Genomic DNA, 144,179 nt, shown 5'->3' with positions numbered 1-144,179 from the left:
TACATGTAATCATCCAAGAGTTCGGTTTGTCAAGGTTTTTTTTGAACAAACCGAACTCCACATATACATGTAATTATCCAAGAGTTCGGTTTGTCAAGGTTTTTTGCGAACAAACCGAACATATTGGACAGAGTTCGGTTATAAAAGAACTAAACATAATGTGAAAAACAGTAAAATTCGGTTACATGGAATTTTTTGTTTTCTTTTGAAATATTGGTAGAGTTCGGTTACATGACAGTTTGAATTTTTTTGCGAAATAACCGAACAGATTGGAAAACGTTCTGTTGTATGGGTACTAAACATATAGGGAAAAAAAGAACAGTTCGGTTACATGGCAAGTTTATTTTCTTTTGTAATAAGGGTGGAGTTCGGTTACATGGCAATTTTAAACATTTATGCGAAACAACCGAACTGAGTTGCTATAGTTCGGTTATGTGGAAGCTCAACATATTTTTGCGAAACAACCGAACTCATGAGTTCGGTAACCTAGTTTTAAATTCTATAGAACCGAACTGTTCTTCATGTTCTTCATTTCATGGAGTTCGGTTATGAAACTAGGGCAACAATAAAACACGTTCTAACCGAACTCAACACTGTAACTTCCATTTGAACCCTATTTTGATGATTTCTAATCAATTGAATCGATGAAAATCAAATTAAAATTAATGGGTTTGTTGGGAATACTTGCGAATCGGTACCATGGCAGACTTAGGGTTGTTCTTGCGACTGTTATGCCGAATCAATTGTTCACCTTCCGGTTGAATTTGTTCCTCAATTTCATTTTCTTGATTATCTAGATGTCCTAATGGTGGACCTGTTCCTGGGAGTCTATTGGTTTTCTTTCGAAGAACCATTTATATAGTTGATTGATTAATCGACGATGAAAAATTTATGAATCGACGATTAACCGATGAAGACGAGTTTGAAACGAAGAAGAAGAGAAGAAAAATTTTTTTTCTCCCAAAACGAGTTTGTGCGGCGGTTAGGGTAGGTCTGATTTTGTGTTTTTGTTAATAGATTCAATTAGGTTAAATTTATATTTTGGTAGTTATTAGTTTAATTATAATCTAAATTAGGGTTTGGAGGAAAATTAGTAAAGTATCGGGTTTAGGACATCCCTTATAAGTATAATATATATGATCTTATAAAACAATGGTCCCCTCAAAAAAAGGCTGGTCCCCAATATATCGTTCTAAATTAAGGGGTCTTTCAGGCTGGACTAAGGATATTTTATGGGCTTGGATCTTTTCCTAAGAGCCCAACTATTTGTCTTGTTTAAGTTGGGCTAGAATTTGTCGGCTAAAAAAATCATGGGGCCTCCACAATCTCCCAAAGCAGCAGTAAGCTGGAATTTTTACATTTCTCAAATTTCTCCACTCTAGGCTTACTACCGAAAGGCTACTGGTAAACTACACGGTACAAACAATTTCCCTTAACAAATTAAAAATAATGGTGAAATTTCTTGCATTACAAGTAAATTGTTAGTAGTAACTATATAGTGCATAAATGGGAGATTGGTGAAATTACTAATTTTCATGAATTATAGCATTTGGAGAGATTGGTAGAAAGATTTTATCTATGATAATTATTCAGCAGAAATACAAAAATTAGAAAGACTCTAGTTTTCACCAATAATAGCATTTGGCGAGATTGGTGAAAAAAAATTATCCACAACACAAAAATATTAGTGAAAAATCAAGTTTTCACCAATAATGAGCTAAGAAATATTGGTGAATAACAAAAATGTATACCCGTAATAAATTTAGAAATATCTATGAAATTTTTAATAGCAGCTTTCAGTAATATTTCCAAAATGCGAAACCTAATTTCATAACTATTATGAAAAATCCTAAAATTGAAAATTCGTATAACAAAAACATTCTCGAAATCGTTTTCCTAATGTAGAATAGATGGAAATCTTAATTAAACAAGAAAAGGAAAAAACGTAGAATTCAATAATAATTTGAAACTAAAAACAAAATACAAATCAAAGTATAAAATAAAGTAAATTAGAAAAAGAAGGAAAAAGCTTAAGTCACATCGATTACTTTTTATTTGTGACCATACAACCTTCGGAGATTTGTTTTTTTAATTAATTGGATTTTTTTTACGATTTGTTTAGAGGTTATCATAAATATGATCTAAATAATAATGATCAACAATTGAAGGGGAAAAAAACAACAAAGAAAATAAAAGAAACCAATAAATATCTTAAGATTATACGCAATAACGGTGAAGAATGAATCTCTGAATATATTCTTGCCAGATAACGCAATAAATGATATTTTTGACATTATAAGAATGCTTAAATTAAATCTCGCACAGTATTTGACGTAATTATTCACCTTAATTAATGGTGGGTAAAAACCCAAGCAATTCAAAAAACAAAGAAGTCACTTTTTAAATAATGAATAAGAAACAGGTAGCTAGCGGTCATCCCCGTTCCACAAAGATTTGATGCGCTCTAAGAGATTTCAGGTTCGAGTTCCCGATAGCGCAATTTTGCATAATTTGACATGGAAGGTAGAGTTAGCTTGCCCCCCTTGCGACATAATCATCTTCCTTATCCCCTTCGGTTCCCTTGGATGGTTCCTCGTGAGGTTTTTTGGTAGGATAGCACGACAACCTATTAAAATAATGTAGTAATACGTTGTTGGATCTCAGCTTGTTAGGCTTCCAACCAGTATCCAATAATAATAATTGATATTTATGAATAAATATTACTAAGATATTTTTGACAACGCTGGCGATTTTTTTTTTTTTCTTGGAAAAACATGAGTATAAAAATCAAAACTTTAAACATAATTCTTGTTCCTGTTGTAGAGCCTACGACCCATAGATATGCGGTCCAACTAGATACCAAAGTTTTATCTTTCCATGTATATAAAAGATATGATATCCATGTATCTTGATTATTCTATTGAATAGAAATCTTTCTCCTTCTCTGACTCTTTGTCTTCTTCTCTATGATTCTACTGCAACACGTTATCAGGACTCTACCAACGTGCAAGATTGGTCATGGATTATTTCTTGAATATAAGTCTGGTTCTTATCCTACTTGTATATCATCATGGATGCGTTACCAGGGATTTCTTTTGAAGAAAGAAATTTCGTTTTCGTAGTATATATTAGGGTCCCATGAATGTATGACTATCAAACATAGAGATTTCACCAATAGATTTTCATGAAATTTTAAAATGTTCAACCAAATCGGAAAATAATGCGATCTCCAAAACATGTTTTTCACGAAATTGTATACGTTCAGAAAAAACCCTAGTTTATAACAACGTGATAAAACTTATTTTTTAATAACTCCCACCGTTGGATTATGCTGTAATTTTGTTAAATGTTATATATCGTTCTTGTTGAGCTACTGTATAAATTTATTAGATATCCAACCATGGAAAGTACTAAAAAATACGTGATATTTCCATCAGTCTCCAAAAAAACGTGAATTGGAATAGTCATACGGTGTCATGCATATATTTATATTTAGCCGTTAGATTACCTTGATATTTTGTTGCGTTTAGCGCAATATTTTGATAAAGCTTCTTTCCAAATTTCATCATCATCGGATATGCTTATAATTGCTTTCTGATCACCATAGTTGGATGATGAAATTTCCAATGTTAGGGTTAACAGTATATTTCTATGATAATGGTTTCAAGTTTATTATCTATGGGCCTGAGTAATTAATATATAATGGACCATTTATGTGTACTCTAAAGTACTTGGGTTGAACCTCACTTTTGTTACGTAATAAGGCGATACCACTTATTAAGTCTCTCAAGACTCGATGTTTAACAGATAGTGGTTTCCCTCCTACTATCTTAAGGAATGTACACTAGTTTAGTTGTTGAACTAGTTCCTGATAGTGGGACTACCATGATTGGATCACTGAGCGAAGAACTTCTCAAACTTCGTTGCCAAGAGGAAACAAAGATTAAAAGTCACAAAATCTCTATATGTACCGAGGGCTAACCACACCTTGTTAAATTCCAAAGAGACTCATGCAAGTGGATATCACATGGAAACTCACAGTGATGAAAATGCAATTGATTACATCTTTTTTTGTCTTTAATGAATAATAAAGGAAGCATATTCTTACAGAAATTTTATGAGTCAATTTGGTGAATTGTAAATCACTAGTATTTGGATTATTGAATTCATATTGACCCCGACAATTAAATATTGGGTATTGACTTATACATGCTTTAGCATAACCATAAAACCATCTTGGTTGTGACATGTTGGTCGTATTGAAATGACTCATACGTACATCACTTTATTTAAGTGAAGGAGACAACAGGAAAAAGATTAACAGAATGCGAAATGAAAGCATATCTCTCAATAAGTGTTTTTTAAAGTACTAGATGAAAAATCCCCCCTTTCCAATATGCTTTTAAGTAAGAAAGCATATCACTCATTTAACAAAGTCTTTAGTAAAATAGGATCGATACCATCTTAAGATGCAAATGGAAAACAATCCATATTACAAATAAAACAAGGTGATATTTAGAAATATATCCATATAGAATGCGGACCATTAATGTGATTTATGGGTCTCGTGGATGTTTTGATATTTTGGACTAATTATTGTTCCCAAGTAATGTTGCGTTTGGAAAACTACTAGCATATATTATTTATGTAAGGACTACCACCCCTTGTAAATGCTAGAAAGTATACATCAAAAGGACTTGATGGTTATTGCATGTTTAATAGGATCAATGTAAAGCATCATATACCCCATGGTCTCGCAAATGATATCGTCAAAGGTTACAGATGTTGCCTAAGGCATGGTTATGCGTACAAACCTACCTTTAACTTTTTGGGGAATATGCAATATTACACGCATATTCACCTATTCGTTTTAGATCCAGAATTATTCAACCATTCTTCGCGTACCAGTTGGTAACTGGATATAAGCCTGACATTTTTTGTTCTTACGTATTTTTTGGTTGCGTTATATATGTGCCCGTATGAATCCACATCGTACATGGATGGGTCATCAAAATGATTAAGTGACTATGTTGGACAAGAATTTCAAACAATAATCCGCATTTTTAAATTTTTTGACAGGCGATCTCTCAATCGTTGATTTGCGGATAATCACTTTAATGTGATAGTCTTCCGGTTGTTAGGGGGAGACAGGAAAAAGTATTTTCCGAGGGAACGACAAAGAATATTAGTTGTGTGTTACCATTTTGTCTCATATAGACTCGTATACTCCACAAGTGGAAATGTGAAGTCAAAAAAGGATTATCGATTTTCAGATTGTGCACTGATATAGCTAAACTGACGAGATCATATATACCAACTGCAAACGTGCCTGTAAGGTTTAAAATACTTAGTAGTATATGGAACCGTAAACTATATATGGTGTTACAACTACACTAGGTGGAAATGTGGTTGAGGCCGTGGCTCCATAAAGAAAGATGGAGAGACCACTAGGTCCGATCAGTGCTCACCTAGAAAGGAAATAGGTAAGTTAGGAAAACCTAATTATATCATCTGAAATAATTTCATACGATTGTCTCTAAATATGTCCATGAATCAAACGGTATGACGCTCAGAAGTTTTAAATGATTCTAGAGAACAATGAAATTCTGACGGATTATGATAATGCACATGAATCAGTGGAAGGATGATGCAGGGACATTGATGATATAATCCAGAAATAGTTGCTCCAGAAATAGAACACAATGAGATCGAATCATGCTTTATTTTGATTAATTTCAAATAAATAGCATATTTGGCCTAGACAATCCACGTAGAACTTAGTTTTTTTGAAAACTATACAGGTATTTGGTGTGGTACTGCTAACCAACCAAGTGTAAAGCCTGTGGGACATATGTGGTTATTTATCACAAAGTGTAATGAGAAGAATGAGGTCTTAAAGTATAAATAATCACCTTGTGGCGCGAGGTTTCTCACGAATCCCTGGATCGCTTACTCTTTTGAACATCATAATATTTCGTTAATTAATTTTCTTGTTAGTTTCAAAAGAACTTGAAACATAGTAGATGTGGTTATATCTCTGGAGATTTAGACTCAAAGATATTTGCAACAGTGCATGATGGTCTTTTGATTCCCAAGTCGAATGACTCTAAACCACGGAGTGTGTTTGCAGTTACACTGGAACACTCACTTATTGATTTAAACAATCAGGCGAACTTGGTATACTCGTCTAAGTGATTATTTGATTGGGAAAGGATAAACAAGTAAGGTTTTGTGCCATGCGTATTAAATAAGTTCTTGATTCAGAATTATAGCTATATATGTCGATGGTATGGACATGATAAGTACTCTTAATAGAATAAGAGATATTACGAGAAGACCGAGCTTATATATGTTCTGCACTAGAAGACAGATCTTATGGTATATTATTCCACCAGTTTGGTATGTCAATTGTCAGGAAATTTAAAAAGGACATGCATCCTGCTAGCACTCCCATGATTAGTCGAGTTTCAAATGTACATAAATGACCAATTCTTCTAAAGAAAATGACGAAGTTGTGTCGGAAGATGAACTTTCCTTATCGGAAGGTGACGAATTTTTCGGGAGATGAACTTTCCCTATCTAAGTTTAATAGACGCATTATTGTACTTAGCATAATGTACTCGACCAAATGTTACATCCTCAGTGAACTTGTTAACTACATATAGCTCAGCGCCAACACAACGTCATTGTAATTGTATAATTAACATAATCATATACTTAAAAATAACCATTGACATGAGTTTGTTTTATCCCAAGAAAAACATAAAAAAGGAATGCTAACGTATCTGCAATCCGAAGGTTGTTGATTATGAAGGAACAATAATCAACTAAAGTAATCGGGGGGGGGGGGGGGGGTGATATGATAGACTATTTTTCAATTCATTATCGATATTCAGATTCGAAAAGTGCATGACTAAAGGAACTGTCTGGAACAACTCTGAAAGTAATCATGGGGAGATGCCGATATCAGGGGGGATGGGGATCCAAGGATATGATGTCGACATATTTTACTTCGAAATGAAGTTGTATTGTACTTTTTTTCCTTTCGATCGAGAATAATTTTTCCCAAAGGGTTTGTTACTCGGCAAGGTTTTTCATAAGATAACAACAATCACCGGGAAGTAATTCCCAACTAAGGATATTGTCTTTCCTACGAGGGTTTTCTACCTTAGGAGTTTTGAAGCAACTAGTGAACTTCAATGGAGCAAAGTGATCATCTGCAACAGATCACCTTTACTTGCATCTGTCACGTTGTACTCTTTTCCCTTCGTCAAGATTTTTTCCAACTGGGTTTTCCTTGTCCAGGTCTTAATGAGGCAACATATTCTTAGTCTAACTATGTTTTAAGTTTGTTAAATATTGTACTCTTTTTCTTTAGTTCAGGTTTTGTCCCTCTGGGTCTTCCTGACGAAGTTTTAACGAGGAAATTAACTTAGACTCATTGATCTTTGAAGATCGTATTGCATGTGATGAATCACATGTAAAGTACGAGACAACATGTGAAGTATTACATGTGAAGAGTTGTACCAAGGTTTTAACGAGGCAATTGATTAAGGTACAAGTCATCAAGGAGAGGACGACATTTGAAAAACTACATATGAAGCATATATGTGAAGCACTTTATAGGAAGTTCTATTGGACTGCACACGGGGGAGTGTTATAGGGCCTAAGGCCCATAGATGTGCGATCCAACTAGATACCTAAGTTTTACCTTTACATGTATATAAAGGATATGATATCCATGTAACCTGATTATTCTATTGAATAGATTTCCTTCTCCTTCTCTGACTCTTTGTCTTCTTCTCTATGATTCTACTGCAACAACTCCAGTATTATAACTTTGAGCTTTCAATTCTTTGATAGGTTATTTAATTTTAAAATTCATATCCTTGAAAATCACTTTAGTTTTACACTTCCATATGGTATAAGTGGTGGGTGTGAGAAGAATTTTCTATAAAACTTGTCCTGAAAAGTGTAACCTTCCAAACCTTAAATTAATACAATTTTCCATTGCACTAAGAAACCATTAAAATTGTACTCATTCATGTCCCTGATCATCAAAAAAATAACATAAGGAAATAATATTAGTCAGTCTGTAAGATTAATACTTTTGTTATTTACACTATTTCCAAGAAAATAAAAAGATAAGTAATTTTTAAGTATTTTTCCAGTTATACCTTAATCTATAACACCATTATAAAATTAGAAAAATTAGGTCTTTTGTATTAGGAAACGAGTATGTAACACCCCTTTTTTTAGCATGGCGCATGCTAAAAGATGCTCCATGGCCTGAGATGAAGCTTCATCCAAAGCTTCTGTTGCGTAGGAAAAGGAACATAGACCTTAGGCTAATGCATTGATAGCGGACACCCATCATGGATGGACATCGGGTTGTTAGCGGACAGACATCACGGATGGATATTGGAATGGCCTATGGGCCAAAGACGGAAGTACTGCCATCACGGCCCTTCACTGGACCTGGCTCAGGAAATATTTAGCCACTATGGACGGACATTTCAGAACTGAATGTATAGCCTTCTTGGCCGGTTATTCAGAAATATATGGCAAAAACCATGAATAGTAAAAGTGGGAGTTGATGAATGATTTTTTCTCCCCCAATTTAAGTTCTAAAAATGTCAAGTTAACATATATAGGGATGGGTAGTTGGTTGAAGGTACATATGCGGACCATGTACCAAGTAAGCTTCATAGCTTAGCCGAAAGAGTATAAATGGTGCTTAGGCCTCATTTATAGATGCGTAGCCTTACCAATGGAGCGTGTTAAGCGTGGGAATCGCTATGCAATGACGGACTAAGTATTTATCACTTGGATGCATTTTGACGGAACGACCTATACGGACTAGGTTATTACCATTATTGATTGGCCACATTTATGCAAACGAGTTGGCTTAAGCTTCAGTCTCTTCGATGATGAACTACGGTCTGTATTTGATTTCATTAGAGTACGGAAGGATACATTGGCATTCGCAATGAGTTGCAGTATTGCTGGTCCATAACGTTTCCCCCTCATATCATCTAAGCTCGGTAGCTCGACGCAAGAGATGATTGTGGCCAAGCTTGATAAGGCTTAGTTGCATTCCAGAAAGTGGATGCTCATACTTCCTATCATGCGGCAAACGAGTTTGCGTATGATCCAATTGCAGAATTGGACATGGCTAAGAGGGTATGCTAAGTCGGTAAGTGCAGAAAGGAAATGGAAATAGGATTGGAGAGGCCTATGCCTAAGTTCAAGGCATGCCGTATACCTGGAAAAATCTGAATCCAAAGATGCATGTAAGGTGCATCATCCATAGCCTTCAAGGATTTAAAACCTTTGTAGAACAAGGGTAAATTAGAACGGTGCGGAAGCTAATTTAGATGCATCATGCTCCACGAGCATACTTTTAAGGGAAAATGGACGTGCATTTACCTAGATTTAAGGCCCTGATCGTAGCATCATCATGGCGCATCGAGGAAGTTATGTCCTGCGCGCCCAGGCGCGTCAGGCGTAATTTTTCCGGTCCGTCACAGTTGGTATCAGAACAAGTTTCGAGATAAATCTAGGGATTGTGAAGGAATGGCTTATCATCGAGTATTTTCCTTAATGGAAAACTTAAAGTTGGAGAGAAGGCCAACTTTTGCGCGGAAAGGAGTTTGTAACTGCTGTGCCAGAAAATCTAGTTGAGCTTTTTTGAGTGTTATGAGTTTGCCTGGCCATTAGAAGTAAATCTAGGTCACCCCATATCCCTAGAACGATTTTTCGGGGACCATCCTTTTTTGGGGGGGGATTGTTTTATTTTGGGTAAAGACATTAGAAGTAATTCTAGGTCACCCCACATCTAATATTTATATTAATACCTAAACTACCCTAATAATTAATTTTAAGTTATGATTAGTTAAATGATTTAGTTAATAATAATTAGTAAGATTACATTAAAAGATGGTATGATTATTAGATGAGTAGAATTTTAGAGAGAGGAAAGTTAGAGAAGATGAAGGAAAAAAACATGGAAAATAAAAAAAAAATCCAATTCACTAAATTTGGGTATTCAAGTGATGAAAACTCATCTGATTATTCATCTCCATCGTCTCCTAGAGTATTTGTTAATATCCACAATGATCCGGATATGAGTTATTTCTTAGATGGTGATTCTATACTTCCCAAAACTCAATCTCAAGATGAATATGATGGATTTTATCAACCACAACCGGAGGAAGAGTATTTGGGTGTCCAGGTATGCTCCAAACTTAGATAATGTATGTTGAATTAGTCAAAACTTTCCTAAAAATGTAAAATTTTCAAGTGGATTTGGGCTAGTTCGGTTACACTATGTCAAGAACAGCTAACCAAACTCATCTGGAAGTGCAGTTCGGTTTCTTTAGTTATACACGGAAGTAACCGAACTCACCTGAAAGTGTTGTGCGGTTACTTTCTCCAAATACGCAGGTTACCGAACTCAGATTTCAGTGTAATGTTCGTTTGGTTCGTTACAAATTAACAAACCAAACTTTACGTAAAAATTAGATCTAACTTAGTGTACAAAGTTCGTTTGGTACGCAACCAATAACTAACCGAACTTACGTAAAAATAAGAATTAACTTAGTGTACAAAGTTCGGTTGTTTCGCAAACTGCATGTTTACGAACTATATAACCGAACTCTACGTAATATTAGAGTTTACTTAGTGTATTAAGTTCGGTTGTTTCGCAAACTCGAAATAACAGCGTAAATAACTGAACTTAGGAAGAAAAAAAATCTGAAGTTCCAGTGTAATGTTCAGTTATCTAGATAAAATAAGAATTAACCGAACGTTTTATTTGTTACTTGTTCGGTTATATGTCAATTTTGCTTTATAAACCGAACCTTGAGTTCGGTTATTGCGATTACATTTACAATTAACCGAACTGTAATGTAATTCCAATTGATGTTTTTACATTTCTTGTAGATGGAAAGCCAACCTATACCAACGGATGATCAACCTTCTCCGGTTAATATTTTGTTCGAAGATACATCTCATCACTATGCTAATGAGTTGGTATTTGACTTACCTATTGATGAAGAATTGGGCTAGAGAACATGCTAAGAGAGTCAATTGTGTCCTAGTTTTGAATGGAAAAAAAATCCAAACTCGTTTTGAAATGGTTTGTGAAGAAGTGGAGATCCCGATGTTAGTCACAAGAGGAAGGGTTATGAGTATAAAGAAAGACGACGAGGAAGAACACAACATGCTCAAAGAAAATTAAATGCCCGTTCAAGCTAGTATTTAGCAAGAGAAATTAACGAAGAAATGGTTTCTATATGGATAAGGTGGTAGGTCGTCATAACCACCCTCGTCCGGAAGATCTTGAAGGAATGCAATGGCCGTAAGGTCACTCTCAAGAAATGGAAAAAATTGCTAAGTATAGAAAATGAGTATTCCACCCCGTTGTGATTCGTTATTAAAGGAAGATAACCCGGATAACGTATCAGTTTTGCACCATTTACAATGAATTGAGATAATTAAAAGGAATGAATGGAAGGATAGACAAGTAATGCAACAATTTTTTTTTTTTCTCAAGAGAAAGGCTACGCGGTTCAAAAAGGTAGGTCCGGGAGAAGAAATAACTCATCTCTTCATTGCTCATCCGAAGAGTGTTCAATTGGCTCAATCCTTCCATGAAGTTCTTATAATGGATTGCACTTACAAGACAAACAAATACGAGATGCCATTGTTGAACATTGTTGGTCGTACGTCGACGAAGTCACCGTTTACCGTTGCTTTTTGTTTTTAAAGGACGAGCAAGAACCAAGTTACACTTGGGCGCTACAAAAGTGAAGGCGATCTACCGAGATGATGATATCCCCGGGGTTATCGTGACCGACAATGAGGTAGCATTGATGAATGAATATAGAAAGTCTTCCCATTGGCACATAATATGCTTTGTACATTTCATATATGGTGCAATGTGATGAATAGGTGCAAGCCTCAACTTTGTCCACCTAAGAGGATATGATTGGAAGAGATTAGTAAGCTACCGGAAGATGAACAAGCGGATGCAAAAGAGGCATTCGATAAACAATACACCATAAATCATACGAAATGGGTTGCCTTCTCCGGGGAATGGAGGCATTGACTTGGTCTCTCCGAAGAAGAGTATTATCTAAATCTTGCCGAATTTAGAAACATTGGTCTAGCCCGAATATCCGGAGGATATAATAACGTATGTGGTGGAGCAATGGTTGGAACCGCACAAAGATCGCTTCGTTTATGCTTTTACCAACCACCATAAACACTTTGGGAATAAGCACAAGTTTGGTAGAATCGGCTCACCACCGGTTGAAGAAAAATCTCTTTGGATGTGTCGATAATTTTGTGGTTGTGTTTAACGCAATGGAGAGTTACTTCAACCGAATATTGAGAGAATTAAAGAGAAGTTTCAAAAAAGCCGCATCATGAAGTACAAAAAGATTGTAGACAAAGGTGGTAACATCAAGAAAATGGAGGACCTTCGGTTTTTCAAGGGACTACACTATAATGTTTCACATGCTTGCATTAAGATTTTAATGGTTGAGGTGAATTTGATCGACATATGGGGAACTAAGCCGGATGAGGTGGTGTTTGCAATATGATGAAGTCTATGGGACTCCCTTGTCGCCACATGATACTAAGTATGAACATGGCATAATCCCTTTAAGCGATATAGATCCACATTGGCAACAATTAAGTTTTGTCCTCCTCCAAAGGGCGATGTCGGAGAAGAGTTTGGTGACAATGAAATGGGTAGAATCGTTATCGAGTGTACCGGAACAAGAACAAACTCGAAAGGAAATATTTTGGGATGACATGTGGCCAATCGTTTATCCACACACTTCGGAGAATGTGCAAGAACCGAATAAAGGCAAGGGCAAAGGTAGGCCAAAAACCAAAGAAACAAAAAAACAAGTTAGAGAATACAAAGGTGTTAGCTAAGAGGAAAAGTAAATGACCCCTTTTACTAGAGATCCTTCGGGGCATGAGCATACCGCGGCGAAGTACCAAGAAGATTCTAAGAAAAGGGCTAGGAATATTATTGAAAAGGGCGAGACAAGTGATATGAAGAAGAAATGACCAATGTTGCACTCTCAACCTACTCCGTCGGAACCGAGCCAACCAACTCAACGAGACGTGAAGATAAAGGATCCAATTAATGATACACCACCTCTTCAAGAAAGGACCAATCTTGATAAAAGGTTCTTGGAAGATATACCTCCTTACATTAGAGATTACGTCATATCCACCAATGACGTCCCTCTGGATGGTAATTGCGGTTTCCACGTTGTCGTACAACAACTAGGGCCTTTCACTCACGGTGCCAAGTTATATAATGATAATCAAATCACTTATGTCCGTCAAAGGTTGTTGATGAAGCTAAAGGAGAAACCGGAATTTTACAAGACAATGTTGGTCGATGGGGATGTTAGTCTCAATATGAAATTCGTTAGGTATCAAATCCATCTCCACCGGGCCAATCCAATCCAATCACAAGGGATCATTGGATGAGCATGCCGATATGTGGGAACTTAATCGCCGATACATTCAATTGCGTGGTTCACTATTTCTCAAAAGGTGCTAGTTTCACATGCACTCCGAAAACAACCATATGTGTCGAGAAACTTAGACATATAAGAGTGGTGATTGCGTTGATTGAAAACAACCATTTTATCGGTCTACGGTTACAAGACAATTTTCCATTTCCTCCGATATGCAGTCACTCTTATTGGAATGGATTTAACCCCGACACAATGTTGGGTTGGTGCATTATGTATGAACATAACATGGAGATGAAAGCTTTGCGGGAATCAGACAAAATTATACACGAAGGAAAAATTTCACTTGAGGATGATTAAATGTACCATTAGTTAGACTAAGTATGCTTTGAACATGAACATAAGAATGAAAGATTGTGTTTTTTGGAATTTGGTCTTATTTTTGGGTTATTTGGTCATATTTTTGTGTTTTTTGAAATGCATCTTATATAAGTTCGGTGAAGAAATGAAATTACAGGACATCTTCGAACTATTACATGACATAAGTCCGGTTAGGAAATGAAATTACAGGACATTGCCGAAATAAAATTACATAACACTTACTACCCCATACGCGCTATGAAAAAGTCTTTAAGGATGCGGAAATGATGTTCATATTTGAAATACTTTGTTTTCCATCGTCGCCATTCATTTTTTGATGTTAAAACGATTTCGTTGTATGTTTCACCCCGAAGTCGATTCCTCCTTACAATCCAAAGTAAAGGCAAAAATTCCACAACTCTTTCTCTAATCTTTTGAAATCGAACGAACAAAGCCATTTGGTCAAGGTTATGAGGGTTGCCTGTGTCGGAGCAGAATTTCTCATGAATTTTCCCCCAAAAACTATTACTCATAATACCATTCACTCTTCGTTCGTCACCCCTCTTTGGATAGCATAGTACGTAGTTTCTACAAAGAGAAAGATCTTCTTTTAGAGTAAATTTATGACTAGGAACTGCCATTTTTATGGAATTTTGAAACAAATGGTAACCATGAGACACATATATATACCATTGAGGTATATAACGGATATAAAAATAGTCGTTCCTTGAGTCAGATCAAGTGCATTGTTGTCTCAGAGCTAAAGTTCGGTTATATTCAAAATTTGAGGTATAACCGAACTCAACACTCAAAAAAAAAAATCAGAAGTTCCAGTGTGGGGTTCGATTACCTGGTAAATTTCTGCAGGTAACCAAAAAAAACATTGGCTAGGACAATATTTTTAACCCCATAGTTCGGTAACATACTGTTTTTTTTTTCAAGAAACCGAACAAATAAGTTCGGTAACCTGGAACGTTTTACCAGGTAACCGAACCCAACACTGGAACTTATGAGTTTTTTTTTAGAGCTGAGTTCGGTTATACCTCAAATTTTGAATCTAACTGAACTGAGAGTTCGGTTATACCTCAAATATTGCGATCAAACCGAAATGTGAGTTCGGTTATACCTGAAATATTGCGATCAAACTGAACTCATAGTTCGGTTATACCTGAAATATAGCCATCAAACCGAACTACCTTATTGAATCTAAAAAATGTAATGGAAAACATGAGTTGAACATCAAAAATATAAGGATACCATAACTAATTGTTTTAAGTCTTCCAAACATAAGAAAGTAAACTAACAAAGCCACAATTTAAAAGTCTTCCAAACATAAGAAAATAAACTACCAAAGCCACAATTTAAAATTCTTCCAAACATAAGAAAAAAAAGTAATAATTGTTGCAATCACTCATTTACGACGACCACTACGAGAAACTTTTCTACTCTTACGTTTAGGAGCTTTAGCATTTCCTTTGTCACTATGAGTGTCCTCTCCACTGCTTTGTTGTTGAACCATTCGACTCGAACCTTCCCCTTCTTGGCGACTCCTTTTCGCCGGTATTGGATCATCAACATTGTTAGGTGAAAAAATAATAGCCAATTGGTTGTAGAGGTCAGTTGGTTCTCGAGTGTCCATGGGGTCTCCAGTCCGAATCTTTGCCATCAATTTCTTCATCAATTTAGCACCTGACTAACCTTTTTGCAATCAAAAGCATAAATAAATGACTATTTATTTTCCAATATTTCATAACATTTTGAAAAACAGAAAAAAGAGTAAAACTCTTACCGCCGCATTCCATAAGACCAAGGCCTCATCACCACAGGTAGGCGTATTCTTCATAATATTCTGAGCTTGTTTCTCCACTTCCTTCGCTTTCTCTTTCTCAGCACGGGCTTGTTGGACTTTGTTTATCACACGAGGATGAGAAAAATTTTCATACTATTGAATGTATCCTGGGTCAGCGGCATTTGGCTCATCATACGAATCTGGCAAGTCTTCATTTGGAACAATATAATCTGCAAAGTTGTTCCAATGGGCCACAGATGGACTAGGTTCATATTTGGGAACAAAATTCTTTTCTCTGTTCTTAGATCCCTACTTCATCAACTTGAAGTTGAACTTTTCCGCTTCTGGGACAGTTTGGACGCAAGAAAATTGTCTCAATACTCTTCGAGGATTGTACATTGTACAACCGCCAGGATAAAACAACGGTCCATTGTAACCCGCGACAGGTGAGAAATCAATAACATCAACATCTTCCTCTTCTTCATATTCATTAAGGGTGTATGGATGAAAAACTACATCTTCAACCATTAAATCATCCAATTTCTCCCTCAACCTCAACACCTTCTCTTCTTTATTCTTGTCCCGTGAGTTCAAAAATTCATATTTACCATCTGTAGGATTCCTATAAGGCCAAGGATTGTGAGCATGAGACAATTTCAGTTTAGGAAAGTGGTCGTACACCCAAACCTATGAGAAGAAACCACAAATGATACATTCACAGTATGATTAGTAACAATACACATTCATTCACTTATCAAAAACAAAGTTCAATTTGTTCGCAATGAGAAGTTTCAAACACACAAAGGATAATTCAACGGCGTACCTGGATAAGGGTGTATAACCCTCCAAAGAAAACACTCATAAGACTCGAAGCTTTTCTGAGCTCCGCTTGAATGAATGAAAGAACCGCAATGCCAAACAGTAGTTGTTCACCTCATCAATGGGGTCCAGTGGATGGGGGTAATGGGAATTTACCACGTGTCCTGAAGTGTCGGGGAAGAAAATGGTTCCTAGTTGATATAAAAAATAAGTAGTCACATAGTGCTTAATCTTCTCCTCGGTCATCACCAACTTTCCTTCAAGAACCAACTTTCTCGTCCCACTAAACTCTTCAGACAAGGTTGTCATCTTGATATTTTTCAACATCTTCTTGCACGTGCGGTATTTGTTAAAAAGATTATGCTCATCACCTTCATCAGGCGCTTTTGCAGCTCTTCTAAACTCATATTGTGCCTTGCTAGATCTCCATCCTAGACACTTTTCGACCAACTTTTCAAGACGTTCATAACTCATTGAGTGATCATAGCCTTCTCGAACACTTGTTCCCGTAAATGGTAGGCCCGTGATTCTAAAACAATCATCCGGAGTTATTGCCATCTTGACAAACGGTAGATGAAAGGTATCCGTCTCTGGATAAGCCCTCTCGGAAAATGCAGTAACAGTGACAACATCAAATTTTTGGTGCACGTGTTGTATCGCGTTCCAAAGTACACAATCATATACCGCCAACCGGGCCTCATCACACTCATTTTCTATATTCCATATCTTGTTCTTTTGACGTTTTAAAACACGAACATCATTATTATGGTCCTACAATAACAACATGCTATCTTATATACTAATATATATAGAAAAATATATGTCAAAATATAATAAAATCATTGAGAAATCTTCATGGTTAAGATTCAATACCTTTGCCGAATAGATCTTAGCAGCCCATGAGTTTTTGTAGCCAAACAAGACCTCACCTCCATCTCTTGAAGTACCATAAGTTGGGTTCTTTGGTGGCAAACACAAATCGTCATCAGGAATGTATGATATCTAGCACAAGGTTTTTTAGTCGCCTTTCTAGATTTTTTTCTTGACTTGTTCCTGTTCGATTTCATCTTCATCCGGGTCGTCCTCTTCTTCTTCATCTTTATCGTCTCCATCCTTATCTCCATCTTTTTTATCTTCTTCATTGTCATCCCCATCATCCTCATTTCCACCCATGACCTTCAGCTGGTTCCTCTTGTCCTCCTTGATTATGTTCTTGATTACCCATGTCTTCCACAATTTCTTGATTACCCATGTCTTCCACAATTTCATGATTAACTTGTTGTATCACATGGTTAACATTATCTCTATTGACATCGTCTTGGATGACAACACCCGGTAATGACCCACATCCATACTTAGCATTTTTGGTTCCACGGTGACCGGTATCACAGTGTACTTTCCCTCGAGGCGTGGGAGTTATCAAATATTCCGGTAATGGTTGGTTGGATTTCTTACCTTTGCCACTAAAAAAAAAACAAAATAAATAAGGAATAATTCACGAAAAAAAACTAACTCAAGAAAAAAAATCGTGTTCCAGGATAGAGTTTGGTTACTCAAGTGTTTTTTCGAGCAAACCGAACTCCACATATACATGTAATCATCCAAGAGTTCGGTTTGTCAAGGTTTTTTTCGAACAAACCGAACTCCACATATACATGTAATTATCCAAGAGTTCGGTTTGCCAAGGTTTTTTGCGAACAAACCGAACATATTGGACAGAGTTCGGTTATAAAAGAACTAAACATAATGTGAAAAATAGTAAAATTCGGTTACATGGAATTTTTTGTTTTCTTTTGAAATATTGGTAGAGTTCGGTTACATGACAGTTTCAATTTTTTTTGCGAAATAACCGAACAGATTGGAAAACGTTCTGTTGTATGGGTACTAAACATATAGGGAAAAAAAGAACAGTTCGGTTACATGGCAAGTTTATTTTCTTTTGTAATAAGGGTAGAGTTCGGTTACATGGCAATTTTAAACATTTATGCGAAACAACCGAACTGAGTTGCTATAGTTCGGTTATGTGGAAGCTCAACATATTTTTGCGAAACAGCCGAACTCATGAGTTCGGTAACCTAGTTTTAAATTCTGTAGAACCGAACTGTTCTTCATGTTCTTCATTTCATGGAGTTCGGTTAAGAAACTAGGGCAACAATAAAACACGTTCTAACCGAACTCAACACTGTAACTTCCATTTGAACCCTATTTTGATGATTTCTAATCAATTGAATCGATGAAAATCAAATTAAAATTAATGGGTTTGTTGGGAAATACCTGCGAATCGGTCCCATGGCAGACTTAGGGTTGTTCTTGCGACTGTTATGCCGAATCAATTGTTCACCTTCCGGTTGAATTTGTTCCTCAATTTCATTTTCTTGATTATCTAGATGTCCTAATGGTGGACCTGTTCCTGGGAGTCTATTGGTTTTCTTTCGAAGAACCATTTATATAGTTGATTGATTAATCGACGATGAAAAATTTATGAATCGACGATTAACCGATGAAGACGAGTTTGAAACGAAGAAGAAGAGAAGAAAATTTTTTTTTCTCCCAAAACGAGTTTGTGCGGCGGTTAGGGTAGGTCTGATTTTGTGTTTTTGTTAATAGATTCAATTAGGTTAAATTTATATTTTGGTAGTTATTAGTTTAATTATAATCTAAATTAGGGTTTGGAGGAAAATTAGTAAAGTATCGGGTTTAGGACATCCCTTATAAGTATAATATATATGATCTTATAAAACAATGGTCCCCTCAAAAAAAGGCTGGTCCCCAACATATCGTTCTAAATTAAGGGGTCTTTCAGGCTGGACTAAGGATATTTTATGGGCTTGGATCTTTGCCTAAGAGTCCAACTATTTGTCTTGTTTAAGTTGGGCCAGAATTTGTCGGCTAAAAAAATCATGGGGCCTCCACAATCTCCCAAAGCAGCAGTAAGCTGGAATTTTTACATTTCTCAAATTTCTCCACTCTAGGCTTACTACTGAAAGGCTACTGGTAAACTACACGGTACAAACAATTTCCCTTAACAAATTAAAAAAAATGGTGAAATTTCTTGCATTACAAGTAAATTGTTAGTAGTAACTATATAGTGCATAAATGGGAGATTGGTGAAATTACTAATTTTCATGAATTATAGCATTTCGAGAGATTGGTAGAAAGATTTTATCTATGATAATTATTCAGCAGAAATACAAAAATTAGAAAGACTCTAGTTTTCACCAATAATAGCATTTGGCGAGATTGGTGAAAAAAATTATCCACAAAACAAAAATATTAGTGAAAAATCAAGTTTTCACCAATAATGAGCTAAGAAATATTGGTGAATAACAAAAATGTATACTCGTAATAAATTTGCGTTAATAAATTTAGAAATATCGATCAAATTTTCAATAGCAGGCTTTCAGTAATAATTCCAGAATGCGAAAACCTAATTTCATAACTAGTTACGAAAAATCCTAAAATTGAAAATTCATATAACAAAAACATTCTCGAAATCGTTTGTCTAATGTAGAATATATGGAAATCTTAATTAAACAAGAAAAGGAAAAAACGTAGAATTCAATAATAATTTGAAACTAAAAACAAAATACAAATCAAAGTATAAAATAAAATAAATTAGAAAAAGAAGGAAAAAGATGAAGTGAGATCGATTACTTTTTATTTGTGACCATACAACCTTCGGAGATTTGTTTTTTTAATTAATTGGATTTTTTTACGATTTGCTTAGAGGTTATCATAAATTTGATCTAAATTTAAGGAAAAAAAGAAGCAGTAAAGAAAACCAGTAACTATTTTAAGATTATACGCAATAACGGTGAAGAACGAATCTCTGAATATATTCTAGCCAGATAACACAATAAATGATATTTTTGACATTATAAGAATGCTTAAATTAAATCCCATACAATATTTGACGTAATTATTCACCTTAATTAATGGTGGGTAAAAATTCAAGCAATTCAAAAAACAAAGAAGTCACTTTTTAAAAATACTTAAACGCACTTATTTTTAGGCGAAAATATGCTCTTTAAATATTATGGTTCAGATAATTGTTTTTTTAAATAATGAATAAGAAACAGGTAGCTAGCGGTCATCCCGTTCCACAAAGATTTGATGCGCTCTAAGAGATCTCAGGTTCGAGTTTCTGATAGCGTAATTTTGCATAATTTGACATGGAAGGTAGAGTTAGCTTGCCTCCCTTGCGACATAATCATCTCCCTTATCCTCTTCGGTTCCCTTGGATGGTTCCTCGTGAGGTTTGCTGGTAGGCTAGCACGACAACTTATTAAAATAATGTAGTAATACGTTGTTGGAGATCATCTTGTTAGGCTTCCAACCAGTATCCAATAATAATAATTGATATTTATGAATAAATACTACTAAGACATTTTTGACGACGTTGGCGATCTTTTTTGTTTTTTTGGAAAAACATGATTATAAAAATCTAAACTTTAAATGTAAAATTATCCCAAGATATATGAAAAGGATAATACGGCGTACAATGGTAACCATTTTATTTCATAAGGCCATACATTACAGGATTTTATTCTATAGAACGACCCTTATACCCACCCGTAGTACAAGCAAGAGGTAGAGGGATTGATTCCCATTTGGGAGGGATAGATTATCCCAAATTGGGGTTTACATTGTCTAAAGAAAAACCATCTACTACCTCCACAAAATTCTTGTTCCTGTTGTAGAGCCTACGACCCATAGATATGTGGTCCAACTATACGACCCATAGATATGTGGTCCAACTAGATACCTAAGTTTTATCTTTCCATGTATATAAAAGATATGATATCCATGTATCTTGATTATTCTATTGAATAGAAATCCTTCTCCTTCTCTGACTCTTTGTATTCTTCTCTATGATTCTACTGCAACACGTTATCAGCACGACTCTACCAACGTGCAAGATTGGTCATGGATTATTTCTTGAATATAAGTGTGGTTCTTATCCTACTTGTGTATCATCATGGATGCGTTACCAGGGATTTCTTTTGAAGAAAGAAATTTCATTTTCGTAGTATATATTAGGGTTCCACGAATGTATGACTATCAAACATAGAGATTTCACCAATAGATTTTCATGAAATTTTAAAATGTTCAACCAAATCGGAAAATAATGCAATCTCCAAAACCTGTTTTTCATGAAACTGTCTACGTTCAGAAAAAACCCTAGTTTGTAAAAAAGTAATAAAACTTATTTCTTAATAACTCCCACCGTTGGATTATGATATAGTTTTGTTAAATGTTATATATCATTTTTGTTGATCCACTGTATAAATTTTTTAGATATCCAACCATCGAAAGTTCTCAAAAGTACGTGATATTTCCATCAGTCTCCATAAAAACGTGAATTGGAATAGTCATACGGTGGCATGCATATATTTATATTTAGCCGTTGGATTACCTTGATATTTTGTTATGTTTAGCACAACATTTTGATGAAGCTTCTGTCCAAATTTCACCATCATTGGATATTCTTATAATTGGTTACCTATCACCATAGTTGGATGATGAAATTTCCAATGTTAGGGTTAACAATATATTTCTATGATAATGGTTTCAAGTTTATTATCTATGGGCCTGAGTAATTAATATATAATGGACCATTTATGTGTACTCTAAAGTACTTGAGTTGAGCCTCACGTTTGTTACGTAATAAGGCTACACCACTTATTAAGTCTCTTAAGACTCGATGTTTAACAGATAGCGGTTTCCCTCCTACTAGCTTAAGGAATGTACACTAGTTTAGTTGTTGAACTAGTTCCTGATAGTGTGACTACCATAATTGGATCATTGAGCGAAGAACTTCTCAAACTTCGTTGCCAAGAGGAAACAAAGATTAAAAGTCACAAAAGCTCTATATGTACCTAGGGATAATCACACATTGTTAAATTCCAAAGAGACTCATGCAAGTGGATGTCACATGGAAACTCACAGTGATGAAAATGTAATTGATTGCATCTTTTTTTGTCTTTAATGAATATGAAAGGAAGCAAATTCTTAAAGAAATTTTATGAGTCAATTTGGTGAATTGTAAATCACTAGTATTTGGATTATTGAATCCATATTGACCTCGACAATGAAATATTGGGTATTGACTCATACAGACTTTAGCATAACCATAAAACCATTTTGGTTGTGACATGTTGATCGTTTTTAAATGACTCATACGTACATCAATTTATTTAGGTGAAGGAGACAACGGGAAAAAGATTGACAGAATGCGAAATGAAGGCATATCTCTCAATAAGTGTTTTTTAAAGTACTAGATGAAAAATTCCCCCTTTCCATTGCGCTTTTAAGTAAGAAAGCATATCACTCATTTAACAAAGTCTTTAGTAAAACAGGATCGAGACCATCTTAAGATGCAAATGGAAAACAATCCATATTACAAATAAAACAAGGTGATATTTAAAAATATATACATATAGAATGCAGACCATTAAAGTGACTTATGGGTCTCGTGGATGTTTTGACATTTTGGACTAATTATTGTTCCCAAGTAATGTTGTGTTTGGAAAACTACTAGCATATATTATTTATGTAAGGACTCACGACTCCTTGTAAATGCTAGAAAGTATACATAAAAAGTACTTGATGGTTATTGCATGTTTAATAGGATCAATGTAGAGCATCATATACCCCATGGTCTCGTAAATGATATCGTCAAAGGTTACAGATACTTCCTAAGACATGGTTATGCGTACAAACCTACCTTTAACTGCTTGGGGAATATGTAATATTACACGCATCTTCACCTATTCGTTTTAGACCCACAATTAGTCAACCATTCTTCGCGTACCAGTTGGTAACTGGATATAAGCCTGACATTTTTTGTTCTTACGTATTTTTTGGTTGCATTATATACGTGCCCATACGAATCCACATCTCACTATGGTGGGTCATCAAAATGATTAAGTGACTATGTTGGACAAGAATTTCCAACAATTATCCCCATTTTTAAACCTTTTGACAAGCGATCTCTCAACCGTTGATTTGCGGATAGTCACTTTAATGGGATAGTCTTCCGGTCGTTAGAGGGAGATAGGAAAAAGTATTTTCAGAATGTGCACTGACATCGCTAAACTGACGAGATCATATATACCAACTGCAAACGTGCTTGTAAGGTTAAAAATCCTTAGTAGTATATTTCACCGAAAACTATATATGGTGTTACAACTACACTAGGTGGAAATGTGGTTGAGGCCGTGGCTCCATAGAGGAAGATGGAGAGACCATTAGGTTTGATCAGTGCTCACCTAGAAAGGAAATAGGTAAGTTAGGCACAACCTAATTATATCATCTGAAATCATCTCATAAGATTGTCTCTAAATATGTCCATTAATCAAACGGGATAACGCTCCGAAGTTTTAAATGATTCTAGGGAACAATGAAATTCTTACGGATTATGATAATGCACATGAATCAGTGGAAGGATCATGCGGGGACAGTGATGATATGATCCATAAATAGTTGCTCCAGAAGTAGAATACAATGAGATCGAACCATGCTTTATTTTGATTAATTTCAAATAAATAACATATTTGGCCTACGCAATCCAGGTAGAACTTAGTTTTTTGAAAAATATACAGGTATTTGGTGTGGTACTGCTAACCAACCAAGGGTAAAGCCTGTGGGACATATGTGGTTATTTATCACAAAGTGTAGTGAGAAGAATGAGGTCTTAAAGTATAAAGAATCACCTTGTGGCGCGAGGTTTCTCACGAATCCCTGAATCGCTTACTCTTTTGAACATCATAATCTTTTGTTAATTAATTTTCTTGTTAGTTTCAAAAGAACTTGAAACATAGTAGATGTAGTTACATCTCTGGAGATTTAGACTCAAAGATATTTGCAACAATGCATGATTGTCTTTTGCTTCCCAAGTCGAATGACTCTAAACCACGGAGTGTGTTTGCAGTTACACTGGAACACTCACTTATTAATTTAAATAATCAGGCGAACTTGGTATACTCGTCTAAGTGATTATTTGATTGGGAAGGGATAAAGTAGTAAGGTTTTGTGCCATGCGTATTAAATAAGTTCTTGATTCATAATTATAGCTATATATGTCGATGGTATGGACATGATAAGTACTCTTAATAGAATAAGAGATATTACGAGAAGACCGAGCTTATATATGTTCTGCACTAGAAGACATATCTTATGGTATATTATTCCACCAGTTTGGTATGTCAATTGTCAGGAAATTTAAAAAGGACATGCATCCTGCTAGCACTCCCATGATTAGTCGAGCTTCAAATGTACATAAATGACCAATTCTTCTAAAAAAATGACGAAGTTGTGTCGGGAGATGAACTTTCCTTATCGGAAGGTGACGAATTTTTCGGGAGATGAACTTTCCCTATCTAAGTATAATAGACGCATTATTGTACTTAGCATAATGTACTCGACCAAATGTTACATCCTCAGTGAACTTGTTAACTAGATATAGCTCAGCGCCAACACAACGTCATTGTAATGGTATAATGAACATAATCATATACTTAAAAATAAGCATTGACATGAGTTTGTTTTATCCCAAGAAAAACATAAAAAAGGAATGCTAAAGTAACTGCAATCCGAAGGTTGTTGATTATGAAGGAACAATAGTCAACTAAAGTAATCGGGGGGGGGGGGGGGGGTGATATGATAGACTATTTTTTAAGTCATTACCGATATTCAGTTTCGAAAAGTGCTTGACTAAAGGAACTGTCTAGAAAAACTCTGAAAGTAATCATGGGGAAATGCCAACATCAGGGGGGATGGGGATCCAAGGATATGATGTCAACATATTTTACTTCGAAATGAAGTTGTGTTGTACTCTTTTTCCTTTCGATCGAGAATAATTTTTCCCAAAGGGTTTTGTTACTCGGCAAGGTTTTCAATGAGACAACAACAATCACCGGGAAGTAATTCCTAACTAAGGCTATTGTCTTTCCCACGAGGATTTTCTACCTTAGGAGTTTAGAAGCAACTAGTGAACTTCAATGGAGCAAAGTGATCATCTGCAACAGATCACCTTTACTTGCATCTATCACGTTGTACTCTTTTCCCTTCGTCAAGGTTTTGTCCCACTGGGTTTTCCTTGTCCAAGTCTTAATGAGGCAACATATTCTTAGTCTAACTATGTTTTAAGTTTGTTCAATATTGTACTCTTTTTCTTTAGTTCAGTTTTGTCCCTCTGAGTTTTCCTGACGAAGTTTTAACGAGTAAATTAACTTAGACTCGTTGATCTTTGAAGATCGTATTGCATGTGATGAATTACATGTAAAGTAGGAGAAACATGTGAAGTATTACATGTGAAGAGTTGTACCAAGGTTTTAATGATTCAATTGATTAAGGATCAAGTCATCAAGGAGAGGACGACATTTGAAGAACTACATTCGAAGCATTATATGTGAAGCACTTTATAGGAAGTTCTATTGGACCGCACAAGAGGGAGTGTTATAGAGCCTACGGCCCGTAGATGTGCAGTCCAACTAGATAGATAAGGTTACCTTTACATGTATATAAAGGATATGATATGCATGTAACCTGATTATTCTATTGAATAGATTTCCTTCTCCTTCTTTGACTCTTTGTCTTCTTCTCTATGATTCTACGACAACAGCTCCAGTATTATAACTTTGAGCTTTCACTTCTTTGATAGATTATTTAATTTTAATATTCATATCCTTGAAAATCACTTTAGTTTTACACTTCATATGGACTAAGTGATCGGTGTGAGAAGAATTTGCTATAAAACTTGTCCTGAAAAGTGTAACCTTCCAAACCTTAAATCAATACAATTTTCCATTGCACTAAGAAACCGTTAAAACTGTACTCATTCATATGTCTGATCATCAAAAAAATAGCAGAAAAAAATAATATCATTCAGTCTGTAAGATTAATACTTTTGTTATTTATACTATTTCCAAGAAAATAAAAAGATAAGTAATTTTTAAGTATTTTTCCAGTTATACCTTAATCTATAACCTCATTATAAAATTAGAAAAGTTAGGTCTTTTGTATTAGGAAACGAGTATGTAACACCCCGTTTTTTTAGCATGGCGCATGCTAAAAGATGCTTCATGGCCTGAGATGAAGCTTCATCTAAATCTTCTGTTGCGTAGGAAAAGGAACATAGATCCTAGGCTAATGCGTTGGTAGCGGACACCCATCATGGCTGGACATCGGGTTGGTAGCGGACAGCCATCACGACTGGATATTGGAATGGCCTATGGGCCAAAGCCGGAAGTACTGCCATCACGGCCCTTCACTGAACCTGGCTCAGGAAATGTTCATCCACCATGGCCGGACATTTCAGTTGTGAATGTATAGCCTTCTTGGACGGTTATTCAGAAATATATGGCAACTACCATGAATAGTAAAATTGGGAGTTGATGAATTATTTTTGCTCCCCCAATTTAAGTTGTAAAAATGTCAAGTTAACATATATAGGGAGGGGTAGTTGGTTGAAGGTACATATGCGGACCATGTACCAAGTAAGCTTGATATCTTAGCCGAAAGAGTATAAATGGTGCTTAGGCCTCATTTATAGATTCGTAGCCTTACCAATGGAGCGTGTTAAGCATGGGAATCGCTATGCCATGCCGCAGACTAAGTATTCATCACTTGGATGCATTTTGACGGAACGGTCTATACGGACTAGGCCATTACCATTATTGCTTGGCCACGTCCATGCAAACGAGTTGGCTTAAACTTATCTCCCTTCGATGATGAAATGCGGGTCTGTGCTTGATACCTTTAGAGTAGGGAAGGGTACGTAGGCAGCCACAATGAGTTGCAGCATTGCCGGTCCAGCATGTTGGCCCCTTATATCATCTAAGCTCGGTAGATCGATGCAAGAGATGATTGTCGCCAAGCTTGATGAGGCTTAGTTGCATGCCAGCAAGTGGATGCTCATACTTTCTATCAAGCCGCTAACGAGTTGGCATATGATCCAATTGCATAATTGGGCACGGATAAGAGGGTATGCAAGTCGGTAAGTGCAGAAGGGAAATGGCAGTAGGATTCGAGAGGCCTATACCTAAGTTCAAGGCATGCCATATGCCTGGACAAGACTCGGAAGCCATAGATGCATATAAGGTGCATCGGCCATAGCCTTCAAGGCTTCAAAACCTTTGCAGCACAAGGGTAAATTGGAAAGGTGCAGAAGATAATTTAGCTGCATCATGCTCCACGAGCATACTGATAAGGACGAATGGAAGTGCATCTACCTAGATTTAAGGCCCTGCTCGTAGCATCATCATGGCATATCGGGGAAGTTATGTCCTGCGCGCCTAGGCGCTCCAGGCGTAATTTTTCCGGTCCGTCACAGAGTATTTGTATAAACTTTATACTTTTAAAAAGGATTTTAAAATAACTTCTCAACGAGTACAAACGACATACATATATATATACACACACAGAAATTTAATCATACTAATTAACTAATTAAGGAGGAAGGATAATTGATATAGTTATTACCACATTATCCTAAAATTTCTGTACCAATTTTTTTATAAAACTCGACCAACAATGAAGTTGGAAACTAAATTATTGATTATATGTTGTTTTTAGAATGCTCTACATTCCCATTGAAAATGAGCATAATTTGAGACGTATAATCCTAACACTTACTACTCTAAAAATCACTTATTAAATTAGTAATCCAAGTTAAAATTAGTAGATGGTGAGTTTAGAATCTCATAATGCATTAATTTTTGGAGGGATCGTAGAGCATTGTAAGAGGATGTCGTCTGAATTTTATCAAAGAATGTAGCCTAAATTGAGAGATATTGTGAGAATAATGGCTATCCTTCTCCGTAATTAAAACAATGAAAATACTGATTTTGGATATGTAGTCTTGTAAGTCGTGAGTGTCGGTTTTCCTGGGAGGAAAAACATCATTCATTTGGAGACGGAGGAAAAGTGCAAGGTAGGTAATGCCGGTCCATCAAAAGCCCATTCATACTTCGTCCCCGAATGTGAGGCTTATGGACGGTTGATTAAAGATGTCTCTGATGCTGAATCTAAGGCCACGTGATTGGGAGGAATGTGAACAAAGCTCGGTCATCAAAGTGAAAGCTCAAGTATTTCTACTAGTACCAAATGTCGAAGGTTGGAAGCACCAACTGGCCAATCTGCTATAATTGAAATTGTATAAATCAATCCGATGCCACCGTAATACAGTGGTAAAGTAATTGGTGGTGATAATACCACCCAAGTTCGAAATTCTTTACAACCGATTAGAAAAAGAACAAAGATTGTACATATCAGTCCTACATTATTGCAAGTCTGCTAATGGGGGGTGCCAGATTAAATGGGGATATACCAAGCCAAGGAAAAATTTGTTTTGTCCAATATAAAAACATGTTTCCTCTTATCTTGATTTTGGTACACCACCACTTAATCTGGTACCCCTATTAGCAGTTTTGCATTATTGGGATCGTAAAAGATAAGAGTCAAAATAAAAACAGGGACGTCTCATGCAAAACTTGTTGACATATACGCCCCATTATCTTTTGGTGAGGGTAGACAATGGATGGTGGTGTCAAGTGACATTGATATTTATATGCCCCCAATATATAAAATGGAGTATATCCCCATCGTTTATAGTTTGAAATATTGTTGGCCAGTCATGGAGTACAAGTAACACTAGTGGGTAAACCATGCAAATGGACAGCCTTTTCATAAATCATTACTCTCGTAGATAATATACGTATCATCGGACATTAAGTCGTCTTTCGTCTAGATCGAAGTCACAAAATTTTATCGGTTTTCTTTTTATTTATTTGTTAAGGAATTATTGGTTTTCTATTACAAAGTACAAAATCCTTCACATTTATTTATTTGTGAAGGAATTATCGGCTTTTCTATTACATTAATTTGAGCATCTTTTATCACTTTTCCATTACCACTATCTGCATATTCATTATTGTGACAACAATAGGTATTGTTATTATTTGTTGAAGAACTTTATACATAATTATATTTGCAAATATACAACTTTTTCAATGGTGTCAATGATTATGTACCTAGACTAGAAGAAGAAGAGAAAGGTTAAAACTTGATTACTGTACAGTACATTGAGGGGAGTTTTATATAGGGTATGTTTACAGATTTGATTGGGTTATAGTGGATTTAATGGTCACTTGATAATGGAGTGTCCTAACAAATCTTTCTTTTTTTCTTACTTTTTAATTCTTGGTGCCTATATGTTGGAGGTCTTTTCAAATATCAATGGAAAAAGGTGAACATTTTATACATAATAATAGTGTATATGATGGCATTCTGGTCTGGCCTTTAGTTACGGCCTCATACTTTTGCCAAACAACTGGTTCCTAAAAAGGCATAATGGCATTGTCATCTGTTATGGTGTGCCTCTATTCCGTGAAATTCCAAATTTCCATGGAAACTCGACATCAAGGAATAGTTATTAAATTCAAGAAATTTCTAAGTAATTTACCTAGTGGCAGAGGCGGAAAAATTTATCCCAAAGTAATTATTCGTAACTTTATTCTCTGAATATAAAAAAAAGCACTCTACCATTTATAAAAAAGAAAATTCAAAAAGAGAAAAAACAAGTTTTACTATATTATTTTTTGATTTATGCTTTTCAATCGAAGATGATATGATGTTTTGATTTCCATGGAAACTCAACATCAGGAATAGTTATTAAACTAAAGAAATTTCCAAGTAATTTACCTAGTGTTACAGGTGGAAAATTTTATCCCGAAAGTAATTATTTAAAAATTTATCCTCTGAATAAAAAAAAGCACTCTACCATTTGTAAAAAAGAAAATTCAAAAAGAGAAAAAATAAGTTTTACTATATTAGTTTTGATTTATGCTTTTCAATCGAAGACGATATGATATCACGAAAAGGTTCAGTAACAAAGAAACATGCTACCTCCATTTTTAAAATAGAGATACTTTCACTTTTTCATTTTTAGCGTATTTTTAGGCTAAAAGAAAAAGTGAAAGTATCTCTTTTTTAGAAACGGAGGGAGTAATATTGATGTAATAATTATTTTTTTTTGTAGGGGTAGAATTTCTTGACACGGTTAATTATGTAGAGGTAGAAATTTTTGACACTATGTTTTAATTTACGAATGATGTGCAATAGAGAATACAAAAACTAATAATATTTCTAAATATAAGAGTGAAGTTTTGGATTCTTCAATGCAACTTAATTAATATTATCTCTCGTCTTTTTTAATGGTTGTCTGCATTTTCCAACGTAATGATTGTCTCTGCGTGGATAATAAAACCCCTGTAATACCATGCTTCATGAATCCTAACATCATTTTGCAATCCTTTAGAGCATCCACAGTGGGCGAGTATAACCAAATTTATGGGATGAGATCCTAACACAGTGGGACGGAGTAAAGATCAAATTTGGACCAAAGATCAAATTCCAGACCAAATATGGTCGCGACCAAATCCCAAATTCTGATATAGTCGGGCGTAAACTTAAAGTACGTTTGATGCTGGGCGTAACATAAATTTACGCTTGTTAACGGGCGTAAACCAAATTTACGTATGTTGGTGGGGCGGAATTTAAATTTACGTTTGTTGCGGGGGTAACATAAATTTACGCCTGATGAGACGGACAGAAGAATTCCGCACGTTGCCAGGCGGACACCAAAATTCCGCCTGTCTGGGGCGGACACCAAAATTCCGTCTCTCTGGGGCGGACACCAAAATTACGCCTCTCTCAAACGGACATTTTATTTACGCCTCATCAAAGTTATGAAACATGAAATGAAAATTTTTCGAACGTTAGAATGATAAATTTTTCGAACGTTGGCGTTGGAGATTGCGTAGCAGATTTTTGACCGTTGGTAAGATATTTTTATCTTTCGAACGTTTGAAATTGAATGTTAATAACGGGTTTATTTTATACCTATATATACCAGATGAATTCCTTTCACATTTTCATATCATTCGTTTGTATTCGGCAACAAAAAAATAGTATCAGGAAGAAAAAATAGTTTTCCATATTTCAAATCATTTTGAGAATTTTCATCGAATCGTTTTTAATGTCAACACCACGAATAGCAAGAGGTCCAAATTTTACGACAATCGAAGATGTCACGATGTGTAAAATTCATTTATCAATATCTCAAGATCCCGGCGTTGGAGCCGATCAATCAGAGATTGCGTTGTGGACTCGTATCAAGGATGATATTGAAGCTCATTTACCGGATAAACCAGAGCGGTCTTGGAGTTCCTGGCAAAAACGATTCCAGGGAATAAGTAAAGAAGTGGCGTTGTTTTCGGCAAACAGGCGGAAGTGGAAGGTGAATATCATACGGGATGGGGTCGGAAATGACCGTGAGTATTTCTCTCTGTTTTGAAACAATTATTTTCTAATATTGAGATGCCCATGAACCTAATTGTTTTTAAAAACATTAACAGCTCGAAGAAGTAAACAAACGGTTTAAGGAATGCAATCATGGAAGAAAATTTAGGCACGAAGAGTGCTACCCAATTGTCATAGAAAATATAAAATATAATCGTCGATCGACTTTTGTTTTTGTTACGACGCACGATTTGGATAGTAGCGTGAATACCGAGGAAGATGGCACTCAAGTCGAGTCCGGTAACGACACAGATAAAGGAGACAAGAGAATACATACCTTCGTCAGATGGGAAAAAAAGCAGCTAAACGATTGAAGAAAACCGGGCGAGAGAAATCCAACAGCCAAGAGGAATTGATGGGAATAATTATTACACAGCAAGAAAATTTCAATTCTCATTACCGGGAACAATCAAGATTCAAGATGGAACAAAAAAAGGCCGAGTTTGCACAAAAACAAGCTGAGCATGCGGCTAAAATAGCCAAGGAGGTCGCAGACGATGAATTTCGCATCATGATGATGGATCTTTCCAAATTGGATCATGTACAAAAGGAGTACTTCGAACTTCGAAAGGCTTTAATAGTACGGGACAAAAGGAGCCAATTATAATCGTCAAAACGGGATAGTTCGAACCTTAAGTATTAAGTCTAATAATAAGTGATAATAGTTTTAGTAGTTTATTTACGTTTTAATATGTATTAATTTTGTCATTAGTCGTATTATTATGTAATATTTGGGATTTAATTTTATCTTCATTTAATTTAATCAACTTTAACTTATTTTGTAACATCTTACTTTAATTTACCAAGTGATGAGTATATGAAATAGAGTTAATACATTTCTTAAAATTATTCGTTAAAATAAAATCACATAATTTTTTCATATGGGAAACAACATTTAATTCAATATTTTGTCCTCGTCTCCAACCTTTTAATTCCCATATTCTGCCCATATATGTTCGATTAAGTCATCGCGCAAGCGAATATGCCTATCTTTGCTGCGCATATGACGTCGGCGTTGCTCAGCTCTAATTTGGGAAAAACTCCTCACTGTTGCCTCTTAATATATTAACCGGTGTCGGGTTGCTACGATGATCATAAACATGTGGCCATTCACCGGGTAGACGCTCATCCTCGACTATCATATTATGTAAGATAATACACGTTTTCATGATATAGGCAAGCACATCTGGATTCCACATTCTAGCAGGTTGTTTGATGATTCCAAACTGTTGTTGAAGTACACCAAATCCCCGCTCTACGTCTTTTCTTGCACCCTCTTGCATCGCTGAAAATATCTCTTTTTTCCTACCAAGCGGATGTTTAAACGCCATAATAATAGTAGCAATTTCTGGATATATTCCATCACCTAGATAATACGGCATGTCATAAGAATGACCGTTTACCACATAGTTCACCGGTGGTGCTTTTCCCGTGACCAGACTTCGAAAAACATATGAACGGTTCATCACATTAATATCGTTGTTAGAGCCTGGCATACCAAAAAATGCATGCCAAAACCATAGATCATACGACACCACCGCCTCCAACACGATACTTTCGCTCCCTTTATACGCGGTGTAAGCCCCTGATTCGGCAGACGGACATTTATCCCATTTCCAATGCATGCAATCTAGGCTACCTATCATCCCTGGAAATCCTCTATCTTTGTTTTGGTTGAGCAACAACTCAACATCACCAGCCGTAGGTTCACGCAAATATTCTTTCCCATACACATTGACAATCGACTTGCAGAACCTCCGAGTTGCTTCCAACACCGTGGTTTCGCCTATGCGTAAGTACTCGTCTATTGCATCTGCCGCACATCCATAAGCTAACATTCGCACCGCTGCAGTTACTTTTTGATGAGGGTTTAATCCTAAAACTCCACACGCATCGGGCCTTTGCACAAAATATCTGTCTTCGGCTGTAACACCTTCCACTATTCTGTTAAACAATTGTCGACGCATCCTGAATCTTCTGCGAAAAACATTAGGTGGTTGGTTTGGATACGGAGAAAAATAGTCGTTCCACAGAAGTTCAGCACCAGTCTCACGATCTCTTGGTATTTTGATACGAGTTTGAGGCCATTTAGAATTGGTAACAAGGACTCCCATACTAACGGCCATGTTATTTTGCATAATTGCTATTGAATCATCATCCGAGGAATAAAAACTACTATTAGAAGAAGAAGAAGAAGAAGATGAAACAGAAGAACAATAGTGAGCGGTATTCTCATATGCTTCCATATTCTATCCGAATCAGAATAAGTGTGTGATTGTAAAAAGAGGTGTGTTGGTATTTATAGAGTGAGTGACGGAGATCACATGCTTCCATTTTGTAACATCTTACTTTAATAAATAAAATAACATAAAGTATTTGACAAATTTTGTAAACTGTTTGTCAGTGAGGTGTTTGTCGTATTGAAATGACTAGTCGGTGAAATTTGATAAAGTATTGAACTGACTACTCGCTGAAATTTGATTGCCTATTGAAATGACTACTCGCTGAAATTTGATTGCCTATTGAAATGACTACTCGCTGAAATTTGATAAGGATTGAAATAACCACTCGCTGAAATTTGATAGAAATTTGATTGAGTATTGAATGACTACTCACGGACTACACATAACAAAGATAAATAACATAATAAATGTCTAGTATGACTACACATAACAAAGATAAATAACATAATAAATTCAAAGCTAAACCATATAAATAGTCATCACCGGCTAAACATTTCCCGTATCCGGAGGCGCCGATCGCGGTGGGATAAAAGCCGTTCTCGGAATGGGCCTGACCGAGGACGTTGAAGATGATCCTTGACTCATAGAACTCCACACTTGTGGGGGCAATGTGGGGGAAAAGGCGCCGAATCCAATGGAAGGTTGGATGGTGTGTGGCGTTCGGAAAAGAGACAGTTGATACTCCAATTCCGTGATCTTATTATTCTGGTTTCCTATAAGTTCATCTTTCGCTAATAGACACTCCATCCTATCTTTCGTTTCTCGTAATGTAAAATCTCGAAATTGTTTAGTAAAATCAGCATATTCTTGGAATAATGCATAACTATCGCCCTGTCATGAAAAAATGAGATAGATGAGATTTTTTTTTTTTTTGAAATAAGCAATGTAAAGTTGAACGAACACTTACGGGCGATAATTGTTGTTGCGGTGGAATAAGAACATGTTCATCTGGTTTTCCAAGTTCGGTAGAATAGAAGTCACCGCTGTACCCAAATGTTTGGACCTCCCAATCAGGATGTGTCACATATTTTCTGAAATTAGTAACCTTTTTCCAATACTCTAAATATACTTCATACTGCACAACTTGCACCACCTCGGTTGCATCAACAAAACCGTCCGCTAGCAGGAGTTTTGCTTGGTCATCACCCAAATGCCCAATAATTACATGTAGTCTCATGGGAACAGCAAACGAGGGATGGTTTTGCCTCCAACATCTTTCTCCTAAATAAACATTATGCTGTATAACCAAAAAGGGAATATAATTGTAGTGAGTACGTTATTAATTAGATAAATAACGAAAAATAAAAAACTATGTTATTGACGATTAATATTAATGATATAATATAAAAAATCATGTCTAACTCACAACGCCATTCCAAGAAAATATCCATCTCGAGTCCGACAGCTTCCTAGCAGACTTTCCCATCTCAGAACTGAGGACGTCGGTGTATGATTCCCATGGGTGCCATGTCACTTGGTCAATCGTCAGCTGATTCAGTAAAATCCTACAACGAATAATATCATTCTGACACCTCCTTCCATTCCATCTGGAAATTACAGGCCATTTCTGTTCATTACCGTCATTGAGATGTCTGGTCGACATATGCCTAGGTATTCATACCCCCAAAACTAGTCCATAAAATTAATGAATCAAATTAATATATCCAAGGAAATAAACTTAAATGAAAATATACTTTACGTTGAAAATTAAAATAAAATCGATTACCAAAATACCTCTAATATTTGGAAGGGCCCGCTTAGTGCCTTCTGTTGTTTCCTACAAGCTTGTCGGAGACCTGCATACAATCTCGAAAAGGCACTACCGCCCCAGTCAAGGTCTTGTATTTTATCAATTTCTTCGAAAGCAGCTAACCATCCAGCATCAATATAGTTCTTTGCATTAGGAAAGAAAAATTGACCCAAAACATACATAAAAAAGGCAATTGCTATTCTATGGGCGAGGAGAGAATCTTCATTAGCCGCCACCAACTTATCTTCTTTGAAGTATGAGCTTAAATATGTAATTGTAATTGAGTTTGATATCCACGACGCGCCTCTTGTTCCCTGTGTGATATCCGGAAAAATCTTCTCACGGACATAGTCAAATTGGTATAGGCTCGAATCATACGGAACTACATAACCATCACCGATACTCAGTCCAGTTAACATGACCCAATCTAATGGCGTGAACCCCATCTCACCAAATGGAAAATGGAACGTGTTGGTTGTATCCCAAAACCTCTCAACAATATAATCAACAACGGCATGTTGGGTAACGTTACACTCTATGTTCAACAATTTTTCCCACCCCGCTTTTTCAATCAAATATTTAACTCTAGGACAATGTATTGAAATAAATTTATAATAATGAATTACCGATGCCAGACATCCACGATGTTTAAACTTAAATGTTGGTGCGTCTGAAAATGTAATGTCTTCAGTAGCGTGCGGCTTATCATCTTCCACTATAGGAAACCTCCCTAACCCGGGGACGTCGACCTCCTCAATTTGACCGGTAGAGATTAAGTTGTAATCAGCTTCGGTAGATTTTTGTCTCTTGTTGGTCTTTTGGCGACCACTAAACCTCGATATAAACTTGTTCATTCTACGCACAAACATGTTAAATACAATTTCATAATTAAAAGACCAATCCACGAACCATAATAGACATAAAAACCGAACAAAACAACAGATAAATCCATAAACATAAAGAACCAAAAAAATAAGAGCCAAAACTAGATTAGAACGAGAATAACAAAAAATTCAAAAAATACGAAACTAAATTAACAAAAAGAGAAAAAAAAATCACGTAACTAAAGAACAAAAAATAATTATCCAAAACTATATAAACTAATAATTAACAAAAAAAAAAAAAAGACGAAAAAAAACAAAAAAAATATTAAATTAAATCACGTAACTAAATTAACAAAAAATAATTATCCAATTATTAATATTTATAACTATTAAATAAAACAAAAAATTAAATTAAATTACGATTAACCCAATTTTAATAAGATTTGATTAACCCAATATGAATATCCAATTAGTAATAAAGTCTGATTCAATTTTCAACGTAAAAACCCTAAATAAATTCGAACAAAAAATACAATACCTGCGCATATTATTACACAAATTGAAATAAATTCGAACAAAAAATACAATACATGATATTATTATTACACAAATTGAATAAAGAAAGTAGAAAATACATACCTTATAATGGAGTTTTTAGGGTTTTTGTGGAGTTTTTAGGGTATGTGTACGGTTGGTAGATGGGAATGGAGAAGAAGAATATGAACTGAAGAGGAGCGGTGAAGCAAACAAGAATATGAACTGTGTAAGAATATGAACTGTGGAAGAAAATGAAGTGAGAAGAAGAAGGCTCGTGTAGAAGAGATGGGTTGTGGTTGGGAAGGAGAGGCGGTATTGGTGGAAGGTGCGGTTCATTAAGATTACGCCCGATTTGATCGGACGGACAGGAGAGTACGCCATAACCCTAAACCCTAATCAAACGGAAATTTTGGTTACGCCCGTCTCAGGCGTAATAATATTTTACGCCTGACAAATTCATCACGCGGACAGAAGATGTCCGTCCGTACAACTCATCACGCGGACACCAAAATTCCGCCCGTCTGATCTCACACGTGCTGTGTGACCGTGTTTAACTCGGACGGAATTTAGTTTTACGTTTCTTCGAGCGGTCATTTGGAATCCGTCTGATCAACGGGCGGAATTTAAGATTCCGCCCCTTACCAAACGTAATTTTTATTTACGCTTGATAACAAACGTGATTTATATTTACGCCCGTTTGAAACGTAATTTATAATTCCGCCCAGAAATGAAACGTAACTAATACTTCCGCCCGTCTTCATGCGTAAAACTATTTTACGCGCGACCAAATTTGATCTTCTCCCCATAACGTCACAATACAGATTAAACTCATATTTAGTCTTTTTTTTTGGTCTTTGATCTTTGAGTTTAGTCGTACCATTGCAGTCGCTCTTAGGACCCTGACCTTTGTCTCGGCCAAAGCTCTTGGGAGCTAACAATAAAGACTTCATCTTCAGAGAAGTTTCTTTGCAAACCAAGATTTTCGGCTTCAAATTAAGACCCAGATTATCCCTTACCTACTTGCTCTTGGCTATAAGCCGGCCAAAGGAATTAGCACCGTAGTACTTGCTCTAAGTGCCCACGTAAATGATGGGCATAAGTAGTGAGTCACAACTATAACAAGACTAGACTAGATTTTGTGGCGAGCGGGTAGATTCTTGTCTAAGATTTTGGTCGTATGTCGTCATTATGGTCTTGTCTAGCTACGTTAATATTCGATATTCAGGTTTAGTGTTGAAAGATATGCTAAGTACAATCATAGAACCAAGTTGACGGAACCTATTGCCTTTTCTAGGTCGATCATGCTCAGTGCCAAAACAGCATGCGAAGTGTGTTTTTTCTTTTTGAAACAACATGCACGTATGTGATTACACGTCCTTCCCCACACATTTCCTTTCCTTCATTTTTTGGTCCACTTACCAGTATCCATTTTTCTTTACCAGTAGCACATAAACAATCTACCATTATAAAAACTATTCATGGCGGTTCGGGACCATCGGGATATATCTTCTGAACGTATTTTGTATTTTCAAATATAAAGAAATACGTTGCTTGACTATTAGGCTATGTTTAATAGCAGAGAAAGGAAACAATTCTATGGAAAGAGTTTCCATGGAATCAGTTTTTTGGGGAGGCAAGGAAAGAGTTTCCACGGAATTCCATGGAATTGAGTTTAAAACATGTTTTAGGCCACGCTTTTATTGCAATTTCATGGAAACATATTTTTGACCAAACCACAAAAAATACGCTATTTCCATGAAAAAATGGCTAATTCCATGGAATTAAATCCTATCAAACAATCTTATATATTCACCAACTACTGCTTTGGCTACTAACTCCTTCGTGTAGTCCTCTTAGGCCTTCAGCCTAACTTTTTCTATAAAAGAATAAAAAATTGTTTGGTTGGCCTGCGTTCATGCCACTCAATAAAAAATATACTTTGGGCATCTCTTCGGTAATCTAAAAAGAAAAGCTGCAAATTTGAAAAACAGAAAAAACATTGCTTGATCCCTCCTTGCTTACGGGTGGTAGCGTGTTTCAGCCTTCATTCTTTTAGAAGAAGCACCGATGGTTACATTGTAGGTTTATCCACTAAGATGTGGAGCAAAGCAACTGCAGTAGGGCTCACTTTCTCCACGTTCTAACAGACAGCTTAGCTTAAGCTTTGAATCATAATTTGGGACGTACAAGAAAATTTTGGGCATACATTTTAATAACCATACCGTTGATACTTATAAGGGGCATCCTAGAGAATTAAGTTATTAAAATATCCTTAAATCTGTGGAGGTACACTAATGTCCTCTTTTGTTATTGAACTTTTGAGTTTTTATTGAATTTCTTTAGATGTTTTTATATTTCTTTTAAGAAATATTACTTTTTTTAATTATAGTTTAAATTATATGTTTTTTATTTACAAAACCTAGGTTCGACCGACAAGTATTTGTAAAACATATCTAGGTTGGACTTATAACTTGTTAGTCGAACTTTGGGTGTTCTTCGTATATGAAGAATACTGAGAGGTTGGGCTAATAACTGTCAGCGAAACCTCGGCTTTGTGAAAATATACATAGGTGCGGCTGACAAGTTATCAGCCGAACTTAACTTTCGGCATATTCAAGGAAAAAATGGGACAACCGAACTTAGCATTATTTCATAAAGTGAAGTTCGGCTAATATTTTCGTGTTTAATTATCAGCAGAATGTTTATTGGAACCTTTAGATCGAAGAACAATGAAAGGTTCGGTTAATAATTTGTTTCAATTGTTAGCAGAACTTCAATCTGTAGATGTCATAAATTAATCATAATTTATCAATCAAATACAATAAAGTAAGACGTGAATTTGTGGGAAATTCTTTATATTGTACGTTTCCTTACTATGAGAGTAAAACATAAAAAAAAATTGGAACAAAAAAGTTAAAAAAAATAAAAATTTTATTATTGGATAAAGACTATTATTATAAGAAACTAGTTGGAAGCTTAACAAGTTTAGCTCTAACAGCGTACTACTATATTAGTTGAACAGGTTGTCGTGCTAGCCTACCAGCGAACCTCATGAGGAACCAACCAACGAAGTCGAAGCGGATAGAGGGGCTGATTATGTCGCAAGGGGGGCAAGCTAACTCTACCTTCCATGTCAAATTCTGTAATATTGCACCATCGGGGATTCGAACCTGGGACCTCTTGAAGCGCATTAAGCCGTTGAGGAACGGGGATGACTAGTTGAGGGCATCAAAATTAGGATAAAATAAAGTTAAACCAAAAGATAAAAAATATTTAATGAAGAAAATTTAAATTTAAATAAAAAATATTAAATTTAAATTTCACAAAAATAAGAAAAAAAAATTAACTAATCAAAGATATCTAATTAAATTAACAGTAATCGTTAATACTAAACACTGATCAAATAAGAGTAATATTGCTACTACGAAAAATGGGTGGATAAGGGCTACACGTAACTCCTATTTAATACCTTGTTTTGTCTTAGTAGGTATGTCCCATGGTTTTCTTGTATGTCCCAAATTATGATTCTAATTTTAAGCATGCTACATGTATATAGCATGGAGTGGCAAAACCTAAGGAGGACGGATCCATGGACATTCTTAGATGGACAAGGTCAGACAAGATTTGAGCCATTTTCTCCGCAAAACCCAAACGACAATGAATTTAAATATAATATTTTGATGATATGGTCTTATTATAGGACTCTACATTCCTACAAAAAATGAACGCAATTCAGGATGTATAAAACTACCATCTACCCCTTTGAATATCAGTCATTCAAAGTTAACGGTTGAAATTAAGATCGATAGATGGTGAGGTTTGCTATCTCGAATTGCGTTCAATTTTTTGTAGGAAAGTAAAGTTTTATAAGAGGAATATATCATCCAAATCTTAGACTTAAATTCATTGTGGTTTGGGTTTTGCGGCGAAAATGACGCAAATCTTGTCTGACCTTGCCTATCTAAGAGTGTCCATGGATCCTCCCTCAAACCTAAAGATGCCGGAAACATAATTTTTGTTAAGTGCCAGATCCTATTTATGTTAAACAACTTCTTTACGCCCACTATTACCGGTAATTAGTTTTCCATTATTTTTACAGAACTAGTCATAACAACCCAAGGTGACCAAACTTCCATTAAAACTCCATCTTAAAAAAAATTGATATAAAACCCCCAAATTTCAAAATTGATTTCATCAAATTTCATGATGAAACCAAAATTGGTTTCATCAAATTTTTTGATGAAAATTGATTTCATCAAATTCTTTGGGGTTTTTGTGTTACTTTTGTTTTGATGGGGTTTTGTGTTACTTTTATTTTGACGAGTTTTTTTGTGGATGGATAATGATACCTTTGGGATTATAACTCGTGGATCGTTATTCTTTTTTATTCTTTTGTTTTTCTTAAATTCGGAACTTAGTTTCCGTTGTCTTTTAGGCTGAAATTTCGACCCCACATAGCCTGCCTCCGGATGGTTGGTTTTTCTCCCACTCTAAGCCAACCCCAAAATTTTGAGGATGAGTTAGTCTAACCTTATTAGAGTGGTTACTCTTAATTAGCCGATAAATTTCCTGTTCAAATTGATTTGGGTGTTTACGTAAGGATGATGAATATGGATTTTATCCTATCATCATGATTTTGAAAGTCATATAAATTGGTAATATAGAATTATATACGTTTTTACACATTTTGTGTGGGTGGGTGGGGTGGGTGCCCGTTAGTCATGTATGATTATTCTAATGTAGATCGTTATAAGTTAGGCATGCCATAATCTAATCAATTAACTATGACGCAGTTACCTTTTTTGGGAGACAAAGAGTGGTCGGGATGGATTCTTGAAAAGACAATTAGTGGTCGTGATGTTTTAATCCAACCGGAGAAAATCTGCAGCATCAGCTTCCAAAGGTGTACATTGGTCCACCGTCCTTGGTACTTCTGCATTAGACACAGAAGGGTCGGAAAACCGCTGCAATTTGGATCCACAGGTACGTGTCACAAACTCCTTATATTTCTCCCTGTTTTTCCCTACGTGTAGTTCTTGGAAACTTCGTATAACTTCCTCAATTGAGAGATAACTGCAAATCAGTTCCAATCGTTTCCCCTAATTAGTTTTGTTCTTACCACTACGAAGAAGATACGTGTGAGTTCAATTTTAATTTCCCTATTCCCAAAAATTCCTATCTGTTGATTTTAATTTTGTTCTCTCATTGTTTGTTTTGCAGATTTTGTTCTCTTAATTGCTAGAAACATGGTGACGTTTAGGAGGGAGACAAATCCACTAAATAGTGGTATTGGCGGTCGATTTTAAAACTTACGTAAGTATGCTCGACCAGCATTTGATCATTAAATTTGATGTTTAGGTTGATAGACATGGGATAATCATTTTATTTGCTTAGCATCTTCATAGTAACATTTGTTGTACAAACATTTTTCGATGGGCCTGTTACAGTTCAATGATTTATCGATCGCCCAATACCGAGTCAATTTAGTGATTTTTGTCTTTTCTTTAAGGAGTACCGAATCCTTTTCTGACGAGATTTCCATTTCTGATTTACGAATTTTGGCTATGGGGTTTCACGTACCTCCTCACAAAAGACAGATGAAAATACGCATATATATCTGTCTGCTCTCCAACTCCCTGTGTTCTCATGGGTATTCCTGCTCTCCTAAATATATTTTTTCAATCTCATTTGACTTGGTGGTATTATTTCTCTCGCGGATTCTTTTTCCTTTTCTTTTTTCCACTGATCATGTGAGAATTATTATCATTATTTTTATTTTATTTTTGGTTGCATTCATGTTTTGGTTGCTGCTGGAGTTTACCTTACTTCATATATATATTTATTCTAACCATTGTAGAAGTTTCCTTTCATGACTCAGTTGTTTTCAATTCCTTACTGCTGGGTTTAGGGCCCTCAACCATACCGTGAGTCTTCCTTCTTTTCAAAAGAGTTCGCGATCTGATTTTTTTTCTTCAGGACGTGAACGTTATGGCTAACGTTGATTGTGTGATGCTATTTATTTGGATTGTTGGAATTTATTTGGATGATACAAGGACAGTAAAAATAAGTTCCCCTAATTCTTTTAATGATTTCTGTTTCTTAGTTCTTTATCGTTTGTTGCAGGACGGCCTTTCCAGGGGTGTTTCAGATGTGATTTATGAATTCTCTACTAGGGCAACACTTGACAGGCATATGGATGTCGACAAGGTCTGTTTTTCAATTTGGCAAAGATATACATAATTTTAGATGATCCATATAGGCACTTACATCCTTTTGGATTCAAATTCTTAGTTATTTGAGGGTTTAAAAGTTATTCGATATATTTCGATGTTGCTGACTGCAGGTTTGATACGGAGCAGTATATGGTGCAGAAGTAGGCAGGTTTGATCCGGAGCATCCTAGATTTGAAAAAGGAATGCGGCCACAAAAGCAAGTAACAATTTGGTAATAGTATCTGCAACTTTTCTTACTATCTTTTAATTATCTTATGTTGGCATTCCACCACATTATTTTTGCCCCTTTTTTTTTTAATTTGTTTGGTTTGTTACAGATTCCAATTTCAGCTCTGTAGCGTATAACTGCAATCTATTGATTTAACCTTGGTAAGATTTTATGAACACTCTTTTTTATTTATAATTATTGATTGCTTTGCGGATCATGAGTATTTTGTTCTTTTTCTATTTTTATGCTTAATCGTATTGTCGTTTTTCTGGCCTATAATTATTCTCAAATCATCGGGCGCTTGGGTATTTTAAAGTTCAAAACCGTTGAGTAATTGATTTGGTACTGCAGCTTTACAAACAATTTTAATCGAATTAAAGTGGGATAAAATAAATGTGAACATCTATGTTTCTATCGGTAATTATTTGGGTGTGATTGTTTGTTATGAAATTAATGTGCATTTTGGGGGTTCTACATCAGAACCACCAAAATGCATTCATACTTGGGGATTTTAATAAAGTGCCACACTTCCAATTTGCAGTTTAAGAAAACGCCACCGTTTTTTTCAGAGTTTATTTAATGCCACACGTTTGACCTTTTCCATCCAAAAAAATTGTTGCCATCAGCACAATCATCTCACAACACTACTAGGACCATGCCTATGAATCACTACCTCAACTCAAAACCCCTCTTTATCACAGACCCATTCATTCCATGGCAGTGAGCTTAATGTCCATTCGATCAGTCAACAACAACAGGAGCTTCAAATTTGTCTTTCCTTCTGTTAAATCTCAATTCCACCAGTGCTTCCATCTGCATAGACAACACCAACAACATACATTCAAACCCTAAATTCTAAACTGTAATCATGGCATCATGTCATAACCACCATACCCATCTTATCCATCTCAATTCACTGTCTATAGATACGTCCATAAATTCAACAACAAAACTGCATAACTTAAACAAAATTCATAAAGAAGAACAATTACCTCAAACTCATTTACTCAAGCACCATCCAGTTCATCCCAGATAACTTCATAATTCATCTGAGTTTCAAATACAAACTCTAACTATTGAACTTAAGCTAGTCTCCAACCGTAACTCTCAATTCAGATCAAACCCACCTCCAATTAATCATCTAAACCCTCAATTCAGTTCATCCATCAACATCAGTTCTTAACCAACCCTAATTCAATTCTCAAATATTCTATTCTCTCAATCAAACTCAATTCATCCATCAAAATCTTCCTATCTATTCAACCCATCCTTTAATTCCTTCTTATTCACCCTTAATTGAATCTCGAAATTCATTTCAGGAACCCTAATTTCTTCACAATTTCATTAACATCTCAATTCTTCTTCAAGACAATACTACAACTTCAATTTAGCAATAACCCTTTGATCTTCATCTGTTAACATCCCGTTTAGCTTATCAATTCCAAATAAACTCAACATCAAACTCTAACCTTCACAGAAACACTTCGCTTCAACTCAATCGTGGATTCTAACCAAACCCAACTATGAACTCATCAGCACCACACTCGGTTGATTGGTTTCACTAATTTTCTGCAAGGTTTTCTCAACAGAGATTTCATCTCTGGAACGCCGGAGAAAAAGAAGAAGGAGAAGGAAGAGAAGAAAGGAAAGAGAATTCAAGTGTAGTTAGGTAATGTTGCTTCTTGTGACTGATTCAAATCGACCTAATAGTGTGAGTCATTGTCGAGTTTGGACCAACACGAATTCAAGAATGTTGACACGTTGTATTGACTTTTTCAATGATTATAAACCGAGTTAGTGGGCCCTGACGGAATATCTAACGGTTGTGGCATTTGATAAACTCTGAAAAAAACGGTGGCATTTTATTGAATCGGGATTTGCAAGTGTGGCAGTTTGTTAAAAATCCCTTCATACTTTCCACTGCTCTGACATGATTCTATTATGGTTTTTCCATTTTCTTTCCCCTTTCTACCCATGTTAATTTTGTTTTGTTTTTGCAGGTTTGCAATGGATGTACAAAACAAGTGGGAACATATGGAAATGAGTACGTTTGCTGATCATGCATTGAGAATCTATTTGAATTTTTGGTCTACCTTGATGAAAGTTTGTGCATTGTTTGAAGGAAATGCAGGTTCCATGTCAAATTTGGTTAATGAAAAATGCCCAATAGTAGAGATTTTGTGCTGTATTGTTAGTTAGTAAGTTTGTTGATTACTGCTACCCTCAAAGAAGCGCTAAAAGTTTTTGGAAGTGTCAGTTAGGATTAAATATAAACAATCATTTTTTGAATGTGCTCATAGGGACTCCTGGAGTGCTACAGGGTGTCGATACTGCTGCAATATCACTGCATGTTGGTAGTAATTGCAGTTATATTTATGCCCTTTTGTTTTGCCTCACTTATTGTGTAAGTGAGAGTCGTGTCATGAAATTTATCTATTTTGTTAATAAATCATCACAATTTATTCATTGTTAAATTTTTAATTTCATTGCCTTAATTTAGTGGTTCTAAAATGTTCTCAAAGGATGTTTGTTTCGTATCCATTCTGGAGACAAATTGGTTATTTATTCTTTTTCCTCATTTAATTTCCCTTGATTCCATTAACTGTCATGTACTGTCCGGAATGTAATGGTACCAAACATGGAAATTGGTAATTTGCTTAAAAAGTTTGTAACATTTCGTTTATTCTGCAACCTCTCCCTGTAGTCTTTTTAGCTGTTGTTGCATGAGGAAATTTATGTCTCTTTTTTCTTCACCTTTGTTCGTGCTCTTCAATCTAGATGAGGACTTTTTTTAATTTGTACTGATGTTCTCTCTATCTTTGCAAAGCATGCAGTACTAAACTAACTTAATTCGACTATTGTTCTCTCTATCTTTGCAAAGCATGCAGTACTAAACTAACTTAATTCGAGTATGTGTTTACAGTCCTAAACTAAATTGCGTATCTGTTTTACCATCATTTATGTTTTTCATGTCGATTTTCCTTTGTCGTCTTATAGTTTGTTTGCAGTACTAAACTAACTACTTTTTTTTTTAACGTCATAAGTTCCTCAATGGAAATATAGTAAGGCTATCCATACAAAAATTGTTGGCTAGAATGGATGGTATTGGTCTTGCATGCATAAGAATGATGTGAAACCAAACTTGACGCCCAGATCCGAGTACACAATGCATTTGTAAGTTTATTTACCTTCCAGTTTTTTTATTTAGTGCCTGTTGTGCTTTGAACTTAAAGTCCGAAAATGCTACACCGTAATATTGGTTTTAGCTGTTTATAATGCAGTGTGAAAATGAAGCTATTTTGAAAATGCGGGTACAAACTAAACATGAATAAAGTTCGTTCCAATCTACAGATCATGCTCACTTTGAAAACATCCACAACAATTTGTTAGTGATGCACGTATTCTGTACAGTTAATTAACGTCATTGTGCACCGCTATTGTTCTTCAATTATTCAATGAAGGCCAAGGTATTTGGAATGAACACACGTCTTTTTTAGAAGGAAACAATTCAAGGATAGTAACTTTATTTGTACCAAATGATTCAGATGCATGCTATCTAGAAAATAATCCACCAGATTAAAGAATTTCGACGTTGCGAGCCAGAAGTGTGAGACATGCTGACAGCGGGGCCAAATCATAAAGTACCACGTGCCGAAGGCGCACGAGCGGCCTGGGTGATACCCTAGTATATATATAAATAAACAGGATAGGGTTACTACCTAGCTACTTTTTGTTTAAGACAACAATCAAATTCTAAGTCTTTTTGAATATATAGGTAGTATTAGCATATAATTAAGTACATGCAACCAATAGAAATCAAACTCCACTAATCAACTATCATCCATTCTGCACATTTTCTAAAGTGATTTGGATTTTGGGAAATAGATAATTATCTTTAGTTAAAAATTGCGTGTAAGCTAATGATCTTAAGCCGGATTGGCAATGAAAGTGGGTCAGATTTTACCTTTAATGTTCATGGATTAATTCGAATTATACCATGCAAGGGATTAAGACAATGCTTTTCCTTTATCGATTGATTTGGTTGGTTATTCAGATTTACGACCCAACTGCGAGAAATACCGATCTTATAATATTTACATTTACATATTTTTGTAATGCATGTTGTTTTGGTGATTCCTTTTTTCTAATACCCCCTACCTACAAAGGTTTTTGGCGCACAAATTTTAACATCATGGGAGGAAGAAATTAATAAAGAAAGTTGGTGCATTATTCTTTTTGCTATCTTTTATATCGTCCAATATGAAAATCCATTGAGAAAACCTAAATTCGATAAATACAAACTAATAAAAACGGGATTCTGTCACCCAAAAAGAAGAAAATAATTTAAAAAAAAGAACAAGGACAAGATAACCTTTGCGATTTTATTTCTCCAAATCAATTCAAAGAAAATAATAAAAAGATTTATCCCACAAAACTATCAACATATTGGCTGTTAATCCTCACATTTTAGTTGGTTAATTTGGAAGGTGAATATGAAAACTTTTGCATAGAGGCACTGATGGTGCCATTATTGACAAGATAAAAAACTTCTTTTAGACTCATGTCGGTGATTTCAAGAAAGATGTGGTGAATTAGGATCTCGAACTACAAACTAAACTGTATACGTGATAGGAACCCAATTCGTATAATCTGTGGCATTCCAATTGTAAGCTGATATCTATTCAGTTTATTAAAATAATCCACTTATCAGTTATTTCCATCTTATTTTCCGAAAGGAACTTCCATAAACGAAATTCATGTATGACCGAGGAAAGTAATTGAAGGATACGCTTCAAATATTCTTACTTAGTGCCTAGAGAACCTTATGCAAATATGTAATGGTAATATTTTATTTGGTATCTAGAATTTATCTAGCTGATCAGAACTGATGCGGAATGAGAATTTGTGATTAAGGTATAAATTCGGCGCGGCGAGGATTTGAATTAATGTACTCATAAATCTAGCTAGTAGCTCTGATGTTCTCTTTGGATAAGGCATTTCTAGTCACTGTTAGCCCCACTTGCCAAATGCGCCTAAGCCAAAAAAAAAAAAGAATGTCTTACCGCGATAACTAAAAACAGTTCAGTGTACGTTGCACATGTGCAATTGTGGTTCATAGTTATTCAGGTATGACTCACCGTTCCAAGAAGTTGCAAATCCAAGATTTGGATGATGCCCATGTAAGGATTTATACTATTCCTTTTGGTCCACCTCTAATAATCGTATTTGAAAACACCGAACTTGTTAAGACCAATAATCATTAGTCTGTGTATATGTCTTTTTTAATAAAATGACCAATAGTTTGTGTAGTGCCCCAAATGGTGCTGGTATATCCGGTGTTATTCACATGAAGAGTGAATACCAACCAAGTATACGGATATCACAAAATTCCTCACTAAATTTTGCAAAGGATTGTGACTGAAGTAGGTCAAGCACAGTGTTAGCACGTTAGCCGTTTCAGTTTTGAATGTTATAAAATTGATTGATGAAAACTGCAATTATATTCATGATTGGAACACCTAAAAAACGTTAGGCTGTTATTGGCAGCTACCCATTTTTTTTTATAGCTACTAGCTATTGCTTTAGCTTTATCATGGAGATCATGTAGATATGAATTGATATTAATTTACTTTTCCAGTGGCCTTTTGCGTGGGAGAATCATATCTCGTACCGGCTATGAAACTAGAGAGGATGTTAGGATAGGTTCCTAAATGCATTTTAAAGTAAATGGAATTCATGCAGGAGAAAATGATACCTGACGACACCTCCAATTGAATGTGCAACTAGAGTATGTACAAACAATATTAGAAATTTTTCTCAAATTTTACCGTCAAACTCATTTCTGTAATTTTTGTTAACAGATATCAGAAAATGATACCAAAGGATTAGCTAACAGATACGTAAGGTGGAGAGTTCATTTTTGTTACTTGACGTAGCTTGATACGTATGCATGTATGTGTAGGTCATCTTGGCTTGTATGACTTGATTGCATGTTATACTACCCAAACTTGGATATATGACCACAACTAAGTTAAGCCATCTTAAGATTAAGGGTTTTATTTATTTTTCTTTTCAGATTAAGGTCAAAACAAGGATGACTGGTTAGCAATTGTCAATTTATGCTAATTTTCTTAGAATGGGGACTTTGTGAAATTAGGAATACAGATATTGATCCTATTTTCCAAAATAAACTAATTAATTCACATTATATCAGCTGTTAGACTCTAGTTATCTCTTGGTGGTTATCTAATTGAATGAAATGCAATTGAATAGCGAGAATATATAATTAAGCCCACTCGTTAAACCTAAATTTTCTTATTTACTTTTAATATGAAATCAGATTTATTATTTTGGTTTAGTCAGACGTAAAAATTATGAATATGAAACCACAGTGGTGGATGTCTTGTAGATGTGTTCTAATAATAACCGTCTTAGTTAGGGCACATATAAAAACAACCATCATAAATTTTTTATTTTATTTCTTTTTCGAAGCATAAAACCATCATAAATGAAGTGTCGAGATTATTAGTCTCACATGGTTGGGTTATTTAAGATCCTGCGGTTTATAATCTATTAGGGCCTCTCCACTCATTGTCAATTGGTTTTGAGTTGGATGCCCGCAGACTTTATTATGGCATCAGAGCGGGGAGATCCGCTCAAACTGCTTCAGCAAATCATTTTCATCGATATCATTTTTTGTTTTGGCACAGTGCTTCATCACATACTGCGGTTTCATGTCATTAAGTTTACTCATTATATCTGGTTTTTGATGAGATTATCATTTTTTTTTCACCATATGGTTCTCAAATCGAGTTGTGGTCGTTAAATAAGTGTTCAAGTTAAGCACTTTGATTCTCTCCGTGTTCAACTTGCGGGGGATGTTAGAATATATACCGAGATGAATATCGAGGTTGTCAAGCTGAAGATGAAATGGTCAAGATTTAAAGCTATCAGAAAATCGACAAAGATTAAGCATTAAGGAAAATCGACGGAGATCAAATGAAGTTTCCAAAAATAAAATATCTTGTGTAATTTAGATAATTTTCTAGTTAATGAAAATATCTAATTAATTACATACGTTTTCTATATTCTAGTTAATTTGAAGATATTCTAGTTTATTAAGATATATATATTCTCTAGAATAAAATAATATCTTAACTATTTACATATTCTCTCTATAAATAAAGAGTGTCATTGTAATTGTAATTCATCCCAGTAACATCAAAACTGGTGATCAATAATATTTCACCCTTCGGGGTATTATCCGTGGACGTAGGTCGAGTTGTCCGAACCACGTTAAATCTCTTGCCCATTTCATTTCTGTTGAATCGATGATCCATCGATACTCATAATTTATCTCAATTTCGCGATTTTAACTATAAATAAAAAAGTGAATATTTAAAAATCCATCGATACTCTATAAATAAAAAATGTCACTTCTAATTTCACGATCTTAACTATTCACTTTCTCTTCTTTCGATTATATAATCTTTCCAAGACAAAGAAAGCACATATATATTTAAGGGCAAAAGTTTTTTATGATCCGTCAACATAAAACTATACCTAAACCTCGCACACACACACAAACTAGTAGATAGTAATAAAAACAAATAAATACCTAAAAGGATTTCTTATCTCAGCAAATACACACACTTTGCTAGAAAGAAGAAAAAAATAAAGGCAACTGTCCGGGCAGGGTATAGTGATTTTGCACCTTCACTCATCAACTTTGAATGATCAAGAAAAATGATCTCCTAGACACACCCTTTCAGCTTGTGTAAAGTTAAGTAACGGATCAAGGAGTGCAACTTTACATGATTTTATTTTATGGCACTTTTTCGCTTCTCTGGATTTTTGTCCAATATCTGAAAAGAATTTGCAACTATACTACAAATCTAGCTGAATGTGTTATTCTTTAGACTGCTATGTATTTGATCGCAAAAAATAACTACGAATAAACATTAGCAACGCCATTGTTTCCCAAACATAGAATTCTTTAACTATAATGACTTGTAATTAGTAAAAATTAAAAAGTGACCTACTTACCCATTGGTGAACTGATACCGGGAATATTCCACTCTCAACAAATGACAAAAATTGCTGGTGTGGTTTTACATTTCTAGATTTCTCCATCTTTTCATCACTCTCTTCTCTTTATCATTCCACAATATATTCATAGGTGATCACCACTTATACATTCCACTAAAAAGATAAAAAAGAAAAGGTGAATCATTTTTCTTTAATTTTCATTTATTTTTTGGTGTCCTAATTCTTCACTTTTCATATTATAAAAGCAGGATTAACATTTTGCCACTTTCTTCAATATCTCCATATATAAGTATCCATATCTCTTTAACTCTTTCATTCATTTCCTTTCCTCTTTCTCCAACTCTCTTTTTGAATATATATAATCATAACCTCGGATCCATTAGTTCAGCTTACGCCCATCCTAAAGAGAAAGACAGAGAACTATAATCTAATCATTAGTTTGTAATTAATCAATCAAAGATCGAAGAATCGAATTAAGGTAAGCATATACTCTCACTAATCTTAGTGGTCTTTTGATTTTTTCATGCTTTTTGTATAAATGATTTGAAGTTTTAGATGAGCTGTTTTCTTTTCCTTAATCTACTTTCTCCTCACTAGTTTTAATCATATCATCATCATAAACTGCAGTAGTTTCTCTAGTTTCATAATCATTTCCACTGATGATCAGCGATTTTCCGGTAACTAACTGAACGACATTTTCTTAGCGTAATCTTGCTCAATTCCTTCTTTACTATTCTGTTAGCATTCATGGTGTTGCAAACAAAAGTAGTTCTGTTTTGCACTCCCATTGCCTACGTATATAGCAAACATAAAACACGTTTTTGCGTAATAAGAAACGTCAAAGCCAGCTCCAAAATGTTGTTTTCTTTCTTGTCTCTTTTCTTTGCATTCAGTATTTCAGTTACATTTCCTTTCATGACTTGAGCTAACCACCAGTCTTAATTTCTTCTCACAGTGTCAGGTTCCAAGAACAATGACAACAACCAAAAATTCAAGTAACAGTGTGAGGAAAAGCTACTTTGACGTGCTAGGAATTTGCTGCACATCTGAAGTGCCTTTGGTGGAAAGGATATTAAACCCCATGAATGGGGTAGAAAAAGTTCTAGTCAATGTGACAACAAAAACTGTAATTGTTTTTCATGATGAGCTCCTCACTACCCAACTCCAAATAGGTAAAAGCTGTTACAATTATTATTATATTTTTCATGAATGGAGTATTATTAATTTTTTTCGGTAGTTTTCGCTTCAATGGAGATTTTTTTTTTTGGACGTTGCTTTAAGCTACCTATTTTATGGAGAACAATTGTCTTTAAACTTTAAATTGGCTTCGAAAATCATACTTCAGTGGAATCCGACTTGGAGATGGGTTTGGTAATTTGTTTTGTTTGAGTTTTTTCTGGTATTTTACAAATTTACTGTACAAAAGCTAACCCACAAAATGAGATGATGTGGGTCCATTAGTCCACACATATTATGACCTGAAACTATTGAAAAAGAGTGAACGCCGCAACATGGTTTATGCCGTTAATTGGGTTCCACCGTTTTCTTTACCTCTTTATGAGAAGTATTTTTAATCTTCCACTTCAACTGTTTTTATCCCTCCTGCTCACTTGCAATGCTCTTGGTTTGCAGTCAAGGCCCTGAATCAAGCGCGGCTAGATGCTAACATTCGGGTGTATGGCGAAGAAAAGAAGGGAAAAAGATGGCCGAGCTGGTATACAATCGGTTGCGGTTTATTACTGGTGGTGTCGCTCTTTCAGTATCTCTATCACCCACTTAAATGGTTATCTCTCGCGGCTGCAATCTTTGGGTTGCCACCAATTCTATCCAGATGTTACGGTTCTGCAAGAAATTTCACCGTAGACATCAACATCCTTGTATTAATTGCAGGTAATTCATGCATGGACCCTAAACCAAAGATTGTTAATTCTTAATTTCTTTTTATACGTACACCATTTCGCTAAGTAATCTGTTGTGTGTCTGTCTACGGAATGACTTAAATAAATCTTGCTTTCGTGAAAGCAATCTTTAACATTACTTAACATTAGACAAGTGATGAGGAGTTGGAGCACAGCTTTGGATGGGTTCTCAATCGATAATGAGAAACACCAAAAAGAATTCCTTTTATTCATGTACATTAGGGTTACAGGCTACATTATAGGAAAGAATCTCCTAAGGTTAATAACAGAATATATGTAAATATACTCGAGAATACAGTGTGCACATCATGTGCACATACGTAAAACAGCGTGTGCACATATTCAAACAGTTGTCCTAACATGAGGCAAGGAAAGAACACCACCTCAGTGTGACAAACGTAGAATTGAAAAGATCCCTTACCCCCGCCCGCTTTCTAAAATGATGAATATCAAGTCCGGAAGGTTGCAGGTACTATGGATCCTCTGACTCCCAATCGGGTTGCCTCTTGCCTAAACAAAATTTCACATGGACATTAATACGTCTGGTCTGGCTAAATTTGTTGTTAGAAAGATTCTCAAGGGAAGCAATCTTTAAATTTGTCATAAGTAGAATTATTTGTTTCATAGCCCATGTTCTAAAAGTAGCTCAAAATCTTGCTGTACCATAAGTCATGGTCACACGTCAGAATCGCCTCCGGCAAAAACAACGACCGCTCCCCGTGAGTGTAAATCAAGTGTAAGAAAAGTTGGTGTTTGAAAATGAAACAGTGAAGTGATAGCAAATCTTTGATTTTCTTAGCTTTCTTGACAAAGTGGTCTACAAAATGTATTTTGTTGGTTGGTGAACTTAGAAACTGACTTAAATTTAATTAGAGGAGTTTTTTTCTTGCTTTTCTTCCCCATTGGCCTTGAGTGCTCTCTTTGTTGGAAGCCATATATATTAATGGTGGGTCTAACAGTTGAGTCTGAAACGTAATCCCCTTTTAAAAAAGCCTAGTATTTTAGAGATACAACAAAGTTATCAAATTTTGTAATGTCATTTTTGTTTGTTAGGTCATGAAAATAGTGAAGAATGATGATATCATACGTTTTCTTTTTGTCAAAAAAAGTGACTTTAAAACTCTTAACAAAATCTCTTAACTATAATTCTTAACAAACGTCCAAATAAATAACTCGAAACCAAATTCTCGTAAAAATTATTTTTCATAGTGGGTTGTATTCTTGTTGGACTCATCATTTCCCACTTACACCCAGAGAAATTGTTTTTAAAGGATGGTTTTAGAATCGTTTTCCTCCTTCACAATTTATTTAATATTTTTAGTTTTTTTAAACATATGTTTTTATCTTTATTTTTGTATGACAACGTTTATTTATGATACAATTATAATTCTTAAAAAGTAACAAATTAGAAAGAATGTTTGACTTCCATTTTAAATTTTTACTGGTGTTAGTTATGTTATTTACTTCAAGTAGTGCAAGATAAATGGAGTAATTTTAAGTTTTTGGTTTTTGGTTGTGTTTCTTTTTGGCAGTTGGAGGAACAGTGGCCATGCAAGACTATATTGAAGCTGCTTCCATTGTCTTTCTATTCACCATTGCTGAGTGGCTTGAATCTAGAGCCAGTTACAAGGTACACTATCTAATTGTCTTTCTATTCACTTATCAAGTAAATTATGCACTTATTCTCCTTTCAATTGCAATATATGTAGGCAACTGCGGTGATGTCCTCCTTAATGAGCATGGCTCCACAGAAAGCAGTTTTAGCCGAGAATGGAGACATTGTGGATGCCAAAGATGTTAAGCTTAACACAATTCTTGCTGTAAAAGCTGGAGAAGTTATTCCAATTGATGGAATAGTTGTAGACGGAAATTGTGAAGTGGATGAAAAATCTTTGACAGGAGAACCATTTCCAGTAACTAAACAAATGGAATCAAAAGTATTAGCCGGGACAATTAACCTGAATGGTAATCACTTAATCCCAATTTCTTCGTCATAATGATGCTTTCCATCATCATATTCTGATTAATACTTAGCTGAGATTCAATTTTTGTTGCAGGCTATATCAGTGTAAAAACAACAGCATTAGCTGATGATTGTGCAGTGGCCAAAATGGCCAAACTTGTAGAAGAGGCCCAAAACACTCGATCGAAAACACAACGTTTGATCGACAATTGCGCCAAGTACTACACCCCAGGTAATTAGTTCACTGCAGTTAGACAATTTCTGATATCCAAGAGACTTGTGTTTGCTTCTACCCGAGCAATTATGGTGAACTTTGTGTAGATGTTTTCTTACCGTGATAAGTACTGTGTTTTTATTGCAGCGGTGGTACTGCTGTCAGTGCTTCTAGCTGCGATTCCAGCAGTCTTAAAAGTTCATAACTTAAAACATTGGTTCCATCTTGCTTTGGTTGTACTTGTCAGCGCATGCCCATGTGCTTTAATCCTCTCTACGCCAGTTGCCACTTTCTGTGCCCTGACTAAGGCAGCAACAAATGGCCTTCTAATTAAGGGTGGTGACTATCTGGAGATATTAGCAAAAATCAAGGTTGTGGCCTTTGATAAAACAGGAACAATAACAAGAGGAGAATTCTCCTTGACAGACTTCCAATCAGTCTCTCAGGATATTGGCCTGGACAATTTAATCTACTGGTAAGTTAAAGTTTAACGAAGTATTGCTTGTGGAACCTCAATATCCACGGGCTTACTACCTAAATGCCTTCAAAAGTCGTCGCAGTACTTTGACTTCAAAATGAATCTCATTCTAATAGGAATTTCTCTTTGGTGTTCTGCTAGGGTTGCAAGCATTGAGAGCAAGTCGAGTCATCCAATGGCTGCTGCACTGGTGGATTACGGGTCTTCAAACTCAATCAAACCTCAACCAGAGAATGTGACTGAATATCAAAATTTCCCGGGGGAAGGGATTTCTGGAGAAATTGATGGGAGGAAGATTTATGTTGGAAACAAGAAAATGGCAGCAAGAGCTAGATGTGAAATAGGTAGACTAATCATCTCTTTGCGCATAAATCTCTATCAGTGTCTTTCTATATGAGAAAATGTTGAGATTCTAATAAGTCTAGTTGGAATTTGTTTAACAGTTTCAGATCTTAAAAAAGAGGGACAAACAATTGGATACGTATTCTTAGATGACACACAGATAGGGACGTTCAGTGTTGCTGATACATGTCGGACTGGAGTTGCAGAAGCTATCAAGCAGTTGAAGGGTTTGGGACTTAAAACTGCAATGCTTACAGGAGACAGTCATTCTGCCGCAGTGAGGGTACAAGATCAGGTATTTTCATGAGTATTTCAGAGCTTTTAGCTTGTCAAAAGATATACTAAAAAACTGCCTTGTAGATGCTAAAGTGTTCTCTTAGGGACTGAAACGGTCTGTTTCTGTTGATCAGCTAGGGAAGGCATTAAATTTCGTCCATGCAGATCTTCTTCCACAAGATAAGGTCAAATTCATAAAAGAACTTAAGAAACAAGGGCCAACGGCAATGGTTGGCGATGGCGTAAACGATGCACCTGCATTAGCAAGTGCTGATATTGGTATCTCAATGGGTATTGCAGGTTCGGCATTAGCTACAGAGACGAGTCACATAACCTTAATGTCAAACGACATTGGAAAGATCCCTCAAGCCATTCGACTAGCTAGAAAGACTAGACGAAAAATAATTGAAAATGTGAGTTTGTCGATTGTTACAAAGGGCGCTATTCTTGCATTAGCAGTGGCTGGTCATCCTTTTTTATGGGCTGCAGTTCTCGCCGATGTCGGAACCTGTTTGCTTGTGATATTCAATAGCATGCTTCTTTTGCGGGGAACGCCAGTCACCCATCCACATCATTCCCATTCATCTGACACAAAAGGTAGTCATGAACATCACGGACATGGTCATTGCCATGACAAGAAGGGTTCATGTGGCTCAAAAAATCATGAGAAAAGCCCAACTGGAACTGGTAACTGCAACTCAAATCATGTTAAAGAGAATTGTTGTTCACATGGCACACAAGATACCCGTTCAGATCAGGTTAGGATGGATGACCATCAAACATGCCCTTCAAAAACCATTCATGAGCACAATCACCACGAGCATTCTTTTCCTGACAGTTCATGTGAGAAGAAAGATAGTACCCGTAGGAGTATTTCCAAGCATCACCATGATCACAAAGGTTGCAAGTCAAACAGCACTACTCCACTTAAGGCTTCATCACATATAATAGACATAAGCAATGAGGAAACAGTGAAGTGTGAGCACCCCCACAATCATCATGAACATGTTGAGCAGTCGAAGATTAAGAAAGTAGCAGTTGATGATCATCACTCTTGTGGATCTGACCACACTCACCACGGTCACAACGATCATCATGAACATGTTGAGCAATCGAAGATTAAGAAAGTAGCAGTTGATGATCATTACTCTTGTGGATCTGACCACACTCACCAGGGTCACAACGATCATCATGAACATGTTGAAGGCTCGAAGATTAATGCTTGTAAAGGATCAAAAGTAGCAGTTGATGATCATCACTCTTGTGGAACTGACCACACTCACCATGGTTCACAATTGTTAGGTGCAGTTTCTACTGATAGTAATGCAGATCACTGTCATGACCATTCGCATGCAATTGCTGGCAACATCAATCTTCACAATGGAGTACCTGAGTCAAGCAAGAAAGGTAATGAAATCAAACATTTTCATGATAAAGAGGATTGTTTTCACAACGGACATGCGCATGGGCATTCAAAGTGCAAAGATCCTGCTATAACTGTTGGGATGAAATCTAATGATCCGATGGTAAATTGTTTGATGGAAACGAGCTGCAACAACACACCAACATCTGTGGAGCATTGGTGTAACAGTTTTGAAAAGAGGGAGATGGACGCATGCTGCAAGAGTTACAGAAAAGAATGTGGTCATCATCACCAGCAGCAACATGGGTGTATGGGAGTTGGTATGGGAAGTTTATCAGAGATCATCACAGAGTAGAAAGAGAGATTCAGATGCTAGCTCTAACTAAGGTTTCAACGGATAAGAATCAAAAAAGCGATGATTTGTTGCATCCCTTGTGTATCTATTGGTATTAGTGTTTTTGCTCTAAGAAGCTATCTAGCTAGGCTTACAAAGTTTTGCTGTAAATGTAATATTAAAGCTCACCAACAAAAAACCCAAATAAGAAAGAAGGAAATGAGAATGAAGTCATAATGTAATGGTTTATCGTGCGAGAATTTGACTCTATTAAATCAAATGAAATGCAAGGGTATATTATTGTACTGTATAATTTCAGTCAGATAGTATTCAGTTTGGTTGCTTAAATTTACGTCAATCTCTAGCTTGTTTATCATTCTTAAATGGCATTTTACATCATCCCTTTCCGAATTACATACATTTCAATCAATGCAATAACTAGATGAGCATCTATATCAAATTTTAATTTCAGAGTGCAGCCATGGATGTCTTTACCTTGTTTTTTTAGCGGAATCCATCATTCTTGCCTCCTTTAGCTGATACTCCTCTGAATTACCACATCTTGCATACATATCCAAACCCTCATTGGATACCAGCAGACTTGAATTGAGTGATAGAATCTGGTTTTGTATTTGACTAACAATATCTTCTGTGAGACATTTAAGCGAACAGGAAACGAGCTTAAGCTTTCTAAATACAATTCAAGTCATGCGACAAGTTAACGGTCGACAATTAATGCGAGTCACCATTGACTCAATGGTTTTAAGAATGTTTGTACGAAGGTTGATTGAGGTATAGATCAAACTTACACGAAGTTGTCAGAGGCAAAGATAAGAGAGGTTGGTTCGAGAGGCAGAGAAATACAAGTTGTCAGGAATAAAGTGGAGCCAGGAGGTGAGTATTTTCTTATACCTCTTAGGCCAGTTCTTATGGTATTTTTGCACCTATTATGGAGCTGGCAAACTGGCAAACCGGCCTGGCTAAATGTAAAATTTTTACCAGGTCAAGTTTGCCACTTAGCCAGGTCAGATCAAGTTCTTACCGAGCGGTCGAGTCTATATCGTTAGACCGGTTCTTACGACAAATGGTTAAACCCTCCATTTATCATGCCAGCTGTCCTGGCAAACTGGCCGCGCCATTATGGGAGAAAACATAAACTGACCCGTCGCTTCATTTTTGGTTCCCTTCACTCTTCCTAATCAGATTCTCGAACCTAACTTATCGACTTCATCTTCAATAAATTCTGGAACAAAGTTACAAGCTAACTGGATTGTCATTCCTCTTAAGACTTGGTAAGAAAATATACATATATTTTGATCTTCTGATCACATTTTATGAGCTTTAGTTGTTTGTAAAAATGTCAAGCAGATTGTAATTCAAATGTCAAACAGATTATAATTCAATTTAATGTGTTTTATTTCCTTCTACATTCCAAACTAATTTAGCAGGGTAGCAACTTAGTTGTGTATAGTTTTAAAAAATCATTACCTTGATTGTTTTGTGTGTGGTAAGAATTGTGTTGGACATTTGTTGGTCATATTTGATTGAGTTGTCTTTGTATATATTTATGTTTTGTAGCAGGGATTTGTGTGCTTATTATAGAAGCTGTTCAAGGTCCTATTTGCTGGGGATCATATTAGCAAAGTTGGATGTGAACTGTCTATGGGGGAACAATCAGCAGTCAGGTATATGAAACTGAGATATACATATTATTTATCTTACAAAATTCTCTAACCTGAAGTAATCTTTCCCTTCGTCACACTCAATGCCAAAGGCCACATCTTTTATTATTCCTGTTTGGGAGTTTTTTATGCTCCAAGTACAATTAAACCTTTTCAAATGGGTTAAATTCATCTTTAATCTGAAACACTAAGATACCCTAGGATTTCTTATCAAGATTATTGATTTCAATTTTTTGAGCCTTTTATGTTCGTTTCCCTTCATTGTTCCTAATAAAATGCTCTAACCTAACTCTATCAGCTACAACTTTAGCACATTCTGGGACATATTTGCATGCTAATTGGATATTGGCCCCTCTAAAGACTTGGTAAGAAAATGGTACATGAATTTTGATCTTCTCATCACAGTTTATGAGCTTTAGCTGCATGTATTTTGGTCTTCTCTAATTTGTACTGTATAATTTAACGAACCGCAATCTGATTTTCATATAAAATTAAAGGACCAAACAATTAAGCTTTACCCTTAAGGAGCAGATTTTCATTAAATTATATAGTTTATGGCTCTTCTTATCCTGTCATTTCCGAGATACGTAGTTCTTTTTCTTTATGTTTCGAGCATATTTAGCACATTGGGTTCTTAAAGAAAATGTTTTATCTTTTGTTTTGTTTTACCTCTTGAAGTGTGTTAATTTGAATTTAGCTATTGAGATTATGTTAAGTCATTTGTCAGCCAAGGACTATAAGAATTAGTGTATGTGTATTACAGAGTTCATTACCAAAAACCCCCTTATCCTCCTGAACTTTCCTTGAAGAAATTTAATGTTCGTATACTGACATGAATTACCAGATGATTGATACCATATCATTTGGTCTCAAACTGGAGATAAAAGAGATTCAGTAATCAAATCGAAGTTGGATGTCATCCACTTGATATTTAAAAGCTACAAGAAGCATAAAATTGAAGAGATAATCTTATTTCAATTAGTATGGATGGATTACTTGATAGTTAAGATATTTGTTGTGGGTGTGTATGTATAAGTTGTCAGTGAACCCAAAGCCACCGTAATTCGCCAGTGTGTCAATATTTAAAGATCTTTTTGATAAATTAGTAATCAAGTATTCGAAAATTGAAGTTTACTAATATATTTTGCAGGTGCCTTAAACGGAACAGCACACGCATCAAATTTTGGTTGAAGTTCACTGCGATATATTTTGTAGGATCCTGAAACGGAACGGTTATTTGAAGTTCACTGCGATATAGTTTGTAGGGGTCTTGAAACGGAACAACTTGCACATCGTGGTGGGCGCCTTTGGTAAGAAAGAAAGCTACTTCCGGTGATAATATTGTTGATTCTGAACGTTTCCGACTGAATGCAATTGTGTAAGATACTGCTTCATTCTTTTGTTAGTTTTCTGTTCAATTTTTGTGGCAACTAGCTACTTGCTTTGGTGGAAAGATAAGAGTCTGAAATTTGGAAGATATTTGTTTTGTATTTACAACAATGTCGTTGCATTATGTTTTGCGTCTACAGGTTACCATGTAAAACAAGAATTTTTCTTTACATTCATAATAAAATTTATTCAAGCGCCACCGCAACTAGCAAAGCCACCCCAGCACCACCGCTTCTGCAACAAAAATGCCATGCCATTTCATGTCTCTAATTTTTCTGCCCGAATAAATGGAGAATAAGATGACTAAAATCCTGAGAGACTTCCTTTGAGGTTCTACATCTGACAATAAGAAAATCTATTGGATGTCATGGGAGAAATTGATTAAACCTAAGGAGCTAGGTGGTTTGTCTATAAGAAATATAAGAGAAACTAGTAAATGTCTCATCTCCAAATGGCACTGGAGATACTCAAGGAAGAAATCTACTCTTTGGAGAAGAGTCGTACAACTCAAGATAGAATCTGAGCTACATGATCTTTATGAACAAAGAAATACCCCCTTCCTTATGGCACCAGGTATTGGAAAGGTATACTAAATGAGAAGATGATTCTTCGTATATAAACTACAAATTTATTATTAAATTAGGGAGAGACTTAAAAGAAGGCAGTTATCTTCCTCAATTACGAGTTATTTAACGGTCATCTCTATCTTCTCCATTGTTTTTCTTTATATTTCCATCGATTTTCTGTCCGGATCTTGAATTATTTAATATTCGGGTGGAATTGTAGATATTATTATATATCTAAATAAAGAACGCGCAATTGGGGGATATCAAAACTAATTGGGGGATATAGCTACATGATAAAATAGTGATCCAAATATCAAATCTGGGTCATCCCTTATTAATTATTTTTTTAATTCCTAATCTAGCCCTCACTAATCAGGTTTAGTGGTTAATAATAATTAGTAAAATCTTAAGTATTTGGGGGATAGATTAGTGTGTATTTTTATTTGAATTTGTGTGAGGGAGGTGAGAGTAGAAGGAGGAAAAAATATTTTTGGGTGGAATTTTTTTTGTGAAAATGGAAGATGATTCTGAGGAGAGAATTGCAGCTACTGAATCTTTAGCTCAACTAGAACAGCAATCATATCTTCAATCTTCGGTTAATGATAACAACTCACAATTGGAATTATATGATGAACCAACACCCTTGGATCATGATTTTCGTGAGCATGAAATGTTTTTTTGAAGAACCTGGTGTGGTTGGAAAACACACAAAAACTCTTGCAAGTATACAAGGCCAAGTTTTAGTATAGAGAGTAAGCAAGGGATCATTCCACAGAGACTTGGGGTGTATTGAAGTTTCCTAGATAGCTGAGCTAGTGACAGACAGTGAACTAAAGAACCAAAGAAAATTCAGTGGCAGTGAGCCAAAGGCAATGAAGTTAAGAGGCAAAGAAACAAAGAAAATTCAAGAACAATTTAATCAAAACATGGAAAAGAAATTGTGGATGGGAAGTGCAAGGAGATGGATGAGAATTCCCTTTACCTAGCCAGTTCACCTAGGTTAAGTTTTTGTCAAATGTCTAGTTAACCAACCTTACAGCCTTAGCTAACCCCTAGTATTGGCTGTCTGTTTAAGGCACAACCAATCACAGACTAACTAGGCAGTGGCTTACTAACTAATGTAGCTGATTAATTCCCTAGAGCCACCACTGACCCCTAGCATTAGTGGTCTTCTTACAGCACCACTAATCACAAATCAGTTGGGCTTTTAGGAGTCTAACTAGCCTAAGCTATTTTAAGTTCAGCAAAAACCATCCTAATAGCTAACCATCAAGGTTCAGTTGTTTTCTCACCCTAGTGGGGAATTAGAACATGTTGCAGTTAAGAGTCCTCATGGTTGTCAAGCATTAAGACTCAGAATAAGAACATGTGAGTTAAACAGGGGACTTACAGGATCATGTGTAGAAACAAAACACACAAACTAATTAACACAAGCATAACATGGATAATACAAGCACACACAGAAAACAGACAGGAGACAACATAACAATTTTTACAACATAACAGGAGCATAACAATTAACAGGGGACTAACACAACTGTGAACTGAAATTAAGCAGAAACTCAAAATTGTAACAGGAGACTAAGCAGGAGACTAACACAACTGAAATTAAACTGAAATTAACAGGACATGAAAGTCCTGGATGTTGGCTACTCCAAGCATGTCCATTTTCACAACCCATAACCCCAATTTATAGTCAGTTACAATTCCCCCAAAAATACCCAAATGTCAGAAATTAGGGTTTCACAAAAAGGTGAAATTGGCTTACCTAATACACTGATAACAACTCTAAATCTTCCCCCCATGCTTCTGTTGATCCAATTGCATCTACCCATGCTCTGATTTCTTCTCCAACTTCACCTATTCTACCAATTTCAAACCTAGGGTTTCTGTGAAGAAAAAGGGTTGAAATCGATAGAATATGTGTCTAGAGAGGTAGGGTAATGATGGGTTATGATTACAAGTAGCCATGATGGCTTTTGGAAGAGGCGTGGTGGTGGTTGAGGCAGAGGCAGGCGGAGCTGGTGGCGGACATGGTTTCTGCAGAGGGAATGGGGAAGGAGATGGGGTGAGCTCGAGTAGGTTCTGGCTAGGGGTTGTTTGGTTTGTGGGATATACACTTAGGTGTTTGAGTGTTGAGCGGGATCATCGAAGTTTGATGTATCGCGCTATGGTCTATGGGATGCGACGATGGTAGGTGGATCCAACGGTGAGATGGGAGGCTGTGGGTAGCGACCGTCGGATGGAGGAATGCAACGAAAAGGACGGCCCAAGATGGAGATGGGCGTTGCGATGTAAAGCGGGAGCTTCGGAGTTTGATATGCGATGATAGAGCGACCGTAGGATGCTGAAATGCTTCGATCTGACGGCTGAAATCCGAGACGGGCTTGGATAGTGGAAATGGGTTTGAGAAAGGGTTTTGGGCCTTGGGTATGCCAATCCCATATCTTCTTTAAGGACAATTCTTCTTCTTCAAGCCCATTCCTAGCCTCTTGGTCTTATGCACAACGTTCTTCGCGGCTTCCTTGCGTAACTCCTCCCGGCTTTTCACTACTTTTCTGCTCTATTCCGCTCCGCAATTCATCCATACTTTATTTATTACCTAAAAATATAAAATTAAGTAAGAAAAATATTTATTCTTGAAAACAATGAAAATACAGAATATGGGATAAAATGTAGAATTAATGCACCAAAGACGAGTTAAAATGCCAACAAAAAGGGATAAATATATACAATATTTGGCACTCATCAAATACCCCCAAACCTGAATTTTACTTGTCCTCAAGTAAAACAAAACTAAGGAAATCCTAACTATACCACTGTCGCTGGTCTCTCGAATTCATTTAGCGTATGCACTAAGCCTTTTAAACCACTAAGTGTCCCTAGTGGACGAGTGAAGTCTCGTGAAGGTTTGCTTAGAACGTACCTACAAAGTTCTAGGTCAAAATATAAGCTCATATTCCATCAAATGTGACATGAGCAAAACAGTTTAAGCTCACAGCAAAATGGAGATGTCAATCTAGCTATCGAAGGCACAATCCTAGCACTGATAACAAAAAAAGACATGTGATAAGAGTGTAAAGTGTATCTACACATGTGTAAAGAAAGATCTGAAGTTATGACTACTAATCACCAAGAGATAGTTTCTCAGGCTAAGAACTGAGGTCGAAATCTAGCTAGCTGTCCGGACTTTACGAGAATTGTGAATGAGTTGGAGGTATTTCACAATTACTCGCGTTGTACATCAATGGCATACACCCTCCTTGCTTATTACAAAAAACAACAAAAGATGACTCTTTACATTGACTACTCTCTTTTTATTTTTGGAACAAGAGATGATGAAATTGATAAATACTTGATTTTTTCTGTATTTTTCTGATTTTTTTTTTTTTTTTTCTGAATATATACATCGTTTTTTTTTTTTTTTTTTTTAACTGATAAGGAAACACTTTTGATACATAACAAAAGAAACAAAAGATTACATGACACTTTGCAAGAGGTAGCCCTTTTTGATGCACCCAGTTAAATTCGATGGTTGTCTTTCTTAATGTAACCTCCACCTTCTATCCCAACCAACCAAAGAACAAGCTAGTCAAGTTTCGTTCAGTATTCTAAAGTGATTGGCAATCGTAACTTCCTATCAAACACCTTGAAGATCGAGGCCATACATGTATTGGTAGATCGTGCGCGTGCAAATTTCTTATCACTATGTGAATTGTGCTAGAATCAGGGTGCCTAAATATCTAGACTAAGACTCCTAATAATTACATATTTGCACAAGAGTCAACATTTCAAGGTAAATGAGCTCCATTTTTTATGTTTTTTTAATTTTTTAGTTTTTAATTTTTTTGAATTTTTTCGATTTTTTCAAAAGAAGAAGGAGTTCGTTTTCAATTATAGCATATTATCATGGTATCCATTCCATACCCCCAAACCTAAACTAAACATTGTCCTCAATGTTTCAAAAGATAACAAAATTATAATGCAACATATGAAGAGGAACATGCTAAGTAGAGTAAAAGGAGAGAGAATACCCGATTCGTCGAAAACACGAACCGAACTCCATATTCACCGGCTAGAATCCAACATTTTCAACTTAGATTATTATTAGCAAAAATATATACAAAAGAAACCAAAAAGTTTTAAAATTTATCTACTGGATTATATACAAAAAATTCACCATACACCAAAAGTCTAAAGAGTTGAGGATCAACCCAAAAGACAAAGTGTAGCGGTTTCAACAACTTCACACATGAAAGAAAAGCACGTGAAGCTGTGAAACCAAATGAGCTACCCCCAAACCTGGATTTTACAGAAGATATAATTTTGAAAACAAAATCGCGCAGTTTTGGGGGTTCATCATGCACAAGATCTAACTCAAAGTGTACTTTGCTATGGACGGGCAAACATGCAATTTCCGACTGTGGTTCCTCCAAGATATTATATTTAAATGCAAGATTGTCCAAGAGGACTTGGGAAGCACACAGTTCCAAACCTAGATTAGGCATTCTCAGAAAAATTGGTTTTACAATATTGGTACAAACCAAATCTAGGTTGGGTGGAAGGCCATCAGATTGTGACTCATGTAGGAGAATAGGCACGTCATTATCAATCAAATCAAAATCTCCTAAATCATCTACACATGTCACATCATGCTCACAATCATCAATCAAATTAGCAAGTTCACAATCAGAATCATCAACATCATCAACAGATTTGTCCTCATGCATCGGCAATTCAATGGAAACATCATATGGAAAACTAGAAGAGATATCATTCATTAAGGTCTGGGCAGAGAAGCCTAATGTATTTGAACCCAAAGGTTCCACAACATCATCAGTATAGACATGTTCTTCTAATATAATATCATAATTATTATCATCCTCAACAAAACAAGAGTGTCCTTCCCTAAAAACTATAGTGTTTCTATTCCACTCATTTACCTCTAGATTAGGTTCATGTTCAATATGACTATCATGAGTAGGGTTAAAAACACTATTTTGATAATTAATTTCATTAGGGATAAAAATGCTGCTATGATCATTCAATGTATGCATTTCTAAACTAGCAGTGTTTTGTTTGAGGAGATTGATGTTTTCCATTATAGATTGCATACAAGGGCTCATGTGAAATTGTTCGTCCTCCCCTTGTGGTGATTGATACATGGGTGCATGGTCGTTAGGGTCTATAAATGGTTGATCGCAACCTTGAAAAGGTTGATTATGGTCCCAATAACCACCATCATAATAATCTGTAGGTTCTACAAACCTTGGAATTTCTCCAGTCCGCCTAAATTCATGGAAAATATAGCAATTCGCAATAGTGTGGTCTAAGCCATCACATGCGGGACATGCATAGATTTCAGGTTGCCTAAGAAACTTAGATGTGAGAGATTCCTCATGTGATTGCATTTCTAAAGCTGCGATTCGAGCTTCTAATTGATCGATCAGTGATGATTGTGTGGGTGAGGCACTAGCAAAATGTTCATTTTCACGTTGTGGCGAATGATGCATGTGTGAATAGTCATTAGGGTTCAAGTATTGAGGCTCGGGACTTTGAAAATGTCCATAATAATTCCTATGACTATTGACATCATGGTCTATGGGAGGTTCATAACGTGAAGTATGTCCACACGCAAGTTCTCTAAGGGATTTGTTGTATTCCCCAACTGTAGACCAAGATCTAGACATGATTGGGCTCAAAAGCTAAGTAACTATGTTACAAAGCCCAAAATTTGGTTTTTAATGGGTTTGGATTTTTGGGAAAAATTTGGTTTTTTGTGGGAATGAAAAACATTTGGTTTTTGATGGGAAACATTTGGTTTTTATGGGGATAAGCCCACTGTTTTGGTTGTGCTTTGGTGAGGCAATGGGTTTGGGGAACTGTTGTGAAACAGAGCCCAACTTTCGGCCTAGAGTTTGGGTACACGGCCCACTAACGACTTCAGCAAGCCCAGAAACTAATGAAGCCCAGCTGAGTTGGTAGGTTCAGTTAACCTTGTTTAGGTTGTTTGTTGGGTTTTTGAAACCCAAAATTTTGATAGGGACAATCCCACAGTTAATGCTCAAATACAAACCCAAAAGTTAACTTAAATTACAAGCCCAACAAAAAAAATGGAAAAAATTATTACAAGCCCACAAATTAAAAATGGAAGCCCACAGGTTGGGTTCTCTTAATGGGTTTAGGCTTACCTATAAAGCACAGCCCAGCTGCTCAGTTAGGTTGCAAAAGCCCAGTTGGGCTTTGGATCATCCTAAGCTTTGGCTTCAACACTCAAGGCCCAGTTGGGCTTGGTTCAATTTCTTCTCCTTCTGCAGCTTACAGCCCAGTTGGGCTTGGTTCAATTTCCTCTCCTTCTGCAGCTTACAGCCCAGTTGGGCTTTTCTTACATCAGCTTCAGCAGGCAGCAGCAGCAGGGAATAGCAACAGGAGCACAGCAGCAATAGCAGCAGCAGGATCAGGAGCAGCAGCAGGATCAGGAGAAGCAGCAGGAGAAGCAGCTCAGCTCTATTTGGGCTTCACAGCAGGTACCTGGACTCAGCAAAGATCAGTTTCTTTCAGCTGCACTACACAGCAGCTACTAAAACAGCAAGTTAATCTAAGATGCAAGAATGCAATGCATGATGCGTATGCTTAGAATGAAACAATATGCAAAAGAGTATGCAATGATGCAAATGAACTAATGCAAAAACAGCCAAGAAAAAATCAACACAACACAACCAAGTCCCCGGCAGCGGCGCCAAAAACTTGGTGTGGTTGGAAAACACACAAAAACTCTTGCAAGTATACAAGGCCAAGTTTTAGTATAGAGAGTAAGCAAGGGATCATTCCACAGAGACTTGGGGTGTATTGAAGTTTCCTAGATAGCTGAGCTAGTGACAGACAGTGAACTAAAGAACCAAAGAAAATTCAGTGGCAGTGAGCCAAAGGCAATGAAGTTAAGAGGCAAAGAAACAAGAAAAATTCAAGAACAATTTAATCAAAACATGGAAAAGAAATTGTGGATGGGAAGTGCAAGGAGATGGATGAGAATTCCCTTTACCTAGCCAGTTCACCTAGGTTAAGTTTTTGTCAAATGTCTAGTTAACCAACCTTACAGCCTTAGCTAACCCTAGTATTGGCTGTCTGTTTAAGGCACAACCAATCACAGACTAACTAGGCAGTGGCTTACTAACTAATGTAGCTGATTAATTCCCTAGAGCCACCACTGACCCCTAGCATTAGTGGTCTTCTTACAGCACCACTAATCACAAATCAGTTGGGCTTTTAGGAGTCTAACTAGCCTAAGCTATTTTAAGTTCAGCAAAAAACCATCCTAATAGCTAACCATCAAGGTTCAGTTGTTTTCTCACCCTAGTGGGGAATTAGAACATGTTGCAGTTAAGAGTCCTCATGGTTGTCAAGCATTAAGACTCAGAATAAGAACATGTGAGTTAAACAGGGGACTTACAGGATCATGTGTAGAAACAAAACACACAAACTAATTAACACAAGCATAACATGGATAATACAAGCACACACAGAACACAGACAGGAGACAACATAACAATTTTTACAACATAACAGGAGCATAACAATTAACAGGGGACTAACACAACTGTGAACTGAAATTAAGCAGAAACTCAAAATTGTAACAGGAGACTAAGCAGGAGACTAACACAACTGAAATTAAACTGAAATTAACAGGACATGAAAGTCCTGGATGTTGGCTACTCCAAGCATGTCCATTTTCACAACCCATAACCCCAATTTATAGTCAGTTACAATTCCCCCAAAAATACCCAAATGTCAGAAATTAGGGTTTCACAAAAAGGTGAAATTGGCTTACCTAATACACTGATAACAACTCTAAATCTTCCCCCCATGCTTCTGTTGATCCAATTGCATCTACCCATGCTCTGATTTCTTCTCCAACTTCACCTATTCTACCAATTTCAAACCTAGGGTTTCTGTGAAGAAAAAGGGTTGAAATCGATAGAATATGTGTCTAGAGAGGCAGGGTAATGATGGGTTATGATTACAAGTAGCCATGATGGCTTTTGGAAGAGGCGTGGTGGTGGTTGAGGCAGAGGCAGGCGGAGCTGGTGGCGGACATGGTTTCTGCAGAGGGAATGGGGAAGGAGATGGGGTGAGCTCGAGTAGGTTCTGGCTAGGGGTTGTTTGGTTTGTGGGATATACACTTAGGTGTTTGAGTGTTGAGCGGGATCATCGAAGTTTGATGTATCGCGCTATGGTCTATGGGATGCGACGATGGTAGGTGGATCCAACGGTGAGATGGGAGGCTGTGGGTAGCGACCGTCGGATGGAGGAATGCAACGAAAAGGACGGCCCAAGATGGAGATGGGCGTTGCGATGTAAAGCGGGAGCTTCGGAGTTTGATATGCGATGATGGAGCGACCGTAGGATGCTGAAATGCTTCGATCTGACGGCTGAAATCCGAGACGGGCTTGGATAGTGGAAATGGGTTTGAGAAAGGGTTTTGGGCCTTGGGTATGCCAATCCCATATCTTCTTTAAGGATAATTCTTCTTCTTCAAGCCCATTCCTAGCCTCTTGGTCTTATGCACAACGTTCTTCGCGGCTTCCTTGCGTAACTCCTCCCGGCTTTTCACTACTTTTCTGCTCTATTCCGCTCCGCAATTCATCCATACTTTATTTATTACCTAAAAATATAAAATTAAGTAAGAAAAATATTTATTCTTGAAAACAATGAAAATACAGAATATGGGATAAAATGTAGAATTAATGCACCAAAGACGAGTTAAAATGCCAACAAAAAGGGATAAATATATACAATATTTGGCACTCATCAGAACCAACCCAAGAAAGTAAACAAGTTCGACATGCAAGCATCCCCAACACACAGGTAATGGTGCTAAGAGGTCGATTTTTTTTTTTTTTTGAAACCGCCATTTTTTCTCTGAAAAAGCTTGGTGCCGCATACCCGTAGTATCAATACCACGCCGGCACCACCAGAACTGGCACGGTATTCATACTATTTCCATGCCGGCAATAGATTTCTCCCATTTTGAAACAATTTCCGGCGTGGTCTTCAACCAAAAAAACCATGCCGGCACGCAGTTAACTTTTTATCTACCACCGAATATTCCATGGAATTCCAAACCGACATGGTTCCCTCCTAACTTTCCATGCCGGACCACCAAAAAAACATCCAGGAGTTAGAAAGTTTTGAACTTAAATACCGGCGTCTTATACAAATTATCGAGCACGCCGGAAACTATTACCGGCGTGGTAAAAAAATTACGGACCAAGCCGACAGGAGATACCGGCTTGGAATCTTTCATATCTAGCATGTCGGTACCACTAGAAAAACATTAGAAAGTTAGTCATTTTGGTACTGGAGTTGTTTTAGAAGTATCGGGCATGCCGGCTACGGTTTCCGGCGTCGGACCTTGTGTAAAGAGCATGCCGGTATTACCAATTCCGGCATCGATGTTCAAGAAAATACAATGCCAGTACTATTTAAAATTTGGTTCTCTTTTTAAAATGCATTTCCGGAAAGCCGAAACATTTTTCGAGAATGCCGGCACTTATTTTCGGCTTTGGTAGTTTTGGCGGAACTGTTGTCGAGCATGCCGGAAATAGTGCTCGGCATAGTACTTTAAATTTTTTTTGAACTACTTCAATTTTCTTTTCATTCATTTCTTATATTGCGACATACATTGATCCAACAAATTCCAAACCGCTTGGTCCGGATACGTCCGAATACTATAAAATGCCTCCGGTATGTTACCAAACAATATTTTTCACCTAGTTTTTAGAACTTTATGTGGGGACTTCTTGTAATGAACCTTATAATATTTCATTGTTGTCCTTATGTAGGGAATAAAATCTCCACAGGAAGCGATTGCTTTGGCAAAAGAGACGATTGTTAAGAACATGTGTGTGTTGGTGAGGAATATCCAATGTTCAGATAATCGTTTTGAGATGGTTTGCGAGAGAAGTGGGAAATACAAGGAGAAGAATAACCATAAGAAAAAGACAAAAAACCCAAAAACACAAAGAAGAACAAATAAAATAAAAACCTAAAAAAAATCTAAAAACTCTAGCCTAAAGACAAGTCCGCGTCGGCGGCGCCAAAATTTGATATGATTTTCAATGTTGTTGTAGTAATAAGATTCGTTCAAGACTTGTGAAAGCAATAGATTTTAGACTTAATTTTAAATAAAAAATATAGGAAACTTAAATAAAAGTGATATGAAAAATATGGAGAAGACTGGGGCTATAGATTCCACTAATTACCAATATCAAAGTGATTTATATTCTCTAATTATAATTATGCAAATCCTTCATTCAAATTGATTCTTAATATTGCAAAAGTCGATTTTTTAGAAATAACAATTGTAAATCGAAAGTATGGGACATCAAAACCCTAGGCTAGCATGCTCCACAAATTGAAATAACAATTGTTTAACAAAAACCATTTTATCTATTTATTTATCAAGAAAAATAATCATATAATAATTGCATAAATTAAATAAAATAGAGATTACCACATTTCACTGGCAAAATAGCTTCCTCCGTCGCCCCAGAGGATGGGTTTAGCTCATCACTGTGTAAACTTGCTCAAAATATTGATTCATGCTCAAATTTTGTTTACAAAGATGAAATGGAGAGAAAATAATGAAAATCGGGTGTTTGCAACGTTTATAATTGTTGCAAAACATTGTTACAAAGAACGATAAAATTGAACTGTTGTTGTTGTTGTATCTCTGCGACCCTCGTGTGACTGTCATTGTCACTGTAGCATGAACGACTTCCTCTGGTGGTATTTTGTTCTTCGTGTTCTTCAGCAGCAGCAGAAATGGTGGTTCTCTAGTGCGATTTTTTCTCTTATGTTGTTGCTCTCCGCCTTTCCCAAACTCTCTGTTTCCCTTCAGTGATACCCTAATAGGCTATTTATACTCAACAGGGACAAGATTATTTGCTCATTACTCCGGAAAATCCTTCCAATAATCGGCAGTAAAGGAAAATATTCTCGGGAATATTTTCTTCCCTTTTTCTTCTCCTGCACGCGTTAAATCTCTACAAACACGTTCCAACACGTCTCTGCATGACTTAGAACATGGTGTAGTCTCACGAAACTCTCCAAATCCCGTGAATATCTCCATCCAGGTCGTGTTCGCATGTATCTTCGCTGTTTCACTTCAACACGGGTTCTAGCCAAATTTAATCGAATCGATGACCCATACCAATCCTGTTAGGCTCAGTCAAGTCTTCCCATGCAATTCCAGCTATCGAGTCTGGCTAAATCATCACCAAAAACTTGAACCAGAAATGTGTTCTTGCTGCCATTATTTCCCGCCAAAACCATAGTTTTGAAACGATGAAGATGGGTAGCCCTTATCCAACGTCTTGGGTGCCAAATAACCAGTGGGTGCTATAGACAAATGGGCTACACATAGCCGTGGGTGCTCCTTAGCAAAAGTGGGGGTCCTTATAGCAAATGTCCTCCAGGGGTACTCCGAGCAACTTTTCGAGCCGAATTTTCCAACAAGATTTTATTTCCAAAAAATACCTACAAACACACAAAACACCATAATAAGTACGAAACCGAGTACTAACAATACGAAATATTGAGGACAAATTAGACACAAAAATGCGTCTATCAGAGACTATAGAGATGGTGGAAAGTATTAATGGTGCCCAGTGAGTAATTTCGTGTCGTCTCACGTATTTCTTAATGAATGGTTTAACATTATTTTTATTCAATGATGATGGATAACACAGTTTATTATTATTAGAATCTATTGTTATTAGGTTAAACAGTTAATCTAATGACTTACTAACTAATCATGGTTTCATTATTTTTATGGAACGAATAACCTCACATTTGGAAAGGCAATGTCGTAGAATGCAATGGTCTGACCATCTACCGATAATGTTCTCATTTGGCCATTGCGGTTATCTGACATTGTGGGGTTTCCATGGTCGCCGCTGCGGTCATCCAGAAACAGCTTCCCAGGAGGTCACCCATCTTTTAATTACTCTTTCCCGAGCATGCTTAACTATAGAGCTTTTTGTCAACTCTGAATTTAATCATGCTTAAACGGTATCCATGTTGGGAAACAAAAAACCATTACATATATTCTATTCGAAAAATCCTACTTTCCAAGTCGTATTACTATAATACCACCACCTTAAATTGGAGTCGTCCTCGGCTGCGGGATATGTTCAATACTAGACTTTTCCGTTCTTTATCACTCATGAGACCCTTACCTAACAAAACACGTCCAACATACTCTTTCACCCTCGACAAGCAACCCATGGTTGGCTTTGATATCATTTGTAATTACCTGATCTTCCGCCAGTACCGTCCCCACTTAGCCACTGCGGTTATCCGACGATGTGAGGTTTTCAACGGACACTGATGCGATTATCCATAAACATTTTTCCTGAGAGGTAACCCATCCCTGGATTACTCTTTCCCGAGAATGCATAAATAAAGAGTTTTTTCCAACTCTGGATCTTAGTATGCTGAAAAAGCCTCAATATTTGGAAAGGACAAACCATTATCTATATTTCGTTCATTAAACTCTACGTACATAGACTATCGAGGAATTTTGAAGAACTAGAACTACATCCTGTTTGAGTAGAATGGTTGCCATCGAAAATAGTTTACCGTTTTAAAACATAATAGCTTGAGTTGATGCATTAGCTTTTCTTCATGTTATTGAAATATTAAGGACATACAATACGATAGGTAATGTTGAGTCAATTCTGAGTTTTAATCTTTTCAGACTATTCTTAAAGGAGAAAAATTTAACAAGGATCCGAATACTGTTAATATCTACATAATTATTCGCAAAACCTATCAGTTCAGGTGTTGTAATTTTGTTAAAGACTACATAGTTTAATATTTTGGTTTCGCTCGGTTACTAAAATAAGGGATAAGCAGAAGGGTGGTACCATTTCAAATGATCGATAAGATATCTTTGTAAACTAAAAAACATATCATATAATGGTTCTTTTTTTTGGAAAAAAGTATGCGAAAATTAATATCAATATAATTCTATGGATGAATTTAGGATAAAACTCGGGAAAGGAGAGGCATTGTTTGAGAGAACATCAAGGTGGAAAATGCTAGAAAGAAATCACATATATAAGAAAAGATTTGTGGACTGAAAAATAATACCGATATAATTCTATGGCTGGATTGAGGATAAAACTCGGGAAAGGTGAGGCATAATTTGGGGGATCATCAAGACGGAAAATGTTAGAAAATAATCACATATGAGTACATAATTAGAAAAGATTTGTGGACTGAAATATAGAAATATCAATATGTATTTCCTTTATTTTTGTAATGATAAGAAGGGTAAACTTGATAATTAATAAATATTATATTTAATATAGAAATGCCAAAAAATACATAACCAGATAATAACGGCACGGGTTGAACCCTATTATATAATTCTCAAGTAACAATCGATCTGCGCAGTCAGAAGACAAAATCAATGAATTTCTGGGAATTGATAAAGAAACTATGGCAACTATTATATGCTTTGAAAATTTTGCATGTTTATATTTTTCTCAACTATTATAGATTGCCAATTGTTTTTCTCTTTTGGTTTATTGAATGTTTTATGTGTAGTTGAGTTGGATTTATTTTAATATACTCATATTAAATAAAATTGACTTTTAAAAAACATGGGTTTATTCTTTTTTCTCTCTCATCTTTTTCTTCATCTTCTCTTTCTCAAAAAAAAAAAAGAAAAAAAAACTCAAGAGCCATCTTGCTCAGATCTGGTTTAAACTGATCAAGGACTCTTTTTTTAAAAAAAGTTTTTGATAATAGGTAATTATATAAGATGGCTTTACATCATTTTTGGCGTCTTTTGACATATTTCTTCGTCGTTTTGGGATGATTTTTTTTCGTCGTTGTGGGGCGAGTTCTTCAAATTGTAATGGTTGGTTCGTGGCTTGGTACTCTCGATTCAAAACCACCAACGATTTATCACGATATCGCGCATCTATGTTCGTGTGGATCGATAATATTATGGGAAAATCACTCCTTTGTTTTAGGAGCATCTCTTATGGAAGAAGAATATAATCAGATTAAATGGTCGGAATTCGTTTCCATATATACCATCGTCTCTCCCTTATACATAAAACTTTTTTGGATATCTTTGCGGTTTATCGCACTTTCTCTTCGCAGTCTACTTGTAATTGATGTCCTTGTTAGTATTAGGGTTTTTATTATCTCTTATTTTGATGTTTTTGTTATTCTTGTAAGCCAACATGTAATCACTATTTTGATTTGAATGAATTGAAATACGTTGATAAAAAAAGAAAAAAAAAATGGATTTATTGTAAAACTAGGAAAGAATAATACTCCCACCGTCCTAATTTACTTGCCTAAATTGTGTTTTTTTTTAGCAAACTAGTATATTAAACAAACAATTTGAAAGATCGATGGTGTATGTGAAAGTAATTTGAATTTCAAGTTTTTGCAAAATCCAATTTAAAGCAAGTAAACTAGAACGGAGGGAGTAAGTAAATGGTACAGCAGTAATAACGGGAGACAGCACTCAAAAAGATACACTCCAAACATATCTGCATGCGCAAGGCCATAAGTTAGTTTATACATGCGTCCATAGACTAGTTATTACAAAACAAGGAGAAATAACAAACACAGGGATAATTTCAAGATTTCAAGGGGAATTCTAGTTCTTTTCCTTAGCCCACTCGACTGTGATAACACGGCCCTTATAAAGGAGACCATTGAGCTTCTGAATTGCCTTTTGTGCATCTTCCTTGTTCTCAAAGGCTACCGCCAAACCTTGATCTCCCTCAAAATACAATCCAGGCTCAAAAACACAAGCAAGTTCCCCAAAATTACGGCACAGCCATGATATGTCTGACCTATCAGTGTCTCCTGCGAAGTTTCTAAAATGGAGAGTGCTATGGACATACTTGCCTATCGTCGGGTTAAAAACTACTAAAGGACAATGTTTATCCGAGTGTTCATCAATCTTCCCACAATACCTGCACTTGGTTTCCTGGAGGTCTGGTGCATTATCTTTCAAAGCCCACTCGACTGTGATAACGCGACCCTTATAAGTGGAACCATTGAGCTTCTGAATGGCTATTTGTGCATCTTTCTTGTTTTCAAAGGCCACCAAACCTTGATCTTTCATGCCCTTAATTTCAGGACCAGCAGCACGAGCAACTGTCCCGTAATTACTGCACAGCCAACCCAACTGATCCCTGTGGGTATCTTCTGAGAGGTTTCTAAAACGGATAGTGTTTTGGTCATACTTTCGTGACCTACCATAAATTCCAGAACGACAATCTTCTGTCCGATGATCACCAATCTTCCCACAATTGTCGCAGTTCTTGTTTTGCTCACCTATGTTTTCAGTTATTAATGAACCATAGATTAGGGGGTTTAATCGATTTACGGGGGATTGGGGGAAATTAAACCCTAACAAAATTTAGATTGGAAAACAAATTAGATATAAAGCTAACAAAATTAAGATCAATATTAGGGTTTTTTCTATTAATTAGGTGGAAAACAAGAATTTCAGAAGAACAAATTAGATGACGAGAGAAAAGGAAAAGGAAAACGAACCAAGATCCATATCTTCAGCAGCTTCGCTTCCATCGCTCATCTTTTGTTTCTTTCCGGGATGAGCTTCCTTCTCTTGATGAAAACTGCTGGTGGATATCGACATGACTAAATGATCAAAAAGAGAGAGATTATTAGGGATCGGATTTTTATCGTTTTTTCTTTTTGTCGATCGATTGAGAAATAGTGATAGGGTTCATTATATATAAACTGCGTCTGTGTTGGGCTTCATCTTTGTCCGTCTATAATCCAAGCCCGACTGTTAAACCGACAAAACTCTTGGCTCTAGCTATAACTTTGGTGGGATAATATGGGGTGTCCTATAGGTAGTATAGTTAATATGAGGTCAAAAGATTGTTTCTTCTTTCGCGAAGAAATTACTAGTTGATGAAGTTTTCTTTTCTGAAAGTCTTCTAAAAAGTAGTGTTCTCGATTTTTCGTGCCTCTTTAAATGCATACAGAATTTGTGTCTTCGATTACCAGCTTCTCGGATATGATTTGAAGAAGTGGTTGGTGTAGTTTCTTCAAAAATATGCAAAGATATGAATACATTTCAATACATGAACAAATACCGTACTTGTGGTTAAATCTTTGTAGTTCGGAAGGACATCCAAATTTCAAGGAGATTGTTATGAAGATTTCGTCTAACAGATTGACCTCGATAATGATGGGAATCCAACAAATAACTAAAATTGATACAACTCCTCCTTGGATGATCACTATGTCGAATTAAATTGCCTCATTAAAACCTTGCCATCAAAAATCCAACAGGAAGAAAATACATGTACAAAGGCAAAAGAGTGCAATATCAACATTTTAAATAAAAATTTAACGTCAACAAGGTGTTGCCTCGTTAAAACAGTGTCAGGAAAAACCAAATGGGACGAAACCTGAAACGAAAAAAAAAATACAACTTTTTACGATTTATGAATGTTAACTCAACTATGTGCGTATTATAGAAGACAAGCATCAGAATCATAACTCTGGTCTCTACCATAGAAGAATGTAAGCATAACATTTTACTTCAGATTTACGGGAACTTTTTATTTTTTTATGTTTCTGCATCGTGGATTTTTTTTAAGGACTCCTTAATAGGCCTATAAAATTAATATCATCAACTAATTAATTCGAATTTTTTGTTTTTGTACCAAATTTTTAAAAACACATAAAAAATTGTTAAACCTAACATAATAGAATCAGGTGTCGTCCTGAATTCAAATATGTTCCCCGACCCCATTTCTTATGTGAATGCAATATGAGTCCTTAAGGATTACCACACCAAATGCATCATATGGGGTGAACAAAGTATTATTGAACTAATCCTAGAGTTTGTGGAAAAAAAATGAAACCCTCACATCGTTTTTACAACGATAATATTTCTCGTATAACGCACGAAGATTACACCAACCTGTAATTTTCAAAATTCAGGCTTGCACGTTTAAGGTGTTACTTCTTGGATCCAAATATTGCACTAATTTAAGAGATTTTAATCGAACTTAATTTGGGTTTTGTGCCTATTAATCACATTTGTTGATTTTCTGCAGAGGGGTTCACAACCACCAGCATTTATTTTTCAGTAGTTACTGAAAATGCGGGGGTCTAACAACCACACCCAATATTTCGATTAGAAATCTGTATAGAAAAAATCTACTATACATTTAAGAGAATCAACTAGACAGACAAACTCAATCTTAATAAAAAGTATATCAAGAAGTTAATATCTCGATCTCTTGATTTGATCTATACTCAAACAAATAGAAATCTGCGAGTCTTTATCAAATACAAGAGATATAAACTTGGATGGTACCGAAGACCAATATTTAAGGATCAATCAATTTCCAATCAACAACCAAAGGTTGGATTTCACAATTGATCGATACAACGCACAACGTATGATATTTCAATTATATAACAAAATATAATGCGGAATAGAAATAACACAAACACCGAATTAACTTCGGTCTGGACTATAGTTGAACCTCAATCAACCTCGCACTGATTCAAGGTACAGTTGCGCTCCTTACGTCTCTGATGCTACACACTTGATTCCCTTAGCTGATCTCACCCACAACCAAGAGTTGCTACGACCCAAAGTCGAAGACTTGAATAAACAAATTTGTATCACACAGAAAAGTCTACGGTAATAGATAAATCTGTCTCCCACAGATAAAACTACGAGTTTGTTCCGTTTTTTGATAAAATCAAGGTGAACACGAACGATAACGCGGACTTTTATTCCCGAAGAAAAACCCAGAATTGTCAATCAGCTCACAATAATCTTAATTGTATGGTAGCGGAAAAATATATTGCGGAATCATAAACGATGAGACGAAGATGTTTGTGATTTCTTTTTATCTTTCCCTATCGGAGATATAATCTCAAGCCAATCTTTCAGTTGAACTCGTATGATAGAAAATGGCAAGATCAGATCGCTCAACTACAAGAAAAGTAGTTTCGTCTGGCTTCACAGTCCCAATGAAGTCTTTAAGTCCTTAACCTACAGGGTCTCGAGAAAAAACACTAGTGGAAAAGTCTTTTTAAGATGGTTGGAGAGTGTCGTACTGGCGATATATAAGACACTTTAAGATTTCCCCTGAAAGTGTCGTAGATTCAGTGTCTTATTCTGGAACGACACTTTCCGGTTGACTCTGAGTAAATCTGATTTACAATACTTCCTGACTGTTACTTAGGTATGGCACCTAGACTACGTCGTAGAATTAATTTTAATTATAAATATAAAAAAAACCGAAATTCAGCTGATTCAGTTGAATTCCAGATCAGACCTGGCTGACTGCGCTGAAACAAATCTTAATTAAACTCAAATTACCCTGAAATAAAACTTGAATTTGTAAACTCAACTGGCCTTTTTAATAAAAAAACATTCAATTCATGACTGAATACAGTTTACAACTTAGGTTCAAAAATCACAAAAGAAAATAAATAATCAAGTCCTGAATTCATACAAGTCATACATATAAGTCCTAGGTTTCATAAAGACAACTTCAAACCAGCAAAAGAGATCTGATCCCGCCGGATGATGAACCGAGCTAACAATTCCATAACAGCACACCTACAACAAACAAAAGGTGTCAACATCGCTGAAGTATCTAAAAAATGGTGACAAAATCACTGAAAAGTGAATATACTAGAATGAAACTTGAATAATAGCACAAGTAAATTCATGATGAAAGATAACTCTCAATATCCCCTTATCGTTCTAAGAACCTAAGAAATCGGATACACATTACTTAGCAGTATAGATTTATGCAAACTGGAGGGAACCTTTGTGCCACAAACTTAAGATGTAAAAAAAAAAAAAAAAAGATCCTCACCAGCGGTATAGATTTATGCAAACTGGAGTCAACTACCACAATGCTTACTGGCACAGAGACGCCTGATTATCCTAGTAGCTCCTACAAAATTTTTACCCGCGGGAATAGATCAGCTAACCCGGACTCAGACATACTACGAAATTTGAGAACTAATCAAGTACGTACAAATTGTACGCAATTCCTGTATGGGGTTTGCTTTGGAGCTCTTACTTCGCATATAATGCTTGTATCACTACTGTAATAGATGTATACATAAATTTTAAGTAACCAGGCATAACCTCAAAATACAAATATTAAGTCACTGTTTTTTTTTAATAACCAAGCGTAACCTCTAAAATATAAGATAGGTACGTACTTCTGAACCGGTTCCCATGAACCTTTTGCTATGGCATCTTTTATAAATGGATCTAGCTGAATCTATGTGACTTGTTTGAACTTCCATCTCAACATAACCTTCCCAGGCTTCCAACATCGAACCACTGTGCAAAAACAAAATATATACGTATTTAGAGATAAAAATACTGGGAAATTCTGAAAGGTGTGATAACCACTCTTCTTTCCCGACTTCATAAGCATAAAGTTAGCATAAATACTGTAAAGGAAACATCTATTAACAGGATAAAAATAGGTTAGCCGCAGTACAGGCCAATTCCCTTGCGTTAAAATGAAACAAAACTGCAAACTTGCATCTTAGCTGAGCCAATTCCCTTGTTCACCAGTAAGCCTTAAGTATGGATTGGTGTATGGATGTTCAGCAGACAGAGTCCTCCATAAATGTAATGATGGATATGGAACATAATGAAAGCAAGAAACTGAAGTGAGTACACATTTTAACTTACACACCTCAATCAGGACAGGAATCCAGAAACAGACACAGGAATCAAAACCCAAATTGACCAGGACCTGACATTCTGGGGGAAGCATTTCATCATATTGAATATGTCATGATTTAAACAGGCTACTTGGTTTAATCACCTCAACTGTATCTATTCATGTTGATCAAGTTAAACAAAAGTCTTACCAAAACCAATTTTGAAACAAAACAAAAGTCTTACCAATAGTACAAATGTGATGCATAAAATGGTGGACCCTCAACAGAGCCAAGCAACAATCTTCAATTCTTCACACTAAGGAGAATTACTTCATGGTGATCATAAAGAAGATACAAAATAATCATATACATAACTAGAGAAAAATAAGCCAACTACATTGTGGTAATGCAAATGATTATGATGCCCACCAGCTTCGGCACCTTGTCTTTGTAATGGTTTGCAGATTATAAGAAAAACAACCAGAATTCAAAACCAATAGAATAAATGACAAGTTACATACTGATGACAATTTATGAGCTGTACCTCGAATACTGTTGGTTCATTCAGGTCATTCCATGTTCAATCAATACCATTTACAACACTATACTAGCCCAAGCGTGTTTTCTCTTGAGTATAATTAAGTTCATTCATCTACTTTTATTTCCATGATTGCTACATCCAATCGCCTGCAAGAAGCACACATCCATATAAGAGGACAGTGAATTATCCTTGAGACTTTGTCAAACAGACTATAAGCACAACGAATTATCCTTAAGAATTGGTTAAACAGATTTTTCAGTCATACATTTGTTGAAAGATCATCTGAATGAAGAGCTTGTCTCGAGCAGCATCTGATTCTCACTTCTTCACCTGTATTCACAACTGAACAATTGTAAATAGTACGACTTGGTTTCTATGATCTCAAGTAAATGAACCACAGAGGTGTCATAAGTTATACCTCAAACACTTCACCTTTCTGATAGAGCTCGCCATGACTAGTAAGCTTAGGCTTGGTCTCATATTTAAAGAAGGCATCATCAAGAACCTGTATATGGTTACAGAAATCAGATAAATAGAACAATATCATTTGTCAGAAAAAATAGTACATAAAGCTGGACTTCCATGCATTGAGCAAAGTAAGCCACACAATCTGCATTGCAAAATCAAACATAACCCGACGACGCAACTCAAACTTGTCTAGTCACCTTAGTTTGACACATACCTTTTGAGTAATAACTTATTAGAGTTTAACATTTTTGAAGTCTATGGCCGTTATTATACGAACAGATATCTAACACCATTCAAACATTGTAGAAAAACATAGCATGGGTCAGTTTATCCATTTAAGACTTCATGAAAACCATAAAATCAGAACAATGTATTCAACAAAGAAACTGATTCCAAAGTAAATCGAAATTTAACTTGAGACTAAGATGAAAAACAGGATTCAATGAACTTTAACATATCAAATGCACTAATAACAGCAAAATAAAGCTAAGATTTAGGACTTTCCATTAACTTCTTGACCTTGTAACCCAAACGTCTGTCCTTACCAGGACGGGTAAGATAACACATACAAATTGAAGGATGTTGGCGATACTCCCAGCACCTCACCCTCTGCAAAACCTCATCACATCAGCTTGTTTCTTCCTCCATAACTCCAAAATGACTTGTAAGCACCTATTTAACCAACAAAATCATTAATCCCAAGAACCAAAATGTTTGGATATATAAGGGGAAATCACAATCTAAAAAACAGTAGTTTCAGCAGATTACAAACAAATCTAAGTTAAACCCACAATCCATTGGCCTGAATCAAGAACCCTAATAACATTTACAGTGACTAAGCTGAGAAGGATTTAAACAAAACCCATCCCCATAGATATCAGTAAACTGGTAAGCAAAACGGATTAAACAAAAAATATCATACAAATACAAGTCCCTAATTATAAAAATCCAGGGTTTCATTTTGATGAAAACCCCAAAATTGATTTAAGAAAAATCGAGAAGAGGTTGAGAAAAGGTTTTACCCAATTTTGCTGTAGAGATGGAGAAAGAGTTTACCCTGTACAGATGGATTTTTCGGTGTGGATAAGTTATGTGTGATATTTCTTAGGTGCAGAGTCGTGCAGACTGCAGGGCATGTGATTTTCTTTACCATTGGGACCAGCGGGAGCACGGGTACGCGTACCCAACCTATCTCCTTTACCAATTCCGTATGCACACTTATGCATACACTTGATTTCCGGTACATGGATTTATGCACTAATGTGCGAACACATAATATATGCTTATATCAATTGATGGTTACATAATCTCAACTCTACATTCCAATCATCGAAACATTCTTTTATAAATTATAATGTTATAACAGTTGTTATTATAACAGTTATCGTCATCAAAACAATTTTCAAGAGATTGAAACGTCATCATGACTTTCGCAGGTAAAGATGAAAATGGTTAAAGCGAAAAGCTTACCAACACATATTTCGAAAAAATAGATAGGCGAGATAAACTCGGCTCGAAATATCAAATGTGCATGTATGAAAACTATCATACATATATGACTTTGTCTCAAGAATAAGAAATAGAGTAGATAGACTTTTGCGTCATAGGTAAGTTTAAGTCTACACATACCTTTTGGTATGGTAAGTTCCACTGGTTCCTTGAGTAGTTATTCGTCTTCTTAAGACGATCGCGGTGGAGTCTGGAGCTCAACTACACTTATCTGTCCTAGTCTAAGACTTATCTATAAGTAAATTAGAAATAAAGACATATATTTTTGACAACTAAATTTGACAAACAAGCTTGAGATAACAACGCTTGCAAGTTCGACCGAGAAATGCTCTAACAGTTACAGTGAATGAATATTTAATGTCCATTAATTTACAACGATCCCATACAATTCTCTAGTGCATGCATATTTTTGAAAAATTCAAAATTTACTGGTACCAGCATCCACAGGCGTTATAATCCCCTCATCTTCAGACGAGGAGATAATAATCTTGATCGTGTGAACTGTATTATGACTCTAGTAGAGCACAATCTGTCGCATGTACCAAAATGCTACATGCTTGTTAGATGTGATTGGATTTACCTTTTCAAATGGCATAAATTTATACAAAAGGTAAGTGAGATATTTTCATGCTTATATAATGGCAGTTTTTTCAGTTTTGATCATGAAAGGAAATAAACTGAGAAAGTAGGTCACTTAATAGTGGGATGGAGGTAGTATAAATATACTTGTGGTATATGCATAAATGCCTTGCTTAATCTGGTTCATTACTTCTGTTATATCGCATTGCCTAAATATTGAATCATATTATGGGCTGTAGGGGGCTCAAATTACTAATTTGAACCCAAAAGTTATAGGGGGGGACCATATTTATGTAAAAGCTCAAAAATACCCACAATAATTTTAATTTATTACCCTTCTACCCTTCCATTACTAATTAATCTAATTTAAAAAAAAAACTGAAAAATCATTAAAATAAAAAAAATGAAAATCATTAAAACCTAAAAAACAAACCTTTCCCTTCTTCTTCTCATACCTCTTTTTTTTTTTTTATCTTCTTTTTCTTCGTTTTTCAACGATTAATCGTCGATTCAAAAACAAAATTTTCGTCGATTAAATTCATTGTGTAAAACCATAAAACCTAAGAAAAAGCTAGGTCAATCTTCGTCGAATCAACTTCCTCCTGAAATAGAGAAACCAAATTCATCAAATGAAGCAGAAACTGAAGATCAAAAAGAAGTGAATAAAGGAGATGCGCCAGCCATTAAGACTCCTGATATGACATCAATAAGGTATGAATTGAAAATATCACTCTTTATTTAAGCTTTTTATTGATTATTCAGTTGATTTCGAGAATTTTAGGTCTGAAAAAATAGTTTCTGAAAGGCTTACGGCCGGGAGTTCATGCATTCCCAGTCGTCTCACAGTTGGGATCTATTGGTTCCCATCCGTGTATATGTATCACGGTTGGGATATCTAATAACTCTCAGCCGTATATAAGTGTTACGGTTGGGATATATAAGAACTCCCAGCCGTAAAATAGTCGATGCGTACGAGATTGATAAATCTTATCTACAACAAGTTCTTTAGGCTAGGTTAATCCTAGCCGTATATTATCCTGTGTTCGGAATTTTTTCCAGTGGTAGTGTTTATGTCTAGGTGTTTTCTGTCCGTAATTCCTTTTCCTAATCGTAAGGATGAGTAACCTAGCCGACTTTTTATAAGGACTAGGTTTTTCCTAGTCGTGTGTGAATATTAAACCAGCTATATCTTTCACGTATAGGTTTTCCTATCCGTAATATGAGTAACCAAGCCAAAAATTATTTTTCTAGACGTTATTTGTTTTAGGTCTAGGTCGATTACTAATTATCCCAACCGTAATTTTGTTGTGTCTGGGACTTTCCATATTTCCTAGACGTATTCATTGTCACGACTTGGTTATGTCTAGATTTTCCAGCAGTTTTTACTTATCTACTTTTAGTTTTTGGTCTTGTTTGTCTTTGAATAGAGCAAAAGAAAATAAGAAGAAAATATAAAAATAACTAACACCTTGTATTGATCCGACTCTGCAACCTCGTTACACGAAACTATTGGGTGAAAATGCAAGAAATGCAAATGGAGTTGTGACTGATGGAGAAAGTGAAGGTGGATGAAATGCGGTTGGAGCGGGAACTGCTTTAGGTATTCAAGTTGTAGTTTCCACAGGTGGAGGAAGTGAAGTTAGAGTTGGTGGAGGATGTGAAGGTGTACTTGCTGATACTGAAGGAACTGAAGTTGGAGTTTCCGGAAGAAGTGAAGGTGTACTTACTGGAGGAACTGGAGTTAGCACTTCTGGTGGTTGTTCTATTGATAAAGGTAAATCCATAGTTGAGGAGGACTAGAAGGACGGAAAGAATAAGTATCCACCAAAAGAAAATGCAAGACAAATCATTGATTTTATGGTGTTTTTACCTCCCAAGAAGAATATGAGACCTTTGGGTGCGGCAAGAAATTGTTCCGTCTTGATTGGTTACCAGTCATCATGGGATGCTAGGGTCTGTGCCGCAAAGGTAATAAATCAAACTTAATATATATTATTTTCATTTTATTATGGATACTTAATTGTAATAACCAAAATTTTATATTATTTGTAGTTTCCCGATAAAGCGGTCCCTAAACTAAAGCACCAACAAGGAAAGTTTTTGACGTTGTAGAAAGAGCATCCGGATGTGGTAAATTTGGTAAAAGCTTCTGGGTTATGGTCTGGAATCAATACTTTTCATAAGAAGTATGATGTTGTGACAGTTTGTGGTTTTAGAGAAAGATTCTGGCCCGAAACCATGACTTTTCATCTTCCGTTCGGCGAGATGACTATGACTCTGGATAATGCAAAGTAAATCACTGGTATTTCTTCGGAAGGAAAGTTTGTGTTTGAGGTTTTCAAAAATTCTATTGTTTTTGATGAGCTTTGTGTCTTGGAGAAAGATTCTCTTGGGTGGGTCAAAGATGAAGTTGAAGAAGAGTCTGAGATAGGTGGCGGAGCCGTGCCTAGACCTAAACGGAAATTTAGTCTACCGAGTGAACGTCGTTAAACAAATAATATTGCAAGGAAGATTAAAACGGTTCGTCTGAGGGAGAAGTTTGAGGATTCTTATTGCAAGACCGCTAGTGGAGAGATCGTGATGGACGTAGAAAGAGCTAGACATACGGCTATAGATTACTTGTTGCACGCTGTTGGGACCGTCTTTTTTCCCAATTTCTCAGTAAATAAGGTAAATGTTTGTGTATTTGTAGTGGTTGAAGACTCTCAGTCACGATCCGGAAACAAACGAGGTACCTAGGTACTCGTAGGGCACCGCCCACCTTGCTAGCATGATGAACAGTCTTTGCAAAGCTTCTGGGTGGAATGAAACACAAATTACGGGATGTGTTGCTTTTATCCAGGTATCTTTTTGTGTTAATATATCCTAATTCCATCCAGGTATCTTTTTTTCGTTCCATGCCTTCATTTCATAGGGAACTTAAACGTGTCTCTATTTCATTATATTTCATCCATATCACAATTCCATCCATATCTCAATTTCATTCATTTAATATCCCTTTAGTGTCATCGACATAAGAGATGTCGTTTATAGTCTATCTGTTTCTATTTCTATATATGGAAAGTTAAGAAATCATCATATAATAATCGAGAAATTGCAATAGAAAAGAAAATAAGGGGTTTGTGATGATTTTGAAATCTTTTATACTAGGTAATCTATTATTCTTATGCATGAAGATAATAAATTCGGTAATTGTGGTCGGACTCTATTATGGATTTCTGACCACATTCTTCATGGGGCCCTCTTATCTCTTCCTTCTCCAAGCTCGGATATGGAAGAAGGAACCGAGTAGGAGATATCAGCAATAACGGGCTTTATTACGGGACATATCATGATGTTCATATCGATCTATTGTGCGCCTCTCCATCTAGCATTGGGTAGACCCCGTACAATAATTGTCTTAGTTCTACCGTATGTTTTGTTTCATTTTTCCCGGAAAAACCACAAAAAAGTTTTTGATTATAGATTTACTTTTATATATTGGTCTGTATGTACTATCTTATTTATATTTTTTTTCGTAGTCACGGGCTTACGACCATTTTAAATTCTTAAGGCCTTCTCGAGATATAAAATGGCCTATAGAGAAACCTACAAGACGAATATATTCCTTTGAGGGACCTAACACAAAGATAAAGAGACGAAAATGGTTGAAATGAGGAAAACGTTGGATGCTTCGACAATTGATGATGTGGTGTTTGATCCATATTTGAAACTTGATGAGGATAGAGAAGATGAAGTTGGTGATAGAAAATTTTCTAATGTGGCGACCTATGTGGGACTTTGTTTCATTCAATTGGGTTCATCATTTTGGATCCTCGTAGACATGCAGACTCTCGGTTTACACTGAGAATATCCAACTCCCAATTTAAGGACAAAAATGTCAAATTCAACTACGAACTAGCACCGTTGATTGAGCATTGGAATGCTCGTTCCGAACAAGAAAACCAAATGAGTAGAAGAGCGCTTGAAGATTCTCATAAGACTTCCTAGGAAGATGCGAATTACATAAAATGACATCAAGAGTGGGCTCATACTTATGTGAAAAATCTGGATCCAGAGGTGCATAGACATTTCAAGAAGGCAGAGAGAGGGTTCAAAATCAAAGGAATCAACGAATGAAGAAGATGATTAGGAGAGATGGTGGTATGTATACTACTAATTATGTTTGTATATGCTTCTTTTTTTTATGAATAATTATCTATGAATAATTACAGTATGTGTATTTGATATGAAAAAAATAGGTTGAACGAGTTAATTGGGTGGTCAAGGACATGACCCGTATGATTAATTCTGGTGAGAAGTTAACGGTCCCTGAACAAAGATTACTCCGGAATCGAGTTAAAGGAATAATAATCCATGAGAAAGCAGGTATGTATGATTATAATGAGGACCGATCAAGGAGAGATAAGAGGGCTAGGTCTCATTCTTCTAGCGGCGACTCAGATAGTCCCTATGGTGAGATTCGTGAGAAAGCTCAAACAAAGCAAGGAAAAGGTGGTCGAGGTGGAGGTGAAAAAGGTGGTCGTGGTCGAGGTGAAAAGGGTGGTCGTGCTGGAAAAGTGCTCGACGTGGACGTGGTGGAGGTAAAAAGACTCAAATTCAAGTTGGCAGTGCAAGAGGAGGTAAAAAGGCTAGAGTTGTAGAACAATTTGTAGAACAGGATAAAGAGGACGACGATTTGGATACGTTTTTGCGCTCGTCTTCAAAGGAGGAGGAATCAAGTGAATGACTATTTAATCTCTTTTTAGGATTTTATTTCATGGATTTTTTATTATCTAAGACTTTGTCTATTTACTATTTTCGTCTTTCGGTTATGGATTTGGATGGATGAATTTTTATAACTTTGCATGTATGAATGAATGTTAATCTTTCCATTTGTCTAATCTAAGAAAAATGAGGAAAAAATCAACATAATTGAATTTTTTGTGCACTTTTAGCTAGGTCGATGCTTCACATAACCTAGCCGAAAATACCTATAATTGTTGCCAAATAAATTTGCGTAGCCGTAAACAAGAAAGCGATTAGGAACTCCCGGCCGTGAAGAAGAAAACGATTGGGAAATGCATCGGTAATTGCTTTACGGTTTGGAAATACCTGGTCGTATTTTAATTATTCTAGTCACACAAAAATAACATGAGTCTTGTTTACGGCTACTTGTCTAGGACGTGTATCATGCTTATGGTTAGGACTCCAAACCGTAAATTTGACATAACTTTACAACTTTTGTTTACGTCTTGGTCAACCTTTCTAGTTCCCGACCGTAATACCAGCACGATTAGGAACCCCATCCGTAAACTTGTTACGGTTCGAAACTTCCTAGTCGTATATTACTATGGTAACCCAGGAAAAAAAATGCCTCTGGTTACAGCTACATATCCAGGCCGTCTGACAAAAAGTAATTAATCTTATTTACGGTCAGGAATACCAGCTGCAAACCTGACATAATACAAATCCTGCAGGTTTATGCCGAATTACGCCTTGGTCGACCTAGCGATTTCCTATCCATAAATACCTATAATTTTCTTGTGTACCACATTAAATCGGCTAGTTTATTGAATTTTGAAAAATAGATCTGTTTGAAGACTGATCTATAGAAGGTTCTACCTGTTCAACCACTTATTTAAAATTAAAATAACTTCCTCTCCATATAACCACACATTCCAGATCAAAATCACACCTTCTACATTAATAATTTCCATTAAAACTCTTACAAATTCAATGCAATGGACTCAAAGGATAAACCCAATTTTACTTTGGAAGAAGACTTGTCTCTTTGCAAAATTTTTGTACTATTCTATCCAAAGAAGGGAGAAGAACAAAGGAATGGTGGTTTACCAAGTCAATCTTATTGGAGTAAAGTTTTTTGAAATTTTTTGTAATGAAACTGGTAACACTAACAACCGCGATAGGATTGAATTGTATCTTCGATTTTCAGACATACGCAAAAAAAAAAAGTGGAAGAATATACGGCTTTGCTTCGTATATGCAAGTAACTTCGACTTAGAGGTGAGACTGATGAAGCAGTCGTAGCTCAAGCTAAGAAGAAATGGAGGAAATGGAAATATTATAATTTCAACTTCGAGGCTCAATTCACCGTCATCAAAGACTTCTTTCTTGATACATCGAAAGGGATCTATTAAGCATGTAATGAGTTTTATTGTGGTCTAGTTAATGAAAGTATTATTAACTTTCAATCGTAGTATGTATTCATGTTGAAATTCAAAATTTCTCGACTTACAAATAAATTTACGGACGGGATAAGTATGTTAACCCAGCCGTAATACAGACTCAGGTTATTCTGAGACACATAACGGCCAGAAGTTCTTAACTACCCAGTTTGATGTGTTCGCGGTTGGGAGTTCCTCATATCCCAACAGTAATTATGTATTTACGACTGGCTCGACACATTTTCCCAGCCATAACATCAAAGGTTTTCAGATTTTGCTCTGATTTTTGACGAATTTGAATCAATAAAATTGATGTTGGGAGTTGATTATAAGGCTATCCCGAGTTTTGTGACGAAGGGTTTCAACATTTTTCTTAAAAGTCGCCCTTTCTGCTTCTTCAAAATCCAAAAATATCAAGTTTCAAAAAATTAATGATTTGATTAGTCTAATCCATTCACTAAATTAGTTAGATTAATAAATTTAATTAACATTAAATTAAAGGTGGATTAGGTATTACATGAAAACCAGGATAAGGCTATTTCATAACCCTAAAAGCCCCCGAAAAATCCAGTTTTTAAGCCCCAATTATAGGGCCGCCTTTAAAAACTAAAAGTAAGCTTTAATTGCATCCATTTATCTTTAGAAACTTGCACCATTTTATTACGTCCATCTCCTATGTTACTTATTAATGGTAGGAGAGTTCAACAATTAGGTTGAGAACACCTGGCATACATTCTTGTTGTCATCTTGTTTGCAACTAAAATACATTTATGTTTGTATTCAAGACAAACATAAGTGTGTTGTTTCAAGACTTGCAGGACGAGGCTCTAAACATAAGTGTGTTTACAACTAGATATACAATCATAATCTTTATATATTTTTCGACGCCCTCCATCATTTTACGTTTAAAAATATGATGGTGGGGATCATTTTCTACAAAAGAAAACCTTACTTAGCAGGACTCCAAATCGCCAACTTGTCTGCTTCACCATTAAGATCTCATGGCCAATATTTCATTATATGAACATTACCCAACAATACATCAGTTAATAATGTACATTACCTAATATTGGTTTTGCTCTCCATTCACAACTTGATGGCTTGTGATTCAGAATAAAAACAACTTCCTTACTTATGTCAGAAACTTGATGTCTTCAATTTGTACCTACAATGCCCACTGCACACATTTCTCGGCTGCTAATGTCCCTGCACCGGTTGCACTTGCAGTAATGCCTGAAAAGATTCTAATGTCAGCTAGTGTACTATTGACTCAATAAATCAGTTCCATAAGAGCAGTCTGATTCTTCAAAAGAAGAATCAATTTGATATTCATAACTCCTTTGCCCTACCTGCAATCTTGATTGATGGCTAGTCATTTTCATACAGCCTGCTGTTGCAAATTAGTCTTACTCATGTGACCTCCGAATAGTTGCATACAAATTAGTCATACTAGTGTTGACCTCCCAATCATTAAAGGATTTGCTACTCATGTGATTACAATCTATAGGGTCTGGATTGACTTTATTGAAAACTACAGGATTCCTATAGTTGCAGAGATGCCAACGAATGATACTAAACACTTATTTCCAGTCTTTGAGAGGAGTGGTAAACCAAGACCTAACTCATCCTAAGAAATCCTTACTTCAACTAGGAACCGGAATAGCCAGACCAAACCAAACAACCCTAGTGAAATCACAAGACATGAATACACAAGCAGATCTTTCCATATGAAGTGATTGAATAAAACACAATAAGTATTGACATTTTAAAAAAAACTATGTGTTTTAGACTTGAGAGGCAAAACATCAGCTGACATCTTCCAAACAAAAAGGCTAATCCTAGGTAAAATTTTCATATGCCAAATATTTAACCAAAACCTGTCAGAAATGGTGTTCTCTTCATTAGAATTTGGCTTCAGCTGAGTTGTTTAACAATTGCTAAGCTAATTTTGTAATTAGGGATACATTCACTCTATGAGTATTCCTAATGCCAAGCTTTAGTGTTTAACAACTTTCCTAGGGTTATCCTTGTTCCATCAAAAGTCACATTGGATGTTATCAAATATATTTAAAAGATTAAAACCTTTCTAGGAAACCCAAAACATTGCATTTGGTAACAAAGAGAAGCAGAGAAAGTAGAATTAATATGAACAATCCTACCAGCCTGGGACAGAACTTTAGCCTTCCAACCATGCAAGAGTTGTAGGCTCTATCAAGTAATGGCTCAAAATTTAAAGCTGCATTCCTAATGAAAACCAGGACATTATAGATAACTAACCTCGCGTGCGACTTCAAATATTTCTTTACCTAAGAGCTCCTGCACCCTTTTCTTCTCCCAATATTTGAGCTGAAGAAGTTTTATGAGCTTTTTATTCATTTGAGTAAGATTTTTTTACTAAATGTAAATTACATAAAATGAGATATCGATTTATTTATCTTACCGTGAACTCTCTCTGAGGATATCTCTGTATCTGAGGTGGTAAACCCAATCGATAGATAATTACTGCAAACAATTATTATTATAAATATCTAATTATTGTATTCTTTCATTCTTTTTACAAAGAAACAAAACTAAAATAAAGTAAAATAATAAAATAGTACCTGTTACATCTCCACCAACGTACGGCTCTGCCTCACTAACTCTATATATAACATCATAAACTTTACCTGCCACTGCCTCGGGAGTTTCGTCATAATTGAGGTCTCCTAAAAGACTATCTGCCAGTGCAGTTCCCATACCTCTTGATGCAAATGACCGTGGAGGTATTTCACGTACTCCACTATGACGATCTACGCTGAGTAAACGTAGACCAGGGTCTACGCTAAACAATCCTCGGCCAGGGTTGTCAACCCTATCATGCTGAGTACCCACCATAAGAAACTTGTAATCTTCGACATCAACAATCTGACTCTCTTTCCTTACCAAAGAAGAACGAAGAGTCTCAGCTACTTGGCATATGTTCACTGGGACCTCAAGTGTATCTTCAAGGAACGATGATGTCTTCCTCATATCACTGTACAGGCCTTCCAACGCCTCAATAGGTCCAGCGCAAGTAATGGCATAATGAGGTTCAATGGCATACTTAATCCTCGTGATCTCAACTAAAAACAGTCAAAAAACAATAAGTGATTTATAAATAAAAGAGAGAATCTCTAATTAAAATAATATCATATTTTTCTCCATACCTCTATCTTCACCATAACCTTCTGTCTCAATGTTCAGACCTAGTTCGTTATCAGCAATTTGCCTATTTGACCTGCTTTCACAGCCTAATACAACTGTGTTATTGTCTATGTTGACACCAACGAGTAACGTGCCGCGAGTATAACCCTGTAATAAAAAAACATTACACAAATGTTTTAACACTAACACTTTCAACCTTAAGATTTAAGTCAGTTTGTCAAATCCAAAAATAACTAGCCTACCTTGTAAGCACATAAATATGTGGTGACGTCAATTGTTTCTCCAACCTGGGGAGCATAGACGTGGGGACACACATTCTTCAAGCAGTGCTGCTTTAAGTGCTGAGTAGCCTCTGTTGATCCATGCACCAAGACCTTTTCCAAAAGAAAAAAGATGGCATATTATCAGTAACCACCCTACATGTTCTACAAGAATTAAAAAATTACTTGGCTAATTTCGTTACGAACTCTACCACGAACTCTACCACAGTAATTGAAAGAGTAGAAAATAATCCAAAATTAGTTAAACCAAAGAAAGCAAAATCATGATACAGAAAAAGTGAGTTCCTTAACAGAAATAAACACAGTATTACCATACAAGTTTTTGAGGAGCGACACGATCTAGGAATGATTTAATGGACATGCCATCTGAACGACGCTCGAAGTCCATGTTAACCACTGAACAATTCACCTGCACCTGAAAAAAAAGAGTGGTGAACATGTCAATATTGCAATTAAAAAAGATAGTATAAGCAGAGACTAGGGACTTGGTAGGATCCAAAGGATAAAATAAAACTATTTCAAGTGGATTGGACCAGAATGTCGTAATAAGCAAAGCTATTGGGGTCTTTGATCTACTTATTGCACAAATTCATTTTGTTGTTACAGATGGATGATTATTTTTTTTAGCAAACAGCATTACTCTTTCTTTTAAAGTTCTATTACTTGCATATATCAGGCCTTACATTGTAATTAAGAAAATAAGACAATTTGTTTTCACAAAAATGTTAAAGAAAGAACTTGTATCGCAGGCAGCTTTGAAAACCAAAGCACCTGCAGGTAGGTTATGACATACCGTCGATTCATTGGAAACAATTTTTGAAGGTCTTGAATCAAGTACTGGGTTTGCTGCTACTTCATCAAGTTTGCCATCTAAATCTCCCCCAACCTGAGAAAGAAGATGTATGAAACACAAGAAACAAGCAATAAAGTTGGAAGCACACAAACGCAATCAAGAATTCATACAATATCATACAACTTTCTCTTCGAAAGCTAATAAATACATTGAGCATGCAAAATAAGAATCATGACTTGCAAACTTAGAAGCAGACCATTATCGAGCATAAGCCTGATGTCTAATAAGCACCTTCATTTACACAATTTCTATGCAAAGTACTTAATACGACTGGCAGTTTTGCCAACTTCTTGCAAAGACACCTTTGCCTTATTCTGATATACACCTGATTTGAGACTGTAATTTACAAGATTTAACAGAGAATTTGTGATGGAAAAAATCGAAAACAAAAAATTACACGGATTAATTCTTCTCCTACCAGTGGAATCCTAATGTGGGTGCATACAGACCTTTACAGCTGTAGGAGGTGGATCTGACTGAAGTGTTTGAGCTAATGTTGTGAACTACATTCAAAGATTGTAATGAAGCCTCGGGATGAATATAAATTATCCAAAGGACAGGAAAGACTAACCAAGAGCTAGATCTATGCATCTCACATGGAACGCTAAGAACCTTGCATGTTAGCATGTAACTATTTTCTAGACAGGGTGTTAAACCAGTAAATGCAGAGAACCTATTAAAATTGTGAACGAGTACACAGTGCATGCTCATGTAAAACTTACAGGCATTGACATAAGAGCCATGCCTTCTCTACCTTGATAAGACAATCGCCGCAGCAACCAATTTTGTCAGAAAAAACAAATTCATCAATAAAGATGTCTTGATGAGCAGCACCATTTGGTATAGCCACTGAAAGTTAAATCATAAAACGAAATTAAGCACAAGTAACCTCTATAGTACCAGGATGTATCAACTATCATGGAAGATTGAACATACTAATACGAAAAACACAAAGTCAAAAATTAATACTACCTCCATCCCAGAAAGAGTGAGCCTTTCACTTTTTCATTTTAGCCTACACTCTTTCCAAGGCGGAGGGAGACATCAAAGCTCTTAATATATCAAACCTAAAGTCCCAAAAGAGGCAAGTTGAAAGCAAAATGAAGGATGAGGAAAATTATTCGAAGATGCAGTTTTACCGTAAGCTAATAAAGAAAAAGAAAAATGTTTATAGGAAAACATAGCAAGGATAAGTGAAAAACATACCCTCAGCTGAAGCATGGGCGTTAGATGCATCAATGAACAGGGGATCACCTTCTTTAACATCGGATCCATTAGATGCTTTTGCATCTTCAGCGTTGCTTACACAAGTTTTAAGTGCTTCTTCATTATTTATTCGGTGCTGCTCTTGTTCAAAAGCTGTTAACTCTTCTATTACCAGTGGAACCCTATTGCGCGTAGTAACCTTAACAGCTGTAGGAGGTGGAACAGCCTGAAGCGCTCGAGCTAACGTTGCGAACTACATTTAAAGTGGGAAACGTAGATCTCAGAAATGAATTAACTATCCCGAGCAGAGGAAAGACCAACCAAAAGCTAGATTTATGGGTATCATATGGAAAACACAAAAACATGAATGTTGTCATGCAAACAATTACCAAAAGGTCCAAAACACAGATGGTGTGGACCAATGTTTGAAAAAGTAGGTACTATTCATATGGATAAGAAGTTCCCCTGTTTCCTTTTTTTTTAACCATACAGAAGTGTAAAGTATTCTCACGGAATTATAACCAGGTCATGAATCAGGGTACAATATTGAATATACCTGCTCTCTCTCAGTGAAAAGAATAAGAGTGTTAGCATCAGTTGTCCATTCAGTAAATATATCATGAGAAGATCCCACTTCCAAGCTAGCCATTGAAGCTAAAACAATCTAGATAAGATCACAAGAATATCAGTCAACTTCATCCCATAAAATGAGTAAAACAAAGAAAGTACAGTTTTTCATGAAAACTATGCATCTTACTTTTGGGCCTTCAGGTACTTTCTCCAGCTCACTCTTGTTAATCATGAGTGTAACATGCCTGGATCATTTTGAAGTTCTGATTAATATGATGGTGATTCAAACAAGACATGCTCTAAAAATAATGCTCATATCTGTGCTCTCTAGGCAGCCTTCTTATATATAAAAAGCAACTTCAGAAGTTCAACTTTTACAAGTAAGAAAGAAACTAGAAATCCCAAGTCCCTATGGGAAAGAAGAACGAAAGGAAACATGTATAACCAGAACAAAAACACAACATTATGATGAGTGATGTGTTTTTAAGTACTTACTTCAAAAGAAAAGCATTTCCGTGTGCGTCTTCAAAAGATTTTGCAATTGAGTCACTCATCCACTCATGGAAGTTCTTTGCATACTCAATCCTATCCGGAGAGACATGTGTAAGAAAATAAATCGGGTACGTCTGATGAGTCTGTGACCAATGCTGCATATCAGAAAACATAAGATCGTCTGTCCAAGAATAGTTAAACATCAGAGACAGTTAACATCATTTACAAGATTGTGTATCTCTACCTGTTCTAAGATCGAAAGAAGTTCCAAACCCCGCCCTGCTGTATCAACAGGAAGCAGTACATTTCCATCCCCTCTAAGGGTCTTTAAAATTTTTTCTATAAGACACAGAGAAACGAAAGTGAATCACGAATCATGTAAGATATCTTCGCACCTGCTCTAACGAGTACATGACTCGTGACAGATATAGTCATAGATAACGATTAAGCATGTAATATGCAACTCAAGGAGAACTCATCTAGCACAATTGAAACTCCACTATAGACAGGAGCAGAATGATTACAGATTCACAATTTATGACAAGTACCATCAGTTCATCTATTTCAATGACGAAGAGCATCCATATTATATACATATATTGGTTGTATGTCAGATTATTTATACATATATATTTACAAAACTTCACAATAGTTTTGAGATAGGTATGTTGCAATAGTTTATAATGATAGCAGGGAATAAGAGCTTGTATATATGTGCAAATGCCAGATTATTTGCGAGCCATCGCACCACCTCAATAGTTGGGTTGAACTCAATTAACATATCATACCCAAAATAATTCGTACATCAGGGATCGATTTTTTTAAAAAAAATATTAAAACAATAGGAAGGCGTAATAAAGGGAAACCATGTATGGCTAATATGGAAATAATGAACAGTAACTCATGTAAGAAGAATACCTATGAACCTTTCGTCAGTTTGCTGTATATGAGGAGGCTGATTGTTTAAAGCATTGTATGCATCAGTTATCAGAACGGCTGGCCGCACAAATGACTCTAAGACAGTTCCATTCAAGTGTCTTGCAAATCATCAAAAAAAAAATTAAAAGGTAAGTTTTTGGATCTCTTCTCAAGTACACACCAAAGTGACACAATGTCAAGTTTTTTCTTTTACTAAAGTAAAGTCACCCAAAACTCTTACTTTGGATGATTAAAGTCTACAGCATATATTATATCCTCCCCGTCTTTTGTTATTTTCCAGACTGTACTGCCCAATAGATACCCCACTACATGAGGAGCAATAACAATTCCTTCTCCTTTACCTGTTAAGTTTTATGGTGGAAATATCAAGAGAAAGATACATGGCAACAATAAAGGTAGATATCATGTTTATCTAAAAAAAGATATGCTAAACATTGACGAAGATTTCATATAGGGTATACCATCCCTAATTCCCCTTATGAAAAGTATAAGAAGTGTAGGCCCATGCTATAAGTTGGTCACACTTGCATGGGTATCATGGGTATGAGACATGCTGATCTAGGGACACAAAGGACTAAGTTGTGTATTGTTTGTTTCACAAGATGAGATCAAAAAAATGTGACAATGTAATTGCTTACCAGTCAGGTGATGATTCTCAGAATATTTCAGTGTCTCAATACTTCGAAACGCACAATCAATGTCATCCAGAGAAAACAGGTCAAAACCTGAAACTTGCTGCAGTCAAACAGAAAATGATGTGAAATGACATAAACTTTTATTATAATCACTTGAAAAGAATATAAACTGGAAACAATTGAGAAATATTCGAGCTTCACCCCGATATATACACATTATATAAGGAGCATAGTTGGAAGAAAATGTAAACGACACTAGAAGAAGGAAAAAATAGGCCTTGACAAGCATATAAGGATACTGAAAAAGTAGACCCATCATCAACGACAATAAACAATCGGGTCAAGAAATTACAAAAGCTAGTAGGGGCTGAAGATGATTTCCGTGAATTTATCAGAGACGTTACCATTTTCAAATCGCATGCACTCCCCTAAAATTAAAGTGGACTAAGTATCAATAGATTCCTTTTATAAGACCTTAACTGTTTGCTAAAGCAGGAGCAGCAACAAAAAATAGTTCATGAACGTGTCGCTACCCAATTAGTTCTGTTTATGACAATATGTAAAAAGTAGGAATTATATGTAAAAATTTAGGATTACATATATAATGTCGAGCACTTTTAAATCCTAGAAAAAACACCAAAGTAAAAGAAATCTCACCTTTTGTGAATAATAGTGATCGTACATGGTCAACAGGCCTAGTCTCCGAACAGGTTCAGTAGAATAAACTTGAGCAGTGAGTCCAAGATGATGCTTGGCATATGGAAAAGCCCCAAGATGCGGTATATCTGGATGCGATAACAGAACTGCATCTATTTTGGAAGCTACACTGCAGAGTAAATTAATCGTTGTTATTCAAACAAGCTATAACACATGTACCGAGTCATCATGTCGGATGGTGGAACTAATGATGTTCTATTGGTTTTGATTTAACACCAAATTTTCCTACATTCTTGATTACAAGAACTGAAAACAAACATTCACTCTCTATTAACCTAATCAAACCCAACTCTTACTTCCAGTCCTCCACCACAAACCCTAAATTTATATCATGAAATCAAAGCCACAATGAATGAGAAAAAAACAATAGCAATTTAGGGAATCAAAAATGACTAAACAAAATACAGTAAATGAGTTTGAAATTGGAAGACGAACCTAGAAAGAGGTTTTAGTAGAGAGGTATCGAAGACATCATTACAACCACAATCGATCAATATGTTGAAACCATCTATTGAAACCAGGTAAGAAAGAGGGTCTTCGTTGTAAGCACCACTGAGTGGTGTTACTAGAATTCCCATTGTTCCCTCTCACTCTCTTCTCTCCCTCTTTCACTTTCCGGCTAGTGTGATGAAAAAGGTAGGGTTTGGGGTTTTGATTCGAGGGTTTGTTCTCGGAGAAGAAACAGTAAAGTAGACAGTTGATTTCTCTCTCTCCCTCTTTTCCTTTTCTTTTCTAGTATTTTTTTTTTTCAATTGATTTCAGTGATAAAGTCTCGATTTCAAAGGTAAGTCAAAGTTAAAGTTAATTGGTCACAAAAGACGATGATTGTGTGTGCTAGACCCACCGTGAATTTTTCACGGTCGAATCACCGAGTGAGAGTAATATGTGGGACCCACCGGGAGAAAAAAGAAGTGGTTAATTTTTTATTTATTGTGGGTCCCGTGTTTTTTGTTTCACCCGATGATATCACCGTGAAAAATTCACGCTAAGTCTATACTTATCGAAAATAGGAAGAGTAGAAATTAACATTTAATCCCTTTTTTTCTAGGCTTTAGGCGCTTTAGTCCTGTCTCTTCCAGCCCAGTACTCTGTAGTCTAAAATTCACTCATCTTAAACAGTTTCTCCAAATTTAAACGAGTTAATCCAAACTCCCACCGATTCAAAAACTATCGAATGTTTTCTCTACCAAAATTACCCTCCATTGTTTATACAGATTCAGGAGAGATTCAGAAAGAGACCGAGAGAAACTCTTCTTTTCTTCTTAGAGATCGTTTATACAAATTTTCTCATTATACTTTTTATTTGTTTAAACAAATGTTCAACAAAAATTCTTAGATATCGTTCTTTGATCTAGCTTCATATGAGATCGGAACTGTAAGTAGATGAACTGAAATCTATTAGATCGGTTGTTTTAGATCCAATCAAAAAATTCCCCTGGATTTTCAAAATTTAGTGACAGAATTGTTGAAGACTAATAAGGATCAACCTTATTTCTCTCTACGGAAACAAAGTACAACTTTGTGAATTGCACATGAGAATGTTTACTGCTAGTTTTTTTTCGTGATGTTTATTTCATATGTTTTGATCTTGTAATCAGATGATCTACTCAAAGTTCTTAAGGTTTCTCGATTTTGCTCTTCTTCATCAACAAGCCGAAGGTTAGTCTCGTATCAAGAAGATTGTATTCGGTAGTTTAAACAAAATATTGCGCAAGTTTGAATTTAATTTCTCATTACACTTTTTATCATCAATGTTGGTTTAATTATTGAGCTTAAAATTGAAATTTATATGTGTGTTATCATTAGCTGTTAGGGGTTGAATACGGAAGAATTAGTCAGTGCAGAATCCAAAAATTTAGATTCTTTTTATACCCTTCCAGAATCCAGATATGTAAAGATGGAAAAATATTTTTCTTATGTACTGCTACTTGGGGATAAACTTATGTTGTTATTTGATTAGGGAAAGTTATTATTTGATTAGGGAAAATCGAAGTAGAAATATGGGTTGACCCTGTAGCTTTTAGTTTCCTTGAATTTTCGCATTTAAGACAAATCTGTATGAAGAAAATCATTTTTTTTCCTTGTAGGTGCTTGTCCTAATTCCAAAGTAGGATATGTGTGGCTTAGGTATTTATCCTTCCAAAAATGCTCCCCAGTATAAAGTTGATTCATTATGTTTATTAAGTCCAAATAATAGCATGCAACATTCATTTTCTCTCTTGGAGTTGCTTGTGAGTTCCCATTCTTTAGCATTGGAATGAATGCATGATTATCCTTGATTACTTAACCTTATTAGGCAATCACTTAATATTGCCAATTGATGGTACTCGTTAGCTAATTGGAGGATAAGAAATGCATCTCCTCTTTTATGGAATATTGAATTCTTAATGTATATCGTACTTTATGGCGGATGCATAAATTTTAGGAGGCTCCTTTTTTCTTAGCACCTTATGTTTCAACTCTGCAGGGATGCAATAAGTGAGTATTAGACTCGATGTACTTTGTGTCTAGTATCATGATTATATTCTAATGATGCTCATCCTAAGAATAACCAATGAACTACAGTAAAAATATGGAATTTAAAAAAATGGAATCTAAAAATCCAGTACAACATTAATTAATCTCGCTGTTACGACTTATCAACTGTATTATATGTATTCTGCAGTTTTTTATTTTTAAAATACTTTGGAATATGCATGATCATTTTCTTAGTGTACATTTTTTGTTTGGTTTCACTCATGCAAGCGTTTTGTTTGGTTTCACTCATATATACAACTGTTTCAAAGTACTTTTTATAAATATCCAAGTTTCTTTTGTGCAACTTGTTGTACCATTAATTTCCCTTTTAAGTATCTTTTACTGTTGGATAGTTCGTGGGATGTCAAAATAGGAGAGCAGGTTGTAGACCAATGTTATAAATTGCTCTACCCACCGTGTCTTTTTGTAGGACGGAGGCTAATTACTTCCTTTCTTTATATTTCCATATTATTAATCATTCCATCATCATTGTGGGTCATAACTATTCGTTAGTAGCTGGAACTTTAGAAAGGAAAATTTTCTACCGTATCAGCGAGTGTTTTAGGTAGTCTTTTGTTATCCACGTGAGTCATTTTGTGTCATTATTATCAATTTAAATGTCTATCTAAGGTTTAATTTTCTGTCTTGTATGTATGATATTGGATTCTGACCACCAAAGTACCACTAAGAAAAGTAAAACGGAGTTGATAAATGTGGGAAGAGACCTTTCACTCAACACATGTTGAATTTTGGTGTGCACATAGTTGTACACATGTTTTCTTAATGTGTACACATGTTGATTTTCAGTGTGCACATAGTTGTAGACCTGTCGATCGTCAATGTGTATATAGTTGTACACCTATTAATCGTTAGTGCACACAGTCTCGTACTGTTGAGTTTAGAGTTCTGTTTATTTGACGTGAAATGCATGGTTAGGTAAGTGAAAGAAAGACTACTGAAGAATTGTTATTGTTAAGCCAGAGGGTTAAGCAGCTTGAATGTTTAAGTTATGCAGATTATCATTAATTGTATACTTGTTTATCATTATGTACCTTGCTGGTTACTGCCACCAACCTACTCTTTTATTTCATTTCACAGTAATAGAATGGAAGTAGCATATCAAGAGGTTTTTTCTTTGAAGAGGCAAAAGGAGAATTGGCAAGCTGAAAGCGAGAAAAAAATTAAATGGTGGAGATGTTGATAACGAAATGTGCCCCAAGGAAAAATAGGTATTATGATTATCTCTTAATGTGTATATAGTTGTAAACCTGTTGATTATTAATGTGTACATAGTTTTACATGTGTTGATTGTCAAGTTAATGCATGATAAAGGAGATTATAAGTCTGGATGGAAGATGGAGATGGAATGGAAGGAAGCTGAGAAGATTTGAAAGAGGAATTGTCTTTTGCGCGTTTCATTTGTAAATCATCATTAGTGGATCACGTGGTTACCAATAAAAGCTCTATTTCTTAGAGTATTGTGTTCTTAAGGTACTAGTCTGGAAACTCTTCATTCACGTGCAAACATCAAATAATTCTCTTCACTCACGTGCAAACCTCAAACAATTCTCTTTTATAGTGCAAACCTCAAATAATTCTCTTTTATAGGTTCTAGATGTACCATGAATTTTAAAATTGTAAAACAAGCCCCACTATAATTTCATTGCAGTCGATTCTAAAAAAGAAATATGGTTAGGAACTGGGATGGTGATTTCTCTGTCCTCGCACCCAAGAGATTTTTGAATTAGTTTTTTCGGATAACATGTATTGCATGGAAAATAACGACCGCATACATCAACATTATCCTTCCTCCCATTGTGGGAAATGTTGTAGAGCATGCTACTGCTATTATATTTGCTATGAAAGACAATCTAGTAACTTATTAAACATATGAAAATATTAGCACTTCATAGCTTTGAGTAGGATTTGACTTTCAGCTGTTTTGATATTCGATTGTAAATGTGTACATAGATGTACACGTTTATTATTGATGCGTATATAATTGTACACATGTTTACTTTTGATGTGTACATAGATGTTCACCTGTTGATCGTTAATGTGCACATAATTCTACACCTGTTAGTTAATGTGCACATAATTATACACTTGTTGATCGTTATTGTGCACATAACTGTACACCTCAAAATCAAGGATGGCCCAGTTTTGGCCATGTAGATGATAGCAGCTTTGAATATGGGCCAGCTAAACCAGTTCGTGTTCATCTGTGTCCTTTATATTTGTTCACTGTGCTTGGATGCACATATTTTTCTATAGGTAAGTCGACCTTTGGCAGACTATATGTCCACCATGGTACATATCCTATATTTGGCGATAAGGAGTTGCATGACTTTCCAAATTTGCTCAAGCCCACGTTAGGACTCTTAATCAAATTTTAGTGACCAATATTTTTTCAGTTCTTGGATGTCGAATCAGTGATGCTATGAGCCATTGATTGTTGGTTATGACAGAAATTTTACATGTGTACATTTTGGTACACCTATAATATAAGTGTACATTGTGGTAAACGTGTGACATATTTTGCACCATATATTTTTAAAACTGACTGATCTTTTTCCATACATGCTAGGTTGCTTGCTGGGAGCTCCAAATGAATATTGATTGCCAGGGGTAAGGCTAATGATCTCCAAATGGTACTATTTCACACTTGTCCACATTCATTCAGTTCTACTATTTATGTGTTATACCTACAATCTACAAATACTTTAAACACTTTCTTTACTGGTTCTACACCATTATGTTCTCTAATGATTTTATGACCTGTTTTTGTGGGTGTATGTTGCATTTGTTGGATTTTTTCGGTGTGTGCATAGTTGTACATCATTGTAATATATGGTTTATTTTTTGGGTATGGATGTTGTATTTTCGTTGGTGTGTACATAATTGTACATCATTGTGCTCTCTCAAAATTATAGAAAATTAATTCTTGATGAAACCCTAAGTTGTTGTTTATAGATATCATGAGATGATTTTAATAGCATGTTTCTTATGTGTTTAGGTACTTTCAAAGGAGCTTATGAAAGTGGAGAAGAACAACGGACATGTTTTACAGATGGACGATTTTCTAGATTTTTCGATTTTAATAGCATACTTGCTATGTGCTTCGGTACTTGTCATTATCTAGTTTTTATGCATGTCTGTAGGGGTGTGCATATTAATGTACAAGTGTATTTTCCCTTGAAAAAGTAAATTGTGTGGTAATGAATAAACGGTTGCATGCATGTATTGTAGGGTGTGCATATTGATGCACCAGTATAATTTCCGTGAAAAAGTAGGTTTAAAATTGGATATGAATGACCGATTTCATCCATGTGAAAAACTGACTAAATAAACTTTTAAAAGTTTCGTGCAGGTGCACCTTTTTGTACGCATCAAATAATGGAGTGAAAATTAAATTTTTAACAAGTGAAAATTATAGTCACATGGGTACTCTTTTTATAGCTATCGAAAAGAGCTTTCTGAATATATAAAGTTTGTGAATTTTGGACGAGCGGTTCGAAAAATAAATCGTTTTAAAATTATTTTTATATTGGTGATGTCATCCTAAATCACGGTGGATTAAACCGAAAATATTTGGACTAAATTGTAATATTAAGGGTTATTAGTGTACTTTCCATATTTCAAATAAATAAAGGACTAATTTGTACCTAGTTGAATGGGTGTGGACTAACTATTATATTTGAATGGGATTTTAAACTAAACCGTATTTTTCCCATAGGAAGAACCTAATTGGTCCATTAAGAAGTTTGGGGTCTGATGTTCCAGACCGTTAGATACCTGAAGTTATGCTAAGTTCTACGGTCTTCTAGTTTAGTGTTTAGATTGGTAGTTAGGAAAACCTCCTAAACCCTATATTAGTTCTAATTTATCGGGTTAGTTGCAGAAAAACAGCGATTCAGTGCAAAAATCTTTCGCACTTTTTGCTAAATGGAAAAGTGCTTGACCAGTCAAACCGGTTGACTGTGCTGAACCAAACATGGAAACCAAAATCTCTATTTAACCAACAGAAGCCGATCTTTTCTTTATTTCTATTTCATTTGTTCTTCATTTCTTCCTTTGCCAAGAACTTCATTTGTTCTTCAATCTCGATGTTTTCATCATTTCGCCAATTTACTCAGTGGGTTTGATCTAGGATTGTCAACGGGTCCGGGTCCTCCCGGATAGTACATGGCCCAGAACCGGACCCGACATATCAGCGTCGGTTCCGGGTCCTAACGGTTCTGGGGCCGGTTCCATAATGTGTTGGCCCAGAACCGGTTCCGGGTCCTAACGGTTCTGGGGCCGGTTCCTAACGGTTCACGGGTAATCACCGGGTCCGGGTACCCATCGGGTAAAAACACAAACTTATATCAGTTATATGACTTCCAAATTTTATGGCTCCTGAGTATTGAAAAAGGATTATTCAACACCTGAAAAGTGACCATCTTTAACATACATACAAAAGTAGAGTAAACTTGAGCTTAGAACTTAGATTAGGAAAATCAAAGTTACTTTCCTAGCTATAAGTAAGAATCTGCCATTATATATGATAAATATTAAATACAAAAGTTGGCAGACATTTTTTTAGCCGATAACTACAAGTAACGCCAGCCCTAATGGCTAATATAGTCTATCGTATTATAACCACAAAAGTTGACAGACATATCATTCTATAAAGTGTAGAAGCCCCAAAAGATAAATCCGTTTCCTTCACAAGTACATATACAAAAAAGAAGGATGTAGTTCACACTTCGCATGTTCTTTGGCTATGCCTATATAATATATATATATATATATATACCAAAAAGAAGTTCCAACCAGTTCACTAAAGATTTCACCATCATATTTCCAATTGTTCCTGCAAGAGAAACAAAAACAGTTGATCATATTCCCAATTCAGAAACCACCTCAAAATTATTATCACTACCACATTCTCTACCAAGTTTAAGGAAATACATTACGTAAAGACAATGTGCTACGAGTAAAAAAGTACAAATCTTGCATCTTCAACCAAACAACGTGTATAAGTAACCATATCACAATCAAAGACCTTGCCTGTGATGAAGCAAGAGTTGCTTCCGTGATTGCACTCACCAAATATACAACTAGATAGGGTCAGGACCACAAGCAAACATTAAAATTCCCAATTATACAACTAGATAGGACAAATATTGTATAGACAGACACAAGTCAAACTTTCTTATACTGTACTAATCACATTTCGACAAAGTTTAAGGAAATACAAATTTGTGCATTCCAAGGTTAGCTGGTTATTTTACCTTAAATTGATAGTCAGTCAGTTAGACAATGTGCGATGTTGCATCATCATCGTCTGACTCGAGCTCCTCCATTGCCTCCAAAAGAGTCTGAAGTGAAGTACTATCTAACCCAAATCCCTCATCTAACACAATAAAATAGTTAGTTGACGTACAAGAACCATAGTAAATGAATCACTAACTAAAATTGATATAATAGCAAACATGAATTGAATATGTTACTTACTCTTCAGCGCACTTCTTATCCAATCTTGTGTGCATATCAGAGCTTCAATTGTTTATGGAAGCATTGAAGAACGAAATTTATCTACAACTCTACCACTGGTGCTGAAAACAGATTCAGAAGCCACCGATGACGCAGGAATTGTTAATATATCACGAGCTATCACTGCTACAATTGGATACATTGGTCCATGAAATTTCCACCACCCCAAAACATCAAAACTAGAATCATTCAGATCAATACCACTTCCTTTTCTAATAGGGTGAACATCAGCTGATAGGTATTGCTCTAGATCTGTGTGAACAACGTCATGTTGTGAACTTTCTTACAGAAATGCCGTCAAACCTTTCCTTCTAGAAGTAAAAGAACTTTGAGAAGATGAAGTACTACCACTACTACCAACTGAATCTTCCATGTTCACTTGATTTGTCGAAATATTTGCTGAGTATACATGAGCTGAAGAAGCATAATGTGTTGCATATTCATTATACAATCTTTTCAAGACTTCCATAACTTCTAACTTCTTCTCCTCGCTGTTACCAGGATATATTAATGGGAAATAGTAATCCAATAATTTCATTTTAAACCGAGGATCTAAAATGGAAGCTATTGCAAATGTTTTACTAGAAAGTTGCCAATATCTTTCAAACTTTTTCATCATATTCACTGCCATTTTTGAGATTAATGCATCATCGGAATCACACCACTCACGAAGTTATAAATACAAAGAACAAGCACTATCAAAATAACGATTAACTGTCACGTATGACGTACCTGAAAAGAGAATGGTGACTTCATAAAAGAACTTCAAGCAAATTGAAAGACTACTTGCATTCTTCCAGTCTTCACTCGTTGGAGCAACATTAAGAAAATCAGGTTCAATCTTCCCGAACCGGTTAAATGCTTCCCGAAATAGAAGTGTTGTTTCAAGCATCAGATAGGTAGAATTCCACCTTGTATCAACGTCTTGAATCAACTTTTTATCAGGAGCATTGATTTGAAATCAAACTTCTTTAAATTTTTGTTGTCTTTGTGGTGAACCTCTAATAAATTTCACTGAATTTCTAATTTTCTGTATTTCTTCTTTAATTTGCAGCATCCCATGATCAACAATAATGGCAACTACATGAGCAGAACATCGAACATGGAATAATTCCCCATCCAAAAGTAATCCATTATCTGGTTTTAGCTGAGCAAGAAGTTCACTTACCACGACTTTGTTATTTGAAGCATTATCCGGCGTAATTGAAGCTATCTTCCTATCTATATTCCACTTGTACAACTGCTCCATCAGTACCTTTGCAATGTTAACTCCAGTGTGTTGCCCATCCACATCGTTAAAAGATAAAATTCTCTTCTGAATCTTCCATTCTTCATCAACATAGTGAGTTGTCAAAGCCATATAACCTCTATTTTAAGTGGTACAAGTCCACATATCATTAGTAAGGCTTATGCGACTTTGTACCTTACTAAAAATCTCGTACAAATGCTTCTTTTCCATTTGATAAATCTTTATGCAGTCTGACTTCGTAGTGTTCCGCTTCACAAGTTTAATATTGGGTTGTAATGAAGTCAGCACCCTTCTAAAACCAATGTACTCTACAAATGAGAAAGGGAGTTCATGCAAGATAATCATTCTTGCGATACAATCACGAGTTGCTTCTTGGTTAAACTTAAAGTTGTAAGCAACCACTGACCCATCTTGTGTTTCACTAGCTTTCAAGAACATTTGGTTAATTTTCTGTTGTGCTCCTTTGTACGCCATACAACTATTTAGATGTTTCCTCAAACTGCTTGTCCCATTTTTGCTCTCCGCACCAATATTCCTCTTGCAGTGCTTGCATTCTCTGTGTGTTTTCCCTTTTATCAATACCTCTTGAAATTCAGCCCAATACTTTGAGGTTCTTTTGCGTTTACGTGTAGGTGACGGAACCACATCTGTTGTTGCCGCTTCTATATGATCAGAATCACCAGAATCACTTGACTCACTGGCTACAGTTTCTACTTCTTTCGGCTCTGTTGAGTTTACAACTTTACTCTTCTTTGCAGCCTTCGAAACGGCAGCTTTAGGAGGCGGCATACACGGGGATTTCAAAACGGTAACTTTAGTCTTCTTTACAGGAACACAATGACCACCAACACTACTTCCTGTTTGACTTTTCATGTTTCCTCTGCAAGGAAAAACCAACAAACATCTGTATCAGCCTATCAGGTGTCATAAAGTATAAACGATAATAAATTTAACAAGCATATACATTAAGAAAAAGACAAATGTTCCAAGCATATACGCATAAACAGCATACGCATCAACCACACACAAGGAATTAGTAGTTTATGACTTAATTGCCAAAATGGCAGTAGAAGACTTGCTCTTGTGCATGTTTGCTGCAAGCTACTGAAAACACCCAACCTTCGAGCTATCATTGATTTCTCACAAAAACAACCATAGAGTTCACATATCATTGAGATTACAGGGATACCCATTCAAGCATAATAAGTTTGCCTTGTCTGTGCAAGAGAAATCATCAAGAACAAGGAAAAAAATTGATACAAAATGAAAGAAATTAAACAGTAGACTAATAAGAGATGAGCGATTCATTTCAACTAGACAATTACTAGATAAGAAATAGTATAATAACTAGACACAACAACAAATCTAGGCCGGCCTGTTTGACAACTCTACCCACAAATCTAACTTCACTAGCAGCAACAATTAGAGCCATAAGTTCAATTAATTGAATTTAGAGAAATTGAGCACACCAAATACTAATTAAAATTGAGAAATTGAAAGATACCCACTGATTAACCTTTAAGAATTTGTAGAGTAGCATATCATACTTTTCTTTCAGTGAAAGAATTTGAGAAACAAAGGATTTCCACTTCCAGTGTGTAGAAGTAGTTGCAGACAGAGGCAGGAGAAGAAAGTAGATCGGAATGGGTGGTGAGCTTCTCATCCTTTCCTTTATATATGACCTAATTTTCGCTGGGGATTTTAGACAATTAGCCTTTATGAAATACCCGCGGGTACCCGACGGGTAGGATCCGGATGGACCCGTTCATAAACGGGTATATATGGGTAATTACCCGCCGGGTCCAAAGTGATTAATGGGTCCAATTTAAGGACCCGGAACCGGACCCGAATCCATCGGTTCCGGACCCGGGTAATGGGTACCCATTGACAGCTCTAGTTTGATCAGCATCAAAATTGAAATCGTTCGAGGGTTGTTTTGTGTGATTCCATCCACGAAATACATTTGGGTAAGAATTTTAAATTTTGGGTTTTAAGTTTTTTGGTTTTTGATTATGATGTTATTTTGATGAAATTGATGATTAATATTAGATAAGTTAGATGAAATTGATGATTGATATTAGATAAGTTATAGAGATAATTAGTGTCTGGGTCATAGGTTTTGGTATCCATTAGTGTTTGGGTCGCCCATTTGTCCATTATAGTGTTTGGGTCGTACACCCGTTAGTCAAGCGAGTAAAACTGTTAACTTCCAGGTTTACAAATCCCGTTTGATTTATCGAGCTTAAATGTTACTTTTCTTTCACTTTCATATGGTTTCATATCCATCGAATGAGATCAGTCTTTCCCTTCGGCAAATGTCTTCAGTTTTGCAGCTTTTGTTGCATTTTTGTTTTCGTCTAATCTGTCTCTTTCATTCCATTCCCCTACTGGTCTCAGCATTTCACTGCTAGCACATTCTCGGTTTTTTCAATTCTGTTATATGATCAAAACACACCCATTAATCTCCTCACTTCCATATCAGCTTGGAACCATCTTTTACTCTTATCTGTCCCTCCTAAAAAGCTTCTCAAGATTGCTCAGAAATGGCCTCAAAGAAATCTTGTTGGAGATATTGAACGTCGCGCGTGAACCTTCAACTTGGCTCTAGCTAAACGAGTATTTTAGAGTTACATCAAGAAATCAGTAAAGAAGAGTGGAAGTTTTACGGCCATTAAACAAGCTAGCAGCCATTAAATTAGATTTGCTATTGATGGTTTGGGTAATGTATGATGGAGATTGATGTCTTTTTATGGATTATGAATGATTAGAAATGTTTATCGATCAAAATAATTAGAAATGTTTGGTATATTTTGCATATGAATTTGCGGGGAATCTGAGAGCATGATAAGCTGATCCCGGTACGGACACCTCCATTACCAGGTCCTGCCCTTCAACCGCTCGACAAAAGTCCCGACACAGATGGGATAACGGAAGTTAACAAACGGTAATAACTTGACCGTTTTGACTAACTGGTCTACGACCCAAACACTATAAGGACAAACTTACTACCCAAACACTAAATGATACCAAAATCTACAACCCAAACACTAAATAACTCCTTGATGATTTTGGTTGAAATTAATTTTTAGAATCTTAGGTGTTTCATTTGATAATTTGTGATGAAAAAATTGAAATTTTGATTATTTGTGATAAAAACGAACGAAAATTTGTATGATTATTCGTGATGAAAATTTATATGAAATTTAGATGATCATTTGTGATGAAAATGAATGAAATTTAGATAGTCTTGTGATTAATTTTTTTGCCTTTCGTTATTGATTGTAGTATGAGTATAGACGAGTTTCTAGATCATTTGGAAATAATGTCGGCAAAAATACAGGTAACCATGTATGTAACGATGTTACGGGTGATCCTCATACTGTAAACTTTAAGGGTGATCAATTAGGAAGTTTGATGTTACCGACCAGTGGATACATCATGTTAGCATATTTGGCACATTTATCATAGTACCTTTCACATACTCACAATCCAATTCTACAAATGCTCGTCCCCCTCCGGAAATAACTATTTCTCCTAAATCAAGTTATTCAAAGATATTTTAGATTTTAACCAAATTTTTCGGATTTGGTCTGAAATCTTCAGATTTATTGACAGATTTGGTTATAAATATTATTATTATATAGTATGAATAAAACGATCGCTATCATTAGGCAATTCTAGGTTTTTAAATAATGTTTCTAGTTTATCTTTAATTGATTTTATCGTTATGGCTATTGTAAGCCAATTATTTTTTTCTGATCGCCATTATGGCGTGTTTCTTTTGAATGGATCATTCGTATCAACAACATCATCGATGACGATTTACCAAAAGTGGTCGAAATTCTCCAGTCATAGGAGAATCAATGGCCAGTAGAGGTGATCGTAATAACAATGGGTTGCGTAAATTACTCCCATATGGGACGTGTTACTCTTAATGAAGAAAAAGAATTCAAATGGAAGAATATCATTTCATATGCCATGTTTCAAATACATATTTCATCTATGAAACGAGATGTACGTCTTTTATCATTGTTTTTATCTTTTATGTACTTAAACAAGATGTATTTATTCTTGTTATATTAACGAAACCAAGATGTTTCCTTCAAAATTTTTTTTTCCAAATTTACAAACTTAGATATCGAAATTTGGAGATATGATTATGTGTTTTCTAGTGAACTCCTTAGCATTTACCAAGGCCTGATTGTCAGACAAAAACAAAGCTTAGTGATATTACATTCTACAAACTACCATATAGTCCTCGAAAAAAATATAATTGAGTTAGTTTGGTCATGTTGACCTAGTAAATGTCTGTTTGGTCCTTTTCTTAAATGTATATTATTGTTTGGTCCTAAATATTATTGTTTAGTCATATGGTGGTGAAAAAGCGGGGTTTAACAACACCATCCAATATTTCGTTTAGCAATTTGTATGGACTAACTCGAATATACTTTTAAGAGAATCAACAAAACTCAATCAATTAAAAGTATATTAACGAGTTTATATCTCTCTCATGATTTGATTTACTCAAGCAGAAATTGCAAGTTCTAATCAAATACAAGGAATAACTTGGATGGTACCAAAAGACCAAAGGTCGGATTTCCAATTGATTGATTCAAACACACAACATGTATTATTTCATTTATATAAACAAATATAATGCGGAAATAGAAATAACACATACACCAGAAATTTTGTTAACGAGGAAACCACAAATGCAGAAAAACCCTGGGACCTAGTCCAGATTGAATACACACTGTATTAAGCCGTTACAGACACTAGCCTACTCCAAGCTAACTTCGGACTGGACTATATTTGAACCCCCAATAAGTCTCCCACTGATCCAAGGTACAGTTGTACTCCCTACGCCTCTGATCCCAGCAAGATACTGAACACTTGATTCCCTTAGCTGATCTCACCCACAACTAAGAGTTCCTACGACCCAAAATCAAAGACTTGATGATAAACAAATCTGTCTCACACAGACAAGTCTATCAAAGGATTAATCTGTCTTCCACAGATAAACCCTAAAAGGTTTTGTTCCGTCTATTGATAATAATCAAGGTGACCAGGAACCAATTGATAATCCGGTCTTATATTCCCGAAGAACAGCCTAGAGTTATCAATCACGTCACAACAATCTTAATCGTATGGTAGCGAAACAAGATATTGCGGAATCATAAACAATGATACGAAGATGTTTGTGATTACTTTTTAAATCTTGCCTATCGTAGATATCAATCTCAAGCCAATCAATATGATTGTACTCGTACGATAGAAGATGCAAGATCAGATCACACAACTACGATAAAGTAGTATCATACAGGCTTCACAATCCCAATGAAGTCTTTAAGTCGTTTAACCTGGTTTTAGAAGAAGAAAACCTAAGGTTAAAGGAGAACCGACTCTAGCACGCAAACTAGTATCACACGTAAGGTGTGGGGATTAGTTTTGCAGAGTTGCTAGATTTCCCCTTATATAGTCTTTCAAATCAGGGTTTGCCTTGGTAACAAAGCAATCAATATCCACCATTTGATGAAAACCTGATTTAGATTCAAACTAATATTTCTCAACCGTTAGATCGAAAACTTATCTTGTTATACAAAAATGAAATAAACGCTTCTAGGTTTGTTAACCGTACCCAAACGTGTACATTGTTGGTTCAACAATGGTTTGCCAAAAGGTTAGCCATATGAGCATTTCATATCAACCATGTTCTTTTTCACCATAACTAGTTTAAATGACTCAAATGAACTAGTTAGAGAGTTTTTCAATTGTAGGAAATCTCATGTAACTACACAGGACACAATTGAAGCAAAGATGATTCGATTCACATGAATCGGTTCATGAAATTTTATAGTCACGGTTTGCAAGTTGCATTCCTTAGTCTTCATAAGTTTAATTCAGAAATCATCTTTAGATATATAACCTTCTCAAGTTCGCAGACTAGGTTCGTGGACTTAAGATACCGGGTAGAGTTTACAAACTCGGACAGAAATTCTCGGGAAAGAGAACTTTTCCGGTTCGCGGACTGAGTTCGCGGACTTAGCTTCACGCAGATAGTTTGTCAACTCCAGCAGAAATTCTCGGGTTTGAGAACTTCGGCAGTTCGCGGACTTGGTACTTTCCATTCTTCTGGTTCTCTTGATCAACAAAGTTCGAAAACTTTAGTTCAAGGAATAAGACTTATACATAAATGTGTTTCCACAAAAATGTTCATGTCCACCATTGGTTATGTAATATAAACTCTCATTCCAATCATTGAAACATTCTTAGAGGACGTTATATAGTTGTTACACCATTTCTCGTCAAAGCAATTTTCAAAGTGATTGAAACATATCATGACTTTCGTCACTAAGTAAAGATAAACTTGGTCGAATCGAAAAGCTTACCAACACATATTTTGAGATATAGATAGGCAAGGTATATATAATTGTCTCGAAATTCCAAATGTGTATAATCAGACTCTATATATATATAGCATACGATTTTTTTTCTCAAGGAGTAGGAGATAAAATAGATAGACTTTTGAGTGATAGATAAGTTCAAGTCTCCACAAACCTTTTTGTCGAGAAGTTCCATCGGTTCCTTGAGTAGTTCTTCGTCTTGTATGATGAATTTCCATGGAGTCCTTCATCTCAACTACACTTACTATCCTAGTCCGAGACTTAGGTATAATATACTAGAAATCAAGACTTATAGTTTTGATCACTAACATTGACAAAAATGCTTGAGATAGCCTCATGCGAGTTTGACCGAGCAGTGATCTAATAGGTGGACAACACCCGTGTGGGATGCCGTCATCAATGATGTCACGGTATTTTAATATCTTCGAAATACCATTTTTTTCTATCTTCGAAATACCCATGCGGGATGACATCATCAATGATGTCATAATCTTTTAATATCTTCGGAATACCATTTTTTATTTTTTTTTCTATCTTCAGAATACTCATGCGGGATGAGTTCATCAATGATGTCAAGTCTTTTAATAGTCGTAGAGATACCATTTTTCTGTTATTTCTCTTTCTTAATAAAAATAAATAAATAAAAACTTTAAACTGAAACATCTTTTGAACCATATGTCCAAAATTGTTAAATTTTATATCTTCGGAAATCCCTCGAGGAAAACTATTATAAAAATTAACCATATGTACAACTTTTGAACCAATTATCTCCAATGAGTACCATTGTCGCTGATAAGCACGTAAGTGCGACGATTTTTCACCCATAATTATATTAGCTATGACTCATTTTATTGCTAATAAACTTGTTTTAAGTCTTTTGAAGGGAATAAGCTCTTGTGGAGAAAGTTGCTCGAAAAGAGGTATTTGGTCCCAGAAAAGTACTAAAGGTACCCCAACTTTGGAAAAGGGCACCCCCAAAAATGTGTTAAAGGCACTTGGAGGAGTTGATAAAGGCACCCATGATTTTTTCACAATTTACAGCCGAAAAATACTCTTTGTACCCCACAAATTGCTATTTGCATCCTATGAATTGCTATCTATACCCCAAACTGCTAAACGGACAACATAATTGGATAAAGGGAGTTCATCTTCAAGAATTTGAATTATAAATTTTGGCGGGGAAATCAATTCTTAACAGGCCAGAACTAGGGTTCGTGATTTGGGTGAGCTAGAGTAAGACTAAATCCCTGAAATTAACTGTTCTAATGGGATAGACAAAGATGGTATGGCTGTTTGATTTGCCTAGAATTGTCTGGATAATCGGAAACAATTGTTGTAGTCACCGTCCGGAATTAGGGTTGAAGAAATGGAGGTGTTCCACTGAGATTCAAGCGCTGAAACTAAATCGGCCGGTTTTTTCCAATGGGCCTAACAGGGCTGTTAAAGGTGTCCGATTCAAACATGATTGGCTACAATCGCGGGTTTGAAGATAGCAGAGAAGTAGGGTTTCACGGGTTTATCTTTCTTTGTTCAGTGACAAAATAGTTTAGAAAATGTTTGACGCAATCTATGTTGTGTTAGAAATGTGTTTGGAGCATGAAGGAAAGTAGGAACGAAATCACAACAGATGCGTGAAAAGATGAAGAAGGAAGAATATCGAAATATTGCAGAGGAGTAAATGAAGGATTATTCGCATTAAACAGGAAGATTGGAAGACCCTGTGGTGTATAAATAGTGTGCTTGGGATGCCAAAGAGGGGAACAAAGAGACTGGTAAGAATTTAGTGCTTAGAATCGAGAGAAAATAAAGTTCCAGGAAGTGTTGTTGCTGCTAGAACATGAAGAACAACACCTGTTATAGACAGTCGCAGAAGCTTATCGTTTTATAACCACACAACTGGTGTATCGTTCATTGTTTAGTGGCATTAGGTCTTTTTATGCTGAGCAATTTCAACTGTGTAGTGGTTGAACATCTTTAGTAACTGGAAATCAATGTAAGCTATTTTAGTTATTTTTTTGAATACAACGAATAATACATTTTTCTCCATTTTTCGATTCATGAGTAGCTAAGTTTCTTGTCTAGGATTTGGGAGGAAGTCCTATTATATTAATTAGTATACTTTAATCAGTTCCTATAACAACTCTCTTTAGGTCCTTGTTTTCTCGTTAAGTTATGATAATAGTTTTCTTTACGTGCTCTATATATAATGCTTGATTAAAAGGTTTATATTTTCTTTGTTAGAGAATAACATTCAATAGTAAAGGAAATTATTAGTATTTTGAGAAAAAATAATTGATTATAATTTCATATTTTCCAAGGCATAAATATTTTTTCCTAAATCGTCTTGTGTAATTTAGAGGAGAGTGTTAGGGATAGTGATTGTAGTTGTCTAATAACTATAGTAGTGACGAAACCCTAGATTTTCATCATATTTGAATACAAGATAATTTTTATCATTTTGTTTAATTAGTCTAAAATAAATTCTTTAAACAAGTCCGAGTATCGAATCCTTACTACCACAAATAAAACTGCATTAGTTGTTATATTTCAGAGATTTTAATTTTTACCTTATCTTTTAGCTAAAAATTAATCATAAAATGAACTATTATACGAGTTCATTCTACAAAATGAACTACTTTAATGAACTAACGTAATAGCTAGTTCATTCTAAAAGTGAATTATTTGAACAAAATATATATCATGTAATTTCATTATACAAAATGAACTCTTAGGATTAAATGACATGCGAGTTCATTCTACAAAATGAACTAGTATAATGAACTATTATTACGAGTTCATTATACCATATGAAATACCATTAGGAGTTCATTCTACAATACGAACATCTATCACGGGTTTATACTACAATCTGGACTACCATTTACGAGTTCATTTTATAATATGAATTACCATAATGAACAACTATTACGAGGACATTCTATAATATTAACTATTCTACTTAATTATCATTCTGATTTCATTTTACAACATGAACTATCAATCATATAGTTTGAACAACCATTATAAGTTTATTCGAAAATAAGAACATCTATCACGAGTTCACTCTACAATATGAACTATAATGATGAAATAATATTGCGACTTCATTCTTAAAAATGAACTACTAATATGAGTTAATTCTACAAAATAAATTGCTAGTATATACAGGTTCATTCTACGAAATGAACTGCTAGAACTAGAATGACTATGTTATCAAATAGTGTTCATTCTCGTATATAAACTACTATTATACCGGAGGAAAAAATGATGATTGCCCTCATTAAAAAATAGTATTTATAGTTATATCTCTTTCTCCCACAATCAGAAGGTTTACGGAGACTAGTCCAAGAACCTTATTGATGTGTGAGAGTACTTGATGAATTCAAAAAATCAATATCCAAGTATCAATCAAGTCGTATCCAACAAACAAGGATGGATGTATCCATTTTGATTGATTTGCGTACAACCTGTGATATATATAAAGATAAAAAATATAATGCAGAAAAGAAATACCATAGACACCAAATTTTTTGTTAAAATCACTTTTGCCATATCAATTTTATTTTTGAAAATAACTAAGAAATCGAGAAGGCAAGCATAAATTCAAAATACACTGAAAACTGATACATATCCAAGTAGACATTAAGGGATCTGACCACAATCCTAATGAAAAAGACAAATACAAGAACAACGAAACATTAACTGTTAAATGATTCAAGCTTTATTAAGGGTGCACAGGGTACGGTTCGGCTCGGTTATTGCCGAGACCGAGTACTTGTACCTCCCTAGTCTCGGTTCCAAAATTTTGGACCGGTACTTGTATCTTGTACCTCAGTTCCGGTACCATTCGGTACCAGGTACGGTTCCGGTACCAATCGGTACTTGTTTCTACCCACAGTACTTGTTCCTTTCATTTTTTTCAAACAACTCAACAACCTCCTCACCACAGCCATTCTGAGAATATCCTGATATCAGAGAATTCCACGAAACCACATCGGGTTCTTTCATTAAGGAAAATACATGTTTGGAATCAATGATTGCACCACATCTGGAATACATTGAAATCAGAGTATTCTGGACGTTAACTGTTGGGTGCAATAATCAAAAACAAGGAAAAATCAAATAAGAAAAAGTTATTGATACTTATCTCCTTTATTTATAATGGAAGTGATCGATTTGATGGAACGGACAATCTACCCATATCTCCGTAATATAAATAAGGAAAAACTTTGAAAAACAAAGTGAGTCACGTGTTCAACACGTTGTCCTTAAGATATTAGAGCCCGGCTACACTCAAGAGTGATGCTATATCCCTTACAGGACAGATATCTCCAGGATAAAACACCTGATACACCTACCTAGCATATGTAGTAGATGATCTCAATTTGAGCTTGGCAACTCCGAAAAAAACCCTTAAGGGAAATCGCAAACGCATGAGAAAACATATAAAATATCTTCTCTTGGGGGTCCCTCTAAAATATAGAGAAAAACCCTTTCCCATTGATTTTACAAAAGTAGTGAATTTTTTTATATAATTGACAAATACAACTTAATAAGAAAAACTCCCCGATGTGGGACTAAAAGGTTTATATAGTCTCTTAAAACTACTAAAAATTGTAAACTCCACAATGTGGGACTAATAAGTTTCATTCACAAAAGAAAACATTAAATTGTAATTTTTGTTAAAACTTTAAAAATCATTTTTATTAATCGTTTTCCAACAATCCCCCACATGAATGAAAACTCGATAAAATATGAAAACACAGATAGATCTTGGTAAATCAACAAGCCAATCTCACGACTCGAACTGACTGAACAAACAGACAGATCGTGCATGTTGAAGTCATACTATGGATTGCAAAAATCATATAGTATAGAGAGCTTTCATCTTTAGTTCCTCGCAGGTGAGACTAAAGGTATCTTTCACCAAAGTGAAAAATCATGAACTAGTGAACCCTTAGTGACCCTTAGGTCGTAAGTTCCAGTAATACCAAAACCATCAAAAGCAAAATCATACAAAAAAAACGTAGGAAATACCATTTTAGGCAGAGGTGTCCATGAGGTCTTGAACCTTTGCTTAGTGAGATATTATCGGAATTACTTGCTGGAGACAGTGAACTATGTCTTGAACTGCTAGCATTTGATGTAATTCGCGATAACGACCACGGATGATATCTCCAAGGGTGCTGCCAAGGTCGTTCCATTTTGTCCAATTAGTCCCTGGACATATACTGTTTCTCAGCAGTTCTAGAGAATCAAAGCTCATATTCTCATAGGAAGCGGTCCCACTTCCTCATTCAGATAGGTGAGTTTCCATAAAGAGTGTTACTGATACACCCCAGCTCAATCTTAAATTGAAACTATATAACTCATTAAGACTTCTAAAAATAATCCTTCACATGCAGTCACACTATCACGTCTACACCAGGGAAGGGACAGAGAATAAAATTATCTGATAGTGTTTACCTTTACCCACCACAAATTAGTTGTCTCATTCGAAACCTTGATCTTTGGATCTCTAGTCATCAAGGTTGAGTATCCTTCATGGCAAGTTTAATTTATGAGCTTAAGCCCCTTCCGCCTCGATGCATTTCTAACTATCCCTTTGGATAAACCTTTCGTCAAAGGTTGCACGATATTCTCCTTGGACTTTATCCAATCAATGGAAATAACGCCGATTGAGATTAGTTATTTTTATCTTTATCTATTATAGCTTGGATAACACAATGTATAGATATAGCTGGCACTGGCCTATGCTAGAGAGGAATGTCTTCTAAAAAACATCTTAGGTACTCGAGCCCTTCTCGTGCTTTATCTAACGCAATACTCTCAGATTCCATAATGAATTGAGCAATATATGTTTGTTTGGAAATCTTCCAAAAACAAACCCTCATGCTAGAGTGAAAACATATCCACTCGTAAACTTAGACTCCTTTGAGTCAACTATGCAGCTTGCATCACAAAGTCCCTCAAGGACATCAAGATACCTTTCATAAATCAAATAAAAGTTAATAGAGTATTTTAGGTACCATAATACTCTACTCAGTGCATCTGAATGCTCTTTCTCTGAACTACAATTATATCTACTTAACTTACTCACAATATATGCAATGTCTGGACTGTTACAGTTCATTAAATTCATCAGACATCCTATAACTCTTGAGTATTCAATTTAATATACTCCATTACCCTTATTTTTCTCGACTCTACAAGAAGAATCGTATGAGATACACGCATGCTTACAATCAGACTGATTGTATCTTATAAGCACAAATTCAACATAATGAGAATGACTAAGACTATAAATGTTTGATTATATTCTAAACCTCATCCCTAATATTACATCAAAAGGTCCTAAGTCTTTCAAGTCAACCTTTTCATTCAGTGCGTGTTTTTAGTGGAATTAATCACATCTATGTATGTATCAAGTATAAGCATATCATCAACATACAAGCATACAATCACACAGGCATCCTTAACAAGTTACTTGTAAATATACTTGTTAGATTCATTAACTTAAATCCACTACACATTATCACATGATCAAATTTTCCATGTTACTGTATACGTGTTTATTTAAAAACCATACAAATAATTGTTCAACTTACAAACTTTGTCTTCATAACCTTTCACTACAAAGTCCTCAGGTTGGTCTATGTAAATTTCTTTATCTAATTCATGGTTTTTAGGAAAGCTGTCTTAACATCCATCTGATGTATCTACACGTTTTTTGTGCAAACAATATCAATTAGCATCTCAACGGAAGTAATTCTCGTCACAAGTGAATAAGAATCAAGGAAATTTACACCTTTTTTTAGTTTATAGCCTTTAGCTACCAACTTAGCCTAATATTTTTCCACAGTTCCATATATCAAAAGTTTCCTCTTAAAGACTAATTTACATCCCATGGTCTTACTCCCTAGAGGTAAACTAGCAAGCTCCCAAGTCTGGTTCTGATGGACTGAGTCCATTTCAATAAATGAAGCTTCTTACCAGAATGGGGTTTCAGTAGATATCAAGGATTATTTACAAGTCCGGGGCTTAGACTAAGATAGGCATGTTATGAAGTCGGATTCATAAGAAGTCTCAAGTCTAATTGTTTTACTTCTCTTAGGCTCAACCTTAACTTCATCTTCCTTTAAGATAAGTTCTAACTATTTGAAAATAAATCTAGGGGGATCAACAACACATCTCTAATGAGGTACATGTTTAAGAATAAACATGTTCAAAGAACTCAGCATCCCTAGATTCCATAATAATATTCACACCGAAGTCAGAAAAAATCAGAACACACAACCAAAAATCTATATGTAGAAGTATACTCAGCATACCCTATATAAAGACACAATCAACATTTTTGGTTTCAATCTAGTTCTTTTAGGAAGAGGAATTACAATCTTAGTCAAACACCCCCACACTTTGAGGCATTCATAAGAAGGTCATCTTCCTTTTCATAAATCATATGGAGTTTCATATGATCCTTAAAAGGGCACTTTATTCAGGATATACTAGTTAAGAGGACTGCCTCCCCCACAAGTCCGCAGGTAATCCTGAACTAATAAACATGGCAATTATCATCTCCTAAAGGATACATTTTTATGTTCAAGGCTCCTAATTGGTTTTCAACTTCAAGTTCATACATCTTAAGGCTTCTAAGGCATCATACTTATCCATAAGAAAGTATACAAGATAATGCCTCGTACTATCATCTACAAAAGTTATAAACCATCTACTACCATAGTGGTTTTGGGTTGAACTCATGTCAACTAGGCCTAACTGAATTAATTCTAAGGTCTTAGAATTACTATGAACATTTGTGCTAAAAGATTTTATAGCATATTTTGATTCTACACAGATTTCACTTTTGTGTTCAAAATCCAAACTAAATTTGGGTATGCATCCTATGCTGGTCAGTTTAATCATTGACTTATAATTTCAAGGTTCCAAGTCTACCATGCAAAACATTCAAAGACACACAAAATAAAGCACAAGAATCAACTATGTTCACTTCATCAGATTTTCCTTTAAGCTTATATAGACCATAAGTCATATAATTGTTTGCCTAAAAAAACATTCCCCTTAGTTATAACAAGTTTTCCACATCTAATTAAGATATTGAATCTTTTATCATCTTCAAGAGAACAAGATACAAGATTCTTGCATATGCTCAGAATATGAAAACTTCATTCTGTGTGAGAATATTACAGATATGAGCTTATACTCGACCTTTCCCTTTTATGCAACCTCTGTCGCAGATGAGTTACTCATATAGAGTTTCTCGACATCCCTTATCCTCTGATAAGAGGTGAACAGGTCTCTGTTTCAACAATCATACTTAGTGGCTCCAAAGTCCACCCACCAGTCTCTCACATTAGTTATTAAAATAACTTCCAACATCATGTCAATGAACTCGTTCTAAATTGTTTCAAGTAAATTAGCACTAACTTTTTACTTATTAAGGTTTTATGTTGTCTACACGTTACTTCCGTATAGCCAGGAATTTTACAAACATAACAATCACCCTTAATTAAAGTAATGTCGGATTCATTTTTACGAAACATACCTTTCTTATGAAGACTACGCTTAGAGTTGTTTTTGATGTTCTCGCCTTTTTCAGCTTTGGAAGACTTGTGTTCATCCACATGCGCCTGGTAGACATGTTTCTTTTCAATTTCATGTCATAATCCTCGTTTATACTCTGACCACGGACACGGTAATTTCCCAATCACCTAGTACAACAATCTCACAAACCTTAGTTCCGAGTCGAAAAATAAAATATGAGTTTTTAAGATAACATCTATATCTACAAACTACGTTTGAATCACCATATCAAAAAACTCATGGTTACCCCATAAAAACTGCTTTAGTTAACAACAAATTTCTGCCGGTCAGATTTTTCAGGAACGTTTCTCTGTTTTGTAAAATATCAAAATAATACTGTTACAACTCCACAAATTCTGAAATTTTACGTGGCTAACTATCAGGATGTCTACTACATTGTGCCAAAAGGGTTCATCGAAATTCCTTCTAGGTTAAGAGATAAACTTGAAACTATACAGCTGACCAAAACTCCGCTTTTGTTTTTCACTCCACAATTAACATCCATGATTCACAAACCAACCAACCATTTTCGATTATCACAAATTATAATGTCTTAAGATTGTTGGGTGCAAAATTCAAAAACAAGGAAAAATCAAATAAGCAAAAGTTATTGATACTTAGCTCCTTTATTTATAATGGAAGTGATCGATTTGATGAAACAGACGAGCTCCCCATATGTCCGCAATAGCAACAAGGAAAAACTTTGAAAAACAGAGTGAGTCACGTGTTCAACACGTTGCTCTTAAGACATTATCGCCAGGCTACACTCAAGAGTGATGCTATAGCCCTCACGGGACGGATATCTCCAGGATAAAACACCCTAATACACCTACTACTAGCATATGTAGTAGATGCTCAACTTGAGCTTGGCAACTCCGAAAAAACACTTAAGGAAAATCGCGAACGCATGAGAAAACATATAAAATATCTTCCCTTGGGGACCCTCTAAAATGTAGAGAAACCCCTTTCCCATGGATTTTACAAAAGTAGTGAATTTATACAATTGACAAATACAACTTAAGAAGAAAAACTCCCCGATATAGAACTAAAAGATATCGGATATATATTTTCCAAGGCATAAATATATTGTCCTAAATCATCTTGTGTAATTTAGAGGAGAGCGTTAGATATACTGATTGCAGTCGTCTAATAAGCATAGTAGTGACAGAATCCTAGATTTTCATCATATTTGAATACACAATAATTTTTATCATTTTTTTAATTAGTCTAGAATCAATTCTTTAAACAAGTCCGAGCATCGAATCCTTACTACCACGATCAAAACTACATCAGTTTTTGGCGCCGCCGACGCGAACTTGCCTTTATGTTAGGTTTTAGATTTTTGTTTTTATTATTTTAGTTCTTTAGTTTAATTAAATTTTATTTATTTTATTTCCTTTGATTTTATTTGGGTATTTTTCTTGTTTTTATTGTGCAGGTAATTTTCTGCCTTTGTTGTGGAATTGCCTACCAAAAGAGGTAAGTAATAAAACCCAAAATTTATTTATTTTTTTAGATTTTATTTGCTTGTGTAAATATATTTCCTTTATTTTCTTTTATTAAAATAATAATTAAAAAATACGCACACACCAATTGCATTTCGTCTGGCACTGATTTTAAGGAAACACGTGGTTTAGTACGGTGAACCCTTTGGGCGTTATCATCCGAAACGCCACAAACCTCAGCCCAGTACCTGTGACCAGTCTTTGACTATATGTATATTTTTCGGTAGGTAACCAAGTTTACCTGAATTAGTGAACCCCAACATTTGCATGTGCATGATTTTCTTGTTTCATTAGTACTCTTGCTTGTGTATGCGCCGTTGGAAATGGGTAGGAGATACACTTGTGGAAAACGACCTTTTTAATTTGAGTCTGGCCCGTTACACAGATTTTGGTGTTACTTCTATTTTTTCCGAAATGGTTAATGAAAATGATGGTGAAGTCCCGCCAACCAAAACCCATAGGGACCGCTTTAACCCCTCCAGAGTGGTACGTGAACCTAGGGTAGTTTTACCATCCACTACTGTAAAATTTGAAATTAAACCTGGGACATTTTGCATGCTTCGAAAATTTAGGAAAAAAGAGAATGAAAACCCATATACGCACGTAAGAGATTTTGAAATGATCTGTGATACGATGAGTTATCCAAATGTCTTTAAAAATGTTTTTAGGGTGCGTTTGTTTCCTTTTCCCTAGAAGAGAGAGTCAATGAGTGGTGTCACTTGATTCCCTCTAAAACAATCACTACCTGGGATGGCCTCGTAGAGGCTTTTGTTAAGAAGTTCTACCCAAACCACAAGACTGTTGTTGTTAGGCAATCTATCCAAAACTTTAAGAAGAAATTAGGTGAACACCTATACGATAATATATAAATGTTTAATGAATTTTTATACTAATGCCATCACCGTGTCTTTGAGAAATCCCACATGCCCAAATATTATATGAGGGCCTTGATAGTGAAACCCTAATGCAGGTAGAAACAATGAGTGGTGGAGAATTTATCCATCAAGACCCATATGAATGTTTTGGCGAGTTCATCGAGTTAGATGATAATACTCATCAATGGGCTTCAATGAGGGAGCCCTAAATAACTAGGAACCCTATCTACAGGGTCAATAGAGTTGATAATGGGTCTGATATCCTTAGGCGTCTAGAGGCCTTAGAGATAAACCAAGGGTCCAACCAAACTATGAGTTGTAACAGCTAGCCCATAACCTATCCATGTACTATTTGTGGTGACCAAAGTCATATTGGACCTCAGTGCCCCTTATTTTACCCTAGTGAAAGTACCCGTGACCAGGTTACTGTTCTACATGGTGGTATGAACTCTAAATATGAAGGTCAACCCAAGTTTGACCCATACTCTAATACATATAACCCTGGTTGGAGACATAACCCTAATTTCTCATGGTCTAAAGGTAAACATTAAGGTGTCCCATCTAGTAACCCACCACCAGGTTTTTCTAGGAACCAAGCTCAAGTCCAAGAATCAATCACAGTCGACAAAAGAGTGTCATCTCTAGAGGAAAGTATAAGACTCTTAGTTGAGGGTAATGCCCTAAACAATTCCCAGACTACCCTATTTAAGTCAGAATCTCGATGACTTTGTCTTGATGACTCAGCGTAACCAACAAAACAGTGACCGGGCTATTTCCAACTTAGAGACTCAAATAAGTCAACTTTCGAACCTGTTAAATGATAGGGAGGACGGGATATTTCCTAGCCAAACGATTCCAAATCCTAAAGGATTTAACCAGGTTAATAGACCAGGTAGTTTTATCTAGAATGAACATATTAAAGCAGTTATCACCCTTAGGAGTGGTAAAACTCTAGAGAACTCGGTAAAACCACTTAAGGATAGCAGTCCAGATGAAAAAGAGACTGAAGTTGACCAAACTTCGTCTAAAGATCCGAATGGGTCTGAGAGTGCTAAGATTCCAAGTGAGGAAAAAAATCCCCGAGAGAGTGTACATACCATTTGCACCATTTCCTCAAAAACTAGCTAAGGAAAAGCCTAGTTTATATGCTGAAATCCTAGACATTTTTAAGAAAGTTAAGATCAACATGCCCTTGTTAGATGCAATTAAACATGTACCGGCTATGACCAAGTACCTAAAAGATATGTGCACTGTCAAGAGAGACGTGAGTGTCTATAAAAAGGCATTTTTGACCCAACAAGTCAGTTCCATAATCTCACAAAAGTACCCAGTCAAATTTAAAGATCCTGGTTGTCATACTGTCACATGTGTTATAGGTAACCAAAAGATAGAAAATGCTTTTTTAGATCTCGGATCTAGTGTATCTTTTACCATTCTCGGTATATGAACAAGTTGGACTAGGTGAGATGAAACCAACTAGCATATATAACATTACAGTTAGCCGATAGGTCAGTCAAAACCCCACGTGGAATTATTGAAGACGTTTTGGTTCAGGTATAAAACTTTATCTATCCAGTTGACTTTGTGATTTTAGACACTCAACCTGTCTCTAGTCAAGATATAACTACCTTAATCATTCTAGATCGTCCGTTTCTAGCCACTGCAAATACGATCATACATTGTCAAACTGGCCTAGTAGAGTTTTCCTTTGGGAATTAGAAAATCTCGGTAAACGTTTTTAAGGCGTTACAAGCCCACTAGATCCTGAAAACTATGAGTCTATATGCATGATCGATTCTATAGTTGAGAATACCTTTACCACCAATATTGTTAGTGATCCTTTAGTGGCGTTCTTGGCCCACTTTGGAGCCTAATATTATGATGATAGTCATTTTGAAGAAGTTAATGCATTCTTAGACTCTGCGCCAGTAATGAATTATTGGAAATGGAAGCGTAAACCAGTACCTCTTCTTCCGACCATAGATAAACCCCTCACATCATCAATTAAGGCCCCCACCCTTGAATTAAGCCGCTACCAAATACACTGAAATATGTATTTCTTGGTAACGAGACTATTCTTCCTGCCATAATTGCCTCTGACTTAGAGCCCGATCAGCCGAGAGTACACGACTGCAATAGGGTGGACTATAGCATATTTCAAAGGAATTAGTCATATAGATTGTATGCACCACATCTATTTAGAAGAAGGTGCCAAAAACTCAAGAGAAATGCAGAGGCATTTGAATCCTAATATGAAAGAAATTGTTCGCACTGAGGTGCTCAAATTATTAGATGCGGGTATCATACACCCCATCTCTGATAGTAAATGAGTCATCCATGTCCAGCTTGTCCCAAAGAGTCTGGGATTACAGTAGTTGCGAATGAGAACAATGAATTGATCCCTACCCATGTTACTACTGGGTGGTGAGTATGTATAGATGATGATTATTTTCAGTGATGTTGTAGTAAAAGTTCGTTCAAGAATTGTGAAGGTTCGATTTTTAAATTAAATTTCTAAGCTAAACAAATATAAGCTCAAATAAAGTGATATCTTGATTTTAAAACTAGACCAAGACTCCGGATTCCACTATTCCTTTAGCCGATTGGTTGATAAAGATTATTTCAATAATTATTATTAAGTTCTTTTTCACATTAACTCACTAATATCTGTAAGGTTTCCAAACATTAAATTGTAATCCCTAAGCATGAATTATCAAAGAATTATTTCTAAGCATAAGACAACAAATTGATTCACAACTAATTAAGAAAATCATTTTCATCTTATAAAAACATATATTAAAGTGATCCTACTGAATTAAATTAAATTAAATTAATAATAATTGAAATTATAAAATAAAATTACCAATCATGCATAAGAAAATAGTTTTCTCCGTTGGCTTGGTCACCGAGAACTTTTAGCCGCTCATCATATTGGAAAGACACTCAAAATTCATTTTTATTGCTCAAAAAAGTGCTTACAAAGATGATTTATAATAAAAACAACGATTTGCAACGCTGACGAGGTGTTGCAGAAGTCGCTGTTACTATATGCGTCTCAATCAGTGAAGATAAATATTGTAGCTCGTGTGTTACAAAAATTCAAAAATACGACACTAGAAAAACGAGCAGTCTATTGTTCTTCATGTTCTTCTCTAATGGCAGCAGCAAAAAATCTCTGTATCTCTTTATTTCTTCACTCTGTTCCCCTCCAATCACTTCGTAACCTTTCTCCGACACACCATCACCCATTATATAGTCAACAGCTCCAACAAATCTCGCTCAATTACTCCAAAATCTTCTTCATTACTCGACATTAACTCAAAAAAAAATTCTTTCCTTTTTATCTCTGGTACGCATCTGGATCTGTCAAATACGTGCATAAAATCCTTGTTTAACTCCTTCACGTTTCTGAAGCAACCAAACGCGTGCAGTACACGTCCAAACTCGAGTAAATCCCCTGACTGTCTCCCTTGTGAACGCGACTTGCATTGTTAGCTTCAATATGATTATCCAGCCACATTGGATCCATTAAAACGACCCTACCGTTCCTGTTTAGCCCTATCAAGTCCAGCCCATCAAATTCAGCCCTTTAGTCTCCTTAAAACTAGTCCAAAATGCCAACCCTAATTCTGCCATTTGAAGAGCTCCATTTCCCGCCAAAAATAATAATTCAAACGAGGGAGAAGGTCAGCAGATGGGGTGTGAATATCCAGTGGACGCCCCTTATCCGTTGAGGTGCCCTTATCCAAAAAGTGAGAGTCCGAATAACAAATGTCCTCAAGGGGTGCTCCACATAATTTTCGAGCCGATTTTTCCAAAAATGTTTATTTCTCAAAAATACCTACAAACACACAAAACACCATAATAAGCAAAAATTCGAGTACCAAAAATACAGAAAATTGAGGACAACTTAGACACAAAAATGTGTCTATCAATAGACTACCGTAAGCTGAACTTAACCTCTAGGAAAGGCCACTTTCCTCTACCATTCATCGACCATATGTTAGAAAGATTAGCTATCCGCAGCCATAATTGTTTCCTAGACATTACTTAGAATGCAATACTGGATATTCTGGTTATAACCAAATCCCTATAGCCCCGGAAGACCAATAGAAGACAACCTTCACATGTTCATTTGTTACTTTTGCTTACAGGCGTATGCCTTTTGGGTTGTGTAATGCACCCGCAACATTGCATTCTAAGTATCTTTTCGGACATGGTTGAGCGATTTCTCGAGGTCTTTATGGACGATTTTTCGGTTTTTGGATCATATTTCGATGAATGCTTGCACCACATTACACTTGTTCTAGAACGTTGTAAAGAAAAGAACTTAGTCCTTAATTGGGAAAAGTGTCATTTTATGGTTAAATATGGAATAGTGTTAGGACATGTGGTGTCATCTTAGGGAATCGAAGTTGATAAAGTTGTGTTGACCTAGTTTCAAAATTAAGACCACCTAAGAATGTAACAGATGTTAGATCTTTCCTTAGCCATGCATGCTGGATTTTATCGACGTTTCATCAAAGACTTTAGCAAGATTGCCTTACCTCTGTCGAACCTATTTGCTAAAGATACTGCCTTTGTATTTGATGAAACATGTGTTACAACTTTTGAGAATATTAAATAATTATTGACTTCTGTCCATATCATCCAACCACCCGATTGGAACCTCCCATTTGAACTCATGTGTGATGCGTCCGATTATGCGGTTGGTACTGTCCTTGTCCAACAACATGATAAAGCACCTAGTGTGATTTATTATGCTATTAGAACCCTAAACGATGCCCAGTTAAACTACACCACTACTGAGAAAGAAATATTAGCCATCGTTTTTTATTTGAAGAAATTTAGATCATATCTCTTAGGTTCTAAGGTCATAGTCTATTCTGATCATGCCACACTCAAATATCTCCTTTTCAAGAAGAACTCAAAACCTCGGATAATCAGATGGGTATTATATATTGTTCCAAGAATTTACATTAGATATTCGTGATAAGAAATGGTCAGAAAATGTAGTAGATGAAAATTTATCCCATATCCTTAATGAGACTAGAGATGATGAGAGATCGATCCTTGACACATTCCCCGATGAAAAATTATTTTCCATCTCTTCGTTACCATGGTTTGCTGACATTGTCAGTTACTTGGTAACTGGTCAAATGCATGAGTATTGGCCTAAATAGGATAAAGCTAAATTCTTGTCTGAGGTTAAATACTTTTTCCGGGATGATCCGTATATTATTCAAATATTTCCCTGATTAGATCATCCGTCGTTGTATTCCTGACAATGGAATTTATAGTTTTTTGACTTTTTGTCATTCCGGAGCTTGTGGGGGTCACTTTAATCAGTTCTAAGAGCATCCACAATGGACGACTAAACCCAAATATTTGGTCCAAATACATGACGTAGTGGAAGAGAGTAAAGATCAAAAACCAGACTAAACCCAAATTCCAGACTATATTTGGTCTGGGACCAAGACCAAAACCAAATTTGGTCGAGCGGAGATTAAAAATACGTCTGGCGTGGGGCGTTGGTATAATAACCGTTTGGAGTGGGGCGTAAGTATAAAGTGCGCATGATGGTTTCAAAATGAGGGGCGAACATTATATGTGAGCCTGATGGTGGGGCGGATGTTATATGTGAGCCTGATGGTGGGGCGAATGTTATATGTGAGCCTGAAATAAAATGGGGCGGACATTATATGTGAGCCTCATGGGGGGCGGATATTATACGTGTGTCTGGATCAGGCGGGGGTATAATGTGCGCTCGACTAAATTTTACTCGTGCACCGTAGCGTAGCAACACAGACTAAACCCAAAATTTGGTCCTTTTTTTAGTATTTGGTCTTTGGTTTTGATCGTAACACTGCAGTTGCTCTAAGAAAACAGCTGCTAAGGTTTTACAATCTGGCCTTTACTGGCCAACTCTGTTTAAGGACTCCTACCTTTTTTGTCGAAGTTGTGAAAGATGTCAGAAATTAGGGAAGTTGACCCGACGAAATATGATGCCACTTAGTCATATACTACAATAAAAATATTTGATGTGTGGGGTATAGACTTTATGGGTCCTTTTTTCAATTCCTTTGGAAACTTTTACATCTTATTAGCTGTTAATTATGTGTCTAAGTGGGTCGAAGCAATATCTACCAAGACAAATGATCCCCACGTTGTGATCAAGTTTGTTAGAGACAATATTTTCTCTCGGTTTGGTATGCGTAGATCAATCATTAGTGATGGTGGTTCCCATTTTTGTAACCGGTCTTTTGAGATGCTCATGAAGAAATACTCTATTACCCATAAGGTTTCTACACCTTACCACCCAAAAACTTGTGGCCAAGTAAAAATGTCTAATAGGCAAATTAAACAGATTTTAGAGAAGACCGTAAACCCTACCCGGAAGGATTTTTCTTTGCGCTTAATAGAAGCTTTGTGGGCTTACCGAACCGTTTTTAAGACTCCACTTGGGATGTCTCCGTATCGACTAGTCTTCGGTAAAGCCTGTCATTTGCCCGTAAAATTGTAACACCGAGCTTTTTAGGTCATTAAACGGCTAAATTTTCACCTACCTACAGCTGGTGATAACCTTACACTTCAACTCAAGGAGTTGAATGAAATTCGTTGTGATTCTTACCAAAATGCGAAAATTTACAAGGAGAAAACCAAAGTTTTTCACGACAAATCGATTCATCGAAAGTCGTTTACACCAGGACAAAAAGTTCTCTTGTGTAATTCTCGTCTTCACCTCTTTCATGGTAAGATTAGATCTCGTTGGACTGGCCAATTCTATGTAAAGACCGTGTATCCACATAGTGTTGTTGAGGTTACGAACCATGATACTGGAGAGACTTTGAAAGTCAACGGTTAAAACCGTTTATTGAATTGACCAACACTGAAGTGGAAAATACAGATTTACAGGATCCCGTTTATCAAGACTAATTTTTTGCATGTACAATCATGTCTGGATGAAGACACTATACCTAGCGCTTAATGGGAGGCAACCCATACTCTTGTTGTACATTAGTGGAATTTTGTTTTTCTTGTTCCCAGTGGAAGGATTGTTACGCTTCATCCAGGTACTATCTTTCTGACTTCTCTCTTTACCGATTCCTCATGATTTTTGGTACTATGTTTTCATTAGAATCATTGAGGACAATGTTAGATTTAAGTGTGGGGGAGCGATTACTTTTTGGTATTTTCTTGCATTTTATGACTAGCTGTTGAGCGGGTATATTGTGGGGAATTTTCTTGCACACACACAAAAAAAAAATTGATCAGTTGTTGAGAGGGTCTTTGTGGTTATCTGTCTCGATGTTTAGCAGACATCTCTATACCATTGTTTAGTGGTTCCGTCTAGCTGTTTAGCAGACATCTCCATACCACTGTTTAGTGGTTTCATCTAGCTGTTTAGCAGACATATCTAAACCACTGTTTAGTGGTTTCATCTCGCTGTTTAGCAGACATATCTCCATATCTAGCTGTTTGGCGGATATTTATCCAGCTATTGAGCGGATATATTTTCTGTTTTGCTCGAGGACTAGAAAAATGTAAGTGTGAGAGAATTTGATAAACACGTAAGTGCGACGCTTTTCCACCCATAATTACATTAGCTAGGACTCATTTTATTACAAATAAACTTGTTTTAAGTCTTTTGAAGGGAATAAACTCTTGTGGAGAAAGTTGCTCGAAAAGTGGTATTTGGTCCCGGAAAAATGCTAAAGGCACCCCAACTTTGGAAAAGAGCACCCCCAGAAATGTGTTAAAGGCACCTAGAGGAGTTGATAAAGGAACCCACTAGTTTTTCTACAGCCTAAAAATACTCTTTGTACCCCATAAATTGCTATTTATACCCCAAATTGTTAAACGGACACCAGAACTGGATAAGGGGAAGTCATCTTCAATAACTTGAGTTATAAATTTTGGCCGGGAAATCAATTCTTAACAGGACAAAACTAGGGTTTGTGATTTGGTGAGCTAGAGTAAGACTAAATCCCTGAAATTAATTGTATTTGTTCTAATGGGATAGACAGAGATGGTATGGGTGTTTGATTTGTCGAGAATTGTCTGGATAATCTAAAACAATTGTTGTAGTCACCGGCCGGAATTAGGGTTGAAGAAATGGAGGTTTTCCATTGAGATTCAATCGCTGAAACTAAATGGGCTTGTTCCAATGGGCCTAACAGGGTTGGTAAGGGTGTCCGATTCAAACATAATTGGCTACAGTCGTGGGTTTGAAGAAGTGAAAACTACTACCACACTCATTTTTCATATTTTTCCCATTCTCAAACCCATCCACGTAAAACTTCACGGACGCACCCATTTTTCAAGGGAAAATTTCTCACACACCCACCATTTATAAGATTAATTCTTATCAGATTTTTTTTCTTTTAAATGTGAAATACACCATTTTCTTCGGCGAGAGAAAGAGAGGCGAGATATTTAGAAAGTTGAAGAGGCGATCAACAGCGATCAATATCGTTCATCGTCTCTTTTTACATACTTTTTCCCAAATATGTTAATCATCATGTTTCTTTTTCTATTTTCATTTTCAATTTCTCTTTATTTGTTTCAATTTTATCATTTTTTAGGATGCTTAGATTTGTTTTCTAGGTTTAGGATCCAAACAGTCGATGAAGTAATTTTATTGTAGCTTCAATTTCTTGTTCTGGTCATGATCGTGTTTTTTTAGATGGGAGTATATTATTAACTGCTAATCATTTGGAAGGAGCACACGGAGGCGACCACTTCCAAGTTGCGAGTGCAATTCTTATTATCATGGCGCTGATTGCTCTCAATTCTCTCCTGATTGTTCTGCTAATGCTGATAGGTAATCTCTCTTTCCACCTGCCTATTCCCGATCGTTTATTAGACATGAGTGATTCAGAATTACAATTTTTTTTTCAAAATGATTGAATAAATCCAGGACAATTTAGCCACATTATAGATTCCTGTTTTTAGGTACTACAACTCCATAACAACCACATGTTTGTGAGTATAATTTTGAGCACATTTCTTATTCTCTTGTTTGTATCTTTTGCTATTCCACATACAGTATAAAAATGGAAAACAACTTTTAGGCCTAGTGACCATGAATCAGAAAAGATTAGTCTTAGAAAATGGAATTGAAGGCATATCATGAATTGATGTCTTAGAAAATGAGGTTGGCAGGTTAGTCTTGGGGCTTAAAATGGAAAATATTCGGAGAGTCTGATTTATTTATGAGTTAATGGGTCTGCAACGAAACGTACAACACCGTTTGGATTACATGGAATGGGAAGCATGTATTACTTTTATAGAATTTTTAGTTCTTATATATGTGATCTTATCAAGGGTCTCTTTACAATGATATTTGGGTGTGTATTCGCCATTGTTTAGCTTTATCTATCACTAAATTTTTATCATGTGAATACAAGTGCACGTTATGTGAAGTCTTTGGTGATTTTAACGGGTGTCTAGTGATAGACGCATTTATGTGTCTATTTTGTTCTCAATGTTCTGTATTGTTAGACTCGATTAAGTATTTATTGTGTTATTTTGTGTTCTTGTAGGAAATTTTAGAGAAATAAGCCCTTGCGGCGAAATGGGCTCAAAAAGCAGTGTTTTACACCCCTGAGAAATGTACCGTAGGCACCCCATAAATGCACCGGAAGCGCCCTAGAAATGTCCCCGAGGAACCCAGAAAAATTACTATTTCCACCCCAATTGATATTCGCACCCCAGCACTCTGGATAAGGGGCACCTTCTTCAACAATTTGAATTTGTGTTTTTGGCGGGAAATGAAGTTCTCAACTGTTAGAGTTTCAATCAACAAAATGAAGATGTTTTAGGGAGATTCAATCTCTCAAACTTGGTAGGAAGATGTAATATGGCATGAGGAACACATTATGGGTAGTGGGTTCAATCAGAAGTGGCTGGAAAACGCGTGATGATCCTTGAGCCCAAAACAGAGCACGTGCACTGTAACACGAGCAAAAATGGAGTTCTTGTGTGCATGGAAGAGTCCTACTAGCGTTGGAAGAGTTTGGGGTCGTGGCAGAGCCGAGAGGAACGAGAAATAAAAAGTTGCAGAGCTTGTCTCTGCTGCTGCCATTAAAGGAGAACACGAAGAACAAAGCACCAACAGAGGCAGTCGTTTAAGCTACAATAACAACGACAGCCGTCTGTGGGTCATACATACTACATCACCTTTCAATTATCGTTCTTTGTAACGGTCTTTGCAACAATTAAAAACGTTGCAAACACCCGATTTTTATTATTTTCTCCTTTTCATCATTTGTACACCTCCTTTGAGCAATGAAATCAACTTTTGAGCGTGTTTCCAATATGCGGAGCTAGAACCCATCACTGGGACAACGGAGGAAGCAACTTTTCATGATTGTGGTAAATGATTAATTCTTTATATGAGTTTTTGCATAGATTTAATTGTTTAATGATTTCTATTAATTATTTGTTATTTTGTCTGATGTCGCATGCTTAGTTTAAATTACTTTTGATGCGTCATGCTTACGACTTACAGATAATATTTTAAGAAATCTAGTTTTGGCAAAGAATTAGAGTCACAACTTCTTTTGTTTGAGCTATATTGTCTAGAGTTAATGACTAAACCACAAGAATATGAAAAGTTGTGAAATCCTGCGTCCTAGTGTCTCTTCATCCTGTTAATAAATTTTGTATAAAATCATTTATTTATTATTTTAAAAAAAAACTTTAATCTTCACAAGTCCGAGAGTTTGAACCTTCATTACTACAACCCCAGAAAAACCTATAATCATCTAGCACAGAACACGGTGCATGGAAGGGACATTTTGGTCATAATTATTATGGATATTGGTTTGCTATTCTGCAAGATAAAGTAAAAGAAGGGAAAGAACCAAATGAATTTTGTTTCCAGCAGTATATCTATGCAGATGACTATGACAAAGGTGACAGTGGTGTTACCACTAATGATTTGTTTAAGAAAATCAATGAAGAATATTGGGAACCTGGAGAGGACCGGTTTTTTAAAAAGCATTTTGAAGAGCCTGCTAGGTTGTATGAATGAAGTGGAATATTGGTGGAAGTGTTAGAGTTTTGTGGATTCTGATTTGGTGTGTGATGTGCATTCAAAATAAAATGGAGGTGTCAATAATGATGCATAACAGGTTTTGCGTCTACAAAATTTATTGCATAACTTGTTATGCATTCTCGAAATTGGTTGCATAACACGTTCTACATTTTTTTTTTGCATAACTTGTTATGCAGTCCGGAAAACGGCTGCATAACATGTTATGCAGCTACTTTTTTCTTAGTATTAAAACCAATAAAAACTAAGGTTGCATAACTTGTCATGCACCTACAATAATATCTACATAACATGTTATGCAGTCGTGAAAGTATGACTGCATAATGCATCGAGAAAATTGTTGCACAATCTTTTATGCATCGAGAAAATAGATGCATAACCTGATATGCATCCGTAAATATGGAAGTATACTGCATTATGCATTAATTTTTTATGTACACACTAAAATCAACCAAAACAATGGTTACATAACTTTGTTACGCAGATGCATAATTTGTTATGCAGTCGAGAAAATGGTTGCATAATTCGTTATGCGTCTGCAGATTGTGTTATGCATCTTTTTCGGTGGCTGCATAATGGTTATGTAGTCAGTTTTCGAAATTTGCCTAAAATGATGATAACCTCCGATTTTTTCGTGAAAAACAAAAAATTGATATTGTTGTTTGTACTCGCTGCGTAGCTCTCTTAAAAAGATTTCCAACGATATAAAATTTGTAAAATTCCAAGGCGCATATTTTTAGATATGTAATATCCAAGTTGCGTTGCCAAATATACCCCTGATGCATAACCCGTCATGCGGATGCATAATCTGTCATGCATACATTTTTAATAATTTCGTATAATTATGGGTGTCATGGTACCAAAAATTAATTGTGGGCCTGACAATGAGAATATTATTGTTTTTGGGACATGCGCCTAATTTTCCCTTTGAAGAAACAGAAAAGTAGGGTTTCACGGTTTTATCTTTCTCTGTTCCGTGACAACTAAGTTTAGAAAAGGTTTGATGCAATCTATGTTGTGCTGGAAATGTGTTTGGAGCGTGAAGGAGTTAAAGAAGGAAAGTTAATCAACAACAGACACCTGAAGAGATAAAGAAGGAAACAGAATCTCGAAATATTTCAGAAGAGTAAAGGAAGGATTATTCACATTAAACAGGAAGATTTGAAGACCCTGTGGTGTATAAATAGGGTGCTTGGGATGCCAGAGAGACCGGTAAGAATTTAGTGCTTAGAATCGAGAGAAAATAAAGTTCCAGGAAGTGTTGCTGTTGCTGCTAGAACACGAAGAACACCACTTGCTATAGACAGTCGCATAAGCTTATCGTTTTATAACCACATAACTGGTGTATCGTTCACCGTTTAGTTGCATTAGGTTTTTTTCTGCTGAGCAATTGCAACTGTGTAGTGGCTGAACATCTTTAGCAACTGGAAATCATTGTAAGCTATTTTAATTACTTTCTAAATACAATAAATAATAAATTTTTTTCCATTTTTCGATTCATGAGTAGCTAAGTCTCTTGTATATGGTTTGGGAGGAAGTCCTACTATGTTTGTTAGTATATTGTAAATGGTTCCTATAACAACTCTCTTTAGGTCCTTTTTTTCTCGTTAACTCATGATAATAGTTTTCTTTATGTGCCCTATAATGCTTGATTAAAAGGTTTATATTTTCTTTGTTAAAGAATAGCATTCCATAGCGAAGGAAATTATTAGTATTTTGAGAAAAAATAATTGATTATAATTTCATATTTTCCAAGGCATAAATATTTTTTCCTAAATCGTCTTGTGTAATTTAGAGAAGAGTGTTAGGGATAGTGATTGTAGTTGTCTAATAACTATAGTAGTGACGAAACCCTAGATTTTCATCATATTTGAATACAAGATAATTTTTATCATTTTGTTTAATTAGTCTAAAATAAATTCTTTAAACAAGTCCGAGTATCGAATCCTTACTACCACAAATAAAACTGCATTAGTTGTTATATTTCAGAGATTTTAATTTTTACCTTATCTTTTAGCTAAAAATTAATCATAAAATGAACTATTATACGAGTTCATTCTACAAAATGAACTACTTTAATGAACTAACGTAATAGCTAGTTCATTCTAAAAGTGAATTATTTGAACAAAATATATATCATGTAATTTCATTATACAAAATGAACTCTTAGGATTAAATGACATGCGAGTTCATTCTACAAAATGAACTAGTATAATGAACTATTATTACGAGTTCATTCTACCATATGAAATACCATTAGGAGTTCATTCTACAATACGAACATCTATCACGGGTTTATACTACAATCTGGACTACCATTTACGAGTTCATTTTATAATATGAATTACCATAATGAACAACTATTACGAGGACATTCTATAATATTAACTATTCTACTTAATTATCATTCTGATTTCATTTTACAACATGAACTATCAATCATATAGTTTGAACAACCATTATAAGTTTATTCGAAAATAAGAACATCTATCACGAGTTCACTCTACAATATGAACTATAATGATGAAATAATATTGCGACTTCATTCTTAAAAATGAACTACTAATATGAGTTAATTCTACAAAATAAATTGCTAGTATATACAGGTTCATTCTACGAAATGAACTGCTAGAACTAGAATGACTATGTTATCAAATAGTGTTCATTCTCGTATATAAACTACTATTATACCGGAGGAAAAAATGATGATTGCCCTCATTAAAAAATAGTATTTATAGTTATATCTCTTTCTCCCACAATCAGAAGGTTTACGGAGACTAGTCCAAGAACCTTATTGATGTGTGAGAGTACTTGATGAATTCAAAAAATCAATATCCAAGTATCAATCAAGTCGTATCCAACAAACAAGGATGGATGTATCCATTTTGATTGATTTGCGTACAACCTGTGATATATATAAAGATAAAAAATATAATGCAGAAAAGAAATACCATAGACACCAAATTTTTTGTTAAAATCACTTTTGCCATATCAATTTTATTTTTGAAAATAACTAAGAAATCGAGAAGGCAAGCATAAATTCAAAATACACTGAAAACTGATACATATCCAAGTAGACATTAAGGGATCTGACCACAATCCTAATGAAAAAGACAAATACAAGAACAACGAAACATTAACTGTTAAATGATTCAAGCTTTATTAAGGGTGCACAGGGTACGGTTCGGCTCGGTTATTGCCGAGACCGAGTACTTGTACCTCCCTAGTCTCGGTTCCAAAATTTTGGACCGGTACTTGTATCTTGTACCTCAGTTCCGGTACCATTCGGTACCAGGTACGGTTCCGGTACCAATCGGTACTTGTTCTACCCACAGTACTTGTTCCTTTCATTTTTTTTCAAACAACTCAACAACCTCCTCACCACAGCCATTCTGAGAATATCCTGATATCAGAGAATTCCACGAAACCACATCGGGTTCTTTCATTAAGGAAAATACATGTTTGGAATCAATGATTGCACCACATCTGGAATACATTGAAATCAGAGTATTCTGGACGTTAACTGTTGGGTGCAATAATCAAAAACAAGGAAAAATCAAATAAGAAAAAGTTATTGATACTTATCTCCTTTATTTATAATGGAAGTGATCGATTTGATGGAACGGACAATCTACCCATATCTCCGTAATATAAATAAGGAAAAACTTTGAAAAACAAAGTGAGTCACGTGTTCAACACGTTGTCCTTAAGATATTAGAGCCCGACTACACTCAAGAGTGATGCTATATCCCTTACAGGACAGATATCTCCAGGATAAAACACCCTGATACACCTACTACTAGCATATGTAGTAGATGCTCAATTTGAGCTTGGCAACTCCGAAAAAAACCCTTAAGGGAAATCGCAAACGCATGAGAAAACATATAAAATATCTTCTCTTGGGGGTCCCTCTAAAATATAGAGAAAAACCCTTTCCCATTGATTTTACAAAAGTAGTGAATTTTTTTATATAATTGACAAATACAACTTAATAAGAAAAACTCCCCGATGTGGGACTAAAAGGTTTATATAGTCTCTTAAAACTACTAAAAATTGTAAACTCCACAATGTGGGACTAATAAGTTTCATTCACAAAAGAAAACATTAAATTGTAATTTTTGTTAAAACTTTAAAAATCATTTTTTATTAATCGTTTTCCAACAATCCCCCACATGAATGAAAACTCGATAAAATATGAAAACACAGATAGATCTTGGTAAATCAACAAGCCAATCTCACGACTCGAACTGACTGAACAAACAGACAGATCGTGCATGTTGAAGTCATACTATGGATTGCAAAAATCATATAGTATAGAGAGCTTTCATCTTTAGTTCCTCGCAGGTGAGACTAAAGGTATCTTTCACCAAAGTGAAAAATCATGAACTAGTGAACCCTTAGTGACCCTTAGGTCGTAAGTTCCAGTAATACCAAAACCATCAAAAGCAAAAATCATACAAAAAAAACGTAGGAAATACCATTTTAGGCAGAGGTGTCCATGAGGTCTTGAACCTTTGCTTAGTGAGATATTATCGGAATTACTTGCTGGAGACAGTGAACTATGTCTTGAACTGCTAGCATTTGATGTAATTCGCGATAACGACCACGGATGATATCTCCAAGGGTGCTGCCAAGGTCGTTCCATTTTGTCCAATTAGTCCCTGGACATATACTGTTTCTCAGCATGTTCTAGAGAATCAAAGCTCATATTCTCATAGGAAGCGGTCCCACTTCCTCATTCAGATAGGTGAGTTTCCATAAAGAGTGTTACTGATACACCCCAGCTCAATCTTAAATTGAAACTATATAACTCATTAAGACTTCTAAAAAATAATCCTTCACATGCAGTCACACTATCACGTCTACACCAGGGAAGGGACAGAGAATAAAATTATCTGATAGTGTTTACCTTTACCCACCACAAATTAGTTGTCTCATTCGAAACCTTGATCTTTGGATCTCTAGTCATCAAGGTTGAGTATCCTTCATGGCAAGTTTAATTTATGAGCTTAAGCCCCTTCCGCCTCGATGCATTTCTAACTATCCCTTTGGATAAACCTTTCGTCAAAGGTTGCGCGATATTCTCCTTGGACTTTATCCAATCAATGGAAATAACGCCGATTGAGATTAGTTATTTTTATCTTTATCTATTATAGCTTGGATAACACAATGTATAGATATAGCTGGCACTGGCCTATGCTAGAGAGGAATGTCTTCTAAAAAACATCTTAGGTACTCGAGCCCTTCTCGTGCTTTATCTAACGCAATACTCTCAGATTCCATAATGAATTGAGCAATATATGTTTGTTTGGAAATCTTCCAAAAACAAACCCTCATGCTAGAGTGAAAACATATCCACTCGTAAACTTAGACTCCTTTGAGTCAACTATGCAGCTTGCATCACAAAGTCCCTCAAGGACATCAAGATACCTTTCATAAATCAAATAAAAGTTAATAGAGTATTTTAGGTACCATAATACTCTACTCAGTGCATCTGAATGCTCTTTCTCTGAACTACAATTATATCTACTTAACTTACTCACAATATATGCAATGTCTGGACTGTTACAGTTCATTAAATTCATCAGACATCCTATAACTCTTGAGTATTCAATTAATATACTCCATTACCCTTATTTTTCTCGACTCTACAAGAAGAATCGTATGAGATACACGCATGCTTACAATCAGACTGATTGTATCTTATAAGCACAAATTCAACATAATGAGAATGACTAAGACTATAAATGTTTGATTATATTCTAAACCTCATCCCTAATATTACATCAAAAGGTCCTAAGTCTTTCAAGTCAACCTTTCATTCAGTGCGTGTTTTTAGTGGAATTAATCACATCTATGTATGTATCAAGTATAAGCATATCATCAACATACAAGCATACAATCACACAGGCATCCTTAACAAGTTACTTGTAAATATACTTGTTAGATTCATTAACTTAAATCCACTACACATTATCACATGATCAAATTTTCCATGTTACTGTATACGTGTTTATTTAAAAACCATACAAATAATTGTTCAACTTACAAATTTGTCTTCATAACCTTTCACTACAAAGTCCTCAGGTTGGTCTATGTAAATTTCTTTATCTAATTCATGGTTTTTAGGAAAGCTGTCTTAACATCCATCTGATGTATCTACACGTTTTTTGTGCAAACAATATCAATTAGCATCTCAACGGAAGTAATTCTCGTCACAAGTGAATAAGAATCAAGGAAATTTACACCTTTTTTAGTTTATAGCCTTTAGCTACCAACTTAGCCTAATATTTTTCCACAGTTCCATATATCAAAAGTTTCCTCTTAAAGACTATTTACATCCCATGGTCT

The 144,179-nt window shown here is 35.7% G+C and overlaps 3 protein-coding genes and 3 long non-coding RNA genes across 17 annotated transcripts; 3 read left to right on the top strand and 3 right to left on the bottom strand.

Annotated features, from left to right (window-relative positions):
* Positions 1-42,115: 42,115 nt before the first annotated feature.
* LOC113328950 lies at positions 42,116-46,077 on the top strand. Of its 4 annotated transcripts, XR_003349652.1 has the most exons (6): positions 42,280-42,328; positions 42,411-42,503; positions 43,314-43,397; positions 43,534-43,634; positions 43,741-43,792; positions 45,632-46,077. It is a non-coding gene; the product is annotated as an uncharacterized LOC113328950 (long non-coding RNA). The 4 variants fall into 4 exon arrangements; XR_003349651.1 differs by lacking the exons at positions 42,280-42,328; positions 45,632-46,077 and adding an exon at positions 42,116-42,173 and having other exon boundaries at positions 43,741-44,481; XR_003349650.1 differs by lacking the exon at positions 43,741-43,792.
* A 5,881-nt stretch (positions 46,078-51,958) lies between these two features.
* Positions 51,959-58,902, top strand: LOC113328948 (cadmium/zinc-transporting ATPase HMA3-like). Its single transcript, XM_026575949.1, has 10 exons — positions 51,959-52,158; positions 52,636-52,852; positions 53,313-53,570; positions 55,132-55,229; positions 55,309-55,564; positions 55,657-55,794; positions 55,924-56,251; positions 56,396-56,598; positions 56,698-56,891; positions 57,007-58,902. The coding sequence occupies exons 2-10, from the start codon at positions 52,654-52,656 to the stop codon at positions 58,588-58,590; spliced, it is 3,258 nt and encodes a 1,085-aa protein (XP_026431734.1). The 5' UTR covers positions 51,959-52,158; positions 52,636-52,653; the 3' UTR covers positions 58,591-58,902.
* Positions 58,903-59,743: 841 nt separating this feature from the next.
* Positions 59,744-61,782, top strand: LOC113328678. 2 transcript variants are annotated; one of them, XR_003349526.1, is made up of 3 exons: positions 59,744-59,861; positions 60,151-60,254; positions 61,402-61,782. It is a non-coding gene; the product is annotated as an uncharacterized LOC113328678 (long non-coding RNA). The 2 variants fall into 2 exon arrangements; XR_003349525.1 differs by having other exon boundaries at positions 60,148-60,254.
* Positions 61,783-76,749: 14,967 nt separating this feature from the next.
* Positions 76,750-77,998, bottom strand: LOC113328938. Of its 2 annotated transcripts, none has more exons than XM_026575937.1 (2): positions 77,801-77,998; positions 76,750-77,653 (listed from the first exon to the last, which is right to left on the bottom strand). In XM_026575937.1, the coding sequence occupies exons 1-2, from the start codon at positions 77,901-77,903 to the stop codon at positions 76,893-76,895; spliced, it is 864 nt and encodes a 287-aa protein (XP_026431722.1). In that variant the 5' UTR covers positions 77,904-77,998; the 3' UTR covers positions 76,750-76,892. The 2 variants fall into 2 exon arrangements, with proteins under 2 accessions (XP_026431722.1, XP_026431723.1); XM_026575938.1 differs by having other exon boundaries at positions 76,750-77,578; positions 77,801-77,995.
* Positions 77,999-80,637: 2,639 nt separating this feature from the next.
* Positions 80,638-84,094, bottom strand: LOC113328928. 6 transcript variants are annotated; one of them, XR_003349634.1, is made up of 7 exons: positions 83,972-84,094; positions 82,900-83,621; positions 82,747-82,811; positions 81,485-82,627; positions 81,295-81,364; positions 81,130-81,210; positions 80,638-80,867 (listed from the first exon to the last, which is right to left on the bottom strand). It is a non-coding gene; the product is annotated as an uncharacterized LOC113328928 (long non-coding RNA). The 6 variants fall into 6 exon arrangements; XR_003349635.1 differs by lacking the exon at positions 81,295-81,364 and having other exon boundaries at positions 81,485-81,608; positions 81,772-82,627; XR_003349638.1 differs by lacking the exon at positions 81,295-81,364 and having other exon boundaries at positions 82,900-82,986; positions 83,469-83,621.
* Positions 84,095-92,036: 7,942 nt separating this feature from the next.
* On the bottom strand, positions 92,037-100,797 carry LOC113328945 (cleavage and polyadenylation specificity factor subunit 2-like). Of its 2 annotated transcripts, none has more exons than XM_026575944.1 (19): positions 100,516-100,797; positions 100,021-100,189; positions 99,367-99,463; positions 98,949-99,069; positions 98,708-98,826; positions 98,034-98,128; positions 97,793-97,944; positions 97,485-97,542; positions 97,284-97,391; positions 96,728-96,980; positions 96,267-96,370; positions 95,462-95,554; positions 94,985-95,083; positions 94,630-94,761; positions 94,390-94,534; positions 93,805-94,305; positions 93,645-93,706; positions 93,482-93,550; positions 92,037-92,437 (listed from the first exon to the last, which is right to left on the bottom strand). In XM_026575944.1, exons 1-19 carry the CDS (start codon positions 100,656-100,658, stop codon positions 92,402-92,404), a joined length of 2,556 nt encoding a protein of 851 aa, XP_026431729.1. In that variant the 5' UTR covers positions 100,659-100,797; the 3' UTR covers positions 92,037-92,401. The 2 variants fall into 2 exon arrangements, with proteins under 2 accessions (XP_026431729.1, XP_026431730.1); XM_026575945.1 differs by having other exon boundaries at positions 96,276-96,370.
* Between the last annotated feature and the right edge of the window lie 43,382 nt (positions 100,798-144,179).

Source organism: Papaver somniferum, unplaced genomic scaffold (assembly GCF_003573695.1).
Source record: "Papaver somniferum cultivar HN1 unplaced genomic scaffold, ASM357369v1 unplaced-scaffold_114, whole genome shotgun sequence".
Lineage (NCBI taxonomy): Eukaryota > Viridiplantae > Streptophyta > Magnoliopsida > Ranunculales > Papaveraceae > Papaver > Papaver somniferum.
The sequence above is the reverse complement of the archived record's forward strand: the minus strand, read 5'-3'. Positions and strand labels throughout refer to the sequence as shown.

Excerpts from the sequence above, each read along its gene's own strand:
- LOC113328945 (XM_026575944.1), bottom strand. The coding sequence starts at position 100,658 with ATGGGAATTCTAGTAACACCACTCAGTGGTGCTTACAACGAAGACCCT. Across the intron at positions 98,827-98,948 it reads GTAGACTTTAATCATCCAAA|ACACTTGAATGGAACTGTCT; the intron begins GTAAGAGTTTTG and ends ATGATTTGCAAG. Across the intron at positions 97,392-97,484 it reads AAGTACCTGAAGGCCCAAAA|ATTGTTTTAGCTTCAATGGC; the intron begins GTAAGATGCATA and ends GATCTTATCTAG.
- LOC113328938 (XM_026575937.1), bottom strand. The coding sequence starts at position 77,903 with ATGTCGATATCCACCAGCAGTTTTCATCAAGAGAAGGAAGCTCATCCC. Across the intron at positions 77,654-77,800 it reads TGCTGAAGATATGGATCTTG|GGTTTAATTTCCCCCAATCC; the intron begins GTTCGTTTTCCT and ends AAATTTTGTTAG.
- LOC113328948 (XM_026575949.1), top strand. The coding sequence starts at position 52,654 with ATGACAACAACCAAAAATTCAAGTAACAGTGTGAGGAAAAGCTACTTT. Across the intron at positions 55,230-55,308 it reads AATCTAGAGCCAGTTACAAG|GCAACTGCGGTGATGTCCTC; the intron begins GTACACTATCTA and ends CAATATATGTAG. Across the intron at positions 55,565-55,656 it reads CGGGACAATTAACCTGAATG|GCTATATCAGTGTAAAAACA; the intron begins GTAATCACTTAA and ends TTTTTGTTGCAG.